Genomic DNA, 144179 nt, shown 5'->3' on the forward strand with positions numbered 1-144179 from the left:
ACATACTTATAGACCTACATATAAATGTCAACAAACACACAAAGCAATAGTTCAATGGAAGCATTTGGAATGTAGTGCAAATTTCACAAAGTAGTAAAATCTCCCTCTGAGAGCCATGGTAATGTGAGCTAACTAGAGTCCATTTTCTCCTTAAACTGAAACCAATAATCACAGATAATGATGTAGCAACAAACTAGTTTCAATTGAGATCTTTTTTCCCAGCATTTAAATTAAATACCGCACTCATATATTCTTTGATCTGAAACCATCACAATAACTTAAAGCAGTGGCATTTTCTTTACCATTTTATTCTAAGTGTAAATCTAGCACCAAATAGGAATTTGTACACTTTCAAATGTATTGATCCACAGTATAGGAAATGAATTTAAATTAGATCCACTTCAGATATGGGGCTAGATTTTCACTTTCAGCAGTGGTGGAAACAGATGTCGTGGATCGGCCACCTGTTATATAATCCTGCCCGGTTTCCCTTTCCATTAAGGTCAGTCGAAGGGAAAATTGGACGTTGTGTATATCAGACGGCCAATCCACTAATGCCCGTTTCCGAAAGTGAAAATCTACCCATAATAATCAACAAAGTGAGACTGAATGGGAGCTTCCAGCACCACCCAGCAACAAATCACTGACTCTGTACATCAAAGAGCACTGCACATGGGCAATCACTTTTTCAGTTTAACTCTGTGGCATAGTGGAGTCTGATCTTCCCAAACTTTCCCACGTACCATTTTGCTTCAAGTCATAACTGCTAGAATATGCAGTCATTGGGGGTTAAAAATTGGTTATGGCCCCTTTTTTGGGCGTGTAACTGACAGGGCGCATGGACCAAATTGGAAGTGGGGCCTCATTTCATAAGAACATAAGAAATAGGAGCAGGAGTAGGCCACATGGCCCCTCGAGCCTGCTCCACCATTCAATAAGATCATGGCTGATCTTCAACCTCAACTCCACTTTCCTGCCCAATCCCCATATCCCTTGATTCCCCTAGAGTCCAAAAATCTATCTATCTTAGCCTTGAATATACTCAATGATTCAGCATCTACAGCCCTCTGGGGTAGAGAATTCCAAAGATTCACAACCCTCTGAGTGGAGAAAAGCCTCCTCATCTCAGTTTTAATTGGCACTAAATAATCTAGTGAACCTTTGTTGCACCACCTCTAAGGCAAGTATATCCTTCCTTAGCTAAGGAGACCAAAACTGTACACAATACTCCAGGTGAGGTCTCACCAAAGCCCTGTACAATTGTAGTAAGACTTCCTTACTCAAATACTCCAACCCCCTTGCAATAAAGGCCAACATGCCATTTGCCTTCCTGATTGCTTGCTAAACCTACATGTTAACTTTTTGTGTTCCTCATACCAGAACACCAAAGTCTCTCTGGACACCCACATTTAATAGTTTATCACCCTTTAAAAAATATTCTGTTTTTCTATTCTTCCTACCAAAGTGAATAACCTCACATTTCCCCACATTATACTCGATCTGCCACCTTCTTGCCCACTCACTTAACCTGTCTATATCCCTTTGCAGACTCTTTGTGTCCTCCTCACTGCTTACTTTCCCACCTAGCTTTGTATCGTCAGCAAACTTGGATACATTACACTCGGTCCCTTCATCTAAGTCATTATTATAGATTGTAAATAGCTGAGACCCAGCACCGATCCTTGCGGCACCCCACTAGTTACAGCCTGCCAACATGAAAATGACCCGTTTATCCCTACTCTCTGTTTTCTATCCGTTAACCAATCCTCATTCCATGCTATCCATCCAGCCCCATGAGCCCTTATCTTGCGTAACAACCTTTTATGTGGCACCTTCTCAAATGCCTTTTGAAAATCCAACTATACTGGTTCCCCTTTATCTATGCTGTTAGCTACATCCTCAAAAATCTCTAATAAATTTGTCAAACACGATTTCCCTTTCATAAAACCATGTTGACTCTGCCTAATCATATTATGATTTTCCAAGTGCCCTGTTACTACTTCCTTAATAATGGATTCCAGCATTTTCCCGATGACTGATCTCAGGCTAACCGGCCTGTCGTTCCCTGTTTTCTCTCTCCCTCCTTTCTTGAATAGCGAGATTACATTTGCTACCATCCAATCCACTGGGACTGTTCTAGAATCTAGGGAATTTTAGAAGATCATAACCAATGCATCCACTCTCTCTGCAGCCACCTCTTTTCGAACCCTAGGATGTAGGCCATCAGGTCCAGGGGATTTATCGGCTTTTAGTCCCATTAGTTTCTCCAGTACTTTTTCTCCACTGATAATAATTACTTTAAGTTCCTCACTCTCATTAGCCCCTTGGTTCCCCACTATTTCTCGAATGCTTTTTGTGTCTTCTACTGTGAAGACATGCAAAATATTTGTTTAACGCATCTGCCATTTCCTTATTCCCCATTATAATTCCGATAGTTTGGGCGGGGTGCTGGCATCTGTCGCGCCTCCAGAGGCAGTTCACCCATTGCCAGCATTCCAATTTTTGGGATATTCGCCCTCAGGTAAGTCCCGGGAGGTGGTGGGAGGTGGGTGGGAAGGACCCCTGGGTGGGGTGGTGGGGGGAGAGCAATGATGGGCCCATCAACAGCCTTCTAGAGTGCTGTGGAGCCATGAGGAGCACACTGAAACTTTGATACTTGAGATCAGTCTTGTGTCTCTTCTATGTCCTTGTCTCTAGTCCTTGCATGTCTCCTTTGTGTCTTGGTGATTGGACATGGGCCCAGTACCCAAGCTGCAGTCTGACCAGAGCAGTGTACAGCTTGATCACTGCTTCCTCTGACTTGTATTCTACTGATGTGGAGATGCCGGTGATGGACTGGGGTTGACAATTGTAAACAATTTTACAACACCAAGTTATAGTCCAACGATTTTATTTGAAATCTACAAGCTTTCGGAGGCTTCCTCCTTCCTCAGGTAAATGTCAGGAACTCCTCAAAGCCTACGCATTTATAAATCACAGAACAATACATGGTGATTACAGACAGCCTTTGCAACTGCCTGTTGCCAAGGCAATCACCGTGTTCAGACAGAGAGGTGTTTTTTTTTCCTGTTTGTTTTTTTGTTTTGTTGAATGTATATTCGGGGGTTCTGTAGGTAACACCTTTCTGTCTGAACACGGTGATTGCCTTGGCAATGGGCAGTTGCAAAGGCTGTCTGTAATCACCATGTATTGTTCTGTGATTTATAAATGCGTAGGCTTTGAGGAGTTCCTGACATTTACCTGAGGAAGGAGGAAGCCTCCGAAAGCTTGTAGATTTCAAATAAAATCGTTGGACTATAACTTGGTGTTGTAAAATTGTTTACAATTGTATTCTATTGTTCTGTCTATGTAGTTCAACACCCTTTTGGCTTTTTTGATTGCTGCTCTGCATTGGTTAAACACATTAAGCATTGAGTCTACGAGGACTCCTAAATCTCCTTCAGCTTCATTCTTAGCTAATTCCATGTCATTCATGGAATACCTTTGTTGCTTATTTTTTCTTCCTACGTGCAATACAATTCTCCGTATTAAATTTCATCTGCCAAAAGGGATATAGAGGCACTGGCGAAGGTGCAAAAAGACTTACAAGGATGATACCAGAACTGAGAGGTTATAACTATCAGGAAAGACTGAAGAGGCTGGGGGTCTTTTCTCTGGAAAAGAAAAGGTGAAGGAGTGACCTGATGGAGGTCTTTCAAATTATGAAAGGGTTTGATAGAGTAGACGTAGAGAAAGTGTTTCCAATTGTGGGGAAGACCAGAAGTAGGGGTCATAAATATAAAATAGTCACTAATAAATCCAATAAGGAATTCAGGAGAAACCTCTTTACCTAGAGAGTGGTTAGAATGTGGAACTTGCTACCACAAGAAATAATTGAGGCGAATAGTGTAGATGCATTTAAGGGGAAGCTCGATAAACACATGAGGGAGAAAGGAATAGAAGGATATGCTAATGGGGTTAGATAAAGTAGGGTGGGAGGAGGCTTGTGTGGAGCATAAACACTGGCACAGACCAGTTGGGCTGAATGGCCTGTTTCTGTGCTGTAAATTCTGTGTAATTTTAAGTAATTATTTTTGCTCACTTTTCTATCCAATTCATTCTGTAATTTCTGAGCTGTTTCCTCTGATCCCACTGCCCCTCCTAGCTTGGTATCATCAGCAAATTTGACCACTGTGCGTTGAGATTCAGAATCCAGGTCATTGTCGACGCTGGACAAGGGAGTCTATTGTAGATTGAAGCCCAGGCCTCTGTCGCAGCAGTCTGAGATTCCACAAAAAATACCCCGCTGCTTTTAAAAACTCAACCACTGGGAGCTCTGCTGCAGATGCCATGTGGATTCCAAGGTGGACTGCAGTTCTGTTGAGTGGTCAAACACAACTGGGTTCACGCAGTCAATTCCGCCACAGTGACTGCCAATCCTGTCAGAGTGCTTTGCACAGTCAAATGACTGCACAAAACATTGGTGGTCAGATCGCAGCATTCTTTTATACACAGGATCACTCTCTCCCACAAAAAGCAGCAGATGCTAGCTCAATTAATAATTTTAAACCTAAGATTTTTGCTAGCCAAGGCTATTAAGGGATATGGAGCCAAGGCGGGTGGATGGAGTCAGGGTACAGATCGGCCATGATCTCACTGAATGGCGGAACAGGCTCGAGGGGCTGAATGCTCTCCTCCTGTTCCCATGTTCCTATGAATCACCAACAAACTGGCCATTTTCAGCCTGAAGATTCCACCAGTCTCCCACTGGGGTTATATTGGGAAAATGGTAAAAATCTACGGAATTTCAGGCCCAACTCATGAGGCGGGGAGGTGAAGGGGGGTACGGTGACTGGGTTCTCTTGAAGAAAGGTGAGATTTGTTACTTTGCACATTCACCCACTGTCTATAAAACAAGGCAGCTTGACAATTTGTATCTGGCCTCATCTCACTACAGTGATAATCAGTCTGCCTTATGAAAGATTGGAGAAGGATACATGGAGACACATGTGAAATTACTACATCTGGGTCACGAACCTTAACCTTCGTCAAGAACCATGAATGTGGAAGTTCAAGCTGTAAGAAATGGTGAATTCATCTGTTATATTGTTTACATTCACTCCGTAATTAATAAATGAAACACTGTGGGACTTGGTGTGTGTCTGTGTGCCTCACACAAGATAACAAGCTTAGAACTTATTTTAGAGCAGATATTTGCCATTCTGTCCAAAAGGTAAATGTTTTACGAATTCACAGATTTATTTCGCCTGCAGTGAAGCACAAATGAGTTTGGCTTCAGTGAAAGCATCGTCCATGGATATGAAAGAACTGTATTTGTGCAGCATGTTAGATTACCCACTCTCACAGTGGTTTGTTAAGCAGATCTTTGTGAGTCTAAAAATCTTAACAATCCAGCATAGCACCACACAGGCTTTGTGTAATTTTCTATTGAAACTCAAGTTGTTTATTCAACAGATCTGCTAATCCTGTAATATTTGTTATGATTGATTTTTGCATTACTGTTGTACAACTGTACATTTTAACGATTAGTAACATCATCAACTCTTTCCTGACATTTGTGTTGCTCTTAGTAATTTAAAACTCATGAAGTTCGATGAACAATACACATAATTTCTAATATAAATAGCACGTGCAAATACCCATGAGTGTCTGCCAATAGTTCCTATTTTACCAGCTGCGTCCATTCATTCTTCATAACAGTGATACATCTCTTTGTAATTGTCTTAGATATATATATCTCTCAGCTCAATACTGGAATAGGAGATTTGAAAAATGTCATGTTTTGTTTGAGTCTATCATTAACAAAAACTCACTTTCAGTTCATTTTTCAACCTCTTCCCATGTGAATAATTATAAAGACATTAAATGGCTCGGGACATCAAGTTACGGAGTTATATTTAAACATTGTGCCAGAAGGATAGACCTCAAAGATCTTAAACAGCAATGTTCTTGGAATTAAAGAGGGTCTTAATAATCGTTTCTTTTACAAGGAGATTTGTAGGCTATTATGGTATTTTTGTTTACAGCTAAAAATGAGATTTGGATTAAATATAAAGTCAAAAGCACACATTCGATTGATCCCCTACCCACATCTTCCCCCTTTCATTTTCCCTCCAAATTTGAAACATTAAATTTCAGCGGTACATTTGTCAGAATAAAAATTCAACCAGTCACCCTCAATACCAATTAAAAATAGCCTGTTAGCCGTACAGTTCTATAGTACAATAATGTTCACACCATTCTCCCTTGTAGTAATTTCCTGATCTCAACCAGACTGAATGAGGCATCTCGCACAGATCAGGTCCATCCCCCTCCCCAAGGGACTGAGGGAGAATTGTCAAGTAATCCTACACCTCTCGTAGCAGCCAGTTCAGTGGCAATAGTAGCAGAGGCCTGGAAATGAATTTGAAATGGAAGAAGCCTAAAGAATAGGGAGAAATAAATCTAAAAAAATAGGGAAAAATGTAATTGGAAAAAGTGCACCAATCTGTTACAGGGAATAAATACTGTGGGGTTGATCTTGACTTTGTACGATAGTGTAAAATGGGTGATAGTGAATCGATAGTGTAAAACGGGTGATAGTGAATCAATAGTGTAAAACGGGTGATAGTGAATCGATAGTGTAAAACGGGTGATAGTGAATCGACTGCCCGTTTTACGCCTCTCTCCGTTTTTATTTCCACTGGGGAGAGATGTAAAACGGGCTGTCGATTCGCTGTCACCCGTCTTACAACATCGCACAAAGACAAAATCTGCCTCTGTGATTGCAAACACGACACATACAGATCCCACCAGCACGATGAAGAACTCAGTGCACTGGCATATTGAATGTGGATGGTGGCCTGTCTCCATAATCAGGAGTTTCCATTCTGTCTAGAAGAAACCCTGACAACACTACACCTCGAACAAAGCATTAGTTTAAAAGAAATATTTGGGTAGATAATTCAATCTACCGCCTAGCGTACAAATGCCAGTTTTACACCCAGACGGTAAAATCTACCCTCTTACCTCATACGAACAGTGAACAAAGGAAACATTTGCCTGTATGTTTGCTGCTTCCATTAAAGGAGCAGTATATCAAAAACATTTAGAGACCTAATCAATAATCCTACCAGTTGCAACTACTTAAAAGCTTCATATTCTTTCCATTTTACCTTCTTTTTTATGGAGCTTGATCTGGGACCCATCATTTTACTTTTTGCTGAGTGGAAAAAATAAGGTGATGTGGGGATAACAGCATCACAATCACCAAAGCACCTCTGTTCATCCTCCTGATCCTGTTTCAATAGGAGGAGAGCAGGAGTGTAACATTGTCTGTCCTGAGTGGAAAGTTGAGGTAGACAGGCAGCTGGTATCAGTAGTTCTCTTCAATATTAGGTTTGAATTTTGCCCCATGTGCCTCTCACATACTAACACCAGCTATTTAAAATTAAACATGATCAGAAAGGCTTAAAGAAGGTGAATAAAACAAGGATTAAGATGGCTGTAGTCTAGGGTTCTAATGTTAGCTTGTATTAGCCGAGTCTAACTTTGGCCATGATCACCCAATCCTGCTCCCTTAAAGGGCTTCTACATCATTTCTGGAGTACAAGTGTACATGTTTGCACATTGCATTGGAACTTTGTCTCAGTTTCAGTGACATAAAGCACACATGATTTATACGTGTTATACAAGTTTTCATTCTGGCTACGTTCTTTCTTTCAAACACTTATTTTACTTTCATTCTTTTTTTCTCACTCAGCAATTGCTCTTTGCTCTTGCATAGCGCCGGCACGGAATCGATGGGCCGAATGGCCTCCATCCATTTCTACAGTTCTATGATTCTAATTCACTTCTGTAAATAAAATACACCAGTCTGAAAGTGAATTGTGGAAGGGGACGGTCAGTATAATTGACGTGATTTGCAGCAGTGCGTTCCCAACAGCAAGGTGCATTTCATGGAGTCAATGTACTTACTGTGTCGCTGGGAACATTTTATAAATGCTGACAATATTCATCCACGGTCTATAAAGAGATAAAGATCAGATACATGAGATTACAACATCTGCCATTAGTGCAACAATTACAGGAATGGACTAATCAGGAACCACCAGTTACAAGTCAATTAGCTGTTAAATTAATGCTTCCTTTTGAGCTTTGAGCCATTACTTTTAAACGTTTTCACCACATGCATTGTGTAGCCTTATTTAATTTCTGTTGTCGTATGACAAAAATACATGTTTATGTTAAAATGTGGTAGGTCTTGATTTTTTTTTTTCAAAACCGTCTTGCTGGCTGAACAGATCAGCACTGGAATATGAAATCCAATGTGACATGAACTAGAGCAAAATTCAGCTACTTGGGTAAATCTGAATTTTGTCCTGATTTGCAACATTCAAACGGTACTAAGAATAAGTTGCTTTTTTGTGTCCCACCTGTGGATTTGTGATCCCACATTATAAGTTGTGTCTGTATGTTTAACAAACTGGAGTTGGCAGTTGGAGGGGAAAACTGACACTAGGAAGATGCTAACAAAGCAATTGCCATTGCACTGTCCAAACTGACAACAAAAACAACAAGTTGCATTTATATAGCGCCTTTAAACTAGTAAAACTTCCTAAGGTGCTTATGTGTGCGTGTATGTGTGTTTATACATGTGTGTGTTTGTCTGTTTGTGTGCGTGCGTGTGCGTGTGTGTCTGTGTTTATGGGCTCAATTTTAAAAGAAAAGTCCAGGTGCGTTTGGGGGCGGGGGCAAAGAAAATCGTGTTTTTTGGAGCGGGCAGGAATCCCGGCTCCGACACGCTGAAGAACGCACACGACCCAGAGTCATCTGGGTGCGCGCGCCGTTCCCGAACCCAGAAGACCCGCAGGCAATTAAAGCCGGCGGGACGATATTTAAACCATCAACTAGTTAAAGTCGCTAAAAAATTAATAAATGTAATTTCGATTGAAGGCAAGCGATTTCGACACTGCCTCAGCGTGTTTCTCGTGCTGTGTGAAACACACCATGGTGAAGGAGACGTGTTTCAGCCGGCAGCCATTTGGACATTGAAATGCCTGTTTGACAGATGGGGATAAAAGGTGAGTTATTGCAGCAGGGCACTGTTTTCTCAGACAAACTTTTGGCTGAGAGATCTTTGTGTTTAGACTGAAAATTCTTGGTTTCTACTCAGAATTGTTCTGTTTACGCATATTTACCAACTTTTTGGACCCCCTCAAACTGACTTCCGCCACTTGGAGCTCCACAACGCAGTGCTGCACCACAGGCACCTGCACAAGGGCACAGAGGGGAACAACAGAGAGAGCGCCGTCGCAGGAGGCACTACCCTCGTCAGAGGGTCAACAGACCAAGGCTCAGCTTCCTGGACCTCTCTGAGGAGTAGTGCATGCATAGGCTGAGAGCGAGTCGCCAAGTGGTCGCAGACGTTTGCAGCCCCCTTCACACCGAGCTGCTCCTGGCTGGGCCTGGCGGCATCTCATTACCCCTAGCTGTTAAAGTCACCACTGCCCTCAACTTCTTTGCCTCCGGATCATTCCAGGGTGCCACCAGTGACATCGCCGGGGTCTCTCAGTCGTCTGCACACAAGTGCATGAGGCAGGTCACCGACGGCTTGTTCCACAGGGCCTCGCAATACGTCAACTTCCCCATTGACGACCTCAGCCAGACGGAGAGGGCAGTGGGATTGAGTACGAACCAGCGAGAGTGGGTCGCATTATAGTGGTGTGTTGTGTCCTGCACAACATGGCGCAACAGAGTGGGGTACCGGTTGAGGAGGCCCCATCCCCTCATCCACCATCCACATCTGCCATCCACATTGAGGAGGAGGAGGAGGCAGAGCAGTGGCTCACCTGGCTGCTCGTGAGGCCAGGGAGTCACTCATATGTGAACGGTTCTCATTAGATCAGAAAGTGAGAAGAGTCCAGTCCTCAGACCACCTGGAAAGACCAGCCCCAACACCAGCCCCCCACCCCCTCCCCGCACAAAACCGTCCTGCAACTACACATACACCCACTGTAAAGTGACCCACTGGGCGGCATCGAGTGTCGCCATTAATGGTGAAGCTTATGAAAGGGCACTATCACAAAAGCCAGTCAAGAATGGGCAAGACGTGGCAGTAGTGGTGAGAATGATAACATTTAATGTGAATATAACAAAAAACAAATATAAATGAAAAACACGACAGTCTGTCAGACCCCCTTGTGCATCCCCTTCGTGATCACAAATCCTCAGCCTTTCTCTTCCTACCGCTTCTACGTGGTGCATCCCCTGTGGCTGCAGCAGGTTGGCTCATGTTCATGGCCGGACTGCTTAGATGCTTTCGGCCTACGCCCTCTGGGTTTCGGTGCCCGTGAGGGCCCCTCCAAAGACTGCTCCACCTGCACCTGGGCAGGGGCAGACTCGGCCACCTGGAGAGGAAGTTGCACTGTGGATACTGGTTGAGAGGGGAGGGCAACGGGTGAGACGTGGGAGCGCTTTGAGTGGCGTCCCCACTTCCATGTCCCTTTTCCCCATCATTCCTCTCCTGGACCAGGCCCACATCACTCCTACCACCCTGCTGGAGAACAGTTTGGAGGACATGTATGATGCCTTGGAAGCCCAGTTGTAAATTTGCTGTCTGCCTGTTTAAGGCAGCAGAATGTTGCTCACCCTGAGTCCGAATTGCTGTTGTCAGGGCCTGAATGGACTTATTTGTGAGCTGTGCTTGAAGCTCAATGGAGGCTAACCTTCTCTCCATCGCAGACATTTCTGCAGTTCCCTGTAACACTATCTCAGACGTTGCCACAGTTACGCGCGACACTATCTCAGACAGTTGCTCACGTCCCTGTAACACTATCTCAGACAGTTGCTCACGTCCCTGTGACACTATCTCAGAGATTCCCTCCTGTACCTGTGCCACCATTCCACTAATGCAGGAGTTGGACTCCTCCATCCTCTGCGCGATTGTGGAGAGTGTGCGTGGCACCTGTTCCAGTTCCACGCAAATATGCTGCTGCCCCTCGACCATTCTCCTTTTAAAGGATGGCCCCCAGGGTTCAGCATCTGCGTCCAGATGAGCAGAGCCTGGAGAGGAGTGCTCCCACCGATGCGGACTCTCCACAGCTGTCCCTGCCACCAGTGTCTGCTCGTGCTCACTTGTGTGTGGTGACTCACCAGGTGCCAACCCAACTAACTAACTACTAGGACCCACTGAGGTGTGAGTATCTGCGCTGGTGGATGGCTCACTAAAATGTGACTGTGGGCCCTCAGAGGCCGGCAGGTCCTCTGAGGAATCGCCCTCTGCCATCACTGCGGTCGCTGAAGGGCCTGTAAGAGAACAGAAGACAATATTAAGCATCATCACAGATGTGTCATGTTGCGATGAGCATACTGAGGTGTTCAACATGCCAAGTATTGTTAACATCAATTCATGTTGTGTGTGGTGAATGTTAAAGTTGTGTTACCAGACGTTTGTGGGGTGCCAGTCCTGGCGTCCCCGACGGACAGGCACTCGAGGGTGCGGCTGATCTCCAGCAGCTCCTCCTCTGCATCTGTGAGGACCACTCTTTGTGGAGGCCCCCCTCCAGTCCTCACCCTCTGGCGTGCATTTTGTGCTCTCTTCTCCTCGAAGAGGCGAAAGTGCAGACGGGTGAGTGAGTGAGGGTGAAGTGGCCAACTGATGAATGCATTGGTTTGGGTGAGGCTGACCGTGAAAGAGGTGCATCAGAGTGAATATGAGACAGGGCCATGACATTGAACCAGGATTGGGTTGAACAGTAGTGGTGGGGTGACTAATGGGGAGGTGAGGAAGTGCAGATAAGTTGAGAATAAGCCTTAAGTGGGTGTGAGGAGTGATGTGATGGAATAGTCTTGGCAGTGCAGAATGATGTGAGGGGTGTGGGGGATGATGTTCAACACGGAATGTAGGAGAATCAGTAAGTGTACTCACTTTTGCTTCCTAGTTAGGTCATTGAAACACTTCCTGCACTGGACCCAGGTGCGGGAGATGTTGCTCCTGCTGGTGACCTCCTCTGCCACCTCGAGCCAGGCCTTCTTGGTGTCAGAGGCAGGGCACTTCCTCCTGTCAGCCGGGTAAAATAGCTCCCTCCTCCTCCTCACCCCGGCCAGTAGCACCTGAGGTGAGGCATCACTGAATCTTGGGGCAGCCTCGCCCCTGTGCTGCTCCATTGGGTCTTCTGGCTCTTTGCTCTTTGCTCCAGCAAAACCCATTGGAGCAATGGCCATTTAAATCCGGACGCTCCAGCTGACAGCCTGTCATGCGGGTGCGCAGTCCGCCCACTGCTCAGCTTTCGGACAGCAAACCCGGAAACAACGTTAATGCCACCAATTAAGTCGTGATCGCGTGGCGAAAGGTAAGTTTTTATTAGTCAGGTTTGCCCATTGACCTCCCCCCGCTGCCATCCTGCCACCATTTTAAAATTGAGTCCCATGTGTCTGTGTGTGTGTGTGTGTATGTGTGTGTAAGTGTGTGTCTGTGTCTGTATGTGTGTGTCTGTGTGTATATGTGTGTCTATCTGTTAGTATGTGTGTGTACATGTAAAGGTGTGTGTATGTGTGTGTGTCTATGTATGTGACTGTGTGTGTGTTTGTGTCTATGTGTATAGGTGTGTGTCTATCTGTGTGTATATGTATATGTATATGTGCATATGTGTGTGTGTGCATGTGGATGTGCGGTTGTGGGAAGATTCTAATTTGCTATGCGTCACTTACTGGGAGTAGCAATCACTTGCTCTGCATTAAAAAAATATGACGATGTACGTCACTCTTAAAAATAAATGCAACTCCATATATTTAAACGGTTTACACTCTGTGTCACTTTTAATGATCATAAATATCATTCCAAACATTTCTCTGATGTTGGCAGCCCTGGATGATCTGTGTAGTCGTTGGTGAGTGTGTCCCAGTGCTTGGCGATAGAATGAGCCTGAGTCCCTGGGTCGTAGTCGGTGTCTGGCTTTTCTATCAGGAAGGAGTGCTGGTGCTGAATTCTCTTGTTCTATGGGGGAGGAAAAGCTGGGCCATTTTACAGACCAGATCTGGATAATCTGAAGGTCAAGGCGATTTGAGTCCAAACCTAAAGGCCAAATCCATCTGAATGGTTATACCTACCATGCAGTAACCTACGTTTGGTGAAAAAAGAGGTAAGAAGAGAACTCATCTGGACTTCTCTGTGAATTGGACTTGGACCTTTGATATCAAAAACAAAGGCAGGAACTTTGTAATGATTTTTTTTTCATAGCACAATAGAAATTATTAATTTGCTGCCAAATTTCACTTAGATATGAATAGCACATTCGTCTAATCAGTTGTGTAAAATATCCCTGCTGCTAAGTGTTTTTTTTGTTGTTTTTATTTAGACTGCATTGCTGAATGAATAATTAAGTTGGCTGTGGTACAAAGATTTCTAAATTAGTTATTTTTATCTGCAGCTAATTGAAATCCTGATCTAAGCACAATTCTGAGCCAAGTGGTAAATGGTTCTCAGCAAATTAGTTCTGTGTTGATCAAGATTCCACAGTGCAAGTTTTATACTTTATAGTTTAGTCTTTAAATTGATGTAAACAGCAGACAGTGTTAAAAATTAGACATGCAATTACATTGTGTAAGATTAACCCTTTGAATACTGAAAGACATTTACAATATTTCAAATACTCGTCTAACTTCTCTCAGAGGCAGCCTGTAGAATTATTTTCTGCACGAAACGTAGAAAATTATAAAACTACAAAGTCATTGGAATAAATCAAACAATTCTAATCTCGCCTTAATCCCGACAGTGGGGGCGGGGGTGATAGATGCGGACGGGGGGGTGGGGTAATTTTTCAAGTATGCACCAGCAGTAAGGAACTTTGTCCACTAGCAATGCAGTTCAGGAAGTCGTAGGCAAGCTGCCAGCAATTTTTGGATTGATCCGAACTCTGCCCCAAATTCTGGGTCTCCTGCCAGGCGATCTCTCCACCCTCCCCAGACTCTGGAATTTTGCTTGATCTTTGAGTATTCCCCCCTCTCCTCAGTATCAAATGAATTATGAATAAAAATGACACTTACACTTCAATTACATTACAAACCAAGTTGCATTAAAATGTAATTAGACGATGATCACACAAATTATTACTTTTGATTAATATAGATAATTCGTTGTAAGAAAACTGGCAAGATTTTATTTAATTCATGCATTTAAATTTCCTGCAACTTTGGAAGGTACTTGAATAAAGAACCAATAGCACCAAGAGTGGTGGCGACTGTGACTGTATTGCGTTCGTGAATTGCAGTGGTAGCAACCCAGCATGCAAAAGTGGCTCTTATGCTCTTGCTCTTAGAAGGATATGCAGAGAGGGTGAGATGAAGTAAGGTGCGAGGAGGCACAGACCAGTTGGGCCGAGTGGCCTGTTTCTGTGCCCTAAATTCTATGTAATTCTCTGTCAAACTCTTCTGTTCTAAATCGTATATCTAAGGAGGTGATCCATTGTCATCTGGTAAGATTCGTACAGTCATGCTTCACTCGTTCATCCCATGACTGCAAATCGGAAGAGTCCTTGCCAGCAGGGGATGGCGATACCATATGTGCAGAGTTTCTGCCACCCATGAACAACTTGGTTTTGATTTGTTGTGTTGCTAAAGCAGCATCAATAAACGGGCGGTTGTCTTAAATTCGCTTTTGCTACATCTGCCAAAATCTGCCACACACTCTGCCGAGCATTTTCTCCTATGTTAGGTTCTTCCATAAAGTATTTTAACCAATTTGGTCTGAATGTTGCATTTTTATGCCTACAGTATGTTGTTTGCTGGATGGCTGCAAAGCTGCCAGACGTCTAAATAAGAAACTTATTTTTCCAATTTTACATTAAACAGTTGTAAATCCTCCAAGAAATGTTTGAGTTAAACTATATCCAGCTGTGCTAGGGGTGCAACACTGTAAAAAAAAAAGTTTCATCCACTGGATGGGAAATTGAATTGCGGTCCAGTCGACTGCCAGACTTCAGGGAGAAGGAAACGGAAACTTCAATATTGTTTATAAAGCCAGGAGCAGTTTACAAGGGACAACTTCAACACGGACTGAAGCTAATAGGAAATTTGCCATCTCCATACCTTCTTCCAAACTGTATGGATTGACTTTGGGGTTTGGCCACGTCAAGCAGCCAATCTAAAGTGAAACCAATTTCCAGATTGTGTTATTGGTTATGGCAGCAACACCATGATGTTCTGATGTCAGTACTAATGCTATGAACATTTGTATGAGATCCATGGTATTTTCTTTTTCAACCTAACTATAAACATTGCATTCTGTGCATCGTACAGTAATCTCTCACTCCCACTGTCCAATATGTCATGGTCTCCAGCATACTGTTTATTGTCTCCTCTTAATAGAAAAAGCATATAACCATCCTTTCTATAGTGCCGCCCTGTAACACCACTAAATCTTTGGTGCAACATGGCTCCATGGCCTGCTCCTGTCTCGAAGTTCCTCTGGCATGTTCCTAAAACAATTCTATGTTTGAAAAACTACTAAGGGGAGCATTATAAAAATGGTTAACCTTATTATTGCTTATATTCTATCCAGGACTATCTAGGAATTTGTGTATTTAGCCAATGTTAGTAACCTCAATATTATCCATTTATACCGAACTCTATGTGAATAAGGCTTTTCTTAACGTGTTGCTGTTTATTCAGGAGATGGAGGTTAAGTGAAAACCAAATTTAGATTAGTACACGTATAAATGGAGTTAAAGTGCAGGACAGCTAACAGTGATATATCCTGGCCTAATGACCTGAAATATGTAGCAACAGTGCCTGCAGTATTTCTAGTTGTGTCCTGGTGACTTATTCTGAAATCACTTTGAATTAACATACTGCAATGAGTGCATTAATGTGTGCAAACTAGATTAAATAATAAAGGCTCCAATGAAAAACACCAGACCTGTAATTTGCATGATTACAAAAAAATAACTTTGTGCCAAGTATTTTTGTCCCACGGGATTTACCAGTATAGATCAACCAGTAATATTATTATTGTTTATTTAAATATTTGTACTTTTACATCAACTCACTGAGGTTAGTTGCATGTACAGCATCTTCCACAACAGAGCAATCCCAAGTGGGACACATTGTCAGAAACAGCAGGCAGCCAATACTACTCAATTAAGACTGTATAGTCCAACACTCTACAAACTCAACCCTAAAGACACCTACAAACACATCTCTGCCCTCGACACCAGACTCATATCCATGTTGGTAATCCCAGAAGATGATTTGAGAGTGTGACCCAGCATACCAGCGAACAGAAGAGGAACGGACAAGTATGGGGACAAATCCTCACAATCACCAGACGCAGAAAAAGGCAAGAGGGCAAATTCAGAGTCACACTACACTGCAGGCAATCTCCACAAGATTCAACCCCACCCCCTGACAGACAAGTGCTGCGAGGCACTCATCTACACTTCTTCTAGACCTGGACATCCAACAATATTGGACATCAATCCTGGATGCCACAAAAGTCATGATGTTCCCCTCAGACTCACTCCCCACCCTAATGGGCTTATCCCTAGCAGATTGAGGACCGGCAACACTCAGACACAATTCCTGCTGTTTACAGGAAAAATGTGCAGCCCTCACCCCCACAGACTCCCATTGGGACTCCCATTGAAATGTCCGTGATGTAAATTCTAGGTGATACAACCAAAATGATCTCAGCCAAAACTCTTGTCCCAAAACCTAAAAAAAACAATGGTGCACAAAATTAAATCTGCAGTCAAATAACAGTTTCAAATTGCACCACTCTCCCTGTTAGTTCTGACTTTCTGCCAGGCCTGAATGAAACCTGCCTGGCTAGGTTTATAAGGGTGAGACTAACAGCGCACACCTGCTAAAAATCACAGGAAATTGCTCATGCACTTATCAGTATATTACCAAGAGTAAATTTAATACTGTAATAAAACTCTTGTCTGTTGTGGGCAAGAGCTTTGTCTGCCCACCTTAAGCCCCTTCCCCATGTCCCAGAAGTGCACATGGGCCTGTGATCATCTTCCCAAGCCCATTTTCAGATACGCCACTGCCACCAATTCCGTGTTCGTAGGTCCTAGAGTTACATTTTTGTCAATTTTTGCAAAAAAATAGATGTGAGTGTACAACATGCTTCTCACCTCATAATTATGTCTAGTTTTTCCCAATAAGTAGTGAACAGAAAAAAATATACCCCCAATGGGCAACCGGCCTCTTAATGACACCAGTAGCGGCTGGGCAGATGCTCAATTATAACTTTCAGGGGAATGAAATACATTTTGTCTCTAAAGCCTGGACATTAATGTTTGGGATCTTTGTAGATGAATATGTAACACATTCATATGAAAGTTGGTAGCGCATTTATTTTATCTTAAATGTGTTAATTGTCCTGAGAGAAAAAGGGAAAAAAAAGATTAACATCTTTATAGTATCATATCACATCGAACAGACAGGCACCAAAGTATCTCACAGACAACAAAGTACTTTAAAATGCAGTTCCTGTTTTCATGTAAGTAAAGGCAGCAGCCATTTTGCGCACAGCTAGATCCCACAAACTAATACAAGATGGATGACCGGTTAATCTGCTTTATTTGGAGTGGTGCTTGTAGGAGGGATGTTCTCCAGAATACTAGGAGTACTTCGCACTTTTTAAAATAGCATCATGAGATCTCCGACTTCCATCTGAACCAGCAAATGTGGCCTCAGTTTAACATCTCATCCAAAGTCAGAACCCCCAACAATCGAGCTCTCTAGGGGTTGTCAACTCTGGTTGGACATACTCCTGGAGGTCATCACATGATCTCTCGCCTTCAACCATCCCTCCCAGCCAAACAGTCTTTTATCCCATCTCCAATATTTTTATAACTAATAAACAAAAATGTTCAAAGAAAATGAAGCACACCAATTTTTTAATGCCCCAGTGATTTTTCTTTCAGGTTGCTGGCAGCAGTGTCCAGGAGATTAATCTTTAATTCTTGGAGACTCCATTGGCAACCCCTAGACCACTCCTCTCCCTCAGTGCTGTACTAGAGTGTCAGCCTAAATTGCATGTGCAAGTCCTGGAGTGGGGCTTGAACCAACAACCTTAAAACTCAAGGGGCAAGAGTGCTACCAACTGAGCCAAGCTGACAACAATGGAATGCATTAAGTGTTTATACTCTAATACTGCAATTAGTTTCAAGGCTTCTATCAATAATGAAAGACAAAACGGGGCAGACATCCATCCTGGGTACTACTGCATCGGCCAACAGTTACACACCCCACCCGATATTGTTCCATTGACTTCAAATCACTAAAAGTAGCGACGCAGGTTATTAAGGCCATAAAAAAGGCAAATCAAGCACTGGGGTTGATTTCTAGAGGGATAGAATTGAAAAGCAGAGAAATTATCTGAAACTTGTATGGAACCTTGGTTAGACCACACTTGGTGTACTGTGCACAGTTCTGGTCTCCATATTATAGAAAGGATGTAGAGGCATTGGAGAGGGTGCAAGAAAGATTCACAAGGATAATATCAGAACTGAGAAGATATACTTCTCAGGAAAGATTGAACAAGCTGGGGCTCTTCTCTCTAGAAAAGAGAAGGCTGAGGGGTGACTTGATAGAGGTCTTTAAGATAATGATAGGGTTTGATAGGGTAGATGTGGAGAAAATGTTTCCACTTGTGGAGAGTCCAAAACTAGAGGTCATAAATATAAAATAGCCGGTAATAAATCCAATGAGGAATTCAGGAGAAGCTCTTTACCCAGAGAGTGGTGAGAATGTGGAACTCACTCCCACAAGGAGTAGTTGAGACAAATAGTGTAGATGCATTTAAGGGGAAGCTAGATAAACACATGAGGCAACAAGGAATAGAAGGATCTGCTGATAGGGTGAGATGAAATAGGGAGGGAGGAGGCTCGTGTGGGGCATAAACGCCGGCATGGACCTGTTGGGCCGAATGGCCTGTTTTTGTGCTGTAGTTTCGAAGTAACTCGATGTAAGATGCATTTCTACCCCAATGATTCTAATACTGCAGAAGCAGAACAAACATTTGAAAACAGTTAAGGTTCGGCCTTGATACCACAGAGAATTGTGAACATTTCCATTTAAATCACTAATACAGCAGGGGCTATGCATCAGTAAGAAGAAGAAGGAGAATGTAGCAATTGTCAAGTCCCTCAGGAACGACTTGGTTCTGGCCATAAAATCTTATAAAAGGTTGCAGAACCAATAAGCGACTTTGCACTGAAGCCACAGCACTAACATCATACAACAGAGCCACATCCTCGTTAATCCTATATAATGGGTTACTGCCCTGGTCGTCTACATTCACTAAAATTATTGAAAATCAACATTAAGCAGCACTCCTGGAGTAAGAATTCATTGAACCTCAATATTTTCATTTATACAGACATTACAACAACAGAGAAGTATAGAAGGGAAAATATTTTATTTTAAAGCTGCCATTTAAAATTTATACCCATCATTAATTTAAGTTGTTCAATCAAATGTTTATAAAAAGTTCCTAACTCAGGACAGTGATATGCTACAGGATGGATAAATACAATGCTGGTGCCATAACTTCCCCAAGTTTCCAAAAGCCAAGTGGCTAATTTCTGGATTCTTAAGGGCCACTTTGCTGTTTTTTTGATGGTAGAGTGGGTTAGCTCGCACTATCCTTTCAGACTGAAGGGATGAAAGTCTCCTTTTCCTCTCTGTTAGAATCCTATACAAAAGAAGTTTGGGCAGTTTCGACCAAGTTTCTAATAGATGTATGTCCACAGCACAAAAAACGCCCGCAGATTAGCACTGAACTGGCATTTTCACTCAGAGAAGCCGTAAAGATAACAGATATTGGTGGTGGGAAAACTCGCCCTGTTGCAGTAGCATCGCTCGTCTGAGGTTAGGGGCTACGGCACAATGTTGCAGCAAAATACAGAGTATCCATTGTACGTTGTAGCTGAGTTTGGGCACGCTGACACTGGGTACAGAACCTGGAGAAATTGTCACATTTCCAGAAACTGACATCCTCCTGGCGAACTCCAAATTTACCAAAAAAATATGTTTTTTTACAAGTCATTAATTTCCCCCATTGCAACCTGGATTTAATTGTACACATAAATTTATCTGTTGTGGATTTAATGTTACTGCAGCATGTACCGCCAAAAAGCTAACACATCTGGTAAAAGGAAATCAAGCCTGATTGTCCAGTTACTCATTTAGAAGCAATGGCCCTGAACTTCCTCTGTATCAAACGTATTAATTGCACATTATTTAATTTCAGTAGTTCCTGACAATGCCAAATTTGTAGGTTTATTGCATTTGTAATGGATAGCAATACATATTGCATGGACATTAGCATTTAAACTAGTTAAGTGTTTTTGATGGCCAGTCAAGTAACCTTATTCCTTCAACTTAGCACTTGACATTATTTGTGGGAGGATGTTCCTCAATAAAAGTTGGTGTGCAAATGATGGAGGTTCAAATGTTGCAACAGCTTCTACCTACAGAAATCCAAGAGCATCAAAGCAATCCCCTCACACTCAAATCTAACAGGTCTCCCTCCAAAGTATGAACTACCGCAACAGAGTGTTAGAGGAGGCTGAAGCTTAAGTGAGGAGGGCCATAACTGATCTCGGGGCTTCTGTTTCAGAAAAAGACACTTCACCATCAGGATGGGACTGCCAATAGCAGTTAAAATGGCTACTCCCTTTCAGTTTTCTCCCAGTCTCGGACAGGTAACATCGGTAACATCAGTCTCATTCAGCACTATGGTGTCCATCATAAAAAAAAAACGGGATCTACAAGTCTGCCCCTGGGATTAAGGAAGCTGGATTTAACACCGTAAATGCCAGGTGCCAGTTCACGAACACCAATCTCCTGAACCCAACTTAAAAGAGCACAAGTGTCAAAGCAGCCAAAGCCTGCTCAACAAACAACAACAACAACTCGCATTTATATAGCGCCTTTAACAAAGTAAAAATGTCCCAAGAGCGATTTTCAAACAAAATTTGACACTGAGCTACATAAGCCAATATTAGGACGGGTGACCAAAGGTTTGGCCAAAAAGGTAGGTTTTAAGGAGCGTCTTAAAGGAGGAGAGAGGGGTAGAGAGCCGGAGAGGTTTAGAGAGGCAATTTCAGAGCTTAGGGCCTAGGCAGCTGAAGGCACGGCCGCCAATGATGGGGTGAAGAAAATCGGGAATGCGCAAATGGCCAGAATTGGAGGTGTGCAAAGATCTCGGATGGCTGTAAGGCTGGAAGAGGTGAAAGAGATAGGGAGGGGTGAGGCCATGGAGGGATTTGAAAACAAGGATGAGAATTTTAAAATCGAGTCGTTCCCGGACCGGGAGCCAATGTAGGTCAACGAGTACAGGGGTAATGGATGAATAGGACTTGGTGCGAGTTAGGATACGGGCAGCAGAGTTTTGGATGAGCTCAAGTTTACAGAGGGTGGAAGATGCGAGGCCGGCCAGGAGAGCATTGGAATAGTCAAGTTTGGAGGTAACAAAGGCATGGATGAGGGTTTCAGCAGCAGATGAGCTGAGGCAGGGGCGGAGACGAACAATGTTAAGGAGGTGGACGTAGGCGGTCTTGGTGATGGAGAGGATGTGGGGTTGGAAGCTCAGCTCAGGGTTTAATAGGACACCAAGTTTGTGAACAGTCTGGTTCAGCCTCAGTGGCCAGGGAGAGGGATGGAATCGGAGGCTAGGGAATGGAGTTTGCGGCGGGAATTAAAGACAATGGCTTTGGTTTTCCCAATATTTAATTGGATGAAATTTATGCTCATCAAAACTCTACTACAAGTTTAATAGAACTGATCCATTTAGTTGTACACAGTTGACATCCCCAAGTATACAGAGGATGACACATAAATATCACATCGCAAGTCATATTGTACCAAAATCCAATCACTGTCCTGTTTATATGATGAAAGGATAGATAAATGTCAAAGCTTGCAGTGAATAAAAGTGTTCCAAGTGTTTCACCTGTTGGAACAACATCTAACAGGGTTTAATTGTGGGGGGAAATTTTCGTCATCACCACACGGGTAGTAATATGGTGGAGCAAATTGTCCGCCTGCTATAGAACCCACCTGATTTTCATTCCATTGATTTCAATGGATGGATGATCCACTCCCTCAGATTACCGCCCATGTGGTGAAGACATAAATTTACCTCATGGAGTCTAAAGGGCATAGTTCCCATGGAGTGTCACCATAAGGTTCACTGTGGTCCTTGAAAATACTGTATCACACCAGTCGCAGAGGCTGCTTTCATTCTGTAAAGTATCTTCATTAATAAAGAGCAAAAAGTTACATATCATTTGTTAGCAAAGATGTAATCATGTGGTGCAGAAGTGCTATGTGGATTTTAAACAGAATGTGAAAATAGTATTATAAACTGACCTAGTACATTTTGCAAGATTTAATATTTCGACAGACAAAACAGATCCTTGAACATTCGAAGATGCTGCACTGTTCTATGATAAGACTTGAAATTCTGTTCATTTGAATTGAAAAGGTATGTAAAAGTAACAATAGAAGTGTAAATAATTCAACCACTCTCTTTTCTATTACTTAATGTATTTTCTCATAAAAAAATTGTGCTTAATGGAACTATTGGTACAATGGTACAGGGAACTGCCTGCAACTTCACTATGCATAATTCATTCAGGAAGCAAAGAGATGAATTTGAATTAAGAAAATGCCTCACCCAATAGTGAAACCACACAGTAAGAAGAAGTAGTGAAAACTTGCTTAAAGCTTTTAAACTTTAATATTCTGATCCACCAGCCAGTTTAAGAAAGCTTTCTGGAGACAGTGGTGAGGAAACTATCTTTGTTTTCTGTATGTAGGTTTAATGTTAATCCAACGGGGACCCACAACGGTCCTTTGTAACAACAATTCCAGCAGTCTACCAACCTTTAAAATCCAAGCTCGGGATCACTTAAACACTGCCTCTTTATTTATCTCATTTTCTCTCCCACCCTTTTCAACCTTGGTCATGCCCGGTCCATGACCTTTCACCTGGCTCTGTCAATGAAAAAGTCTCTTTCTGTAACACAGAATCCATATAAAACACTCTGGGGTAGATTGAAATCTTTAGCCATTCCAGTCTGAGGCTCTGTACTGGGAGCACTAAAGACAAATATTTGTCTAACAATACATTTTTCATTATAATACATTAATATACTGAGACATATGATACAGCTGACATTGCTCATGGCTTCTTCTGGCCACATAAAATCTCCAGCTTACACACCCCTACTACAGAGGCTTTTTGAGTGCCATCAACTGCCTACATCTGGTTCTCCCAGTATTAACAGCACTCCTCAAAGTAAAAAAGCCCAACTTTGATGGATGGATTTGCGTTGGTATTCTGCTCTGTAATCCAATCAAGCTCCTCCCTCTGTAGCAGGCTAAATGCCGTGTCAGTTTAGTACATCGCCATGCTTGCATCATGATGCAAACAAACAGCACGACAGAAGCATTCTGATGGACAGGCTCAGACATCAAAATGGATAACCAAAAGCTTTTAAAGTGTTTTTTTGTTGTTTGACTGTTGCAAGATATGCAGAACAGCCAAAACAGTGAAATCAGCCGTAATATCGAAAATAGGATGGAGTTCTTTATATCTCATCATTTCTCAAGATACTCTGCCCGTGCACAGATAGATCACCCTCTGCTTGCACGGAAGAAGTGGTCCATGTGTTCCCAATAGGCCTGCAAAAGAGTCAACTTGGCTCGGGTTTTCTAGTACTCTAGTCTCTGGCTCAGAAAGTTGAGTTCAAGCCCAACTCCAGGATTTGAGCACAATCCAGGCTGCTGCTTCAGTGCAGTACTGAGGGCGTGCTGCCTTGTTGAAGGTGCTGTTCCTTCAGATGAGAAGCTGAACCCAAGCTGTCTGCCTGTTTTGATGATTCAGGTGGTAGTCGAAAGATCCCATGGTACTTTGGGCAAGGGGTATTCTCAGTGACCCCAGCAAAATTCCTCGCTCAACCAACACCGCCAAAAAAACGATTTACCGTCATTCATCAAGTTTGTTGTTTGCGGGGCCTTGCTGTGCACAAAATGGCTGTAACTTTGCATCTATAGAAGCAGTGACTGCAGCTCAAAGTAATTCATTGCATTTTTTGACATATCTAAAAGATGCAATGCAGCACGATAGGCTACATTGTCCAGCCTCAGCACAGTGTTGGGATTTTCCTGAGTTAGCCTTGATTACTTATTTGTGGTGAAGCAATATTAGGCCCTAGCACAGGAAGCTCGCCAAAGTTGGGAGCAGGAAATTATGCGTGTGTCAGCCGCCCAGTAAAGCTAAAATTTTAAAGGTAAGTGACTGTATCTGGAGGAGAACATTGTTGGAGCCTTTACAATGTAAATATTGCAAAAGTATAATTCAGCCTTTCCAAGACTGTATGGCACAAAAGAAAATGGCTGGTAAAAATCAGTGGCTAGTAAAATAAATGTGGAGGTAGGAAATAAGATCTGTAGACCAGTGATGGTGCACTACAGCATCCAAACCTCCTGTTTGGTGGCCAACACAGTGGAGATGCTGCTAAATGAGGTGAGGCAAGGAGAGTTGGCTTATTTGGGAAGACCTTGACTTCCAGCTCTGGGGAGGGTACCCTGGAGGACCAAATAAGTGGTGTGTATAGTACCTGCACTGTCTGGAACAGCAGCGGAAGATAGTGCAGTCCAGACCTTAAAGAAGCTGCTGCGGTAAGACTGTCCAACAGCACCATTTGCCAGGTAGGTGGCCCAAGAATCCATGACACAAAGTGCTGCCTGTTACCTTGTTCCACACTTGCTGCTGGCTCATTCCAAGACCTCATACAGCCTCACAGCTCTTTTGTTGCTTATCATCCTTGCCCATATTCCAATATTCGAGTTGCAATCGGCACCTCGTCACACTGACATCTTCAAAGGGCTTCACACAAAAAATGGTTGCAACACAAGCTGCCTGCATGATGCACGACCACTTCCTGACACTACAGTGGACTGCCGTATGGCCACATGGCTGATCGTCAATGAAGACTTTACCTTGGGAAATGCAACAGGGCAGTGACATTGGGCAGCTGCTGTTGCTATTCAGTGAATGAAGAAAGGAGCTTTCATTGACATAAGCTCCTTTCACGTCCTCAGGATGTCCCAAAGAACTTCACAGCCAATGAATTACTCTTGAAATGAAGTCACTGTTAAAATAGAAAACGCAGCAGCCAATTTGCGCACAGCAAGCTTCCACTAACAGCAATGAGGTAAATGACCAGATAACCTGTTCTGGTGATGTTGGCTGAGGGATAAATGTTGGCCAGGACACCAGGAGAACTCCCCTGATTTTCTTTAGGTGGTGCCATGGTATCTCCAACTCCCACTTGGGTAGGCAGACGGATCCTCGGTTCCTTGGTTTGACGTCTCATCTGAAAGACGGCGCCTCCGACAATGCAACACTCCCTCAGTGTTGCACTGAAGTGTCAGCCGGGATTACGTGCTCAAGTTTCTTGAGTGAGGCTTGAACCCACAACCTTCTGACTCGGAGATGAGAGTGTCATCACTAAGCCAAGTGGCAAAGGAAAGTATCAGCCATTCTGGGTCATCACCTGCTTGATTCATGAACGCACAGCACAATTGCTGATACTGCAGGTAATCCCTATGTGTGAATGGAAGGAGGCAAAGACAAAATAAGTTGAGGGAGGAGGTGGCCTTCACTATCACTGACGGTGCTGTCCCTGTGGAGCAGGGTGGCTGCAGCTGCCCTTGCAGCAAATGGCACAGGTCTGCAACTGACCCAGCAGCTGGGAGGCCCATTCCTCGTGGTCTTTGTCAGGGAGGTGTGCCAGGATACTGCAGTTGTTTTGCTGGCAAAATGTACAGTCAGCTTTGTTGCCTGCGAATCTCCCTGGCATGCCTCTTTTTTCATCTTGTCTCACTTCGACCACGAAATGCTGTGGTGATTCAAACCAACTCCCATTAGCTGTGGCTCAGTGGGTACACTCTCGCCTCTGAGTCAGAAAGTTGTGGGTTCACAATCCCACTCCAGGGACTTGAGTACAAAATCCAGGCTGACACTCCAGTGCAGTACTGAGAGGGTGCTGCACTGTCAGAGGAGCGTCTTTCAGATGAGACATTAAACCAAGGCCCCGTCTGCCCCCTCAGGTGGACATAAAAGATCCCATGGCACTATTTCGAAGAAGAGCCGGGGAGTTCTCCCTGGTGAACATTTATCCCTCAGCCAACATCACTAAAAAACAGATTATCTGGTCATCATCACATTGCTGTTTGTGGGAGCTTGCTGTTTGTGAATTGGCTGCTGCATTTCTTACATTACAACAGTGACTACACTTCAAAAAGAACTTAATTTGCTGTAAAGCGCTTTGGGATGTCCTGAGTCATGAAAAGCACTCTATAAATGCAAGTTCTTTCTTTCATTTAAGGGGAAACTAGATAAGTACAGGAGTGGAGAAGGAATAGAAGGATATGCTGATAGGGTGAGATGAAGAGGGGTGGGAGGAGGCTTGTGTGGAGCATAAATACCAGCATAGACTAGTTGGGCCGAATGGCCTGTTCTGTGCTGTAAATTCTATGTATATAAGTAATTTTCACTTGACTTGCTGACTGCTTCAAGACTCTTCACTCAAACACTTTGTTTGTCTCGGAGCTTCCATGAAAGGTTATATTGTAGAAGCTCCTTTTCACGTCCCCTTTTTTTGTTTATACTTTGTTAAAGATTTTCAAAGTGCTTCTATTATTTAGCTTTCTACGAATGAGCAGATCACATCACATAAACATTATACAAAGAGAGACAAAGTTCTCCAAAACAAATCACAACTTTTTTCATCAGAGTTAGTAAGAGAAGCCTGTACTAAAATGTTTTGTGAAATGAGTTGCGAGATCCTTTGGGCTGGAAAATGACAATCAGAACTGAAATGGTGCAGGTCCAGCTATACAGACCTCAGCCACTCCTGCAGCGCCTGTTCTGTTCCTGCACCACTGGCCTTCATGACCGGGAAACGTACCCTCGTTCTTTCTCGCAGGAGACGAGCAACAGATTTAAATCGAATAACGGAACGCAGGGAGATCACTTTGACGCTGCTTTCCCAGGACCCAAACTGCACGCAGATGTATTGCTGCCTAATTTGCTTCTTGTGTGGGTCTGAGGGACAGCTTTGGCAGCCGGGAAATTGCTATTTATGTGCTAATTGTAGGCTAACTTTGGACGATTAAAAATTTCTGGGAGAATGTACTCCTGCTGATTAATACAGAGTTTGTTGTTTTCAGTCTGTGGGCTAAAATGTTGGGGAGTCTCCACTGCGAGGTGGGCCAGCCAGTGAGAGAGGAACAGCTATTACAATCCCCTAAATCAGCGGTACGCTGCAATTAGAAGCTGCTTAAGTCCCCGAAATAGCACTAGAGATGAGCAGAGCTAGCTGATTGCTTCACAAATTGTTGTAGATTTGAGCACCACTGACTGAGAACAGACAATTGGGCTGGCCAGAGGCTGCAAAGTCCATCTCGAGGACTCAGGGAGAGAGAGGGAGGAACGAGCTCCACTGTCTCCACCCCGGACGCATGTGGTACATGAGTTCTGGAAGGAGGTAACTTGAAGCAAGAGGTGACTGACTCAAATGCAGGGATCTAGCAAAGCGGAGAACAGGAAGGTTTAGGGTCAATGCAATCCCGGATGGCCGGGAGTGGAACCCTGCAACCAGCCTATAGACCTATTCTTCCATAATAGGATCACTTAGTGGGAAATAAAGGTTAAGGCATCACACACCTAAAACAAAACACAAGTACCAAAGGGCACCACCATACCTGTAACTATTGCGGCCCGGATGAGTCCGTGTTTCACATCCACATGGAGTGCGAGACGTTGCAGCCCCTGTTCCATTATTCGAAGGGACTGCTCCTCAACTTCTGCCTCCACTTCAGTCCCACGCTCCTGACCTTTGACCGCCCGGTGAGGAGGGGGAACGGGCAAGTAGGGGGACCTCCTCGTGGGTCTGGTCCTGGGCCTGGCCAAGGTGGCCATCCACAGGTCCAGGTTGGACGCGGCCCGTGGGAGTGGGGGGTCGCTCTGACTGTCTGCCTCTCTTCGGCGACTTTATCCGCGCCTGGGTGGCCCTGGAGACGGAGCTGGCAGTGTCCGTCGGTGCGCTCGATGCATTCCGTGACCAGTGGGCACCACAGGGACTGGAGGGCATGGTGAACACTAGCAACAACATTACTATTTAAGTTTATAAGTTTCCTTTGTTTAATGGTTTAGTTCCTTACCAATTGTGCCCCTCTAAATTGGGGGCACTTTTATCTTCAGTTTTTGTTTGATGACACTGGGGCAACTCAGGGTCTCCTTATTGGTTTGTAGAGTAAAGGCAAACCAACTTTAATCTGCTAACGTTCACACACTACATAACAGAGGCATCACAAGAATGTTGTGCTGTAATTGTTAGTCATTGGTTACAACATAGCAGCAACACATCATAAGATGGTATTGATAGAACTCCGTGAAAATGAAGCATCAGATGGTTTGGGGAAAGCTATTTGGCAGATGCTGTTTCCATTGGAAGAGAAGGCCGGGCAGGATGTGAGACGGGCATCGGATTCGTTATCGCCCATTTTGGACTGCTGCTTAAGATCAATTTCAGCCCCTTAGTGTGCACGTCCCTCGTGTCGATGGAACTGCAAATAACCTCACCGTACAGTCTGAGGGCTAAAGTGCAACCACAGCTGAGAAGCCCAGCAACAATTTTATGGCCAGCCCTCAGCGGGCAGGAAGTGCGTCACGCTCAAACCTCTGGGAATTGTTGTCCCTTAACACGCAATTGCCGGCAGCAGAACAAATTGCCCCGATAGCAATTTGCAGGATAGAAAGAGGTCCCACTGTAATTCCCAGTAGTGATAACCATTGCATTTACAAGATCTGCTTATTACTTGGCGCAGTTATTTCCCTGCATAACATATATATATATATATATATATATAAATCTTTATTATTGATTCATAGTTGTCGTTAATAGCTGCTTTTGTCCCAATGGTTCCTTGGAGTTTCTGCCGCTGAGCCACCAAAACTTTGCCAGACATGTGGCAGAAACTCTGTTTACATAAGTAAGCCCGGTTCCTGCCACATTTCCGATCGAGTTACAACAGCACAGAGGCAGAAAGTCCAAGGAAATTCAGGGCTCTTGTAATTAGGAGCCTGTTTGTAGTGAATAGCTGGAATCAGTGGTGGCAGTGGTCAGGTGATTGAATCATAGAATGGAAACGTAGAATCATTACAGCACAGAAAGAGGCTATTCGGCCCATCGAGCCCGTGCCGGCGCTTTGTAAGAGCAATCCGGTTAGTCCCATTCCCCTGCTCTTTCCCCGTAGCCCTACAAATATTTTCTCTTCAAATATTTTTCCAATTCCTTTTTTCAAAGCCACGATTGAATCTGCCTCCACCGCCCTTTCAGGCGAGTAACAACTCACGCGTAAAAAAATTTTTCCTCATGTCGTCTTTGGTTCTTTTGCCAATCACCTTAAATCTGTGTCTTCTGGTTCTCGACCCTTCCGCCAATGGGAACAGTTTCTCTTTATTCACTTCATCTAAACCCAATTGTGCCACAGGGTTTTCTAAACACTGGTAAATAAATTGGTTAAAGCCCAGAGAAATGGTCGGGGCTCTGATTGTAATGCCCCTCAGCACCTGTGCTCGGGTTCGTGACGAGAATCATGAGTCAGGTGGTCACTGGATGGATACTTCTTGTCCGTGGGAAAAGTTGATGAAATCTTGCCGCTTAGCAAAGACTGCATCTGTGACCTGCTTGATGCGACTGTGCACAGCAAACTGACCTATCTTGCTTATGTCACCTGTTGCAGGTGAGGACTCCTTTAAATACCGATGGCGCAGCCAGCTAGCCAACTGTGCCTGCTGTGATTTGCTGGGCGGGCCCAAGAGTGAAGGAATCAGGTGACGCCACACACCAATATCTCAGAAGGATCCTAAAACGGCAACAGGGACCTTATTTAAACATTCTGATTAGGCACCCGCCCCCCCCCCCCCCCCGGCTCCTTTCAGGCACGCGCCCGAGACGACTAAAAGTCACCTGATCCAATATGGCGGCCGACAAACTTTGGGTGCAGATCAGACGCGGAAAATTGCAGTCTGATTTTGGTTAAACTTCTCCCTCATTTTTACGCCCGAGAAATGGGCGAAACGAGGTTGAATTTCTCCCCCCCCCCACCCCGCCCCAATTATTTTTCAGCAGTTTCAAGTTTGTAGTCTTCACATTAGTTGACGGAGAGTGATTAGACATTTGGTTTAATTAGTTGAGATAATTTGGTTTCGCGTGCAGACTTTTCAAACTTCCAACTGCTCTATCTGTTCAGGTTACACCATTTCACTTTCCACGAATCACGGTTGCTATGGTAAAAAGAAAATACTTTTAGAAAACAAAATACTTACAGTTTAAAGTTTAAGGTTGAACGGTGTGATGGGTTGGCCTTCAATTGGCTGTCAGTATCTTTTAGGGACTTGCCAATGCTGCTGAACTGGCAACTTTGTCATTGCCTGAGGTAATAAAATCTGCTTCAAAGGTTGAGAATGCCCTCTTCTGGCTGACCCAGGTCAGCAGGACAGATATTGCCAACCTTTACAACTGACAGACCTTTAACAACCCTACCCACTTAAAAACTTTCTCGTTTCGAGACTGGAAATTCCAGTTTTCAAACTGAGCCCGGCAGTTCCAAGAATCCACGTTAACAAGCGGCCAAAGCGAGCTTATTGTGATTGTCAAGCAGGTTCTTTCCTTCTTCAGGTACAATGACATTTTAAAAAACAATTTACATTTATTGAGCTATCTCAAACGGGACATTAGCGCTGGTTTTGGCCCCCTGTTTTCAGGCAGGAATGAGAGCAGGGTTAATGGCAGTGCACTCACTCACCGCAGCCTACCCTCATCCGGTCCTGGAAATGGGGGCCTCATTAAGTTATGTAAATTGGGGCTCCTATTATGTACATAAGGCTCTGATGCAATATTCAGGTACCAATGGGCAGAGCAAGTGCCATGCGCGCTCCTTACATTAGTACTTGGCATAGAGTGGCCTAACCAGTGGCTCTTAAAGGGAGCACTGCTGCCTGCTCAAAAAAAAACAGAAATAAAAGTTTGTAAAATTATTTTTGACTTTCCCAAATTCTTCCCATCCACTGTCAGTCCCCCCCGGCCCTCCCTCCCCCCAACTCGGATTGTCTCCCACCGTCCCTTTAAGGCTCCACTTCTGGTTCGCTTCAACGGAGGAGCCAGTGGATTTTTGGACACGTGAAAATTCACCACAATATCACCATCAGTGTAATCATTACAACAGCATAAGATCAGCTGGATTCAGTTTAACCAAGCACAGCATGAGATTCATAATTAAAGTACCATAATACATGTTGTTAAAGTTGTTTTTCGTATACAGGAGGGTAATAATTAACTGTCTAAGTCTATTAAATTGATTTAAAGTAAACTCTTGTACCTTCTTAGATCAGTGGTGGGTGAGTTTCAGTGTGTCCAGTCTTGTTCTCTCTGAGTTGTCAGTTGCTCTCTCCTCCTGTTACCTTGAGGGGCTGGGTGACTGCGGAACGACTACTTGTTTCTGTACTTCTGTTTCTCTTTAAAACCCTTAACGCTTTTCTAATATTCGAGGGCCTGTTCACAGTCTCACTTTCTTCTCAGCTCTGGACCAGATGATCTCTCTAATTCCACTATTCAATTCAGATTCACACCGTCACCAAGAAAAAATTAACAAAAGTTCAAATGCCAAACTAACCATTGACCCTACAAACTAAAACTGAATTCTCCTCCTAAGTGTCTCAAGATCAGAAACTCTTACTCTTTACAGGCAATGTTACAATCATTTCTTTAAGTTTTGGGTGCTTACATTTTGATTCATTTAGACTAATGCGTCAAACATTTATAGAATCGTAGGGGGGGTATTTTAAAGCCCTCCCCACGACGGGTGGGAGAGGGTCGGAGGGGGGTTAAATTGTTAAAAATGTGAAACCCGACCCCAACCCGCTGTGAACGTGCCGACCTCTGGTTTAACCGCGACGGGTTTGGAGGGCGGCCGAGTAACCGTCTCTCGAGAGGCGGGTCAGTGATTATAATATTTAAATGAGGCTGCATTCCTCAGATTTTGGCTGCTATTTGAATCTAACGGCTGCAAGCTGGGATTCCCGGGGCTCGGAAAACCCGGCAGCAGAAGGGAGGCTGGAGCTGCTGATTCCAGTAGGTAAGTGCTTTTCCAGCACTGCTTGTGGGCCAAGAGGAGCGGGAGAGCTTCCCACCAGCCCGTCAAGCAAACCTGCCGTGATCGCTCCCTCCCTGCGATTGGCCAATCTCCGCGCCCCCCACCCCGCGATCTCTATCTCTCCCCACCTCCGCGATCTCCCTCCCTCCCTCCCTCCCTCCTTGCTGCCATGCTCTGAGCCCCCCCCCGCACTGACCCCTTATCTTCTCCGATTGCCGGGGACTGTCCCCAGCGATCCCTGGCTGCTGCCTTCCACAACAGGTTTTCCTGCCCGGTGGCGACCAGCCTCTGAATCTGTCCGGTTGCTGGGCGGGAAAAGGAGTAAAAAAAAATGCTAATGAGGTCCTGTCGTTAAATTCGTCAGGACCGTCCCCTTCCTGGTATTTCCGAGTTTCCCGGCAGCTCTCATGCTCCCCCGCTCCCTCCCCGTAAATATCGGGGCCATAGAATCATACAGCACAGAAGGAGGCCATTCAGCCCACTATCCCTATGCCAGCTCTTTGAAAGAGCTATCCAATTAGACCCACTCCCCTGCTCTTTTCCCTGCACTTCTTCACACTTGGTTAATTGTCAACAAATTCTGGTTTCCACTTTTGGAGTTCTGATGACGTTTAATGACCACCACTGACACACTACATTTGCATCTTAATTATGCCGTTGCCAAGTTCTATCCAACATCAGCCATCTTCCTACCAGACATTGAGCAGGTACATTTTCAGAATTTTATATTAATCCTGTTCCAGGGTCAGGAATTTTTTTTGTTGCTACATTTGCTTATCAGGATTAGCATCTCTTTAAGAGTTAGCAGTTCTTTCAAATACCAACTTACAGTTCAACCCTATCTTCTCTGATTGACAATGGTTTGGTTTTTCTAAATGCCTGACCCGATGTTAATGCTGGATGCCAAAGAGAGCGGCAGGACCCAACACTATTAATCCTCACATTGATGAGAATTAAAAAGATCATCAAAACATGAAAAATCTTCATGAGCCCACTGCTAGCACTAATACAGCACATTGGAGTGAGTAGATTCTATTGTAGTTTCAACCAGGACTAAATTCCTTCCTAATATTAACTCCTGAAACTATCTGGGATTGGCCTGTTATCGAGGAACTTGGGAATTTTTCCCAAAAAGCATTCAACAGCCATGGATTATTTTGTTACGTATTCCTAGAAACATCAAAACTGTTAGGAACGCTGGCAGGAAAGGTCCTATTAAAGAATCCATTGTATCTTCAGGACTCCATTTTACAGTTAAAAGACAGTTTTTGCAGAATCTGTTGAAACAGGCGAAATCTGGAGAATGTCACAAGACATCACCAAGGTCCCTTTGCAAGGCTGTCATATAAGATAGCTTTGTGTAGTTCTAATCTTCTAATAGGTACATCTATCTGTTTGACGGCTACATGTTTCCCTATTCTGTACATGCAAGGAAAGCTTTTGTTATCAGACCCACTCACAGGAATGCTGAGCTGATGTAACCTAGTGGGAATCAAGAGTGAAGGTTATGGAGGAGGCATGATGTAAAGGCCTTTCAACTATAGGATAAAAAAAACAGGACCATTCCGAAAGCATTGGAGAAGATCCAAGGTGTAATCTCCCCGCGACTGAACTCGGCAACCGTAATATGAGGGCTCTCGCAGCCTGCGCATCATCATGTGTGCTGTCGTGAATGTCACTCCCTCTAATAAAATCTATAAGCGCAGACTCTGCCTCTAGTACTTTAATTCTTGACACGGAGACAACAGTTCCAAGCTTAGCTCTCTCGCAGTATTAACGACCGGAGCCAAAGATTTGAAAGAGCAAGCTGAAAGATTTAATAAGAATGTATCGTCACTCTCCAAAATGACTGAAGTTGTCGAGAAGGTAAAGAAGAGGAAGGATTGGTTTGGAATTGTGACCAGATCAGTGGGACATGGAGATATTATAAAGGAAAAGAGCAGAATCTTCCAGGATTGTTCCTTTTCCCATTTAGGGTTTTTGCCCAAATAGAAGGCAGTTGTCTTTATAGTTCACACTCGGTCCGTGTGATCTCCTGGACTGATTTCAGTCACCTGAGGGAGTCGGAGAGGAATTTTCCAGAGTATCTTTTTACTTATTGGCCCTGGGTTTTTTTCTCTGTTTTTTGCCTCTCCCAGGAGATTACATGGCTGTGGGGAGCAGGGGAAGGGGAGAAAGGAGGGAGGAAGGGTTTAGTCATGATTCTCCAGCCATCATGTGTGAGGCAGACTTGATGGACCAGTTGGTCTTTTCCCGCCTGTCATGTTTGTTTGTATCCTTAATACTTCAATGAAGAATGCCAGCTATCAGCAGTCTCAGCATTACTAGTTACAACTCATTAGCATTGCTTTCCACTCAGAGGCTAAATACTGGCACTTGGTCTATTTATTGGCACTTGATACCTTTCATTACTAAAGGCAGTGTGCAGTTGATGATTAGGTGTCAACCTTGGCTATGTGGTAGCGTTCTTACTTCTCAGTCAGAGGGTAATGGGTTCAAGCCCCACACCAGAGACTACAACACGTTCATAGAAATTTACAGCACAGAAGGAGGCCATTTGGCCCATCGTGGCTATGCTGACCGAAAAAGAGCTATCCAGCTTAGTCCCATTTTCCAGCTCTTGGCCCGTAGCCTTGTAGGTTACGGCACTTCAAGTGCACATCCAAGTACTTTTTAAATGTGATGAAGGTTTCTGCCTCTTCAGGCAGTGAGTTCCAGACCCCGACCACACTCTGGGCAAAAATAATTCTCCTCAGTTACTCTCTAATCCTTCCACCAATTACTTTAAATCTATGCCTCCTGGTTATTGACTTCTCTGCTAAGGGAAATAGGTCCTCCCTATCCACCCTATCAAGGGCCCTCATAATTTTATACACCTCAATTAAATCTCCCCTCACCCTCCTCTGTTCCAAAGGAAAACAACCCCAGCCTGTCCAATCTTTCCTCATTGCTAAAAATTCTCCACTCCTGCAATATCCTTGTAAATCTCCTCTGTACTCTCTCTAGTGCAATTACATCTTTCCTGTAATCTGGTGACCAGAACTAGCTGTGGCCTAACTAGTGTTTTATACTAGTTCTAGCATAACCTCCCTGCTCTTACAGTCTATGCCTTGGCTGATAAAGGAAAGTATCCCGTATGCTTCTTAACCACCTTATCTACCTGTTCTGCTACCTCCAGGGATCTGTGGACATGTACTTCCAGGTCCCTCTGTTCCTCTTCACCTCTCACTATCCTCCCATTTATAGTGTGTTCCGTTGCCTTGTTTGCTCTCCCCAAATGCATCACCTCACATTTCTCCAGATTGATTTCCATTTGCCACTTTTCTGCCCACCTGACCAGTCCATTGATATCTTCCTGCAGTTTACAGCTTTCCTCCTCACTATCAATCACACGGCCAATTTTTGTATCATCTGCAATCTTCTTAATCGTACCCCCTACATTTAAGTCTAAATCACTGATGTGTAGCAAGGGACCGAGTACTGAGCCCTGCGGAACCCTACTGGAAACAACCTTCCAGTCACAAAAACACCCGTCGACCATTACCCTTTGCTTCCTGCCACTGAGCCAATTTTGGATCCAACTCGCCACTTTCCCTTGGATTCTGTGGGCTTTTACTTACCTGACCAATCTGCCTTGAGGGACCTTGTCAAAAGCCTTGCTAAAATCCATGTAGACTACATCAAACCCGCTACCCTCATCGACCCTCCTTGTTACCTCCTCAAAAAATTCAATCAAGTTAGTCAGACATGACCTTCCCTTAACAAATCCATGCCGACTGTCCTTGATTAATCCGTGCCTTTCTAAATGATGATTAATACTGTCCCTCAGAATTGTTTCCAATAATTTGCCCACCACCGAGGTTAGGCTGACTGGCCTGTGATTACTCGGTCTATCCTTCTCCCTTTTTAAACAACGGCACAACGTTAGCAGTCCTCCACACCTGTAACCAGAGGATTGGAAAATGATGGTCAGAGCCTCCGTTATTTCCTCCCTTGCTTCTTTTAACAGCCTGGGATACATTTCATTCGGGCCTGGTGATTTATCTACTTTCAAAGATGCTAATCCCCTTAATACTTCCTCTCTCACTATGTTGATCCCATCCAATATTTCATACTCCTCCTCCTTAACTACAATGCCTGCATCATCCCCCTCTTTTGTGAAAAGACACAAAGTATTCATTAAGAACCATACCCACGTCATCCACCTCCACACAATAGTTACCTTTTTGATTTCTAAAAGGCCCTACTCTTTCCTTAGTAATCCTTTTGCTCTTTATGTATTTATAAAACATCTTTGGGTTTTCCTTGATTTTACTTGCCAATAGTGTTTCATGACCTCTCTTTGCTTTCCTAATTTCCTTTTTAATTTCACCCCTGCACTTTTTATACACCTCCAGGCTTTCTGCAATATTGAGCCCTCGGTATCTGACATAAGCTTCCCTTTTTTTTGCCTTATCTTACCCTGTATGCTCCTTGACATCCAGGGGGCTCTAGATTTGGAGTCCCACCCTTTTTCTTTGTGGGAACATACTTGCTCTGAACCCTCACTATCTCCGTCTTGAATGCCTCCCACTGCTCTGACACTGATTTACCTTCAAGTAGCTGTTTCCAGTCCACTTTTACCAAATCACCTTGCAGCTTAGTAAAATTGGCCTTTCGCCAATTGAGAACTTTTATTCCTGTTCTATCTTTGTCCTTTTCCATAACTACACTAAATCTAACTGAATTATCATCACTAACACCAAAATGCCCCCTCTTTTGTTGGGCTTGCTACGTACTGGCTAAAAAAGTTCTCCTGAATGCATTTTAAGAGTTCTGCAACCCCTATACCTTTTACACTGATTCTATCCCAGTTAATATTAGGGTCGTTGAAATCCCCTATTATTGCTGCCCTATTATTTTTGCACTTCTCAGAAATTTGCCTACACATTTGCTCTTCTATCTCTCTCTGACTATTTGGGGGTCTATAGTACACTCCCAGCAGTGTGACTGCCCCTTTTTTTGTTCTTCAGTTCAACCCATATGGCCTCATTTGATAATCCTCCTAACATATCATCTCCCCTTTACGGCTGTAATTGTTTCTTTAACAGATATTGCCAACCCCCCTCCTTTTTTATCCCCCCTCTCTACCTCGTCTGAAAACCTTGTAACCAGGAATGTTGAGCTGCATTCCTGCCTCTCTTTAAGCCATGTTTCAGTAATAGCTATGACATTATTTAAGCTCCAGTGGGAGTGCTGCACTGTTGGAAGTGCTGGCTTTTAGATAAGGTGTTGAACCAAAGCCCAGTCCGCCCTCTCAGGTGAACATAAAAGATACCACGGCACAATTTGAAGAAGAGCAGGATAATTGTCCTGACCGATTTTGATCCCTCAATTGACATCACTAAAATGGGTTATCTGATCATTTATCTCTTGCTTGTGGGATCTTGCTGTGCACAAATTGGCTGCTGTTTGTCCCTAAATTACAACAGTGACTACACTTCAAAAGTACTTAATTGGCTGTTAAGTACTTTGGGAGGTCCTGAAATTGTGAAAGGTGCTAAATAAATACAAGTTCTTTCTTTTTTACCATTTCAGATTCCATGGCTGACACTACAGTTTGGTAAAATTATATAAAAAAAAGAAACAAAGCAAAATTGTGATGGTTTTTTATTTCCAGGCAAAAAAAAAACCTTAATTTTGGTTTCCTGCTTTCTCCGCAAATCCAGTCCGGGCCGGTTCTGATTATTTTTTTTTTGCCTTGGATCGACAGCTTATTCCAGTTTCCAGAACAATGACTCACTAGTACACAGTACACAGCAAAGCTGTTACTTGCCAGCACTTGCAGTACTGCTGTACACGGTCAGAGTCCCTCTCTGCCGGCAGCTAAAACACGACCAATTAGTTCTCGATGCAGTCACAGAGGCAACAAAAAAAAAGCTTCTAAGCTGCTGATGTTTGCAGCAACAACTTGACAGGCTGTTTGTTGTTTTCAAAGTAAAATCTTGCAAGAAAAAGATGATCAAAAGCTTCATTCTGAGATGCTAAGAATTTCTCATTTTGGGCCTTTCTGAATTTTGACACATCAGATTGAGGCAGTACTCTGGGTCTAATTCCTGAGAACTGACACCGTGAATCAAATGTTATTTCCTAGTCAGAAAGTATCTGTGCGGCATTATCAGCCAGCAGAGTTTATGTTCCAGTGAAAGTACTCTATCCTTGAACAGCAGTGGTAAGGAACCACCGACAAAAACAGGGAGGCCAGTGCGATGACCTGCTCTTCCATTCGTTTGCTTTGAGTTATCACAGGTAAGACATAATGGACAGGAAAAGACTTTCTGGCCCATCCAGCCTGTCTCACACAATTGTGACATTTTGTGTATCGCAATATATATATAATCCCCACCCAACCAAAACCATGTAATCTCCTGGGAGAGGTGAAAAAACAGATAAAAACCCAGGCCAATTTAAGGGGAAAAAAATCTGGGAAATTCCTCTCCTACCCCCCCCCCAACACCACCCCGCGATCAAAAATAGACCAGGATATCAACAAGGCAGAGACAAGATTTTTGAAGGAGGCTTTATCTCCACTGTTACCTTAAAACTATCCTCTTGGCCACTCCAGTAATTGTTACGGTCTAGGGTTCTGCCCTTAATGTACTTCCTGGTGACTGAGGCATAAAATAGCAGCTACGAAGGATATTTCCTTATTCAAATGGGTGCATGCAGCTGCAGAAGAGAGAGTCTTTTGCGGGGACATTTGCAGTGTATTTTCACCTTCACAGCACTTTAAATACACGTCCAATTTGCCGATTTGCACTTCCATCACGCAAAACCCTACACCTGGAGCACTGAAAGGGAAATTACCCCATTGGAATAAATCCAAATACGCACCTCAAAATCATAAGCACATTTACAAGGAATGGGCTTTCAATTTTGTTACACATACCAGAGGAAAGTCTTTCATTGGGGTGAATATGAAATTATGGGAATAGATCCAAACAATGTCCATGTCAACTATCACCATTTCAGACCGACAATCGGTGTTTTTTAGGGCTCAATCTGTGTGTCGGCATTTGGTGACAAAAATTAGCTTGGACTCCCTCCAGTACCATTCCACGAATGTCCAGCCTTATGGAAGGGATCCCCACTTCTACCTTATGTAGGTCAGAACTCCCGTTCTTGTGAGGATTCCTGCCTACAATATGCAGAGGCTTGGGTCCCTCCGACTAACAGCTGTCCTTTTCTGGAGCAGCCCTGAGCGGAAGAAGCAAAATGAATAGTAATGAAAGGAAAGTGTAAAAAGGATGGCAATGGAAGGGTTGGGGAAGGTAGGAGAGTATCTGCATTAACAAGGGGGAAGATTACCTACGTGAACTGAAGGGGGAGAGAGTGCCGGCAAGGAATGGACTGAGGTAGGGAGGGAGAATGGCAGCATTAACTGGGGAGGCGGGGCAAAAGAGTACCAGCTTGAATGGTGAGGGTGGCAGAATAGTTCCAGGTTGTATTAAGGAGGGGGACAAATACCTGGTTGAATTGAGGAAAGAGGGAGGAGAGTGCCAGTATGAAATGGGATACTTGGAGGAGAAAGTGTCTTTTTTTTTATTCGTTCATGGGATGTGGGCGTCGCTGGCGAGGCCAGCATTTATTGCCCATCCCTAATTGCCCTAGAGAAGGTGGTGGTGAGCCGCCTTCTTGAACCGCTGCAGTCCGTGTGGTGAAGGTTCTCCCACAGCGCTGTTAGGAAGGGTGTTCCAGGATTTTGACCCAGCGACGATGAAGGAACGGCGATATATTTCCACGTCGGGATGGTGTGTGACTTGGAGGGGAACGTGCAGGTGGTGTTGTTCCCATGTGCCTGCAGCTCTTGTCCTTCTAGGTGGTAGAGGTCGCGGGTTTGGGAGGTACTGTCGAAGAAGCCTTGGCGAGTTGCTGCGGTGCATCCTGTGGACGGTACACACTGCAGCCACAGTGCGACGGTGATGAAGGGAGTGAATGTTTAGGGTGGTGGATGGGGTGCCAATCAAGCGGGCTGCTTTGTCCTGGATGGTGTCGAGCTTCTTGAGTGTTGTTGGAGCTGCACTCATCCAGGCAAGTCTATGTGATAGGGTAGGATGTGTAACAATGTCCCTTTGAATTGGGATGGATGTGGGCCAGTGAAGGTTGAGATCACTTTTGGGGAATCGATGAGAATGGATCGTTTTTAATGTAAAAATTCAAACTTTTCCACTGGATCATGGTTCCTGAACCTGGGAATGCACAACCAATTCTATGCATTCAACATTTGGATTTCCTCCTTCAGGGCTCTATGTACTTAAATTTTGTTCTAAAAGGAAATGAAGGAACACTGGGCTTATCTGCAGAATAAGGTACAAAGCTCATGTAAACTATTAGTTTTTACATGTCATAAACTTATAAATCAGAGCAGTATTTGAGTTGTCGCCTTTGTGAGAATTCTGTCAACTTTTTTTGAAGTTGTTTTTCATCTGCTAGTTTTCTAGGATGTCAATGTATGAAACAAGGGGAGAACGTTGGAAAAGAAACTTATTAAAATTGTTTTACATTTGCAGCCATTCAGATATGGATCTAAATTCTGCCATGTGGTTCATTAGTTAATATGATTCGGATCTGTTCCAGCGTCTTGTAAAACAAGAGCGTGGTACTTTGAAAATAAATTGTCATTTTACCTCGGGGCTTTCAGCACATTCCTCTCATTTCCAGTCTCAGTCTTAGAAGATTCATGCTGGTATTTTTAGTACAACTCGAACAGCAGGTTCGCAGAATATGAGTTTGTGATTAAAGGTTAGAACAGCCGAATGTTGAAGTTCAGGTAGGACCAGTTAACGCCCGCATTAAAATGAGCACACGCGGGAATGTTGTGAGAGTGTGTTAAGCAGTTGTGCATGGACTTTGCTGATCTACCCTTAAATTCAGAACTTCATAAAATATTTTAAAAATGGAAAAGTACAACGTAAGAAGCAGCCAGTGACAAGAGTCCCGACCCGTGGCATAGATTTGCCAAGAAGATGAAGATTACGGTAAGAAGAGTGATGATTCTAAAATATATTATAACTTTCAAACTAATCAGGTGGAACCTGCAGTATTTATCTTGGGGCAGTTTCTAGCAAATGGTAAAAATGGCAGCAGTGGTCTCAAGATGTAAAGAATACACGGATGTATGATATTTGTCCGATGATGAGAAAAGACAATCTAGATCCATATCTGAATGGATGCAAATGTAAAACAATTTTAATCGGCATCATGGTTTGAAACAGATTTTGTTTGCAGCCTGTAAAATTCTCATCCTTGTGTTCAAATCCCTCCATGACCTCGCCCCTCCCTATCTCTGTAACCTCCTCCAGCCCTGCAACCCTCCAAAATCTCTGCGCTCTTCCAATTCTGGGCTCTTGCGCATCCCCAATTTTCATCGCTCATTGGCGGCCGTGCCATCAGCTGCCCGGGCTCTAAGCTCTGGAATTCCCTCCCTAAATCTCATCGCCTCTCGAACTCTCTCTTTCATCTTTTAAGATGCTCCTTAAAACCCACCTCTTTCACCAAACTTTTGGTCACTTGTCCTAATATCTCCTTATGAGGCTCGGTGTCAAATTTTGTTTGATAATCGCCTCTGTGAAGCATCGTGGGGAGTTTTACTACGCTATAGGTGCTATATAAATGCAAGCTGTTGTTGGTGTTGTCATTCTAGTCTGCACTACATGGCAGAGAAGCTGCAACAGGAATAGTTGCTTCGCGTGCGATTTTCTATACCACATGTAGATGAAGAGAATATAAAGATAGATTTTCAGCTTCTGGCACAGAACCCATGCACTGAGACCGCACATCAGGAATATGGATGGACAAATCCTGCAGAGCCCAACTGAGCTGCATGCCTGAATTGCCAATGGGGCTGATTCTGCAGTCAGACCAATGAATGGTCCACACTCCCACGTTTGCATCCTCAACTGCTGAATCCATTTACTTTAAATGGCTTTTAATGACTCCACTAAAATAGAAGAGGAAGGAATTACAGGTGAACGTGTTAAGTGTGATAGGCTGTCAGAACGTTAGCTGAAGAATGTCAGAATGACTCTTAAAAACTAAGAACAGCGTGGAAAAGAACATAAGGAAGCATGGGATTTGAAAAGCCCATTCAGCCCTTTAGCTTGTTCCTTCCATGTATCATGTTCAATTAATTTATCATGGGCTTTACTCAAGCCACTTAGTATCTGGAGGGAAGATGCTGTGAGTCTTCTCTCTGCTCCCACAGAGTAAATCAAGCGAAATTCCAGAATATCTGTCTAATCTTCTACCTTACATTATATTACTTTAACTAGTTGCCGTGCTTGGCATGGCATGTCTGTTATCTTTATAGAGCCATAGTGTTCCTCTCTCTCTATACTTCCCCTTACAACCTCAATCCCATTCTTAACCAAATATTCACCCAGCAAATTTTTAAAAAAGGTGTTAATCAGGACAGCATTAAATTCTTTAGCTCCTAGGCCCAGATTATCCTCTTTGTTCTTCTCTGATTTCACTCGAAATGCATCAATGTACTTTTGAAGTGCTTAAAACTGCACACAGTATTCCAAACTCCATCATCTATACAAGATTAAAATAACATGTTTTGACTTCCAGTCAAATGCATTGCAACATTTGATTGACCTTGCTAATAGTCTTACATTGACTGGAGATTTGGTGCATGATATGAAAATGAGCAGGAAGATCAATTCAAAATCTGATGTTATAATGCTTCCTAGTACTCTGGGAAACCTACCAATTAGTGCAGTTGAATAAATTCACAGCTTTAAAAAAAATGGGAATCCACCAAGAATACCTAGACTGTTGATAAGTCTAATACGAGTTCTTCACCTTGTTCATATCATTGACGCTGTATTATTGCTCATTCACCAGATTGTTTTGACATCTAGCTATACACAAAAGATAAAATGTGGAGGTTGTATACATTTGAAATTGTTTCAGACACAGGGATCTACTTTCATCTTAAATTATGTTTAGCCAGAATATTCTAGTCTTAGATATGTCACTCCTGTCATCCTTTTATCGCAGAGGAGTATTTAATCTTATCTGTTGTTCCTTCAGAAAGGCTTTCTGAGTGTATTAGTTTACAAGGTCCACAACATAATAAATCAGTTTGAAGGGGGAAAAAAATGGTTTTAAAATAAATAGCATGAAATGCACACAAATCAACAACATAGTACAGTAAAAATTTACCTATGGGTAAAATTCCAATTCACGTTTTCAAATCCTGGCCCCTCCCTATCTCTGTAACCTCCCCTAGCCCTACAACCCTCCAAGATCTCCGCGTTCCTCCAATTCTGGCTTCTTGCACTTCCTCAATTTTCATCGTTCCACCATCAGCTGCTTAGGCCCTAAATTGTGGAATTCTCTCCCTAAACCTCTCTACCTCTCTCTCCTCCTTTAAGATGCTCCTTAAAACCTACCTCTTTGACCAAGCTTTTGGTCACCTGACCTAATATCTCCTTATTTGGCTCAGTGTCAAATTCTGTTTGATAATCGCTGCTGTGAAGCGCCTTATGGCGTTTTACTACAGTAAAGGTGCTATATAGGCACATAAAAAATAGCAGCAGGAGTAGGCCATACGGCCTCTCGAGCCTGCTCCTCCATTCAGTCGGATCATGGCTGATCTTCCACCTCAACTCCACTTTCCCACCCGATTCCCATATTCCTTGATTCCCCTAGAGTCCAAAAATCTATCAATCTCAGCCTTGAATATATTCAACGACTGAGCAGCCACAGCCCTCTGGGGTAGAGAATTCCAAAGATTCACAACCCTCTGAGTGAAGAAATTCCTCCTCATCTCAGGGGAAACAATCTCTCAGCATCTACCCTGTCAAGCCCCCTCAGAATCTTATATGTTTCAATGAGATCACCTCTCAATCTTCCAATCTCCAGAGAGTATAGGCCCATTTTACTCAATCTCTCCTCATAGGACAACCCTCTCATCCCAGGAATCAATCTAGTGAACCTTCATTGCACCCCCTCTAAGGCAAATTTATCCTTCCTTAGATAAGGAGACCAAAACTGTACACAGTACTACAGGTGAGGTCTCACCAATGCCCTGTACAATTGGAGTAAGACTTCCTTACTCTTGTACTCCAATTCCCTTGCAATAAAGGCTAACATGCCATTTGCCTTCCTAGTTGCTTGCTGTACTTGCATACCAACTTTTTGTGTTTCTTGTACGAGGATACCCAAGTCTCTCTGAACACCAACATTTAATAGTTTCTCACCATTTAAAAATATTCTGTTTTTCTATTCTTCCTACCAAAGTGAATAACCTCACATTTCCCCACATTATACTCCATCTGCCACCTTCTTGCCCACTCACTTAACCTGTCTATATCCCTTTGCAGATCCTTTGCGTCCTCCTCACAGCTTACTTTCCCACCTGGCTTTGTATCATCAGCAAACTTGGATACATTACGCTCGGTCCCTTCATCTAAGACATTAATGTAGATTGTAAACAGCTGAGGCCCAAGCACCGATCCTTGCGGTACCCCACTAGTTACAGCCTGCCAAACTGAGAATGACCCGTTTATCCCTACTCTCTGTTTTCTATCCTTTATCCAATTCTCTATCAGTGCTAATATGTTAACCCCTAGCCCCAAAGAATGTGAGTTGTTGTTGTTGTTGTTGTTGTGTGAAGGGTTAGTTTTGGAATGACTTGCAAGGAACATGGCTTCATACCCACCAGTAGATCACCAACAATAAATTGCAGCCTACCCTGGTCATCTGTGCTAGAGATCATTTCAATATTTTAAGTTGCATAAACTTTTTCCGGCAAAGTTAAAGTACAGTATAAACTCTTCTTGTAAATTTGATATATTTTTAGAGACGACAACTTTAGGGCACAGATACAGATTAAGAGAAAATAAAAATGTTTTGTAACCTCGCCAGTTGGTCTGCAGAAACAACGGAGACACTTGTACCAATTCGGCAGGGTTTCCACCACTGTTCTGCCAAAGTTATGGAGACAGTGGAAGAACTCTCACTGAAACTCTACCTCAAGAACACTAAGGGTGGCTGACAATCTGCAGTCTTGCCGGTGCACTCCCGCCCTAAGTCCGGGACCTGTAAATAACCGGTCAAGACCTTAGCCAGCAGTCTCCGTGGGGACATTTAATTTAGGGTTGAGCAGGCCAGGAGTTTTCTCATCCCCAGTCTGGTGAAAGAGTGGCAGGCTGGTATGGCCGAGACAGACCAGGTCCAACACCGGCTAGGGGTTGCCAACCCTCCAGGATTGCCCTGGATTCTCCAGGAATTGAAGATTAATCTCCTGGACACTGCTGCCAGCAAACCCAGGAGAAAAATCATAGGGGGGATTAAAAAATGGAATACTTTTCAATTTGTTTCGATTGCTTTCATTCATTAGTTATAAAAGTGTTGGAGATGGGGGCGGGTGTGGGGACGGCTGTTCGTCTGGGCGGGGGGGTTGGAGGTGGGAGATCGTATGATGAAACCTCCAGGAATACATCCAACCAGAGTTGGTAACCCCAATACCAGCCCAGCTTCCAGCAGATGAGAGGGGCACCTAGGGGGTTAGGCATCGAGCGGGGTAAATTGAAATCAAATTTGATGGAGCATTGCCGGCTTCTTTCTGGGGAGACCCAGTATCTCCCCACCCCCAGACTGGGAACACTCAGCTGCATTTTTGCCATCTCCTCAGGTAGGTGGTTAACTGAGACCAACCCTCAGGAGCACAGGCACCCAAATTAGTCAAATTGGGAAATTCCGCAACCCCCCTCCTCACCCTCCCCGATTGGTGGGGTCAGTGACAGAGGTCACAGGAGGGCACAACAGCTAACCCGCTGCAACGTCCAGCTGACAGACCAGGTTGATACTGACAGCCCCGTATCGCTGTGGAGAGGTGAGCCAAAAAGGAGCTTTGCGCACACGTCCAAAGGTGCATGTGGAGAGATCCCCAACCAAGGCAGCTAATGTTGAATGTTAGGAGCGGTGGATGGGAACACTCCTGATTACATAGGAACAGGAGTAGGCCATTCAGCCCCTCCAGCCTGTTCCGCCATTCAGTGAGATCATGGCTGATCTGTATATGCTCTATATGCCTTGGCTAGCAAAAATCTATCGATCTCAGGCTTAAAATTATGAATTGAGCTGGCATCTAGTGCTTTTTGTGGGAGAGTGTTCCACACTTCTACCACCCTTTGTGTGAAAAGGGTTTTCTAACTTCTCCCCTGAATGGCCTGGCTCTGATTTTAAGGTTATGTCCCCTTGTCCTAGACTCCCCCACCAGCGGGAAAAAGTTTCTCTCTATCTATCCTATAAATTCCTTTCAAAATCCTGAAAACCTCAACCAAATCACTTCTATATTGCAAGGAATACAAGTCTGGTTTATGTAATCGCTCCTCATAATTTAATCCTTGGAGCCCTGGTAACATTTTGGTAAATCTGCGTTGCGCTCCTGTAAAGCGCCTTGGGACGGTTTACTACATCAAAGGCTCTATATAAATCCAAGTTGTTGTTGAACAAGTTTGGAAAGTACCGAGGAAGCTGAGCACGCACTCTGGGCTCTTTTAAAATGCAGCTGCACACTGGACTGCAATTATATTAAACTCAGTAGGACCTCAAACTGGTGTGGGACAGTCCCTTGAGAGTCAGATCAGAGCCTGACTCTTGTGTTTTCTAGCCAGGTTTATGTTGAAGTGCTGATGCTGAAGGAGAAATATAACTGCAGCCTCAGACAACTGAAGGGAAAAACTTTCCTGCAGCTTCAAGCACAAAGTGTTTTTTTTGTGTAAAAGGGGATGAAAAAATGGAGGGAAAGTATTTTTTTCAAAGTATGCATCTATTTTCTAGAACAAAATACTCTATTTATTCTAGAAAACAGAGGATCAATAAATTTATTTTATGCACAGCGACTGAGTGTTGTAAATCAGCATTATAAAATCTTAGAATGATACAGCACAAAAGGAGGCTCTTCGGCCCATCGTGCCTGTGCTGGCTGTTTGAAAGAGCTATCCAATTAGTCCCACTCTCCTGCCCTTTCCCCACAGCCCTGCAATTTTTTCCCCTGTCAAGTATTTATCCAATTCTCTTTTGAAAGTTATTATTGAATCTGCTTCCACCGACCTTTCAGGCAGCGCATTCCAGATCATAACAACTCGCTGCGTTAAAAAAAAAATTCTCCTCATCTCCCCCTCTGGTTCTTTTGCCAATTATCTTAAATCTGTGTCCTCTGGTTACTGACCCTCCTGCCACCGAAATTATGTATCAAATTTCTAAGATATTCCTAAATATTATTGACAAACATGTTATTGAAGTTATAAAATATATATGATTATTGTTATTTATAAGGAATTTCTTTTTTTTTAATAAAGGCTGTATTATATATTAGAATGTGAAAAGTCTAAGAACATGATGGCTCTTCAACTCAAAAGATTGTGAACATGTGTTATTTTATATTTTGGGGGGAAGGGAGTATTTGTATCAGTGCTAATTTATCACTCATTTTTTAAAAAGTTGAGTCACTCTGAATATTATTTTAGATCATTAGTTTTTTTTTATTCAGTCCTCTGCTTTCCGAATACATTTCAAACTTCGATTTCACTCATTGCTAGAACTTTTAACAGCCTCTCAGGTGCTGAGATTGTGGTTTTGCTACCTAGATAATCATCTTTCTGGTTTCCAAGTTCCTCCCCCTTTCAGTCTCGGTGAAATGTGTTAGAGCAGTGCCTTTTGTTTAGTCATCATTGTATGTCTTTTATTGCCAGCGAGATGAAAGGGCCATCCATTTGCACCGCCCACTATAGCTCATTTCTGTTTGTTAGAGTGGTAAATTTGGATTTGAATTAATTCAGCTAAGTTCTCACTGGATAGCGTAACTTAATGCCTGTGGTAAGTTGTGAACAGTAAATCTGAAAATTGTCCATTAGCAGCTTGGCAGTAATTGAATGTTGTTAATGCCCATTTACCACACAAAACGTCTTTACACTCGTACTATGGAGACTGTGATAGTCCAGCATTTTAATAGTGTTTCTTTGCTTTCTCTCACTGCTTCAATGAAAGGGAGTAGCGATAAGTGTCAGCCCAGTCGTTGCATAGCTAATCGGACCAAGGAATGGAGGTAGATGCAGACACATGGAGACAGGTGATGCTGAATGGGAAATGAAGACAAACAGACTGAAGTATTCAGGGGGAATCAAACTCCCGTGTTTCAGACAAAATTGAAAGCAGACGCATGAATTCAGGGGGAATTCAGAAGCAAGCACACTGGAGTATACACACAGTGTACAGTATATGTACACTTAGATGGCACGGGAACAGAAAGAAGCATTTAAATCTGTGGATTTAATGAATTGGAAGAAATTAAAACTTGGCAGTGTTGTTGACTGAGTAATTCAGACTCGGGCAGATAAACTTGAGCACACCACTTTGTGTCTGATATGATTCTCGTTAAACATATGAATGGCATATAACTAACTTGTGCTTTGTGAGTTACATCATCACACACACATTTAATAAGAGCAGAGTTTGATATTTACTGTTTCATATCTTATATTTAAACAACAATAACAATTTGCATTTATATAGCACCTTTAACATAGTGAAATGTCCCAAGGCGCTTCACAGGAGCGATTATCAAACAAAATTTGACACCGAGCCACATAAGGAGATATTAGGACAGGTGACCAAAAGCTCGGTCATAAGGGTAGGTTTTAAGGAGCATCTTAAAGGAGGAGAGAGGGGTAGAGAGACGGAGAGGTTTAGGGAGGGAATTCCAGAGCTTAGGGCCTAGGCAGCTGAAGGCATGGTCGCCATTGGTGGAGCGATGGAAATCGGGGATGCTCAAGAGGCCAGAATTGGAGGAGCGCAGAGATCACGGAGGGTTGTTGGGCTGGAGGAGGTTACAGAGATAGGGAGGGGCGAGGCCATGGAGGGATTTGAAAACAAGGATGACGATTTTAAAATCGAGGCATTGCCGGACCAGGAGCCAATGTAGGTCAGCGAGCACAGGGGTGATGGATAGTTACTTGGGCTGAGATCAATTTATTCGGCAAAGGTCAGTGATGGCAGCTGAGACCTTGGTGGGTTGTGTGGTGCCATGCCATAGTGCATGGTGCTGAATACCAAATGAGGAACAAAGCAAAGCATGTGTAATGGTTTCTGTTACCTGGGACATACTTCAAGAGACATGTTCACCTGGTGTAAAATCAAATTCCCATATCACAGAACTGTAGCAGCCTTTAACACACCCGTACACTTTTTAAAAAACTGTAATGATACAAGTGCAGCGTTCTTTGTGCTGCTTTAACAACACTGTGCCACCAACAAAACTATAAAGTGTGATTTCTCACCTGTGCTTCATGATCAAACATTTGAAATAAACAAATCAATACTTGCGAGATATGCATCAATAAATCAATGAAGTGTTTTTTTATTGAGAATCCAATGGGAAGGGTCAAGAGCCATAGACATCACTAAGATGGAAAGGAATAACAAGGAGAACAAAGTAAATTAGGATTAAAGGACCCCAAGCTTGTATTTTAAAATCTTCCATATTGTAGATGAAGGGAAAAGTGAGGAGGGTTAGGGGGAAGAACTCCTTTGTTTTGAGGTCATGGGAAAAAATAAGCTGGAGCAGGAGACTGGACTATTATCTTGATTTCAATACAGTGAGGATATAGGATAAAGAATGAGTTGTAGGATGGAGATTATCAGGCTTCCTCCACAATGAGGTTTGAATTAACAATTCGGTGTTGTGTACGTGTTACAGATTAAACAGTGGATTTATGGTGGTGGCCGCATAGGTCTGAGGAGAGAGAGAGAGAGAGCCAGCCACAAGTCAACTCCTCCGATGAAATCAGAAGAGATATCCACACATGTAACATTAATAATGCATTTATAACAGACCCGCCCAACTGAAGGGTGTTACATTTCAATAATGTACACTTGTTTGTGCTAAATGTAAGTCACATGACCAGCAACTCGAAGGCAACCAAGGCAAAGTCACTAAATGAATTAAGAGTCTGCCAGAAATACCCCCGCACTAATGCAAGAGAACATCTCACCAGATACTGTGGTGTGAGAATCTGCAGATTAAACGGTATACACCACGGTGTCAAACGTAGTCTGCCAGTTTTGTTGTCTTTTAGTTGTTACTTTATTGCATTGCAGGTATTTGGCAGAGTTGCAATGTAAAACAGAATATAGGATATAACTAACGCACAGTGGAATGTGGAACTGTCACAAGCCCATCCATCTGTCTGTGTTTTACTGTTTGAAAGAAACAAACACAATGATTTTGAACTTGCAGCTTCTATTCACTTAGGAATAATCACTTACGGGATCTCCACTTGAAAATAATTGCCTTCTTACTAATCCTGAAAATTAAAACCCACCTGTCAGGTCACAATTCATGTGGCAAGCACTTCTGGTTATTGCAAAGTGGAAATTGTGTCAGCTACTGGTGTAGACTGGCATTCTAGCTCTCTCTTTACACACCGTCAGGGAGGTTTTGAGGCCGCTCGCCTGGCGTAAACGGGGTTGGTAGCGTCCCTGAAAGCAGTGGGTAAGACCAATCATCCCGTTCCCGCCAATAATGCTACCTTCCCAAGAGCCTCCTGAGTCGAGCAGTGGGCCCCTTCAATACGCAAATCGGGCAGTCCCGTGACGTACCACACACGCTCTGCTCAGTTCCAACTGAAGAGCTCCCAGGCCTCTACCACACCTGGAAACCCCTCCTCCTGAGGATGGCCACCCCCCACCCCCGCTCCTGGACCTGAGGTCAGCTGGGCTGCCCGATATTGCAGCGTCCCGAAGCTTGGGGGTTACTCCCCCGTCTGGGGGGAGGGAGCTCGTTTTCCACTTGCATCGGCCCCATTATATGCAGTGTCAGCCGTGTCTTAGAGGGTAGCACTCCCGCCCCCTGAGTCAGAAGGTTGTAGGTTCAAGTCCCATTCCAGAAACTTGAGCACAAAATCTAGGCTGATACCCCAGTGCAGTACTGAGGGAGTCTTCAGAGAAGAGCAGGGGAGTTCTCCCCGGTGTCCTGGCCGATATTTATCCCTCAACCAACATCAATAAAAACAGATTATCTGGTCGTTATCACATTGCTGTTTGTGGGAGCTTGCTGTGCGCAAATTGGCTGCCGCGTTTCCTACATTACAACAGTGACTACACCTCAAAAGTACTTCATTGGCTGTAAAGTGTTTTGGAACATCCTGAAGTTATGAAAGGCGATATATAAATGCAAGTTCTTTATTGCTTTCTCTGTTAACGAGGCCTCACCCTCAAAATAGACCAGGCCTCCCATCAGCACTATCAGGCTTTAAAGGGCCGCTCATTGACAGATCTCCCAAAAACTGTCCACCGAGGTAGGGGGGGGTTGGAGTCTACCCCTATCTCTCCAAGTGTAATGTACCACTGAAATAAAAATAAATGAGTAAAGAAAAAGGATACTAAAAGGGATCAGGATTTGCATGGCCTGGAGTGCAGTATACCAAAGCAAAACATGAGGGCATGTGGGGTCAATATGAGACAGGGCTGTTAATCAAATTATAGTTGTAAATTAAAACAGTAAACGCAAAATAGATTTGTATCAATTTGTGTTTAGTTCATTTCCTAAATCAAACTTTAAAACTGTTATTAGGCAGAAAGCTTTTGTTTTACTTCAACACAGTTTTACGCAGTGAGTTGTGATGATCTGGAATGTGCTGCCTGAAAGGGCGGTGGAAGCAGATTCAATAATAACTTTCAAAAGGGAATTGGATAAATACTTGAAGGGAAAATAATTACAGGGCTGTGGGGAAAGGGCAGGGGAGTGGGACTAACTGGATAGCTCTTTCAAAGGGCCGGCACAGGCACGATGGGCCGAATGGCCTCTTCCTGTGCTGTACTTACTATGATACTATGAACACAGCAGGTACATCTTCCAGGAGTGCACTACTGTCACTAGAACTAGTTAAGGATTTGCATAATTAATTGCATCTACTTCCCCCTTCCCCATCAAAACTAATGTTTGGTTATTAGTGCCACAACGATCCAGAGAGCCAATTGCCACTTGCAAATGAGTTGAATCACTTCTTTCTGTGTCCTTCTGCCCATTTCTTCTTCTCTCTGGTGCTTAACTGTGAACTGCACTCTCTGTATAGTAAGACTTTTGTCTAAAGCTTTCACATAAATATATATATATATCAGATTGCTGTTGCTAATGAGACTAAAAAAGAAAAGCAAATTCAGCAGGGGAAATTCATCAGGAAATTCGTGAAGCCTTTACATACATCCCACCCATAGGAGACTGCCATCAAATTTCTATCGCGTTAAAGGCCCCTAACTGGCTCAGAAGGCATAAAGAACAACACTGTTGTTACAAACAACTAATTGTTTGGGCCATTTACCAATTAATGATAAGTGCAAATCCACATTTATCTGATATTGGGGGATTAGTAGAACTAAGTCAAAAAAAACAGGTTTACTGTGTCAGAGCCTGAGAATCTCAGAAGAGAGTTTGCTTTCTCACATGGAAAAATGGAAAGTTGGAGATGGGCCCAGGTTTCACTTTACTGTTGTGCTGGATGGAGGAATGACAGTTCTAGCGGTTTGGATTTGGCTTCTATTGGGCCAGGAATTGGCTCTCAGGCAGCCGTTCATCCCCTCTGCCTGTAATGCAAACTGATTTGTTTCTTTAAAGAGTAATTTATTACAGGGTCACAATTGTTAGAAAAGACATTGGGGTCAATTTTGTTCTTCTCTGGATTCACTTTTGAGTGGACCAAATTCAGATTAGCCTGAACCTGAATCTAAACAGTGTTCAAAACATTTAATTTTAGTACAAATAGTCCAGGAGCCAACTTATGAAAAGTGGCTAAATAAATGAAATTGTAGTACATAGGAACAGGAGGAGGCCATTCAGCCCTTCAAGCCTGTTCTGCCATTCAATTAGATCATGGCTGATCTGTATCTTAACTCCATCTACCCGCCTTGGCTCCATATCCCTTAATAACCTTACCCAACAAAAATCTATCAATCTCAGTCTTGAAATTTTCAATTGACCCCCAGCCTCAACAGCTTTTTGGGGGAGAGAGTTCCAGATTTCCACTCCCCTTCCTGACATCACCCCTGAACGGCCTGGCTCTAATTTTAAGGTTATGGCTCCTTGTTCTGGACTCGCCCCACCAGAGGAAATAGTTTCTATCTACCCTATCAAATCCTTTAATCATCTTAATTAGCACTGTCCCTCCACCCCTCCGCCCTGCTGAAGAAAAGGACCCATTTTCATAGGTGCAATAGCCCTAAAAATGTTCCTTAGGCTTTGCTGTGTTACATACAAGTCAATCACAACTCAGTCTCAAACCTTTTTAGTAAGGGGGGGTGCTACATCTTCCAATTAATCCAGTGTAGACTTCAAGACTGAAACAAACTAAATGAGTTTCTGCTTTTCAAATCTTTCCAGCTGTTGTCACAGAGGCTCATAACACACCACGATGTCTCATTGTTCTTAGCACATTAACTGGCAATATTATCACTGCACATGTGAAGAACTAGCAATATGGCTTCATGCCTTAAACAGAACAGACAGTAATAGTAACCACCGGGTGTTCATCATTCCAAAAGGCCTAAATCATCCAGATCTGAGTCTCTGAGTAGGGTGAAAATGTAACTTTTTCCCCCCAACATTGTACCCAAATCATCCAACTATAATATGATTGGGATTTTTAATTCAATTTGGTGTTCGCCTTTTAAAGTGTGGACTCCATGGCCCTCGCCCCCTCCCTATCTCTGTAACCTCCTCCAGCCCTACAACCCCCCGAGATCTCTGCGCTTCTCCAATTCTGGCCTCTTGCATATCCCCGATTTTCATCGCTCCACCATTGGCGGCCGTGCCTTCAGCTGCCTCGGCCCTAAGTTCTGGAATCCCCTCCCTAAACCTCTCTGCCTCTCCATCTCTCTCTCCTCCTTCAAGACACTCCTTAAAACCTGCCTCTTTGACAAAACTTTTGGTCACCTATCCTAATGTCTCCTTATGTGGCTTGGTGTCAAATTTTGTTTGATAATCGCTCCTGTGAAGCGCCTTGGGACGTTTTACTACGTTAACGGTGCTATATAAATGCAAGGTGTTATTGATGTTGTTGCTGGCACAGGAGGTAACTGAAATTGAAGTCTTTCTTGCCAGTATTCCATCTTAACACTACAAAAGCTTAAGTTTTTCACGTTTAACTTTGTGAATTGGAGTGACACTGGTAGTGAGTCTTGCTGCTTTTTGGCCTGGGTGCTGTGTAGGAAGTTCTTGTGACAAAGTATGTCACTTCAGGGGAGGACAATGTGACATAAAGTAACATATCAAATCCTGGAGTAAGTGCCACCACTGTCAGTGGGTAACTTCATGACGATAACTTCAAATTCAGGAACCAAGTTGGAGTTTATCTCAATTTGGCCTGATCCATTATAAAAACTAAGTCATTAATGATCTTTGCTGTGTTTAGCTCAGCTAAACTTGTTCATTGTTTTTCCTAACAGTGAAATGGAGACTTGGACACAAACCAAATCTTCACTTTACCATTGAGCTGGATGAGGAAGTAATGATTTTAATGGCTCGCAGTTGGCCAAGAGCTGCCTTAGCTGGAAATGGTGCACGCCCTAGGGATCTGGGAGAGATGGGAGGGTGAGTAAAAGTAAATACTCTAAAGTTAGAACTTTTTTTTTTGAATATGGTAAGTTAGTTACTTCTCAGTACGGTTACACATGTGAGATACATTGACTGCACTTTAAAGTCAGCAGAGTATCCTTATCCCTCTTATTTTTGAAAGGACCTGAGATAAATGGGCCTTCCGTTCCTCACATGTATACATACTGTATATGTGACATCTGTAGTGCATTAAAGTGTTTACAGGCAGGGCCTACATCACTTCCATGTCAACCAGATGTAGTGACGACAGCTCACTGTAGAAAGTCAAGTGTTTAAATGGCATAAAGATCCATCTACATGAAGGAAATGTTGATGTAGGCTGCGCCTATCAACAGAGCATGTGACAACAATGCTGTATGTGTAAAGATCTCATCTGTTTTAAATATTATCCCAACATTTGCAGCATGCTGTAATTTGATTTACTGAGAAACCGCATGTGGGCTGCACTTCAGATTCATCAATGATGATTCAAGCCGTGGTCTTTTATATGGGAAAAATCAAGGCTTCATTTGCTTGGAGCGCTGCGAGAGCCAACACAGCGATTAACTCTACATGTAAGTCATTATCCAAAGGCATCCCTACTGTGCAAGGTATAAAAAGAGGCAATAACACAGTAATTGGTATCAGTCACCCAACTGAGAAATTCTCCATAATTACTCGTTAAAACAAGGGTGAATGGCTTGGAATCTTCCACTGCTATCTGTCTTCACAAAGCTTCTTTCCCTTTTCCTCACTGAGAGTTTCTTTTTTTTGAAGAAAACTTTTAATGTTTTTTTCTCTGCTGTAGGAAAAGGAGTATCTGACAATAATTTACTGATCCTGCAGCTCGACGAGGATATAATGCACAGTTGGAATTAAAGAGCACAAGCATTCACCAAACCTTTTCTTGTTTGTGGAAGGAAAGCCTCCAGAAAAAAAACACAAATTTTAAAAGATGTTACATGCAAGTGATGCAATAATGTGATTCAGTGTAATTTATGTCACCCTGTTGTGTCTTTATGGGGAAACCCCCAAAAAAAGTTCCAACATTTTTGCAGAAATAATCCATCTCTTTAAAAATTGCTTAATTTTGATTTATGCCCCCAAATAATTTTAAACGATTCTCACTTCCCTGCCACAAATATTTTTTTCTGTAAGTGTGGCGAAGCTGATTTTAAAAAAATTCATAAGGCGCAGTCACATTAAAGTTGTTTCAGTATCAGAGGTAATTAGCTCTGATTATTTGCTGCTACTGCATCTGACCTTGTGTTAGTCCAGAGTGCAAGTGCAGATGGGAGGAACTTACAGAAACTGGCTCTTTCAAAGAGGCAGTTAAGTAACATTGTGCATTATTGTACCAATGGATTGATAGGGCACAGAGTTTATATCTGTGAGTCCCCATATGCTGAGTTCTTGATCTTTGCCAGGTCTTTAGGGATTAGTCACAAGTGTTTTTCACTCCAAATGTTCCTAAAACTTAAGAGATTTAATCAACACAGGAGACTGACAACAATAACTTGTATTTAAAAAGAGCCTTTAATGTGAAAAATGTCCCAAGATGATTCACAGGTGGTTCTAGACTGGGAAACGGATGCTGAGCAATGCAGGGAGAGATTAGGAAGTCTGGTTGAAAAAATGTTTTTTTTACATATAATTCTTCAAGGTGGAGAGAGACGTGGAGGGGCTGAGCGGTTTAGGGAGGGCGGGCCAGAGTATAGGACTCTGCGGAGCAGCTGAAGTTAGTGCAGTGACCCCGATTACAATGCACTGCAATAATGCCAAACAGAGGACTAGAGCAACAAAAGAAAATGAAAAGGAAGCAAAACAGGTTGGTCCGTGAGCCTCTAAAACTGCCAGATTAACCACTGGTGTTTATTCTTCCAGGTATTTCATTTTATTTTCTTTTGTTGATTCTGTTGCTATTGATTTAAAATTCATGTCTTTCTCCTTCAATGCTAGAATCCCATGATTTAGGATCATAGGAACAGGAGGAGGCCATTCAGCCCTTCAAGCCTGTTCCCGCCATTCAATTAGGTCGTGGCTGATCTGTATCTTAACTCCATTTACCCGCCTTGGTTCCGTAACCCTGAATACCCTCACCCAACAAAAACCCATCAATCTCAGTCTTCATCATGCCTTGTCCGTGTCACTGTGACTTGCAAATCTGCAGCCTCCTTGATTTTACCAATGCCAATAACCTCAGTGTATTCACCTCAGGGAAAACAAAATAATAATCACTCTAACATTTCAGTTAAAAATTTAAATAATACTCCTGAGGGGGACAAAATATCCTTTTGACTTTTATGCCGGGGATTTCCCTGGGGGTTCTTCCGAACGACCGTTGGAACTTTGGCAGAAGCCCCCTTGACGCAAGTGTTTCCGACAATCGTCCGATGAAGTTACGGTGGCCGATTAAAGCAACCCCCCTCAACCCCACCCCAGGAAATTCCCAATGTTAATAACTAACTGTATTTATGCCGCTGTGATGTATAATGTGGGAAATTCTAGTCGTGAACCTAGAGTATGATCTTCCTTGATGACACAGTAGGCAAAGGTACTACCTGGTATGAGTCCTACAGTCCAGGTAGGCCCTAGTTTCAATCCTTGGTCTGTGCTGTGTTAGCTGATCTCAGTTGGGGAGATGGTCGGGAAGCTGCAATTGATGTGAGCACCCATGGGTTAATGAGCAGAAGGAAATCAGCCAGAGTTGCCACTCCTAATTATTATCCAGTGGCCCTACTAGTAAGTGTGGATGTTAGACGAGAACAGGTTTGGTCCTCCCTATGATTGAACAGATCACCAAAACCCATTGTTTGGATTAACGCTTGAAAAATAGTTGTCGGGCAAACTCCCAAAGGCTGCTGGAACTCACCGGAACATACCCCAGAATGGATCGAAAGCAAAATACTGCAGATGCTGGAAATCTGAAATAAAAACAGAAAATGCTGGAAATACTCAGCAAGTCAGGCAGCAATCTGTGGAGAAAGAAACAGAGTTTAACGTTTCGGGTCGATGACCCTTCGTCAGAATGGATCAGTGTCTTCGTAACAGAAGCTAAAAAATACCTGAAGTCAGACTACAACTCCTAGCGTGCTCAGCAGCACATCTAACTCGGCACTTTTCAGAGAACAGAAGTAAGTCAGAATTAAACCGCCTGGTCCAACCGCAAAGTCTGCTGCGATTTGCATTTTATACATCTAAATGATTCTAAAATAAGAGTGTTTTAGCTCTTGTGAAAAGTAATAGACGGGAGAACTTTTATGCTCACAGGATGTTCTATTGAAAGAGCGGCCTGTGACACATTTCTGTGACAATCTCTTCTAAAGAGACTTACTAAAAATCTGGGCAGTTGTGCGTGTCAGTCACAGAAATGTGTTACAGGCCGCTCTTTCAATAGTGAGGATAAAAGTTCTCCTGTGTATTATTTTAGATTTGTAACATTTTTGCTCTCCTTCATGTCCTTTTCACTTTAGTCTATCTCCTTTAAAGAAACTAACTAATAATCTGGGCAGTTGTGTTTGTCAGACTGAAGTGAAAAGGACAGGAAGGAAGAAAATAAACGTTACAAATCCAAAATATTACTGAGAGCAAAGGAATTGAAGAGGCAAAGAAGTAATGAGGATGCATGTGAGCAATATCAGGAATGTATATGCCCCACTACAGATGCTTTAATTAAGACATAATGGCCTTGATGTATTATTCATTTATGCAAACACAAGTATAGTTTATGTCTTTGGGAGGTGTAAAATTATAGATGCTCTATACTTGTATTTTTATCCAGTTGTACATTTTATCATTTGCATCTGATTTGGGTGCTTGTGTTGTCTTTGATTTGCTGAAAACCGTGGTAAGGTGGGCAGAATGGAGCAAAGACGTCTCGTCAGCAGTCTGATTATTCTAGTTTAGATGTATTTTATATGCTGATTCCATTTATACCTCCATGAAATACAGAACGGAGGCTTTTTAATTAAGCAAGCAATTTTTTTAAAAAGCTAAGGATCTTTATGTAAAAGACAGAAACGCCATCCTCTCAGATAATGGACAATGAATATATGCTGATAAATGTTATAAAATGAAGGAAAAGCACCCCTTTATTTTGCTGCCACCTCAGGCCCAGGCCAAATAGATGAGTGTGGCCCACTTTGGAGATAAATGGTCTCCGATTGTGCCAAATGTATTCCTTTCCTTTTATTTAAACCTGGCACCAGGTCAGTTCAGATGCGAGTGGGCAAAGGGCAAACATTGACTCGAATGGATATTCAATAGTACTTTTGCACCACTGTGTAAAAGAACTGCAAGACGTGCCACATTATGCTGAAACCCCATGTGCACTTACTGCGACGTTAAATCCGAAATATTGCCCCATTTCTCATCACTCATTGCTGGAGAATTGGAAGCAGTGACATGACTTTGACTGTTCCTCGGAATGTAAGACATCACTCCTGCACACGGAATCTATTTTCACCCAGTCGGGCACTTGTTAAAATTGCATCGTGATCAGCACATTCTCTCCTGTGTGACCGGAGACTCCGGTATCTTGACAGAGAACATGGTTTTTTTTTTCTTTTAAGTGCACTCTACTTACCTAAATAAAATAAAGCTTCATTTTACAACAGTGTAGACCTGGAGTTTATCGCATGGCTCCTGGAGAACAATCAGTCTTGCTTCATGGAATCTGAACCCCATTACTGAAGATGACACGTTGGTTAACTTTTTGATATAAAAGTTACATGAGAGAAGAGCAAACCCTAGTCCTTTTTTGAAAACTACATTAGCCAAAGGAGCACAACATGGATTAAAAAATAATGAAACAAGGACTCTTCTCCACTCTGTGACAGAAGGATTCCCAATGCAGCCTCTTGTTTCGCACCAAATGAAGGAGGGGATAACAGTTCCATTGAGTGAGTTGCTTCCACTGCAGCCATTACTTTACCCAGGTACATTTCACTCCTGACAAACTCACAACTCGTTTGCCAAAAGTGTTACACTTGGCTCAGGATTTTGAAAAAGCGAACATCAAATAAGCCAATTTGAAAATCTTTGACTCACAACCTTTTTTATTTATTCATTCAGCAACTCAAAGAAAAAAAAACAATTGGAAAAGACTTATTTATTTTTAAAACCCCACATATTGTGGAACAGGCTAATGCAGAGTCAGCACACTGTCCTTGCATCGCTCACTCCGGGTTCGATCCAGCTGTCAAGGTCCTGTGTGAAAAGAATTAGGAGTGGCCTCAAACCAGCTCCTGCTGTTCTCAGGTCCACGGCACAAAACTGCCCCTAATTTGTCACGGGCTCACTCGCAGGACCGCTGGAGGATATGGAAATGTGGCACTGGTGCTGTAGGTGGCTGCTGCTCTGGGGCTGAGGCACATTATTGTCGTGGCAGAGTGGGGGCAGTCTGATTCTGCAGCCGGCTTGCTGGACCTGACAGCAAATGTTTCACTCCCCGGCACTAATACACTAAAAAAAATATCCTTTGCATCAAAGGTTTTTATAATTTGTTCCCGCCTCCAGGTAAAATCTGATACTGAATGTTCTATGTGGAATGAGGTGAGTATTTAAAACATAGATTCGGGACTGTTCTGAACTTGAACCTGCAATTCTCTCTACCTCTCTCTCCTCCTTTAAGACGCTCCTTAAAACCTACCTCTTTGACCAAACTTTTGGTCACCTGTCCTAATATCTCCTTATGTGGCTCGGTGTCAAATTTTGTTTGATAATCGCTCCTGTGAAGCACCTTGGGACATTTTACTATATTAAAGGCGCTATATAAATGCAAGTTGTTGTTGTTGTAATATGAGCGAATGGGAAGTGGTTTGGTGCATTGAAATCCTGTGATTGCATCAGGTATGTGATTATCTGGACCACAGTAAGATAACTTTCTAACCAGCTACCAGCAAATAGGGCGTACTACATTTCACCCCTGAGATTGGTCTCCATTGGCACTCCCTGGCACTTAGCAGCAGCGCCTGGGAGATCCATGGCCCTATTGTGGGAGACTCCCAGGCAATCCGGGAAGGGTTGGTAAGCCTGATTGGCACTCCCTGTCACAGAGTGGGTAGCAGACGCATGAAATTTCATTCACCAAGAAAACCCACAGTTTAACATCCAAAACCATTCTGGCCTATCATGGAAGATGGATAGCAACTCAAACATGGGCATTTCTATAACACACAATTCTAGGTTTTTTTTTTAACAAGTGGGTTCATGTTGATTTGGCCATGGTTTCACTTTTATTTTGGTTAATTGTCAACCAATATGTATTCAGCTCAAGTTGCAATCACTTCAATGTTCTCATTCTCGAGGCTTTCAGTTGAAAGAGGTGAATGTTGAATGACAACTCTGGTTAGTCTCCACACAGAGACATAATGATATCACACCGTGGTTTAACAGTGTTCACAAGCTTTGCTCCTTGCCCACATTTTGACCAGCTATCTCAAATGCCAATACCATGGTTTTACGATATTGAAACTAAGGCGACATTGACACTATAAACAGTAGTACCACTTCGCGCCAACAGTAAGAATCTTAGAATCAGGGCCTGACTTGATTCCACTGGGACTCCCACAAAAGGGTCACTCTGCTTCACTCCAGTGACTTGGCCAGACTTGACTCTATTTACATTACAATTTCTCAATGTCAGTGCAAAGTGAAACCACTACACACCATCGCTACAGTTGTAGGATGAACGCAGTCTAAATGTACATCAGTTTGAACCAAATAGTATCGATTGACTTGTTCTGTCCTCAAATAATTCTTGCAGACTGTGCAAGTTTGCAAAAAAAATACTACATTTGTGAGTTAAGTATTTCATTTTTATCACGGCAATCTCGAAGATAAAAGATTCATAGGTTTGATCTTTCCTTCAACATTTCCAAGTTATTCTCTTTGTGCCTGTTGGATTGCTGAGCTCTTCACAATTCCTTCTACGTCTGGATGAGCTTACATCCTGGCCTCTACTGGCTCTTTTTTTTTATTCATTCATGGGATGTGGGCGTCGCTGGCGAGTCCGGCATTTATTGCCCATACCTAATTGCCCTCGAGAAGGTGGTGGTGAGCCGCCTTCTTGAACCGCTGCAGTCCGTGTGGTGACGGTTCTCCCACAGTGCTGTTAGGAAGGGAGTTCCAGGATTTTGACCCAGCGACAATGAAGGAACGGCGATATATTTCCAAGTCGGGATGGTGTGTGACTTGGAGGGGAACGTGCAGGTGGTGTTGTTCCCATGCGCCTGCTGCCCTTGTCCTTCTAGGTGGTAGAGGTCGCGGGTTTGGGAGGTGCTGTCGAAGAAGCCTTGGTGAGTTGCTGCAGTGCATCCTGTAGATGGTGCACACTGCAGCCACAGTGCGCCGGTGGTGAAGGGAGTGAATGTTTAGGGTGGTGGATGGGGTGCCAATCAAGCGGGCTGCTTTATCTTGGATGGTGTCGAGCTTCTTGAGTGTTGTTGGAGCTGCACTCATCCAGGCAAGTGGAGAGTATTCCATCACACTCCTGACTTGTGCCTTGTAGATGGTGGAAAGGCTTTGGGGAGTCAGGAGGTGAGTCACTCGCCGCAGAATACCCAGCCTCTGACCTGCTCTCGTAGCCACAGTATTTATATGGCTGGTCCAGTTAAGTTTCTGGTCAATGGTGACCCCCAGGATGTTGATGGTGGGGGATTCGGCGATGGTAATGCCGTTGAATGTCAAGGGGAGGTGGTTAGACTCTCTCTTGTTGGAGATGGTCATTGCCTGGCACTTATCTGGCGCGAATGTTACTTGCCACTTATCAGCCCAAGCCTGGATGTTGTCAAGGTCTTGCTGCATGCAGGCTCGGACTGCTTCATTATCTGAGGGGTTGCGAATGGAACTGAACACTGTGCAGTCATCAGCGAACATCCCCATTTCTGACCTTATGATGGAGGGAAGGTCATTGATGAAGCAGCTGAAGATGGTTGGGCCTAGGACACTGCCCTGAGGAACTCCTGCAGCAATGCCCTGGGGCTGAGATGATTGGCCTCCAACAACCACTACCATCTTCCTTTGTGCTAGGTATGACTCCAGCCACTGGAGAGTTTTCCCCCTGATTCCCATTGACTTCAATTTTACTAGGGCTCCTTGGTGCCACACTCGGTCAAATGCTGCCTTGATGTCAAGGGCAGTCACTCTCACCTCACCTCTGGAATTCAGCTCTTTTGTCCATGTTTGGACCAAGGCTGTAATGAGGTCTGGAGCCGAGTGGTCCTGGCGGAACCCAAACTGAGCATCGGTGAGCAGGTTATTGGTGAGTAAGTGCCGCTTGATAACACTGTCGACGACACCTTCCATCACTTTGCTGATGATTGAGAGTAGACTGATGGGGCGGTAATTGGCCGGATTGGATTTGTCCTGCTTTTTGTGGACAGGACATACCTGGGCAATTTTCCACATTGTCGGGTGGATGCCAGTGTTGTAGCTGTACTGGAACAGCTTGGCGAGAGGCGCAGCAAGTTCTGGAGCACAAGTCTTCAGCACTACAGCTGGGATGTTGTCTGGGCCCATAGCCTTTGCTGTATCCAGTGCACTCAGCCGTTTCTTGATATCACGTGGAGTGAATCGAATTGGCCGAAGACTGGCTTCCGTGATGGTGGGGATATCGGGAGGAGGCTGAGATGGATTATCCACTCGGCACTTCTGGCTGAAGATGGTTGCAAACGCTTCAGCCTTGTCTTTTGCACTCACGTGCTGGACTCCGCCATCATTGAGAATGGGGATGTTTGCAGAGCCTCCTCCCGTTAGTTGTTTAATTGTCCACCACCATTCACGACTGGACGTGGCAGGACTGCAGAGCTTTGATCTGATCCGTTGGTTGTGGAATCGCTTAGCTCTGTCTATAGCATGTTGCTTCCGCTGTTTAGCATGCATGTAGTCCTGAGTTGTAGCTTCAGCAGGTTGGCACCTCATTTTTAGGTATGCCTGGTGCTGCTCCTGGCATGCTCTTCTACACTCCTCATTGAACCAGGGTTGATCCCCTGGCTTGTTGGTAATGGTAGAGTGAGGAATATGCCGGGCCATGAGGTTACAGATTGTGCTGGAATACAATTCTGCTGCTGCTGATGGCCCACAGCGCCTCATGGATGCCCAGTTTTGAGCTGCTAGATCTGTTCTGAATCTATCCCATTTAGCACGGTGGTAGTGCCACACAACACGTTGGATGGTGTCCTCAGTGCAAAGACGGGATTTCATCTCCACGAGGACTGTGCGGTGGTCACTCCTACCAATACTGTCATGGACAGATGCATTTGCGACAGGTAGATTGGTGAGGACGAGTTCAAGTAAGTTTTTCCCTCGTGTTGGTTCGCTCACCACCTGCCGCAGGCCCAGTCTAGCAGCTATGTCCTTCAGGACTCGGCCAGCTCGGTCAGTAGTGGTGCTACCGAGCCACTCTTGGTGATGGACATTAAAGTCCCCCACCCAGAGTACATTTTGTGCCCTTGCTACCCTCAGTGCTTCCTCCAAGTGGTGTTCAACATGGAGGAGGACTGATTCATCAGCTGAGGGAGGACGGTAGGTGGTAATCAGCAGGAGGTTTCCTTGCCCATGTTTGACCTGATGCCATGAGATTTCATGGGGTCCAGAGTCAATGTTGAGGACTCCCAGGGCCACTCCCTCCTGACTGTATATTACTGTACCGCCACCTCTGGTGGGTCTGTCCTGCCGGTGGGACAGGACATACCCAGGGATGGTGATGGAAGAGTCTTGGACGTTGGCTGAAAGATATGATTCTGTGAGTATGGCTATGTCAGGCTGTTGCTTGACTAGTCTGTGGGACAGCTCTCCCAATTTTGGCACAAGTCCCCAGATAAGAACATAAGAACATAAGAAATTGGAGCAGGAGTAGGCCAATCGGCCCCTCGAGCCTGCTCCGCCATTCAATAAGATCATGGCTGATCTGATCCCAACCACAAATCTAAAGAACACAAGAAGTCGGAGCAGGACCCGGCCACATAGCCCCTGGGCCCTCTCCGCCACCCACAGGGCATTGACCGATCCGAACTCAGCTTCATGTCCAATTTCCTGCCCGCTCCCCATAACCCCTAATTCCCTTTACTTCTAGGAAACTGTCTATTTCTGTTTTAAATTTATCTAATGATGTAGCTTCCACAGCTTCCTGGGGCAGCAAATTCCACAGACCTACTACCCTCTGAGTGAAGAAGTTTCTCCTCATCTCAGTTTTGAAAGAGCAGCCCCTTATTCTAAGATTATGCCCCCTAGTTCTAGTTTCACCCATCTTTGGGAACATCCTTACTGCATCCACCTGATCAAGACCCTTCACAATCTTATATGTTTCAATAAGATCGCCTCTCATTCTTCTGAACTCCAATGAGTAGAGTCCCAATCTACTCAACCTCTCCTCATATGTCCGCCCCCTCATCCCCGGGATTAACCGAGTGAACCTTCTTTGTACTGCCTCGAGAGCAAGTATGTCTTTTCTTAAGTATGGAGACCAAAACTGTATGCAGTATTCCAGGTGCGGTCTCACCAATACCTTATATAACTGCAGCAATACCTCCTTGTTTTTATATTCTATCCCCCTAGCAATAAAAGCCAACATTCCGTTGGCTTTCTTGATCACCTGCTGCACCTGCATACCAACTTTTTGATTTTCTTGCACTAGGACCCCCAGATCCCTTTGTACTGCAGTACTTTCCAGTCTCTCGCCATTAAGAAAATAACTTGCTCTCTGATTTTTCCTGCCAAAGTGCATAACCTCACATTTTCCAATATTATATTGCATCTGCCAAATCTCCGCCCACTCACCCAGCCTGTCTATATCCCCTTGCAGGTTTTTTATGTCCTCCTCACTCTCTACTTTCCCTCCCATCTTTGTATCATCTGCAAATTTTGATATGTTGCACTCGGTCCCCTCCTCCAAATCGTTAATATAGATTGTAAAGAGTTGGGGACCCAGCACCGACCCCTGTGGAACACCACTGGTTACTGGTTGCCAGTCCGAAAATGAACCATTTATCCCAACTCTCTGCTTCCTGTTTGATAACCAATCCTCCAACCATGCCAGAATATTACCCCCAATCCCGTGATGTTAGTAAGGAGGACCTTGCAGGGTCAACTGGGCTTGGTGTTTTGCTGTTGTCTAGTGTCCGGTGCCTAGTGGTCCGTCCGGTTTTATTCTTCTTATGACTTTTCACAACTGAGTGGCTTGCTAGGCCATTTCAGAGGGCAATTAAGAATCAACCACATTGCTGTGGGTCTGGAGTCACATGTAGGCCAGACCGGGTAAGGGCGGCAGGCTTCCTTCCTTAAAGGACATTAGTGAACCAGATGGGTTTTTACGACAATCCGGTAGTTTCATGGCCATCATTACTGATACTAGTATTTTAATTCCAGATTTTTTAATTTAATTAATTGAATTTTAATTAATTGAATTTAAATTCGCCAGCTGCCGTGGCAGGATTTGAACTCATGACTCTGGATTTTCGTCCAGGCCTCTGGATTACTAGCCCAGTAACATAACCACTATGCTACCGTACCCTGAATGTTTCACGAATGGCCTCTTCACCATACAGGGCTTTTAGTAAGTGAGGACTATAAAGTAAATGAAACCAGGCAGCTACCCCCAGGAACACTGACAATGACCCCAGAAGTGGTTTTCCCCAATGCCACTGGTAGCAAATACAAATGCAGTTGCATATGTGCCTGCTACTATTGAACCAAAAGACGCACAGATCGCTTTATCTACAAAACACAGCATCTTTCTTCGTAGCGAGCGCATCATCTGTACTGCTCTACATTCAACGAACAATAACCACCATTATTAAGATTGCAAAATTCGTGCTGTCGCTGCTGCATTTTCCCAGCACTTGTCTCCCAGCACACCTTGAGAAGGTGGTGGTGAGCCGCCTTCTTGAACCGTCACCACACGGACTGCAGCGGTTCAAGAAGGCGGCTCACCACCACCTTCTCAAGGGCAATTAGGGATGGGCAATAAATGCCGGCCTCGCCAGCGATGCCCACATCCCATGAATGAATCAAAAAAAATGTGTTAGTTGTCTTCCTCTCACCAATAAATGTAACCCTGCCTGGTAGTCTGTTCAATATCCATTGTACTCTGCTTTGGCTCCAAGATCGCACTGTTGTATTTATGGTGAACTGCACAAACAAGATTTTTTGGGGGGGAGAGAAAGATCCCACAAATCTTCATTTAATACAAGAGAATCCTCTTACTATTCTGCTGTTTGTGATTAGTCACATATCAATAAACAAAAACAGAAATCACACAATAGCACAGAGGTGTAAATGATACAACTGCTGAGATGTAGGCACTATTTAGACACCATTGTTCAACAAATCATGGAGCCAGTGTATTGGGGTAACACAAGTTAAAGGGAACCTCTTTTGAGTATCACTGGTGTCGGTTAGAGACCGATCGATGATTGTCCTTTTTTTCCCTATTTGAGATTTTATTAAGTATTTGTTAAAACAAAGGACCAGAATTTGCTGTCAGAATAACGGTGAGGCGAATGGTGCTCTCCCTTATTTATGGGTAAATGGTGCAGCAACTTCAAGCGAGGAGCAGATGTGCGGTTAAACGAGGAAATCCAAAAGTTGCTGTCCGAGATGCACCGCTCCACCGTTAGCTTTGTGAAAACAGCGTCTCGCCGTCTGGCTCACCATTGAAATGCAGTGAACAGAGTGAAGTTGCTGTATTTGCGTGATGGATACAGACTAAACTCGCCATCGAAAGTTAGGGATTGTCCATTCCAGTCTAAGTACCTTTTAACAATGTGATAATTGTTAATTACTGCCAAACAACCTCTCTGGCACTGAACATTTACTATTGCACATGTGGAATCTCATTCCTTCAGGTTTTAATTGTTGTTGGAGATTTTAAAAAGTGTTGAATTTAAAATTTTAAAACTTTTTGTAATTTCCTTTCTGTCTCTTTCTCTTAATCCAATCTTTCTTTCCCTCTCTTTATTTCTCTCTCTGTACCTGATTTGACATTGAATTCACCCACTCTAATTCACCCTCCTTCTCCGTCCTTGCGCTGTTAATTTCACAATCCTTCAATCTGATTGGTTAAGGAGATAACCAGTCGCTTGTCCTGTTCGCTCAGGTCCCAGATGCCCTGTTTCCTTCGCTGCCCCGTTATCAGCTCACACTTTCAGCAACTTGCCACGCAAAAATTTAAAAACCTAAACGTGCAAGGAGCAGATGCTGTATGATGCCGTATGATGCCCTGCCACAGAAAATTATGGCCCAAAGTAAATACTTGGTGGAGACTAGAAAATAAAATAAAAGATAGCTAGTAATCTGTCTGTAATGGACCAATCCCATTGACGCCAGTGATAGGGAGCAGACACTCTCCAAGGGGATTCTTTTGGCTTGGGTCACAGAGTGTATCTGTCCCATTATCCACAAATAAACCTTCAAGATTTATTTTTAAAAAGTGAATGGGGGTGAGTACTTATTGCTGAAAATAATTACTCCAAGTTACCTTCCCCTTTAATGGAAAAAGGATCTAGAAGATGTTTATTACGATAGCCCTGTTCTATAGCTTGCTCTTTGTGTGTTGGAGAGATGATGTACTGTATAGCTGAGTACTGCAATTCAGGAGATCACTGTCATATCTTGACCAGTGAATACAAGCAATCAACTAGCAAAAGTGCAGCCGTGAGTAAAAGCTATTCAGGATACTAAACTCTTTGAGAGAATCAATGGCTGCTGTCACTCTGCCATAAAGAAAATGAGCTAGGTGTTCTTGACCTGCCTGCTGTGTCAATCCAACACTGAAAATATTTGACAATTCACTTAACTATTGTGGCAGTTACACTTCCCCCTACCTCGTTAGTGTGTAATAAGTGTAATGCAGTTGGGAGCTGTTGAAAGCTGTTGAAAGCTCAGCGCTGTCTATAACTAACAAAATACCACTACAGAAAAATAGCTGCCCACACAGCATTAACCATTGGCTCCTTGTTACAGCTCATAGTATTAAAATAATGAATGGTTTCCACAACACAACAAAACACAGATTGCACTATAACTGCCAAGAGTCAAATTTGCAGTCTGCTTTGTAAAACCAAGAGACTTCCTTTTATGTGGTCAATAAAAAGCCAACGAACAGCAGAAAAAAAAAAGTTCGGCTTTTTCTTATCCTGATTGGCGTTTCATTTTAAGTAAATATTTATTTAAAATCTTGCAAAATCTGGGTGTTTGTTCTTGTTTTGTTGCTTTTTAACATTTCACATTACCAAACATCATTATTCTATATAGGGAGGGAAACCTAGTCCTAATGCTCTCCCTCAGCACTACTTTCTGAAGGGCATGTTAAGCATTCCAATGGTCAGCGGTGACTCTCCCATATAAGAAGTGATTAATTCTTGATTCCAAGTAACTCCATACGGTGGCAAAAAGAACAAAAGTGCATGTAAAAATTCTTTTAGAAATCCGAATTGCTAGAATGGGATTAGCACACTGGTGCAGTGAAGAACATGCCATTTTTGTATGGCTCCCTCTAACATAAAACGATTGTGACATTTGAAATCACAAAGCCTGCCCAAACTAGTACTGAGCATTCATTTTCCCTTTCCACAATCTGTTAGGGAAGACTCAAAGATGATTTTTTAGAATGTATTATTATTTGCTCTGTCTTTCGATCTCTGTGTGCTACACACCATTCCAGACCCACAAGGGCAGGGCAGGCCAGGCAAGCTGCTCACAGGACTCAGTAATGCCACTCTTGATCTAATAGAATGGTGGGACAGGCTCAAGGGGCTGAATGGCCTTCTCCAGGGCCTATGTTCCTATGAGGTTAAGAAGAATCGTCCATTTTAACATGCTCCTCAGTTTTATTTTTCTCCTCTCTCTGCTCAGGTTGCCCCACTTGAAAAAATCTGACAGAAAATAAAGTTAAATTGTTGACAATACTGAGATTTAATGATCTAAAATTGCTGTTCTGAATGAATGCATGAAAGATGTGATGGTTTATCTATTTGTTGCTTGTTTAATCAATGAGTCTACCCTTTTATATCCATCCTTCCATGTTCCTTTTTATAATTCACAACATATTGTGCATTTGTTTAGTCGATGAGAAAACACACTGAAGAAGTCCCCAAAGATTTTCCCAGGTGCACTGAATCACCTGGTACAACGAATATTAAACAATCCAGTGGTTCAGAACGCTCACCTGGACAGGAACCCACCCAATTTTCCGATCCAATGTGTCTGGGCATAGCCCCAGGAAAATATCCCCTACGTATTCTCAAAACAAATTCTCACAGAATTTATTTAAAAATCTGCATATTTCCACTGAATGTGGCAATGAACCTGTATCTCAGATTTGTAATATTACATGACCAATATCCATAGAGGTGATGGGTGAAAAATTACAATTAGACGAGGAATCGATGAAGGGAAAGGAAATTTTCTGTACTGAATGTGCAACAAAGATATGGAGGAAAACATACACATTAGAAAGCTCAAAATGGCTTCATCCCCAGTTGGTTGTACCTGGGCAGAAACATTGATGCTGGTGAGAATGGACTTATACATAACGTAACACTCACTCTTTTCAAAGTAATATTCACAGTATTCCAATTGGAATTAAAGCTCCCTGCCCGTCCTGAAAATTGGTACTAGAAGAATATCAACATCACTGGAAGAGTAATGTCAAACAAGAAAGCAGGTCTTCCCTTGCAGTAAGAAGTTAAAGGGGATTGAAAAGCATGGCAAGCAAAAACATCTATAAATGCACTGCAATGCATACTGGTTAGATAACCTCTTTCACCAAGACTGTTCTGTTGTCATGAAGCCAATTGTATGCTTAACTGCAATGAGTCCCCAAAGGTTCTATTCTTGGCCTCCTCCTCTTCCGCATCTATATGCCACCCCTCAGGGACATCATCCGCTGGCATTGGATCAGCTTCCATATGTAGGCTGCTGACACCCAGTTCTACCTCTCCACCACCTCCCTTGATCCCTCTACCGCCTCTGTGCTGTCAGACCTCTGATCCGATATCATGTCATGAATGAGACACTACTTCCTCCAACATGACAGTAGGAAGACTGAAGCCATCATTTTCAGCCCCCTACCATAAACTCTGCTCCCTTAACACTGACTCCATCTCTCTCCTCAGTCATCCATTCAGATTCAATCAGACCATCTGAAACCTGGGCCGCTTGTTTGACTGCCATTCATTCACTGGGTCCTGTAACTCCTTACCTGATAGCATTGTGGGAGTACCTTTGCCACACGGACTGCAACGCTTCAAGAGGAAGGCTCACCACCACCTTCTCAAGGGCAACTAGGGATGGTCAATAAGTCGTGCTCCTGCGGGGTCCTTGCTGACTGACAAGCCTCAATCATCCCCCAACCAGTGAGGCATGTAACTGGCGAAACACAATTCATTTTTGTTTTAAGCTTGCAAGCACTGGGACATGAAAAACAACTTAATTTTATTGATTTATTCATTGTACTTTGCATTCCCTTTTTACATAAGCAGTTATGTTTTGCAAAAAAAGTTACATTTGTCTGTGTCATTCTAGACACATTCTAGATTTCTGAGCTTGGTTTGACATGTCATGTAATCTTACGCAATTTCAAATTTTTTATAAGTCTCTCTCAATGGCCCAATTGTAGTTTACGTAAGCAGTTAGTGTATTTTATGATCCAGAAGTTATATTTATGTCCTCGTAGTAGTGCAAAAATAAATGGTTAGCAATGATCCTATTTGCTCTTCTCCGAATAGTGCCATGGGATACTTAACGTCCACCTGAACCATAGGAACAGGCCTTGGTTTAATGTCTCATCTGAAAGACAGCACCTCCTACAATGCAGCACTTTCCACCAGTACTGCACCAAAATGTCAGTCGAATTAGAGATCCACAAAAGAGTTGGGTAGCCTAGTGGTTACAGCACTGGGCTAACAACCTAGAATTCAGATCCCCACCATGGCAAGTTGTGGAGTTGAACTCAATAGATCTAGTAATTTGTGGGCCAAATTCAGCTGTTGCATTGTTCTAAAAGTTCAACTGGTCCCCTTCAGGGGGATGGAACCTGCTATCGCTACCACATGTGACTCTAGTCCAAACTATGTGTGCCCTCTGAACTAGCCTAGCAAGCCAGTCAGTCACACAGAGATGACTTTCGGATGATTTGTCAAACAAAGGCACCATCTGCCCTCTCAGGTGGACGTAAAAGATCCCATGGCACCATTTTGAAGAAGAGCAGGGGAGTTCTCCCTGGTGTCCTGGGCCAATATTTACCCCTCAACCATCATCACTAAAACAGATTATCTGGTCATTTATCTCATTGCTGTTTGTAGGAGCTTGCTGTATGCAAATTGTCTGCCACGTTTCACTATATTACAACAGTGGCTACGCTTCAAAAGTACTTCATAGGCTGTAAAGCGTTTTGGGACGTCCTGGGCTTGTGAAAGGCGCTATATAAATGCAAGTCCTTTCCTCCACTTTGTGGGCAATAAATGTGGCCTTGGCAGTGTCGCCCACATCTCGGAATGGAGCTTGAACCTTCTGACTCAGAGATAAAAGTGCAAGCGCATGAGACAAGCTGGTCCTGACCAATTCTTTCACTTCAAAACTATTTTGAGTTTTTAAGTGAATGAAACCAGCAGCTTCTTTGCTACACAGACTCTTCTAATATACTAGGTTATAGGGGGCGTGGGGGTGTGCAGGGTTGATCAGAAAACTTATTCTAATAGATGGTCTAATGCAATTGTAACAAAAGTGTTTACCTCGGAGCATAAAATGATTTGGAGATGTCACAGTCTGAGGATTAAATCTACCCGGCATCAAATAATTAGGTTCTAGGCGGAAAGTGAAATATTCATCTAACCTAGGCAAAATGGGCAGAGGATAAAAACTCAATGTAGAAAAAGGAATAGTGAAGGAGAAAAATATCCATGGGTAGAAAGGCCAAAGTACAAAGGTGAACAGTCAGAGAGCCCAGACAAGCTGAATGACCACAAACGAAGGTCAAAAGAGGGTTAGGAAGTGAGCCAAGTCATTAAGGAGGCCATTCAAACACTCAAGCTGCTATATAGCAGGGAGTGATAAAGCATAGCGTAAACGCAGTAGAAGAGGGAGGGAAGCCTAAGAAAGCAGAAAGGAGGAGGGGGTAAACGAGCAAAGAAGCATTTGGAATTCCCTTGGGGATCCCCGGATTGGTCGCCATAACTTTGGTGGAAGATTGGTGGAAACCTCAGATAGACTCGAAAAACATGGCTTCCATCGAAGTCACGCAGATCAATCGGGAGACTAAGGAATTTCCCAACTATCATTTTTGGTAGAGGCAGGAAATCCTCAATTTGTAAAATTGTAAGAGTATCTACAAAAAATAAATAACAAGAGATGGAACAATTCTAAGTAAAACAGTACTAAGTTAAATATAAAAAGGGAACTAAGAAATTTACACTACCTTCCAAAAAACTGGGAGACATACTTTAACCAATCTAACCTTGGGCAGAAGGATGAATGAGAATTTGTGACGGAATAGAAATATCATGACTGAGACAAAACAAAGGGACTTCTCTCCCCCGCCTACAACTCTCAAACAAGAGGGGAAACATGATATGATAGTTGAAGTGCTAGGTTTTGAAAAGACTTTGGAAGGTGGGGAGAGCCCCTTAAATAGCCGTCATTGATAGTAATTTATTTGCAATTTGGTTGCAGTTTAAAGCACTAATAATTAATTAATTTGATATCATGCCAGCTGTAAACCACAGTCTGTTCCTATTTTAAAAAATTGTACTTGCAGATATTAAAAATAGAAACAGTGGTGCATCTAAATAATCACTGCTGCCCCAGCTGGAACTTTGTGGGGTGGGCAGAGCCCAAATACCGAAAGCCCAACCCAAACATTGGCACATTGGCAGTGTGGCAGATCAGGTTATATCAGATACTATCCGTGCAGTATAAACATTTCCATTGTAGTTTTTCTATTTTCATATTCATTTTAAAGTTCTATTCCTGTAAATTTATTTCTGTACAAACATTTTAAGATGTGTGTCCATCACGTGACAAGTATCAGAATGTCACACATGCAAATTTCTGCATCACACATAATAAAAAGTACTAAAAGGAAAGAACGCCAGCCATTTCCAATTTACAAAGAAAGTTCCCACCAATGGAAAACAGGTTCTAATTAACTTTCATAAGAAGGTCAGTCTGACCTCTAATTAACCAGAGGATCTTCCTAAGAACAATTAACTTCTAATTGACTTCAGGAAGACACAACAATTAGACCTTGTGGCCTCAAAGGGACTCCTGAGTTACGTGGTGCATTATACGCCGAAATGCTTTGCTCCTTATAAAACAGAGAGTAGATAGGGTGATCTCAGGGACACAGAGAGGGTGGGATCGAATATTGGAGTTACAAGGGGAGAGAATAGTGAAGGCATGGCTTGAAGCATAAGGTGGAAACGGCTTGTCTAATCAAATGCGCATCATTTCAGAATTGTGACAAGCCAGCTTTTGTTCCACAGAACTAAATGAAAAATGGTAATAATACAGAAGTCTGGAAAGAAGAAGGTCAGGTGTTCTTTTTAAAATATTTTATATCCAATAATTTTTTTAGTCAGGTAGACAACTTCACCACTTTGCCTGTGTCTGGAGATTGCACTTTTGAGGAAGAGTGGTGTTCTATGATAGACTAGAGTAACACTACAGGTAGAAATGTTCTTAGCTGCAAAGGAATGTCCACAATACAATATGATCAAATACAAAATACGTTACTAATTGTTCCTGTAATTGTAAACAGTCATTTCTTGATGTGTGATAATTCCTTTGGGACCATAAACAGAGCTGTTGCCCAATAATGTGGTGACGATTCTGCAGATTTTTCACATGAGAAAGTTGGACAATTTGTTTTATTTGTGCCTTGAAATCCCAGTGAGAAAAACAAGTTGGAGATGCATTTTTTTTTTTACATTTTGTTTCTGAGCTCCTGGGCTGCTGGGGAATGGACTGCCCTTGTTCATTCAGGGAGAGAGGAAATACGATATTTAAAAGATGTCTGGGTTTTTATTAATCTTGATTGTGGTAATAGACACACTGCTAATGTCCCATCAAGGAAGAAGAGAATATTTGTACACTTCAAAAATTGGCTGATCCTCCCCACTCTCGACCATCACACATTCGTCCCTGTGCAGGGATGGCAAATTTACTGTGGACGCACAGAGGTCGACTTCGACTTTTGGGCTGGTAGGCTGCCCCTTCCGATGGTAAAGAGGCCCCCCCACCCCTGAATTGGAGACCCCAGCCTCATTTAAAGTTGCCAGGCGAGCTGTGAGGCGCCAAACGGGTGTCCCGATAGAGCTCGCTGGATTGAGGCCCCAAGATCGGGCTGGGTTGGCCGCCAGAAAGGTAGGTTGCCAGCAAGGTAGGTTGCAGGGCGGGGTGGGGGAGGGGTCGTGATGGGTGGAGGGTGAGGGTCCTGGGGTGCCAGCGGCCCAGATTATATTTGTGGGCCCCGGGTGAACACTCCTGCGTGGAAAGAAATAAGTAATTACACGCTTACCTTTGGCCGGGGCCTCTTCGGTTCCATCGCCCGTGGAACCGGTCGAAGGCTCCGAACAAAGATGACAATCGGAGTCCAATTAATATCATGGGACCTCAATTTCCATCCTAAAAGGGACCTAGCGCCTGAAACAAGCCCTTTTCAAACGGCGCCAACCGCTTTGCAGGTGTTAACGGGGCCGATAAGGCTACTGACCTCATTTTGTGGCCTGTTAACCTTCCCGTTAACGCCGGGCAAAGGCAGTGAAATTTGACCCCAGAGTTTTGTGTTAGCACCAAAAGAAAAAAGCTATTTGTGATACTGTGCCAATAAGAAAATTGGGCCCACATCATTGGGTTCACAAAATTGGAACGACAAGCCCCGTAACATTCCCAATGTTGAACATTATACGGTAGAATTAAAGTGGGATACAGAATTCTATCATTCTTGGAATAAACTAAAACAATGCAGTCTTTTATAGTTTTGACTTTGGTACAAAAATGTTACCATAGCCCCCATGGGTTAAAACAGGCATGGCTGGATTGTTGAGACTGAAATAGATTCCTCTATCGTTCTCTCAACCATTGGTCCATTGCAGCATATTTCAGATGTGTATTACATTCTCTTTCTGTTCTTCATTAAACCACATTATAGTTTTAGCAAACATTCCAGCAGCTACAAGCTATTTGAAAAGTCTGTGTGCACTCGCGTGCAAAAATAAAGTAGTTAAAGTTGATTATGTTCCGATGACATTTGGCTGCCACTCGGATTAACAATGAATGTTCATTTGCAAAAGTTCTGTTTAGGATATGAGAAAACCAGCAGTTCTTTTTTTTTCTCTCTTTTAAAACCCTTTCAGCTGCAATTTATGCAATGAATGTCACTATCACAGTCACTGGGCCAAAGTGCTGAATACTTTCTGCTTAACTGATCACAGTGAATAAAGAAAGTAAAATCCGTCTTTCAAGTTCTAAAATAAATAAATTTAATAAAGTAAATATAATTACTGGCACTCACACTACAGATTCTTTTCCAAAATGCTCTGCAGTGTTGCACTAGCATATATTATTTATTAAAAGGGCCATGTCTGAATAATGAAGAACTTTTATGATTTAACACAAAGGAGAATTCGTATTTTGAGTGCATATTTTGAAAGAGAGCATTTTTGCTTTAGAATACCTTATTAAAAGATAAATGTTTTAAACTCATCCATATTCCAAATTGCAACTATGTCAGGATGATGTTAAACTGGCAAATAGCCATAAATAAATCAAAAAGCAAGGTTTAAAACAGTAATGCAAATACAGCCTGATTTAGGATTTCAGTGAAGTTGTCCCAACCAATTATTTTGATCATTAAAAAAATCTTTTGATAGAACATTTAAACTGCTTGGACTCATAGTATCATCACAAAAACAAAATAAATACTACAGCTGCCTGGTCAGATGTGCCTTAGTGTTTTTGCACAGGATTAGGTTTACACCGTGATGACTGCTCCTCTGCTCATGTTGATTATATGGATATCCATAATTTTTTTTGTCTGGTATGCATATACTCCACCCAGCTAATGAAACGGAGGCTTCAGTGTTACATCCCATTTCAGTAATAGAAGCACTCTTCTGTCCAAACAGACAAATCAAAAATCTGCACAGTACTGTACTGTGCTCAAATTAACTAGCTTGATGACAAGCTGATTGATTTATTTCATTGATTATGATTAATTAATTGGCACAGCACAAGATTTCTATTTAACACTGTAAGCTGAAATCTCCATTCCTGTTTGACACAAAGAACAACGCTCCAGTTATCTGTTTCTCAGTCCCATTATTATCTTTTTCTACTTTCCTGATAGCAACCACTTTACAGAGATCATTAGAAATAAAACCACTGCCTCGAAAGGTTGTTTTCCTTACTAGTACAATTAGAAAAATATAAATATTATGGGGCACTGAGTGGATTAGTTGATTAGCACACTATCTTTTTATGCTTGGAACTTTTCAAGTTCAGCCTAAGCTGGCAAGTGAAACTGTATTTTTTTCCCTGCTAGGGATCTATTTCAAATAAGGCTGGGTGGTTTCTAACCAGCCTTCTGGTGGGCGGGAGTCCATAAGATAAACCTAGCCATAGTGCAGTACAAATTGGCATTGAATTCACAGTCTGACTGAGACACGTCATAAAGCCAGCTGGTGTGGGAATATAATGCTGGTACATTAGTAGGTGCTCTTGTGAGGTGAGATTTGAGGCACTTTGCTGGGGAATCAGTAATAGTTTGTCCTGCATCTAACCCATGCTATGCCCGAGGTAGGATTGTTTGATGTTCATAGTAGTGCAAAAAGTAGAAACATATTCCATTCTCAGGTATTGTCATCCTTCACGATGATGAACACAAACAAAAAATCATCAGTGCTTAACAATAAAAAAAATTCTAACTGTGGAACAATGCATTAGATCATTGACCCTTCATCTATAGGGTCTGGGATTAAATCCAGCTCAGACTAGCTCTTTCTGATAGCTGTATCAGCGCTATGGGAAACAGGCATGGCAATTTTCAGCTCAGCTCCTTCTCTATGTCACAAGCCTGTGAAAAAATGAACACTGAGCGCTCTAGCTCAGCGACCTCATTTACGGAAGTCACAAGAGTTGCTGGTTTAGGAATTGGGGAACATTCGCATTGGTGCCACACAGGAGTGAGATTAAGGCACATTGTTGGGGCAGACTGAAAAGAGCGTTACTTAGTGAGGGGACGGTAAACTCAGGGTTGTGGATCACCCGTCCATTATACAACCTGTCAGATATTCCTTTCTGTTGTCTTTAGTGGAAAGGAAAGTCACTGGGGTGGGAGCCGGGCGGGGGTGGGTATAATGAGAAGCCAATCCACTTCTACCGGTGATAAAAGGTAAAATCTTCCCCTTGGTATCTGCCCTGGAAATGCTTGACTCAAATACTGACATCCTTTAACTTGCTAAACACAAAATTTAGTTAAACAGTAAAATAAAAAGGAAAACTGTAAGTGTTGATGAAGGGATACGTGCCCAAAATGTTAAAGTCCTGTCTTGTCTTTCATGTATTTCCAGCATTTTCTGTTTTCAATTCATCGAAACATCTCTCGTTAATTTTTTTTAAAAATCTATTTGCATTTATTTATTTTATAAGAAAGAAATGTTTAGGTTGAGGCTGAATTTTGATGCTGATCAAGTGAGTGAGGTCAGGACTGGAGAATAAGAGGCGAAACTTTCAACTTCAGCGGGGGTGCAGAAGGGGAGGGATCGGATTTTCTGGCCATTATACACCCCTCCCAATTTCCCCCTCCATTGAAAGTTTCGCCTATAATTCTTGTTCATTTTTGACCGGGTCGAACATTAAAATGTATGAGGAAACTAGAATCGACAAAACGTCAGGACTTTTTTAAAAAATCAGCAGATTTTATTGCAATACTTTTTTTTTGTATTAAGCAAAGTGCGCCTTGTCCATATGCTGACCATCTGCTGCAAACAAAAAGTACTTAAAACTTCTAGATTTCCATGTAATTGCAGCCAGCAGTAAGTGGTGTGACACATCAACCTGTCACAGACAGCTAGCAATCTCTCAAAACAGGTAATGGCTGCTTTCAGTAAGTGGAGACTTTGAAACTTGTTTTTTTTGCGATGTAGATGAAATGATAAAAATGAATCAGCAGTCGGAGTTAAATACCAGAGGAGCTTGCTGTGCATTGAATAGAAGTTATGCGGTCCCTGGAGTTTTCTTTTAACTTTACAGATTGCTTTTGTTACTGGAAGAATGTGTAATAGTTTCTGTTTTGGTTGTATGTGTGCATGCCTAGCTGTTAACAACTAAGGAATGGAACTTTTCTCCACTTTGCTTCAAGTGATAACATCAAGCACTTGCAGGTCTCCCAGCTCAAGATACTGCATGGGTCAGATGCAATGTAAAGTTGCCCCGAGATCATCCCAACAAAGTGTCTTAACTGAAGCACAATCTCTTAAGAACATCTCCACTGTACTGCAGTAACATTCCCATTTTAAGCTCATGGTCTTTGTGGCTTCATGGGACAAAGTTGACAATTTAGTGTCATTTAGTGCCATCTATGAACAGATTTCTGTTGTGCACCTGTACCCTTTGAGAACAGCAGTTAGGATCACCCAATTGTTTTCCACTCGAGATGTACAAAAGTGTATATTTTGTATTAATGGCTAGATAGCTCAAGCTGTTAAGTAATAAAAACAGAAAATGCCTTCGATGACCCTTGTCAGAAGTTCTGACAAAGGATCATCGACCTGAAACGTTAAACTCTGTTACTCTCTCCACCGATGCTGCCTGACTTGCTGAGCTTCTCCAGCATTTCCTGTTTTTATTTCAGATTTCCAGCAGCCGCAGCATTTTGCTTTTGATCAAGCTGTTAAGCACTTGACTCCAAGTCAACACATGTATTCAAATCCCAGGTCTGCTTGTTGTTTGAGTTATCTTGTCTGTCTTTGGATGAGTTTCACCAATTCCTAGCTGAGTGATACCTGAATCCTTGAGTAGAATAAGGTGCCCTACCCTCAGAGGAAAGGTCTGTCATCCATCACAGTTCACAGTGGACGGCAAACTGGGAGATGTCACTGATGTCACCTGTCGCAGCCTGAAAGGAGCCCGGTTGCATAAAAGTTAAGAGCCACGGTTACAGGCAGTGATGTCCATACCCTGGTGCGAGGTTCGCACTTTGGCTATAGCAGGTGACATTGCTGAGTGACAGCCTCCTGTGTGAAGTAAAAGTGCCTCAGACATTGATCCTCAGTGAATTTTTTGTAGAAGGTGCTTCCTGAAGACCTGCTATGGGTTTGGCCCCCCTGCGCAGTGCCCTCCTCCTCCTCCCCTCCCTCTTGCCTCAGCTGCTCCTGCTCTCTCCTGTCCTCCTTTCTGCTCCCCCTCGTTCTCCAGCCCCAAAAGGCAGTCCAACCAGACCATCCATGACTGCAGTACAACTGTTCAGAAGGCAGCCAAAAGCACTGCGGCACCAGCAAACTCACCTTCTCAGCAATCAGAATTACGTTTTCACAGTCAGAAAACAGGACAAAAAACACCCAGTGGTTAACCAGCAGCCTAAAAGAACAAACCAGCAACTAACCTGTACGTAGTGGATTGAGTGCTTTAAGTAGCACTGCTGAAGGGTCCTTTCTGCCTGTTAGGGCCACCAGTTGCTGAGTGAATTTATCACCTGCTGAGTCAGGCAATGAGGCAGCTCAATATCACGGATGGGACCTACAACCCTTATTTAAATATTTTAATCAACGGCACGTAACGAGCGCGTGCTCACAAGCAATGCCTGCCGCTGTGGATGTTTAGGCGCCCGTTTTGCAACCATCGAATTTCTTGATTTACCCGGTCGTCTCTTCTACTCTTTTCAATCATGGTGTTGTTCTGCACTATTGGTCCGTCGCCATTTGTCTAAGTGTCTTAAAAATAAATCCCCTTTCAAGCTTTAACTGCCTGCAGTCGAAAAAACGAAGAACAACTCGATCTCAGTATCTGAAGAAGTTGTGGCTGAGTAATAACTATCCAAAACGACTGAAAGCCGTAAAAATGAATTAACATTTCAACAACTGTAGTGGTGTATCTGCAGCAATGTAAAAATAAAGTAAGATTACACTTTTAGTTTTATCAATTATTGCAAATTAATAAATTGCGCTCTTCCTGAAGCCCAGTCAGCTTTCTATTGTTGCCAAAACATTAGAACATTAGTCAGAGGAAGTCAGACTCAAGCTGTAAAGTGTTTGGTCAGACTGCACCTTGAGTACTGTGTCCTTTTCTCATTGTGGAGAAATAGGGAGACAGTTAAATGCCGGAGTGACTTCAATGGAAATAAAAATCAGGAGAGATGTAAAACGGGCTCGTTTCGCTGTCACCCATTTCACACTCATAGAATCATAGAATGATGCAGCACAGAGGGAGGCCATTCGGCCCATCGTGCCTGTGCCGGCTCTTTGAAAGAGCTATCCAATTAGTCCCACTCCCTACCCTTTCCCCGTAGGCCTGCAAATTTTTCGTCTTCAAATATTTATCCAATTCCCTTTTGAAAGTTACTGTTGAATCTGCTTCCACCACCCTTTCAGGCAGCGCATTCCAAATCGCTGCGTAAAAAAATTTCTCCTCATCTCGCCTCTGGTTCTTTTGCCAATTACCATAAATCTCCTCCAGTTACCGACCCTTCTGCACAAAGCTGAACCCGGCTACTGTTAGGGTTCAGTCTGAGTTAAGAGGACAGGCCATAGATACTTGGGCTTTCCGGCCTGGAAAGGATATGTCTCGCAGGTGATCTTATCAAGGTGTATAAGATGGTAAACGGCATGGAAGAAGTTAATCAGAAGTATCGTTTTATATTAAACTGCGGGAGTGGAACAATGGGACACACGTTCAAATAGTAAAAAGTAATTTTAGGACCGATGTCAAGAAACTCTTCACGCAGAAAATGATCAACACATGGAATAGACCCTCTGAGCAGAGTGCTCAAAACGAAAACCCTGGAATTATTTAAGAAACAATTATATGCAGCAATGGGGGCAGTATAGGGTTGTTCTTGATGGATGAATTCAGATGGCCAAATGGCCTTCCTCGTGACCTTGTGATCTATATTGGAACTACAAATGACTGTAGTGCTTATTCCGAACTCTGGGGCTGAGCCGATGGACCAAAATGATCTTTCCCGGAGCTGTACATTCCCATGTTCCTATTTTGAACCGAGCAGTTATTATTATTTCAGTACCAGCACCAAGTGTGAAGCCATTGGCGATATCCACGGGTAACAACATGGAAACAAAAATTATACCAGGGAGAACAAAGCTATTTTTGGGGGTTTCTTCCTGCAAGTGAGACCTCAACAAACAAACTGAAAGAGAGAGTTCTGTAATTTTGCCACACTTTATAACATCCTGTATTGGAAACAAGCAGGAGAATCATTTTTGCAGATGTTCTATTACAGAAAACATGGCAATATTACAGAAGTTTCAAAGGTCATTCAGCACCCAGAAGGTGAGACTCAAATGGCATTGATACATTGAATATAACAAGTCCACAATGAAATTTGAGAATCTCCTGTATGCTGTGAAATTAGCAAGTCAAAGCAATGAATTCAATATCTCTCATTAGGTTGGGGGATATTTTGTATATAATGTGTTTTCAATTCATTTTCATTTCTTTTTAAAATGACATATCAATAACCATTGCTAAATGACCTACAAATGAAATCTGCAGTCACTCTTGTTGGCCTGTGCAGGTGGCTTTACAGAACGAATACAATAAAATCTGCATTAAGATTTTTTTTATTAACGTCACGTATTGTTTGAAAAGAAAGTGGCTGAAACAGAGAAGCAAGTATGTAGCTGGGTGGATCAGTACTTACAGATTCTGCTGTCAACTGTAGAGTTTAAAATGTCAACAAAATTGCTCGCATTGCATTCAAGTAGGGGTTTTAAGCAACACATTTCTGATGGCTCCTAAATTGGCCTGTGTGATGAGGCATAATGCATTTTCTAAAACCAAATCTGCTGGAATTATCCAAGTATTTTCTTTTGACTAAAGGTAATAGTTTTTTGTTGAGAAGCACAGCGCTGGCCAATTATTAGTGTATCTGTAGAGATTTTATGCAGTGTTCGTCTCAGAAGGTGGTTAAAAAAAAAAGCTTGTCTGTATGCTGGAGTCAACATGCTGTAAATAAAGAGTTAAGGAGGAGCCAAGCCGTGCAGCATTTCAGCTTCCGTATAATTGACTTTGGCCGAGAAAGACAGATCCTCAGATAGGAAGTTTATACAACAGCATTGTGTGTTTGAAGCCAGACATTCAGCATTCAGACCTAACCATTCCAATGCGAGTCCTCTCCATGACAATCCACGGTAGCAGTGCCGGACTGTCCTGGCAACGGGAAAATCAAGACCTCACTCTCTATTGGTGGCACTCCATGATCAAAGCAAGAAGGCATCTGTGTTCCAGAAATCACTAAACAGGGAGCATTTTTCATGGTTTAATGTAGTCTGTGAAAACAAGGAGATGGTCCTTGGCATGATTACTAAAGTACTGGAGGAAAACAAAGAGGTCCACAGCATATACACTGCAGTTTGGGAAAATAAGGCCTCTTAATACATGATTAGAATCTGGGACATGGTAGAAAAATGGTGGGGTGTCTCGAGATGCAGATGGAATTAATGCTGCTTTGCTTCATCAGACCCATGACCCAGAGTTCTATTCTTCTCTAATTTAGTTTAATTATAGCTAACTTTCACCTAAAAAAAAAATCTTAGGTTTATATTTGTGGTGATATGGTATGGACTCAACCTGCTCCCCACTTTATTGTGTTTATTACACTGAGTGGGCAATATAAAGAATAGAACCATTTTTCCATTTTGCAATTGATACCAGTAAATACTCTGGCAGAGTAAACTAAACAGTCCATTCAGTGGCAATGTGAGCTTGATATTTACTGACAGCAGTGAAAAAGTACTACTCTGTTAAGTTACCTCCACTCTACCCTCCTGAGTACATTTTAAAATATTTTTTACTCTATTCCTTTTTACTTATTTCTTGCTTTTTCTTAGAATGATGCTGCATATTAGAATTTGATTTAAAAAACAATCAGGTTGACTTTCTCCTCATTCTTGGTTTTTGGCCTTAAATATCTCCAGTTCGCTTTTCCTGATTCACCTTATCTTGTGCTATTTCTTTTTATTTTTCATGTTCTCCTTACTCAGCTGAAGTAGCTGTTAACTCTTTCAACAAAAGCCTGTTGCTAGGCATGTAGCTTGAGACCTATATCCTAAATCCTCCACTTCTCATTAAATATCACAAGCTATCAGTGTCCTGAGACCCTCAGTAAATCACGCACACTAAAGTGAACAGAAAGTTGCATTGTAATCAGCTTAAGTCTTCAGGGAAGTGCAGTGGCCTCTATATATTTTGTATATATTGTATTAATCGTTGGCTGGTTCCTTAAGCAATTTCAGAATGTAGTGTGACCGCTTTGGGCACATCTTTGAGCACCTGAGCCAACATTGTTGAGTACATCACTTTGGGATGAATCCTAAGAAGTTTTACATGCTCAGAAGCCTTACCTTACAAGAAGATATCATTGTCTATTTTTCCCCAGCTTATTCAATCCATGATTACAATGTACCTTCTCATTAGCTGCTTGTAGATTGCCGTGTGGGTACCCCCATGTGGTGAAGTAACAGGAGCTACGATGTGAACCACGGGGTTTAATTCAATGTAAAAGACACAAATAATAATATTTAACAAAAGATGACCAAGCAAATAAGTAATAATCAGATAATGGCTATATATTTATAGTAGAAATCCTTTCACCTAACTTCTCACGTGGAAAAACAATAAAAGATTGGAAATCTAAATAATAAGATAACCCTTTGTAAAAGCTTTTACATTACACAGTATTTTCTTTCTTAAATATCTTACCACAGCAGGACCCTGTTCTAATCTTTACTATTCCTTGGAAGTTTCAAATTCATTTGTCGTTTCTTATCAGACGTTTCAAACTAACTGGCTGTAAAGAGCTTTGGGATGTCCTGAGGTCGTGAAAGGTGCTATATAAATGCAAGTCTTTCTTTTTCTCTTGGAGATTTCAAATGGGCCCTTCCCTTAGAAATTTTACACTGAGTCTCAGAAGAGTTACCATATTCCTTGGATTTGAATAATTGACCAATGAAATTCACAAATGATTCATGGGACATAATGAAGCCAAGATACATAAAAAAAGCAAAACTTACGTTCTTGTTTTAACAGGCCTGTTTGAACGGGCGAGCTCCTAAGCACTCCAGTGTGCTCTGTTTGTACTGTGAGCAGAGCCCTTCCTGAAGTTGCACAATTTGGCCCTTGGCCTTTAAAACAGGGATTTCAATCGTGCAATGAAGCCATGACTACCATTAGCGCAGTCTTATTTGTTGGCTCTAAATCGACACTTGCAAATCAGGTGCACGGGGTCAACCACCCGATTTTGTGACCCACGACCACCGTGCGCAAGGCCCCGACAGAATTGTAGAGCCTCGTAGCATTTACTTCATGCCTCCAGTGGGTAGCCATCCCTAAACCTCTGTTTCAAAAAGTCCACTGTGAGAGAAATAAAATTTAAGGTGAAGAAGTTGTAAGTAAGCATTACTGGCAGCTCTCTCTTAATCCGGGAGACAATATCCACCGAGAGACTCCTAGGTTAAGGCTTGGGCCAACACCCCTCAATATTCTGACAGCTTGAAAGAAAGAAAGACTTGCATTTATATAGTGCCTTTCACAATCTCAGGACCTCCCAAAGCACTTTACAGCCAATGAATTACTTCTTGAAGTGTAGTCTCTGTTGTAATGTAGGAAACGTTGTAATGAGATGCTTTGCTCATTAGAAAATGTGAAATCTGCACTTGCAACATCTGCCAGGTCCATTAATTTCAAGGAAGTACCAATTATTTAGAAAGGGTGCAATCTCTAGAACTATGCCCAATCACCTTGGTCAGAATCTTATTTAATGTATGAGTATTTAAAATATTGGTTATTACCTAAACCAGTATTAATTTTCAGCGCTTAAAGGGAAATAAAACCAGAATCTAAATCAGCAGGTACATGAGCATCATTCTTCTTTCCTTTTTCCCAAATAAGCTACTTGCATGAATTTAAAGCAGCAAATGAGAACTTCTCTGATGGTTTGGTTAATAATCGCATACTAGGTGAGCAACACAGAGCAGAATGTCCCAGATTTGATCCCTAGTTAATGTTGCGTTAGCCGATCTCTGCCAGGAGAAAGGTTGGAAGACTCCCAACTAGCCTCTACATCTGGAGAGAAAAAAAAATCAAAAAGGTAAGTGTTAACCTGGCAACAAAAAAACAAATGAATGGGTTTCATTCGGCTAGGTAAAGCTATTGGTAATCGCAACCTCATTGCAGCATTATAAATTTGGAAAAATAAGTCCTGAAATATTAGTGCATGAATGATTAGAGCACAGGTATGCTCTGCGTGCTACTTTAACAGAGGCATAAACTCCTTTAAAAAAAGCCGACTGCAGAATATCATACAGGTGTTAACTGTTTGCACATTTATATCACAATACTCTGATTTTATTTGTCCCAGGTTTGGGACTACACAGGTGTTATAAGATCCAACTGGCACAGCTTGTAATGGTACGTTATTAAATTTTGGTGTATTGCATGTGAGTCACACAAGTGTTTAATAAAAATTGGTTGTCACATGTATGATTTAAGCACCCATAACACAAAGAGGGATTATTTGTGGAACTTTCTGTAAAATTATGCTGTCAGCAACTTTTTGCTATGAAGTATTTTAAGCAGTTTCAAGTGAAATTTTATTTTGCTTTGATGTATAATACGGTGTCTGTATTAAACCCATTCAATAACATTGGAGACATTGAGCAATGTACAGTCCCAAAAGACACCAGTTGCAAAAGTTGCAGCAGCTAATGGCGAATGGTTAAGCCTCAAAATGTACAATACTCAAATGATAACGTAATGGAATTGTAGTTAAATATTTCAGACATTACTATTTTTACTAATTGTGATATACATTGGAGATTACAAAGATCAAAATCCTGGAACCCCCCCCCACCCAAAAAACATTGTGGGAGCACCTTCACCACGCGAACTGCACCGATACAAGAAGAAGGCTCACCACCACCTTCTCAAGGGGCAACAAGGGATAGGCAATAAATGCCAGCCTTGCCAGCGAGGCTCACACCCCGAGAATTAATTAAAAATACAGGAAGTAGGAGCCCAGTGAGCAATAGTATCTAAGCAGACAGGACAGACATCATTGCAGCCAACACTTGTGGGCATTAATGTGCGTAGTCCTAAATTAGGGGGGGGTCACATAATACCTAAAAATTAAGGGAGTAATAGCACTTTTGATTTCTGTAAGTTGTGGCATTGCTGGACAGTGTCTGAATAACAACATAGGCATAATCCATCATTCTCTGAACCTTAGGGAGTAACCAAAGATGGTAGAAGCTCTTTTGTCTTTGGGATTGCTGCTGTTGCCATGTGCCAAAGTATTGCACTGGTCGGCATGGCTAATCAGCACATTAACCACATGTTTAATAGCTTGGTGGAAGGAACAGCAACTTTCCCTTGTGATGTCCTGTTGTTAGGTCTATAAGCTAGCATTGGCATCTATCATGAGCTTGATTGCAACATGGAGTACCTTGCTGACTGAAGGCTGTCCCTACAGCTTGTCATTCAGCTAAATAATAACCTCCCTGAATAGCCTCAGCCTTTGCAGGCACTGCTGCCCCTTAAGGGACAGGTTACCGATTCACGGCCTGTTGACTTGGAAGTAGAGCTAGTAGTGTGGATGGCAATGAACACTCTTTCTGCCCCCTGCTTCCTGCAGCAATGCAGAACAGCGCACATTGAAACTGTAATGCTCACCAGCATGTTTACTTATCCTTGAGATACAACAAAGCCAACTCAGATCACCCCTTACTTGGCATTATTAAGCACTAAGCACTAAACCACAACAGATCATCAATGCTAATGTGTTCTTTTTCCAGGAATCATGCTAAAATCTCCAGCTAATGTTGCCGGTGCTGTTTTCCTAGTTTTCCACCTCCGTGAGTGACATCACCAGAAAACACGCTCACCTGTCACCATCCAACATCCATATATGCGCATGTGTTTATTTTGAATCTCACTTCTTGGTAGTCCAGTTTCGGGGGAGAGGAGGAGATGTAGACAAACCCCGTCAGTCTGGCAAATCCCTTGCAGGGCTACAGAAAGATGTATTCCTTGCTCACCAGTGCAGTCTTAATATTTGATCTTCTGTTTTAGGGGATCTGAATGAATCTGCTTCCAGAGTCCAGTTCGATCCGAATGCTAGTTCCTAATATTAAGTCCCAGAGTCCACTTGCGATTATTATATATCGATCGCAAAGTACACCATGGTTAAACAGAGTCAACCAATCCGCAGGTGGTAAAAACAACCCTACTGTGTACCCACATCGAGGATTGCCCGATGCTTCATAACAGCTCGATTTATTCTCTAATGCTAGAAACCATCACGATGCATAGGCAGCAGATCAGATATCCAGGCGGTAAAAGCCTCTACCCTAGTTCATTCACCAGGATGACTCTTGACGATTGCCATGTCAATTCCTGTGGATGTGTGTGTAACATTATCAAACTGAAAAATGCCTCTCTTTGACATTTAAGGTTGCGGCTTCAGACAGCTTATCTGGTGCGAGTAGTGAACTCCACTCATATAAACACAAATCAGACTAATTAGCTACAGTTAAAATCAAATTAAAACGATTGATGGAAGAGTCCGGAAACGCTCCTCCCTACAAGGCGATTTCTGGGAATCGCAGAAATTAATGTGTTAAAGCAAGGGGGAATGCTGTGGGACAGATGGGGGTAGAGGGAAGGGGGAAATGTCCTCTACCTGCTATTTGTAGCAACATTGTAAATATGTCCTTTATCAACATCGCACAGAGGAAATGTTTAATGGCTGCTCTTTGTGACAGAGCAGTGAACAATGCGAGTTATAGTGGGAGATTTGTGATGTCAAGCCAGTGATAATAAGGGCCTGCTCCTACTGTATATTACGTTTGAAATCTTGAACCTTGCAAGTTATACCCTTAATTCATTTACGTATTGAAATCATAAGTAATAAGACACAAAAGGATGAGATTCCTGAATGCTCAATCCTCTCCAGCACTGTAATAATAATGCAAAGATTTCCACCCCCCCCCTCTTATATTGGGTAACAATCTTTCTGGATATTCTAGCCGCAGCATTAATTTTGTCTGTTGTGATCATCACTGCTGCAATTTTCTTTAGAACCAAAGGGAAAATTAATAATTTTGAACACTATTTATTACTTTTGTTTTTTTTTCTAACATGATCATTCAATTATTTCGTATCACATTTTCAAGGTTTTTTTGATGCCGTTTATCAGATTAGATACAGGTCTTATTTTTGACATCGAGCTGAAGGTTATTCTCAAAGTACATCTGATGATTCAGGCTTCTTTCTTCCTAAAAAGAGAAACGGAGACAATACAGTGCAGATTCCACACATAGAAACAAGATATTTCCAGCAGGAATAATTGAAAATAAAGCAATACAGTGGCCGTTCTTTGGGTTTAAATGGGAGAAAACACCCAGCAGCAACTTGTCCAGCTCTAAGAAAAGAAGGGGGTGAATTTGGTCTTTGACAGTGGCACTAAACTGGCCGTAGCAAATCGACGCCCATGTTACACCCCGGCTGATTCTCTCCTCCATTGAAATCAATGGAAACGAAAAATCGGGCGGCATGTGAAACGGGCGCCGATTCGTTGTCGCCCAATTTGCGCTGACGCTCAATCGGAATTTAACCCCTGATATGTTTTGCTATGACTCAAATAAATATAGGAAGAGGAGGAGGCCATTCAGCCCCTCGAGCCTTTACCGCCATTCAATTAGATCATGGCTGATCTGTATCTTAACTCCACCTCCCCGTCTAGGTTCCGTAACCCTTAATACCCTTACCCAACAAAAAACTATCGATCTCAGTTTTGAATATAATGGTGAATTCAACAATCCTGCAGTCCCGGTAAGAAGTCGGGCTCAGAGGGAGCATGAACGTAGAGTCTGTGCTCCAGTGGTGTAGCGATACCTCTGAGCCATGCCCTGTTCAAGCGAATCTCTCCACCAGCAATGCAGGAACGGTGAATTCACCCTTTAATAAAAAGCAAGAGGCAGACAGACTTTTTCAACATACACGTCAGTGGCGCAGTGCGGCACGTTGAAAAGAAGTCCAAATAATTGTCCTCAACTGTTTGGAATCTTGGTCATTGCTTTAGATTCCTACTTATTCCTCTGATTGTCTCAGCCTGAAGTGGTATGCAAGTAGCAACATTCCACAAACGGGTGGTCATTTTAATCCTTAAAGAGAGCTAGATTTAGTTTACAGGCAACATGTTTAGTATAAATCATAACAAGGTACTTTCCATGAAAAAATGCTTAGAAATCCCAAAAAACATGACAAAGAGAAGCAGTTATAATTTTTTGAATTACTAAAAAGCTGTAATTATGTTCCCTCGACAGTTCGGTTGTTAAGTGCAGCTCCCAGAATAGAACTGAGCATACGGATCAGTAAAGTCTTCACATTGATTCCCAGTTTGCACTGAGTTAGATTACTTCAATTAAGGTGGTGCTTTAAGTACAATTGGATTCGGAAGCCCAGGTTGGGAAGTGGGAAATCGCCCAGGGTTCCCACTACTGACCGTTATCCATGGCAGGATCGGGCCAAGTTGTGAAGTGCCTAAGGTTAGGTGTCCTGTCGACACTCAGAGTCAAGGCTCACACATGAACGGCGACCGTTTGCATGAGGTACCAATCTCTGTAAAACCAAATCTCAGCATGACTCATAACCTTGAGGACAGTGGTAGAAATGTTCTTTTACCAAAATATGTCATGTTAAAGCAAAGTCAACAAAACAAAATGGTGACCTCTGAAAGGTGTCGATGATAGTGGCTGACATTTCATTTCGATATGGATGACATGTTACAAAATAGTTTGGCTCCAAGAACTTTCAGCCATGCGATATAAAAGTCCATATGCATCATGCTGTGACACTGGAGGTAATGTGCAATGGTTATTGTACAGGGCCACATAGATTGCTGCCAAGGACAGACGATTGCCAACAGCAGAACATTATCAAAAAAAAAACTGAGACCGATAATGCAAAAACAAAACCAATGTAATAAAGCTGTGTTTGTCATTTTAATAGTGTAATTCATGATAAGCAGATTACATCTCTTAATACAAACATAATATAATATATATATATGTGCATCTTGCTCAAAATAATCAATACTTGACAGACCCGTTATGTATGCAACAGTCCTGCATAATTTCTCCATCAGTTAACCTAACTATGTATAACATAAACACTGAAATTGAGGTATAAAAAAAGTCAGAAGGAAAGAAAAGAGGAAGGAAAGACAAAAATAACAGTGTGCTCATTAAAGAAAACAAGCTGCAGTCTCCTACATGAATGCCTTCCATGCCCCACTGCGACTTTCAACCAAAGGTGATTTGTCTGTAGTATTCAGATTATGCACTGCTTAATTATCTACCAACTAATTGCTCTTGCCTTCTTGAATGTCCTCAGGTAATAGGAGTGCAGGTTTTCCCTTTACTCACTGGTCCATGAAGAGGAAATGCTCAATAGCTCATCTTTGCTTCTATCTCCCAGACAAAGGAGCTTTTCTGAAGCAAGATCTGAGAGAGAGAGAGAGAAAATAGATACTGCACAAAAATAAATCTTGGATGAAAAAAAAAGCAAAAGGTACAAAATGTCCCTGGATTCTGTCCAAAAACAATGAATATTACTTGTCTCTCCAGTGGACTTCTGGTTATCTGAGGAATTATTCAATGACCTTGCAAATACAGAAACCATGACTAACTGCACAGGAGTGGCACCAAAATATGTACCTCTTTTCTTCAAAAAGGTAAAGCAATTAAAAAAAATTTTTTTAGTGCAAATTATTCTTCTGAAGGGAAAGGAGCAGCAAAACCCCTAAAATGCAGCTTTCATTTACCTTGGTGTGTGTTTATTAGATCTTGCACTTACAGAAATACCCTGATGATTATTAAATCTAATCAGATTTTCCTGGGTCTGTCCCTGGGCATACTGGAGTGCCTGGGTGCAGTGAATGTTGAAAAATTGGCCAGTCTAGAAGGTAACCATACCTGTAAAGGAACCTGTCTGATTTTCCTTCATTTGAATTAATGGAAGGAGAATCAGATGGGTTCCTTTTAAAGGCGAGCATTCCAACCTTCCTGATTTTTCAATATTCACTGCGCCCAGAGACAGACCCAGGAAAATCTCCCGCACAGTCATCGCAAATGAAGCTGACACAGCTTATATATTGCTCACAGGAACAATCGCTGTGATGACACCATGCTTTGAGGATAACAGGAAACCATTTATTGAGAAAACTTTGATAACATAAATCTGGTACTACAATGTTAGATTGCTGGTAGCAACCCTTGAAGTTATCAACCATGCAGCAATCCTATCAGGACCTTGCCATTAGCTTCCCCTTCCCATTAGTCCCAGACAAGAGCTCTATTTTACTCAGACTCTCAAGTTAATAGCCAGTTAGCAGCAACCAGCTCTTGTTTACAATGTTAAAATAAATCTGAATGCACTTGATGCTATAGATTACTAACATATTTTCGGATAAGGAAAATCTTGAAGTTTATGGTAGATAAGTAATCGGCTAAAGAATGATTCCTAGCTTAAAGAAACTTAGTTACTCAGATAGACTTACAGAGCTGGGTCTATTTACTTTAGAGCAGCAAAGACTTAGAGGCAACCAGATAGAGTTATATAAAATAATGCTTGCTGTGAACAAATTAGCTGCCGCATTTCCCACATTACAACAGTGACTACACTTCTAAAACGTACTTCATTGGCTGTAAAGTGCGTTGGGACATCCTGAAAGGCTCTATATAAATACAAGTCATTTTTTTTATAATGGCATTTAGGTACGTGCTTTATTTATGTGCCTAATTAAATTACCAAAGGTGATCTTCAGTATAGTCTTCCCATAATAATACTATAGCATATTGCAGGGAAGAGCTGTGCATTTTTAAGTTTGCTATTCTCTGAAAGGAGAATTACATAAACAGTGGATGCCACAGTCCTTTCTTTCAATGTAAGCTTGCTGGCAGATACCTACTACAACCCTATCTGATAGGGGTGGTACATTGGAGCCTTTTGATATCCAACCTTGTCATCATTGAATGACTGTTTCCTGATTCTCTTAGTCTTCTCTCTACTTTTTTTCAACCTTACTGATACTTTATACTATGGGCCTTCACCTAGCTTTCTCAATCTTAAAAAATCCTTCATCTTCAGTACATTAGATAGGGAAACTTAGGAGGTGATTCTCTGCACCAGAGACCAGTAAAATCTCAATGTAAACCAACCTAAGTTGAAGTAAACTGGGTACGTAAAGTAGACAGATATTCTTTTGGTAAAAAAATGATTTATAGAAACTGCATTATATATGTTCCTAAAACCAATTGGAGATGTATTATAGGACCCTTTGGGGTTACGTTATCTCATCTCTGAAAGTCAAGCAATTTTGAGAATGTTGGTTTTTCTTCCTTTAAACATGCAAAGTAATAAAATTCAGCAACATTCCGATAATGGTCATTGAACAAAGACGTAATAAGGTCATTCACCTCGGAGCACTTACCACTGTATTGCTCCCTCTAGAATTTGCATTTTGGCAGCTCAGTAGGAAAGGTGCTTGTCATAATAAGCAGAGGATAAAATTTACATTAAAAAATTGAAGAGATTTGGTTAATTATCTTACATATTCCTACCCTGCTTTCCATTGTAAGTGTGCAAAGGGAACATTGTGGTTGGGAATGGATAGGGTCAGCATCCTTCTTTGTTTGGATAAAAATGTCCCTGAACTCTATACAAATAAGCCCAATGAAAGCCTTGTATTGCCACAGCTCAAGAAGGGCAATACAATTTTAAGGACCCACTACAAAACAATATGGGAATAGACTCTTAGCACTTTCTGAGTCGTGTACTTTCTGAATACAAGTCTTTAACGGTTCAGGCAAGCCACTGAGAAAAGGCGCAATGCCCCTTAAGCCCCAAACAAGAGCTGAATTAAGTCATGATTCTGCTCCTAGCTACCATTATAAGAACATAAGAACATAAGAAATTGGAGCAGGAGTAGGCCAATCGGCCCCTCGAGCCTGCTCCGCCATTCAATAAGGTCATGGCTGATCTGATCCCAACCACAAATCTAAAGAACACAAGAAGTCGGAGCAGGACCCGGCCACATAGCCCTTGGGCCCTCTCCGCCACCCACAGGGCATTGACCGATCCGAACTCAGCTTCATGTCCAATTTCCTGCCCGCTCCCCATAACCCCTAATTCCCTTTACTTCTAGGAAACTGTCTATTTCTGTTTTAAATTTATCTAATGATGTAGCTTCCACAACTTCCTGGGGCAGCAAATTCCACAGACCTACCACCCTCTGAGTGAAGAAGTTTCTCCTCATCTCAGTTTTGAAAGAGCAGCCCCTTATTCTAAGATTTTGCCCCCTAGTTCTAGTTTCACCCATCTTTGGGAACATCCTTACTGCATCCACCCGATCAAGACCCTTCACAATCTTATATAAATAACGCAATTCTGCATAGTGTTTTTTTATGGTGAGTTTCTAAAAGGCAGAGGCACGGAGTAACTACATTTTCCCATCACTGTAAAGAACGGCAGCGCTGAAAGTGACAACAGCACAAACCAAAAGGAAATGGCCACCACCGGCCTTACTAGCTGAAGAACCCTGGACCCAGCAACCAACAACACGGCATCTTTAATTGCACGAATTGCTGCGGTGTCCGTCAACCTTGTGGTAAGAGAAGCTGCACACACCAGCTGTTGCACTCATGCCTATATGCAGTTTCTTTTGCAGGACAAAATTGAAACATCTTTTGCACCCATAACTTGTCACAGTGATGGTTAGAGCAAGTTGAACAAACATATTACTGGTACAGGGATGCAGTAGGGTTGCCAACTCGGGTTGGACGTATTCCTGGAGTTTCATCACATGACCTCCCGCCTCCACCATTGGCCTATCAACATGTCCATCCTTGCAACACCCTGCCTTTCCCACAGCCAACTGAGAAGCGAACAGACTCTTCAATACCTGATTGAAGGATTCTCAACTTCAGTCAAACTGCCCTTTTCCCATCTCCAATTTTTTTTATTTAATAGAATTAACAAGCAAAAATGTTCAAATAATATTTTTTTTAAAAAACACGTAATATTTTTAATGTTCTGATTATTTTCCTCCAGGACTGCTGGCAGCAGTATACCGTGGAGATCAATTGTCAGTTCCTGGAGACTCCAGGATAATCCTGGAGAGTTAGCAATCCTAGGGTACAGAATGGCCCAGGCTGGTCAACCTGGTGATGAACAGTTTTCTGGCTGCCATTCTCACCTTGTTGTTAATAAAACAGCTCAGCATTGTAAATGGAACAGTTTAACAGCAGGTTAGAAATCAAAGCAGCTGAGTTAGTATAGAGTTATGTTAGTAGGTTGCTCCCAGCTATAAATGGGCTTTTAAATAGTTAGCTTTTGCTATAGTTGAATAGCTAAACTTATTTAAAAGCTCGATCTCATCAGGAATTCAGGCCTATAAGTAATGCGTCAGAATCAATCTGCGTATAGATCAGAAATTAAAAACAGAAAATGCTGGAAATACTCAGCAAGTCAGGCAGCATCTGTGGAGAAAGAAACAGAGTTAATGTTTCAGGTCGATGACCTTTCGTCAGAACATTATAGATCAGACTGGTTCCTGAGATTGTCAGCCTTGCTATTAAGTAAATTAACTTATATCAATGGATTTTTGTTGGGTAAGGGCATCACGGGATACGGAGCAAAGGCGGGTAAATGGAGTTGAGGTACAGATGAGCCACGATCTAGTTGAATGGTGGAACAGGCTCGAGGGGCTGAATGGCCTCCTCCTGTTCCTATATGAGATTGTGAGTTCTGTCGTGGCACTTTCTGAAACCTTGTAGCTGCCAATTTACACCCAAATTTATGCCGATTTTCCCATCGGTGAGTTATGCCGAATTTCCCTGAGAATCTCATTAGCGTATGCTGGAACACAAAACCTGTTATAAAACAAGTGGAAATCAGTGTAAACAAATAAGGCCCAAGGAAATTTCCATACTATACACCATATTCCTTCTTTTAAGCCCTTTTTTTATGCATGAAAATTAAAGTTTGAAGCTTATCAAACCATAATTTATGCGCATGTTTAAGAAAATACAATTGTGGATGTTTTTCAATTTTTAATGCAAATCATTCTGATGCCATACTGATCCATTTAGAGATACGGAAAAATACATTGTAGGTCGCCAATTGCGCCTGAAATTTTAGAGGTAGACTTACAGTTCGAACAGAACTGGTGTAAATCCAGGAAGTTTGTGAGATGCACTTTTGTATAGGGGCGGAGTTTTGTTAATGAGCAGCAGAGGGCTTCAGCGGAGGTTTTGCTGAATTCACTGTATCCCATAGGGGTCCAGGAAGCAGGAATTCCCAAACGTAGGAAGTCCAAGCCCCAGAAACGGCCATGGCGCCCCTCCCCTCCCCCTCCCCCTCGCCATGTTCTCAGGTGAAGATGAAGGCTCCACCCACTACAAAGTCGAGTGGGAAATTCCAGGATATGTCGGGTCCTGGCCCATTTCTGAGCTGTCCCACCAGGCTCCCACCACAGTTACTGTGGCAGTCTTCCGGAACGGCAGAGGAAATCCAACCTTCCAGCGTTTCTGAAAAATCATTTGGCAGCTTTCCATAGAGCGAGTTGTCGGCTGAAATAGTCAAGTACAGATGTTGATATTCTGAATGGAATAGAAGCTTTGTTCAGTTTGTCATTGATCCGTCTGCTTGACTAACTCAATGTGCATGTATTTTTACAACACATAGGTCATGGGGTAGTGTACTACACGCTATAATGTGTGTACATATTTTTCCCCTGATGGAAAATGTATACCCTGAACAATCTCAAGGATTGACAAGATCTTAAAACAACAATGTTTTTTGGGAAATCAAAACTCATGTCAATAACTAAAAGAGCAACACTCTGGGAAAAAAAAACTGTTAAAAAGTCAAAACAGTCTGGTTTTACGTTTCGTAGGAAAATGTAGTTATAAATCAAAATTAGTTCTTTATTTTCAAGAAATATTCCCAGACAGCCTGATGGTTTGAAAGCACTCTAAAGGAATCCACAAACTGGACTGGACCAATACTTGAGCTTCCAGTTCTGTGTTAATTACTTATTTGTAAATGCATCTGATGTTTCCAGGTGATTTATTTCATGGAACACCTGTTACTTTGAAATACATCTGCCCTCCATTTTTTGCTGTTATTCTCCTGACATGATCCATGAATTGTCTCAGTACTTTAGACCAGTTCAAGGGTCGCTGAAGAAAAATGTGGAGAAAATGAGAACAATTTGATAATGGGATTGCTTATAGGCCTGTTTGTACAGGCATCGTGTCCTCACTCTAAAACTGACAATTACCTACAGAAACTGTGTATTCTCGAAAAGGCCTTTGATCAGCATTTATGAAAAATATGGCAGGATTTCCCTCTCAATAATCAATTCTTTTGAGGTGGATTTGGGGCAGTATAGAGAGTTCAATAGTTTCTTGGAATCTACTGCCTCAATTCGGATGTCCTGAGGTTGTGAAAGGCGTTATATAAATGCATCTATCGATCTTTCTCTTTCTTTTCAAAGACAAGTTTCTGTGCTTCTGGGACTGTAAGCTGCAATATCCTTTCAACTGGCTAAACCATATTTCCTTCCATCCCTCCCAACACTGGAATGTCAGTCAGGAGCAGAATTCAAACTCAAGTGTCAGCCGTGGCTCAGTAGTAGCACTCTCTCCTCTGAGTCAGAAGGTTGTGGGTTTAAGCCCCACTCTAGAGACTTGAGCACATAATCCAGGCTGACACTCCAGTGCAGTACTGAGGGAGTGCTGCACTGTCGGAGGTGCCGTCTTTTCGATGAGACGTTAAACCGAAGCCCAGTCTGTCCTCTCAGGTGGACATAAAAGATCCCATGGCACTATTCGAAGAGGAGCAGTGGAGTTTGCCCCGATGTCCTGGCCAATATTTATCCCTCAACCAACATCACTAAAACAGATTATCTTATCATTAGCTCATTGCTGTTTGTGGAATCCCGCTGTGCACAAATTGGCTGCCATGTTTCCTACATTACAACTTCAAAAGTACTTAATTGCCTGTGACACGCTTTGAGATGTCCTGAGGTCGTGAAAGGCACTATATTAATGCAAGTTCTTTCTTTTTTCTTTAAATGCACCCTACATATTAAATTAGCCCCCCTCCCCTGCCCCCCAGGAAAATACTGCCAAAATGCTGGTGGAATGACAGACAGGCAGAAATTTGGTTCCATCATGTCTTTGACGGGTCCAGAAAAATCCAGGCCAATGTGTCTGTAATGAGTTGTGGATAATTGTTTATTGAGGCAGTCACTTTGGTGTAAAGTCAGACTTCCTCAAGATGCTTTAGGGAACAGGCCTCTAACTTGTCTTTCTATCTTAGCCATAAGCGCTTTCATATTCAGTCTTTGAATTCTAAATTAACCAAATTCTGTATTTCTGATCATTAAGCTAACAGATGGAGATTCTCCACGCCCAATTTCTCAACACTGAAATAAGGTTTCATCCAATCTACTGTCAAACCATTAAGTTTCTTCCGAGCTCACAAAACAGCTTAAAAATTCTTCAATCTGCTTTTCCTTTTGTTGTTTTCTGAAATTCCCCTTTCAATTAACGATTTGGTTTTTTATGACCTGCAGAGTGTTGGCTGAAGATTTGCATTCCTAGAATCTCCCTCAGACACTCCCCCAGCTATCGAAAGCTTTCGGCAGAACGGAGCCAGACGTGGAGTTACACGCCCTGCAGGCGGAGGATAGAGGATACAGCTGAAAAAATCATTCTTCCAAAGAATTTCTGGGGCACTATCTAATTTATACTGTGATTAGGTGGCCTCATCCCAGGACATGTTCCAACTCCACAGGCAGTTTATCTGTACTCAGTCATGTATGACTACATTGGGCTTTGCAAAGTGCAGAAGAATTTGAATCAAAAGAACTGGGATTACCTTGGAATTTCAATCTATAGAAAGTTAAATACAATAATTACAAACTCACTCTGTACTATCCTGCAATAGACCTGTTGTGCCTATTAGTTGAAAAAGCAGCATTCAATTAACGCAAAGAGTTATGCTCAAACTCTGAATGCTGAGAATTTGCTGCAGTTTTGTAATGTGTGCACTTTTTGCCAGTTTGGTTTACCGTCATTTATGTAGATACTTTCTAAACCTGATCATGCTCATTGCAGAGTGTATTATTCATGACAGAAAAGCATGTTAAGACACATATAGCAAGTGGAAATCTGTTGCATTTTTTTTGATTTGTATAATCTGCTTGAGAAGTGTCATGCCCAAATTAAAATACATAAAGTGGAAAAATGAGTAATGTTATAATCAGCCCAGAGGCATTTCATGTGCATGATGGCTGAGAAATAGGCATAACAGGTATGGAAGAAACCTCACACTGTTGGGGCTTTCAGTAACTTATTTCAATCTCTTTCTGAGTCAGGCAATTGTACTAAATGGCTGAGAAACTTTCAACTGAAACTTGTGCTAAAATAGAACGCATGGATTAAGACAAACTATGCAAAATCTTAAACCCACCCCCAAAATCTTCCTATAATCCCAAAACCCTGTGCAGAAATATTTTTTGTGATACATCCTAAGTTCTTTCAATGATGCAAAATGTTTTTGTCTGAAATTAGTCTATTCCATGTACAAAAATAAACAGAACTATTTGATGAAGTGAGGGTGGAAGAGGCATCTGGGGCTGATTGTAACTCGCTGGATTCAGGACGGCCCAAAATTGGATGGTTCGCTGACCGCCCGACCAGCAACAAGTTAAGCCCAGGTGGGGAGTCATGATCGTGGAGAGGGGAGAGGAGACGAGCATAGGGCGGGCAGCAGCAGCCCGGGTTATTTTGTTGCCGGTGTCGGGGCGGCGGGGGTGGGGTGATGCCTACTGCAGCATTCCAGCTCCTCTTGGCCCCCACAAAAATAATTTAAAACTTACCTTTTCAGGGCCCCTTCAGCTCCATTGCCAGTGAAGTTGGTCAGAGAGTGCACGTGTTATGTCCGAATAAACATGCAAATTGGTGTGGTAATGACTAGCAGCTTTTATTTCCAGACCCTCTAGAATACTCTGTCAAAGAATAACAAATACAAGAGAAGAGTGTAATTGCTACAATGTGTTTACTCCCATCAGGGGGTCATCTAGTGTTCCATTAACAATATGCAAGTACTATACATAGAAATATAGAAACAGGAGTAGGCTATTCAGCCCCTTGAGCCTGTTCTGCTATTCAATTAAATCATGGTTGATCTGTATCTCAACTCCAAACATATCACTTTCCCCCTCAGAATTACAAGGTGAAAATAATCATTTCTAAGAATGAGACTGGTTAACAGCTAAAAAACATAAGCAAAGAAATTCAGCCACGACATCTTACAATAAAGTAATAAAATAAAAATTAACCTTAGCACTCTCCTGGGAGTGTGCAGGAATGATGGTTTTATGCCAACACTGGAACCACAATGAAAACTATTACATTCATAAGGATCTACAAATCCAAATAGTTTTGACTTCAATGAGAATGAGAATCGGGAGAGATGTATAGGGGGCACATAAGAACATAAGAAATAGGAGCAGGAGTAGGCCATTCGGCCCCTCGAGCCTGTTCCGCCATTCAGTAAGATCATGGCTGATCTTCTACCTCAACTCCACTTTCCCGCCCGATCCCCATATCCTTTGATTCCCTTAGTGTCCAAATATCTATCGATCTCAGTCTTGAATATACTCAACGACTGAGCATCCACAGCCCTCTGGGGTAGAGAATTCCAAAGATTCCAAAGTTGAATCGATATCGCCCGTTTTACACTGTCGCCTAAAGTCAACATTACCCTCCTCGTGTGATAGCAACATCCATCTCAATCAGCAACTGAAGCAAGACAAAATTCAAAGCATATTTCCATTTGAGTCTGTTTAAAGCCCATCAATAATGTTCAAGCCTAAATGATGCCAAAAGCGGAAAATGCAGGCGGATATCTTTTGTACTGTAACTTAAACATGGGGGTGGGCTGATTTTAAACCCCAAGAACGGGTGGGTTGGGGGCGGGTGGGAGTTGAAAATGGTTGTTTTTTTGAGTCGCAACCGCAAAATTTTCGGACTTTGCATTCCCAGTGGGAAACCTGTATTTTTCTGCGTCAACATTAAACCCGGAAATAAAGCCGGGTTGTGGTCGCGACCCAATAAACAATTATTTTCAACTCCCACCCGCCCCCAACCCACCCGTTCTTAGGGTTTAAAATCACCCCCATGTAATCTAGGCTGGCGCTTATGTGCAGTACTGAGGGAGTGCTGCACTGTCGGACGAGATGTTAAACTGAGGCCCTTTATGGTGGATGGAAAGATCTGGATGTCCATTTCATATATTGATTATTCTTTGTGTGAAGGACTTTCTGACATCAGTCCTAAATTTGCCATTTACTAGTCTGTCCCCGTGGCCTGCTCTCACAGTTAAGTTTGAAGTAATTTTTGGATCTGCTTTTTCTTTGTGGTTTGCTACCTTGTATATCTCTACGAAGTCAACTTTCATCTCCTCCTTTCAAAGGTTGAAAAACCCAGGTTTCTGTCGTCTTTCCTCATCCTTCAGTCTTCTGACACTAAGGATCAGTCTACGGACCTTCTCTGCAGTACCTCTGAGTGTCTCCCTTTGTGTCTCAGTGACTGAACTGGACACAATACTCAAGGTGTGATCTGATCAGAGCATTGTACATTTGAGCATGATTTCCTCTGACTTGTGCTCTACTGTTTTGAGTAAATAGTTTAACGCTCTATTTGTTCTGTTGAATGCTGTTCCACAATTTGGTGGGAAGAATGAGGAGAGGCAATATAAACTAAATGGTACATTTTAAAGGGGGTGCAGGAACAGAGAGACCTGGGGGTGCACGTACACAAATCTTTGAAGGTGGCAGGATGAGTTGAGAAGGCTGTTTAAAAAGCATACGGGATCCTGGGATTTATTAATAGAGGCATAGAGTACAAAGGCAAGGAAGTTATGCTAAACCTTTATAAAACACTGGTTAGGCCTCAGCTGGAGTATTGTGTTCAATAGTGGGCACCGCACTTTAGGAAGGATGTCAAGGCCTTAGAGATGGTGCAGAGAAGATTTACTAGAATGATTCCAGGGATGAGGGACTTCAGTCATGTGGAGAGACTGGAAAATCTGAGGTTGTTCTCCTTAGAAAAGAGAAGGTTAAGGGGAGATTTGATAGAGTTGTTCAAAATCATGAACGGTTTTGATAGAGTAAATAAGGAGAAACGGTTTCCAGTGGCAGAAGGGTCAGTAACCAGAGGACACAGATTTAAGGTGATCGGCAAAAGAGCCAGAGGCGACATGAGGAAACATTTTTTTTACGCATCTGGAATGCGCTGCCTGAAAGGGTGGTGGAAGCAGATTCAATAGCAACTTTCAAAAGGGAATTGGATAAATACTTGAAGGGAAAAAAATTATAGGGCTATGGGGAAAGAGTAGGGGAATGGGACTAAGTAGATAGATCTTTCGAAGAGCCGGCACAAATACGATGGGCTGAATGGCCTCCTCCTATGTTGTACCTACTATGATACTCTGAATTGTTAGACATGTAGAGCACCAAGTCTGAGACCCCTAGATCTCTTTCAACTTCATCCTCAGCTATTTGAACATTAATGGATCATGAGTGTTATCTATTTTTTTCTTATATGCAATAGTTTACACTCATCCACATTACATCTGTCTGTCCACCTGCATGTTGAGGTATACTTCCGAGTCCATGCCAGTGATGAGGTACCTCACCCATTTCCGGCACATCCATTTTCAATGGAAAACTGTGGGCAACATCTCCATGATTTTGCTCTGGTGATGGGTGAGATACCTCACTCCCAGCATGAACTTGAACAATGAGGCTATTTTGTCCAATTTCTGACCTACCTCCTCAGATTTAGCTGCCCCTCTTAGTTTCATTTGACCAATTGGCATTGAGTTTCTGAATCCAAAGTTTGTTGCTGTAAATAAGAAACATTAGGGGACCCAGCACATATCCCTAGGGCTCAGTACTAATATAAGTCTTCTAACTAGTACCAACTGCTTTCTACCCTTCAGTCAATTTTTTACCTTCATTTCCAAGATTTGCCCTGAAGCTCCACTGTTTTGCATTTAACTGGCGGCCTTTCACACAAAACTTTGTCAAATGCTTTCCCCATCATTTTTATGCCATTCTCCTTGGTTGGATGTAATGCATGGGCAGGGTCACGGGCATTAACACCATATCTAGGCCAACCAACTGAGCAGTGTAAGATCAAAATGTTTTAATGTAACAAGTTAGTAATTTGTGGCTTAGTGCCCTGATCACTAATCCACTTGTATAAATCATGTTGTTGGAGAAATGTAATAAGTTATTGGTTTAGGGATCTAGTGACTCCATTCCACCATGTTCCACAATTAGCCAGAAAACTCCTTCAATGATTCAGCAGTCACTAACAACAGGGAAAGAAAATTGTAAAACAGTTGTTACAAACATTCAGTTAGGGTTCATAACTTCTGCAAAATGCATCTTGTGTCATCGGAAATGTAACAAAAATTCAGCTCACTAATTGTTACACCAGTCTAATTTAAATTTCAAAAATATGCTTTATTCATAGAAACTGCAAGGTACATACAGTACAATCCAAATATCACAATTCAAACAATACAATACATGATAAATACAGTCCATGGCACTCTAGGATGCCTCATGGCACTTACAAGTGTGCAGTCTTTGGTACAGATTACATTTATATTACATTATTCAATATTTGTCGTTACACATTCAGCCCGAGGGGGTTTTACTCAGGTTCTAGCCCTCGGTATACAATGGCGGGAGGGCTCTAAACGGTTGCCTTTCCCCTCAGAGCCTTGGCAGCGGCCGCACGCAGCTTCAGTGCGTCCCTCAGCACGTAGTCCTGGACCTTGGAATGTGCCAGTCTGCAACACTCAGTCGAGGACAGCTCCTTGCACTGGAAGATCAGCAAGTTTCGGGCAGACCAAAGAGCGTCTTTCATAGAGTTGATGGTCTTCCAGCAGCAGTTGATGTCCGTCTCGGTGTGCGTCCCCGGGAACAGCCCGTAGAGCACAGAGTCCTGTGTTACGGAACTGCTCGGGACGAACCTGGACAGATACCACTGCATCTCTCTCCAGACCTTCTTTGCAAAGGCACATTCCAGAAGGAGATGGGTGACGGTCTCGTCTCCACCGCAGCCTCCTCGGGGACAGCGCACGGTGGCGCTGAGAGTCCGGGAGTGCATGAAGGATCTGACGGGAAGGGCCCTTCTCACCACCAGCCAAGCCGAAAGTGTACATCAGGGTTTAGAAGGCAAGCTCAGGACATGTCTGAAATAACCTTTCGTTCTTTTGCAGTCATTTACAGTTGAGTGAGTAAACTGCTTGACAGAAAATGTTGCTCACTTACAGGAATATTCGCTAATCTAGAAATTACAATGAAACATACGGGCCCTTTAGCAAGATCACCAATGCCAGTTTGCTGGAATGCTCCGAACTGAAAATGGATAGAACGATAGATTCTAAAGATATGCAGAACATAGACAATTGGGTTGAACGTCACTGCAAGGTTGGGACACAATCGATGAATTTTACAGCCCCTAAGTCACCAACACAACTGTTATTATCTATAATTTGTATGCTACCTGTATAATTTTGGTCTTTTATCAATGGTTACATTTCCAGGGCTCGGAAATCTGACATTTTTGAGTCATAACAGTCTGCTGAAGATAGCAGTGATTTCACATGGCAGAACTGCAGTGTGCAACAGATAATGAAAGGGTACATCAAATCATTTGGCAATTAGAGCCTGTGATAGAGGCCATTTTATTATGGGATAATGGAAAATAGCACAGCTACAAAATATTATAAAGTTTCCATTTATATTTTAATTATAATTTGTGTTTTAGTGAGAAGTGAATAACACTACAGCAGGACTATGAAGAACACAGAATGTAACTCAAATCAAAAGCAAAATACTGCGGATGCTGGAAATCTGAAATAAAAACAGAAAATGCCGGAGAAGCTCAGCAAGTCAGGCAGCGTCTGTGGAGAAAGAAACAGAGTTAACGATTCAGGTCGAAGACCTTTCGACACAACTGCAAGATGTTAAAAGAATTAAAGTATTTGAGCAAGTGCGGTATAACCTGATTCACTTGAATTCACATTGGAAGAATGAAGGCAATGGGCATAAATAGAAAATGGTTTTGGGGGTTTCTTCTTGAATGGAAATTTTTAGGGTAGCTATATTTCTTCGAGCTGAGGGAAGCACAAAAAAATGGCGACTGGAAGGCAAAACAAAATAGTATCTTAGATTCCAAACTGGGGCAGCACTCAATGAGTACAAAGCAAAACAAATTACAAATGTTAACCAGAAGTCATGCACTTGCAATCACATACACTTACATGAAGAGTCCTCATTCTCTAAACATTACGATCGTAGCCTGACACTAACTTTAATTTCAATAACGTTACTTGCATGTATTATTTCCCCTGCTTTCATTATATTAATAACCATGGTTTCTTCAAAATAGGATATTGTGGAACTGTAGGAGTTTTTAATGACCCAGTTATAAGAGGGACCACACGATCACAGAATCATAGAATGATACAGCTCAGAAGAAGACCATTCGGCCCATTGTGCCTGTGCTGGCAAAGGTTACATGATGAGGTTACTCATTTTATAGCCAAATTGTGCTTGGTGAACTGGCAATACTTTTCACACTTGTGATGTCGTAAAGGCATAAGGGTGCTGTATAACTGGATGATTAATAACTCCAACTGCATTGGGGATACTCTATTTTGGGAAAGCATCGTTATGACTGCTTATTACCAAAGGGAAGGTCGGGATGGATAATGCATCTAAGAAAATATATTAAACCCAAAGATGAAAATATTATTTTATGGAGTTCACCCTTATCGTTTCTCATGCCCCCTGTGACAAATTCCATTTTGTGAATAAGCACAAAATGGAATTTGTCACGGGAGGCATGAGATATGATAAACACTCAGCCACCTGTGATGATTTGGTCAGTCTCACTTGTAGAGTTATACGCCGGGAGCTTCCTCCAAGGTTCTCCCGATCGACCGCCACAACTTCGGCAGAAGATCATCAGAAACCCTTTGTACACGGTGTATCTGAGCTTTTCCTACCAGTCTTCTGCCCAAAGTTATGGCAGCCGATCAGGAAATTCCCAGCAATAGACTCACGGAATGTTAAAGCCCGGTGAGATGCCAGTTTGGCCGACCGTGCCTGCATTGGCTCACCGGAAATCTACCCACTTAGTTCAATGCCTCTGATCTCCTGCCTGATCCCCTACCCTTTCAAATTTTTATTTTTCAAATGTTCAGCCACTTCCTTTTCCAAAATTATTAAGAACATTTCTCCAGACCTCTCTCTTCATTCTTTTAGTGATACTTTAAATTTCCTGTTATCAACCCACCAACCAGTGGAAATAGCTTTTACATAGGAACAGGAAGAGGCCATTCAGCCCTTTTAGCCTGTTCTGCCATTCAATTGGATCATGGCTGATCTGTATCTTAACTCCATTTACCCGCCTTGGTTCCGTAACCCTCAATACCCTTACCCAACAAAAATCTATCGATCTCAGTTTTGACATTTCCAATCGACCCCCCGCCTCAACAGCTTTTTTGGGGGAGAGAGTTCCAAATTTCCACTCTCCTTTGTGTGAAGAAATGCTTCCTGACATCACCCCTGAACGGCCTAGCTCTAATTTTCCCTTTTTACCTTCATCATTTTAATCTGCTAAGAAGAGTCTCAGTTTGTCTAGTCTTTCCACAAAACAGAAGCCTCTCATTCCTGGTATGATCTTAGTAAATGTCTTCTGTGCCCTTTCCATCAATTTAAATTCCTCCCTGGAGTTCGGCACTCCATAACTCAACACAATATTCTGGCTGCAGCATAACCAATGGTTAGTATAGGTTTAGCATTACCTCATTGCTTTTGTACTCTATGCCCCTTTCATAAAATTTAGGATCCCATATACTTTTTTTCTCACCTTTATCAGCTTGTCCTTCTGCTCTTAAAGGTTGGTACATGAAGAACCCCTAACTCTGTTCTGCTCCTTTTCAAATTTTTCCATTACGTTTCTTCTCCTTGTTCTTCCCCTCAAAATATATATCTACATTAAATTTCATCTGCCGTCTATCTGCTTCATTGACTAACCTATCCATGTCCTCCTAAAGTCACTTACAGTCTTCATCATAGTTAGTCACACTTCTTATTTTTGTGTTGTATGCAACTTTTGATGATATGCCCCCTATAACTAAGTCAAAATTATTTTTCTATATATTGAGACGAGCAATAGTCCTAACACTCACCTCTGACGGACACTACTGTTTGCATCCTTCCTGTCTGAAAAAACATCCATGATCCACTACTTTGCCGTCTGTCCTTTTAAGTAACTTCCTATCCATGCTCCCACATTTCATTTAACGCTATGTGGCTTTTTTGTCAACAAGCACCCTATGCAGCACCTTATAAGCCATGTCCACAACATTCACTATATTCCCTTTATCAATACACTCTGTTAGTTCCTCAAAGGACAACAACACAGCTTACTTCCACATCCGTGATATCGCCCATCTCCGTCCATGCCTCAGCCCATTTGCTGCTGAAACTCTCATCCATGCCTTTATTACCTCCAGACTCAACTATTCCAACGGTCTCCTGGCCGGCTCCTCATCTTCCACCCTCCATAGACTTGAGCTCATCCAAAATTCTGCTGCCCGTATCCTAACTCACACCAAGTCCCATTCACCCATCACCCCTGTCCTCACTGACCTACATTGGCTCCAGGTCCAGCAAGCCACGATTTTAAAATTCTCATCCTTGTTTTCAAATCCCTCCATGGCCTCATCCCTCCCTATCTCTGTAACCTCCTCCAGCCCTACAATCCTCCGAGATCTCTGCGCTCCTCCAATTCTGGCCTCTTGTGCACCCCGGATTTCCTTTGCCTCATCATTTGCGGCCGTGCCTTCAGCTGTCTAGACCCATGTTCTGGAATTCCCTCCCTAAACCTCTCCGTCTCTCTAATCCTGCCTCTCCTTTAAGACGCTTCTTAAAACCTACCTCTTTGATCAAGCTTTTGACCACCTGTCCTAATATCTTCTTATGTGGCTCGGTGGCAAATTTTGTCTGATAAATGGTGTTAATTGTATCATATAATTTATATCAATTAGTGTTAATTGTATTCAGGTGGTGAGTATCAAATGGGGGCTCTCTTGTATCCTTTTTATATGGGAGCTTATCTAGGGTGAGGAATGTGTATGAGGGGGATCTCTGAGAATAAAGGCTTGGAAGCAACTGAAGACCAGGCTCTAATATTCCATCCTTCACCACCGGGCTATCCAGTTTATAACAATCGGTCCTGTGAAGCACCTTGGGATATTTTACTACTTTAAAGGCACTAAAGAACCCTATTAAATTTGTCAAACAAGACTTGCCTTTTACTTAAGAATGTTTTCTAAAGCGATGGATAAACAATATCTCTAAAGCTCATGAGGGTGAAATTGGCCTTGGGTGATGATGCAAACCAGACAGAATCGCATTTGCCGACCGTTACACGACATGATTCAGCTCTATTGAAGTCGATGGGACTGAATATCGAGCAGAGTGGACAATGGGCGACCAATATGATCCCACCTGTATTGTGTTCCCGACCATGGCCATTTTCACCCCCGCTCTCTTTAAATATCGTTAACGTGTTTGATATTTTTTACAACATGTCAGTGTGTTACATTATTGCTACATTATGACATCAGGCAAGCTGTTGTGTTTAAGCTTTGACATGTAATTATGATTAAGACTGTGCTATGTGTCAGAAACCAGGCTCCAAGTAGCAGATGACCAATGAGCAATTCAATGGGAGAACTATTAATATCTTTATATTTATTAGAGACCAAGTACTTGTATCAGTGGGTAGAGGTTGACAACATATTGATGGAGTTTGAAGAATGGCTACTTTAACTTATCATGCCAAAAATAAAGCATTTTTTGTCCTTGATATATTATCTATTGGATTCTTTCTTGCTGGTCACAGCACGCACAGGGTTAAAATTAGTAACTGTGATTATTTCTCAGGTCATAGAGAATACACAACTCAGGCTGGTTGATATATACGTCATGACAAGGCCTTGATATGCGTAGGTTGATGGTGGTCATTATTTTTGGGTGGGGACTTGTCTCGCAGATCATTGAAAGTGTTTGGAACAGGTCAACATCAAGCCATTCCATTTAATTACAAGCATCCTATGGGACTCTTTACTGTACATAGCTGTTTGGCAGCTGTATTTGTGTAGGCAAATAACCATTTTGAATCAGTCTGACCATCTGAATGTAATTATGGGAAACACTTGATTTTTTAGTCCCTTGTCTCTGAGATATGTTGGAGCTTCATTTTGGAGAGATTACCACAAGAAGTCAGTTTGGTGCCATCAATGGTACAAAACTAATCAGAGGGCTCTTTGGTCGTGTACAGCCACTTAAAAAATAGTGGCCATGTTGAAGATTAGCACAGGAGATGTGTCTTTATTGTTTTGACATTTTGAGGCGAATAGTAAAGATTCTAATTGATGTAAATGTTCTGTTTGTACTAAGCACTATTCTTTCTACCTGTTTTGCGTTCAATGAATTTATCGAGTGGTTTATAGCCTAAGTAATGGTCTGATAGTGCTATTCCCCTGCCTACCAAAGTCAAAGAGATCATGTGGCAACACATGATATATCCACAAAATCAGAGTACAAAGGTAAGGGCTCTTTGTTCGATCCTTGGTACTTGCTACATTTAGATATTGAGTAGGTAACGGCACACTCTGGCTTACAGAGAATGTGAGGTGAGGTCGATTTACGGGAGTGCCCAGTAATTCTGAACACAACTCTTATATCGACTGCAGAAACCCCAAAACATGACACCCACTTTGATTTTTTTGTTGTTGTCATTTATCCCTTCTACTACAGGCTAAATTCGACAAAAGCATGATAGAAATATATATTAAGTGAGATCTTGGCTGCATTCTGCAGATTTAGCTTTAGGAAGTTGTTTGTCAGTCTAATAACTATCCTGTATTCAGCTCATATAGCTGTGGATCATACAGGCAACCTCAGGAATTTGAACTCCAGTTGAACATAAAAGAGGTGCCTTCAAACGTTTCTAGTTGCAATAAGGACCAGTAGGGATGATGGGCATGTTGATGGTTCAGGGCAATCAAAATAAAACCCCATTACATGCAGATCACATCATCCTGTTTTGACCCAACCATTAGTTTTCCTCAATAACTGAGAATGATTGATGACTATAGCTCCTTCTTTGGCCATAAAATTAACTACAATAAAAGCAAGACTATGCCTCTGATGAGATGGATGCCAGACAGATTTTATTCCAGTTTCTGATTTTATTGGATGGACATGGAGCTCCATTACCGTGGGATCAATATTCCCCAATCGACAGATAGTTTATACGCAGAAAACCACTGGCCAGGCTAACCTCCTGAAAATGAACATTCTGCTGCACATCTATTACCTCTCTCAGGTGATCCTGGACCTCATTCCCCGGCCAATTACCAGGAATCTGGAAAGGAGAAGAAAAAAAAACACTGATTTGATTTAAAGTAATACAATTTCCTTAAGTGTACGAAGGTTTGAACCTCCTATTGTTTTGGCAGCCCAGATGCACACTGATGCAGAATGACCCTTCTTCCCACTGGACTCCTGGTAGCTGAACCCATAATTTGCAATGAACTCTCTGCTCTTCTTGGCAAACCTCCCATCTAAAGACTCTTTCAAATGGTTACAAAAATTTCTCGCACCCCAAGTATATGACGTATTTTGTGCTTTTTGAACTGGATACAGATTTTCCTCTGAATTACTGAACCCTTGGCTGAATGCGTGGGTACAGAGTGTATGTAAATGTATCTTAAATATTATGCAGCAAGAAATAAAGGAAGAAAGACTTACATTTATATAGACATCCCAAAGCGCTTTACAGCCAATTAAGTACTTTTGAAGTGTGGTCACTGTCGTAATGTAGGAAAATGGTGGGTCTATACAAGAAACTTTAGCCTTCCTTCAAATTCTCGTATTTCCAGGTCTCAACAGTACTCGCATTTGCTTGTGGGGGGGGGGGTGCCAGAATAGAACAATTTTGACTCAACTTCCTTCAAGCTCTTTGTGAAAAAATTGGACAGCACAAAACTTACACTAGACATTTATGTTTGCTTTTTGCACCCGTCCAAGGAGCACAGTCCAATGACACAACAAAAGTAGCTAGCTACCTTGGCTGTCCAGCTTAGGGATGGTGACTGGGACGATGTGTGTGTTGGGGATTTTTGCCTATTTATTTTTACTTCCTTCAAAACAAAGGAGGAACACAGGTACTACATAACATCATCAATGTGGAATGATCGCCAGACAATGCTGGTAGGGTTGTAGGGGAATGATAAGCAAAGACATATATTCAAATTATATATCTCAAGCTTGCCAAATTTTGGACTTAGACCTTGCATGTAAATCACCAAATTAGTGTCATGGCAACTCCATGAGAACCATTGCACTGTGTGCTGAGTCTACCTCTTGGAGAAGCTGATGCCGCACACGCAATGAAGCTCATACATCATATTGGCGATGACTGGGACTTGCATCCCTCTTTCCAGGAGGTCACCTACACAGCCTAAAATAATGGTTTTGGCTTATTTTGGAGCCATTCACTAGAGGGACCTTAGATTTGAGCAAATTGTCTCCCTAAAGATCTGCCCATCTTCCCTCAATTCTTGTTCCCACACTTCCCCTCTGCAAAGCCAACCGTTGCCAATGGTCATTGGCTGCAGGGCTTTCAACAACAGCAGCCAGAAGACCTCCAGCCATGAAGATACTCCATGGCTTTGCTGCCTGTTTCTCTCAACAACTCTAATATGAAAGGGGCTAGGCGCAAATGCTATGGTCGACTAATTCTGGGCACCATTCTCCTCGGGCCTCTGCCTAGCACAGACCCAGCCAAATGAGGCAGGAGGAGTGGAGACATGAATGCGTGTTCTTGTTCCAGCTGTGAGTCTCAGCCCACCCCTCAAGGGGAGCCCCAGAAGTACAAGGGGCAATCCAAGGGAGACTGAGATCCAGCATAATGCGTCTCTCCTCCTTCTTCCTTTTCTTTGCACTTAGGAAGCCAATGTACCCCAAGAACAACGGAGAGAAAAATCACCCCTGTAAAATTATAATTCTAAAGATGGATCACAGTATTATTGAGCTAGCTTTTTTAATCCTGATTAAAATAATCCTAGGTTCCAATTATAAATATTGCAGACATTATTTGTCTTCTTTCTTCTGTCTGATTGTCTTCCCTGAAGACAGGCTGGGCTATCATTCCACAGACACCAGCCATCTTCCACCAAATGGCCTACTGAATGGGTGAAGCAAGAGAGTGGGAGAGTTTGTAGGCTGTCTGACAGTGGTGGAGCGTCACAGACAAGCCTCCTGACATCCACTGGATAGGGGTCAGGGGTCGAAACCTGCCTGTCCCAGGGGTCCTGAGGACAATTGCGACATCCTGTACCGTTCCCCCGGGCTGAGATCAGCAAACGCAGCACAGGGAGAGCATGGGACCTGGCATCTTCAAGTATCTGTGTGGCTCGATTCTGCCTGCCCTGACCAATGCAAACTGAGCCATCGAGGGAGCTATTTTTCTTTTTAAAAAAAAATTATGTCAGCGGATGGCTGCTTAAACTGAATGTAAATCCTATTTAATTAAATTAGGAACCCATTGGTTCTGAGAGAAATCATCCACTTAAAGCAGATGCATGTTTAGCAAAGGTGGCCAGAAGGACAGGTTCCATTTTGGTGTAATGTTAGCATTCCTGCTCAGTCAGAACATCCAACAAAGGAGACCGTTGTTTTATAAAGTACATTTCCATTATACAGACAGTTCCTACAAAATTACCTCAATTATCTCACAAAAATTACAAAAAACAGGAATAATGGAACAAAAATAGAAACATTACTTTTATGATTATCAGAAAATGAATCAATTTTGTCTCTTAATTTGTCAATCATAAAACTGCTGCAGCCGTAATTACTAATCATATTGTCATTTTCTTTTCTACACTAATCACACATCAATATCCAGGCAACCAGCTTCCACCAGAATTAATCTACATGCAGATGAATTAATTTTACTTTGTTGCTAATCAAATTACCCTACTCAACTGTATCCTTTTGGCCAGGCAATTTTCAATCCACGCTGGAAATTTGCGATTACAATTCAGAAACACTTAGGGCTGACAAAGCAAGCAACTTAAATTGTACCCTTTTCATTTAACCTAGATTTAAAATGTTAAAGTTGCCGTTCCTTTTGTTCCAGTACTTTCTACAAGCATACGCTAAAATCTGCATCTCGGAATTGCCAATATTTTACAACCAATTTTTAATTTTTCTTTTAACGAAATGGTAATGAACACGTTCTTTTATAGATTAAAACCAGAAGACCTTAATTACGTCTGAATACACGGGACCGAACTTTCAACGGGGGGGCAGCGGATCTGACGCCTGTTATACATTCCGTTTGAGTCTCCTTTCCGCTGACTTCAATGGAAATCGGGCGGAGTGTACAACCGGTGAACTACTGCCCGTTCTATACCCGCCCACTGAAGTGAGAAGTTCCGCCCATGATAGTAAAAAGGCAGGCAGTGGGTGGCATAGTGAGTTCAAATCTTGACGTTGGAATCTCGATTTTCAATCCATCCCAGAATGAAAGTCTCCCCTCCCTCTGTTGGCTGTAGCGGTTTCAGGTGAAATCGGCCTGGGCAGTCCATCACACTGAAGTGGCTATAATGGAATACTAAATCAGCAGTCAGTCTCATTCAGAGAGGACAGAAGGATAGCTGGTGTGAAAACTGATATATCGCATTAATGCGGTAGGAGTGATATTATCTGGTTGAAATTAAAGCATTTCAGTAGGGCAATCTGCTATTCTCCAACACTGATCTCTGTCGCCTTTCTAAATGGTAAACAATAGGTTAAATGGCAATTATGAGATTGAACTATAGAACTCTATGTAAAATACCACCTTACAGACTTACTACGAAATAAAAAGTTTTTTGATTATGTGCTCATGTGCAGGGATATATGAGACCACCATCACATCCATTCATTCATATTTAAGCCTAAATAATAAAAAATTCATTTGCAACCAAGGACTAAGCATTCAGATAAATTGGAAATTACTTTGATGATTGGGTGGATCCAAAGTTCTGAACCTGAAGCCTGTAAAGTAGGCCGCCATGGATGCAGGGAATTAATCCGTGCAGTGCTGAGGGGGAGCAGCACTGTTGGAGGTGCCGTCTTTCGGATAAGACGTTAAACCGTTCAGATATGAGGCGCGATTTTAGTCCTTCCCGCCACATATGGATGAAGGTGGAAGGGCGTGGCCTGGTAATCCCTCGTATTTCCCTCTCCTTCCGCCCAGTTTCTGCCTCTAGATAACACCGCCATTGAAAAGGTGGTGGTGTCGGGACCAGTACAGAGTCCGAGGGGTGGGAAACCATTGTGAAGGTCAGAGGTCAGTCAATACAAGTCTCCTGCAAAACTGTGAAGATTGGAAGCAGCTTCCATTACACCACAGGATGTCAGAATGTAAAGACAGATTGCCAAAGAATTTAAAGTGAGAATAGCACTCTGAATAAATAATGGTTTCTCTCTTGAAATTCCATTGTTTGTATGCTTTGAGGAAGAGGACAAGGAGGAGAAGAGGGGAGCCTGAAGAATCTATCTGAAATGTGCGAACCCTGCCAGAGGCTATACAGACCAAGGAAATCATAAAGGGAGAATGTAAGAAGGCTGCAGTTTCCTCCAAAAACAGCCAATAAGTTGTGTCACCTCTTTCTATCGAGGCACAGTCTTGTCAGTGTAAAGGTGACAATTTCTGTGCCGATGGATGTTTCCTGTCAGTCTCAGGTGGCACAAGTCAATCAGCAGTGCAGCATTATATTAACAGGTGACTGATGTCCTGTTCAGATTTCATATCCTTCCCCCTGAACCCTCCAGAGCAGAGACAGCGGAACTGCATGTGAGTGCACAATACACCGGAAGATGACACGATTGGTTTTCTTTTCCGAAAGTCAAATATACCTGCTTCGATCAGCCAGAGCAACGTGCAAGAATGGTTTCCTCGGGACCAGAATTACCAACTTCAATCATGGCTGATAACGCCACTCCGTTATCTGAGGACTGAGAGTGACAATGGGTTCACTGAAGCTTTGAGTGCTGCACACATCATTCCTGATCAGGTCATTGGAATTCTGAAATGCTGTTTCCACTGCCTGGAGAGGCCCTTCAGCACAGCCCAGCAAAGGTATCAAGAATTATATTGGCATACGTCCCTTACATAATTTTGCTTTTAGGAAAAGGAAGGATTGGACATACCATTTGCAGAGGATGAAGAGGAATGAAGATGGAGGCCATCAAACCCCTCATCGTGATGAGGGCGCCCAGGAGAGGGGAGGAGATGGCACAGGACAACCCATTACCAGCTGCAAGTGAGATTCGGTAGGAAATTATCAACAACTGTTTCCAGTAGAAAGCATGTAGCCCATCCCCAGAGCCCATGGTGTCATTGAGGAGAGTTAGCATTGCTCACGAATAACAAGAGCTCAAAGTTGCAATACATTTCTCAGCCTTTTTGGGAATGGGAACTTCAAAAAATTCATCAACAACCAAAAAGAGAACTGAAGGCCTAAATAAAAATAATCCTCAAACACACCAATTTACCAAAGATTTGCACATGTACTGATTGGGGTAGATTTTGGACTTTGGAAATAAAAATCGGGGAGAGATGTAAAACGGGCTGCCGATTCGCTATCACCCGTTTCACACTCTCGCACAAAATCAAAATCTACCACATTGTCTCTTCATTATGAGCCAAAACTCTTTTCAGACATGAACTCTCTGACTAAGCCTTCTATGTGGTGCTACCTCAGTGCCAGGAGGCTGTGATGTTTGTGAATGGGACTGTACCATTGGAGCCCTCGAGGACTGAGGTGGTACTCCTCTCAGTGATGCTCATGTCCTTGCAGGGGCTGCTTCCACCGTCATGGTGTTTGTGCATTTAATCTCTATGGGGCCCAGGTCAGACCTCCTTTCTGTGCTGCCATTGGAAGGGACTGGATTGTTGTGGCCCCATTGTCACTATCATGAGAAATAGCGAAACATCTGCTCTCACTTCTCGCTGCTCGCTTGCGCTGGGCACGGGCTCAGTTGGGCGAATGGCCTGTGTGAAAACAAACTGAATTTAATTATGAAAGCCCCGCGGATGCTCCAGGGGAATCTACAGAAGCAGTCACGGCCTGCCACTCTGCTCTCTCCCACCACCTCCAGAATTTCCCACCAGAAGTGACAAGGATGTCGAACAGATCCACCCGTATGAGAATGAGAATGACAGGAATATTTCATCCAATATATTCCCCACCTTTTCACCCCAGCAATGCTGGACACTAGGGTTTCGCTTGTGTAGCCCGGGCATCCAGCGTAGCTGAGATGCAGGAACTGGGGATTTACAGTTTTACGGGCACGAGGGAATTGAGTCGATTGTGGGACAGTCAATTCAGCTCCCCAACCTCACCACGTTTACATTTTTTTTTCACAAAAATGTCAAGGTCTTCTCCAGTTTACCCCACAAGCAGCCAATATGTTTCAGCCATTTCCCATCCCCCTCCAGGGCGATCTACCTCCGCCCTCCCCCACTGTGGAGGTGGGAATCCCGCTTACAGACCACCCAGGTTATTTAAATGACCCTGAGTCTGGAAAATCTGACCAAGTTAAGGGCAGGCCATTGGGGTCAGACTGAAGTTGAGCCGAGATTCCATTGAAGCAGAATATCAGGGCCAGAGCACACCTAGAGCTCTCTTTGCTCACTTACTTCAAACGTGCCTCAACATAACCCAGAACTTTCCCTCCGGTGAAAACCGGTTTGTAAAAAAAAATAGTCATGCATTCTGCGAAATTTTTTGATGAGTTCCTTTTTTCTGCAATTCTCCCCTCCCCTTGGTAACTACCCTAGACTGACAGGCCTAATACCTCATAACAAATACGGTCATTGGGTTAACTCATCCAAATTGACATCCCACGTAAAATTAAGTACTTGTTTAAATCCCTGCTGTGCATTCTCCTCAACTACTTCTCATGTCATTAAGCCCAATTAAGCAGGAAAACCTTGAATTTTCAAGGGATTTCCATTTTCCTGTGGTTTTAACTGCTTGTTGCAATTTAGATTAATTTCGCAATCTGTGTAGTTTGATTTCCTTACAGTTATCTTAAACCAACTTGAACCCAAAATGATGCAGGTTATGGCTGACTCGGGGTCATTAGGATCAGTTTGGACTTTGTACTCAATGAACTTGTGCGTTAAGTAGGAGTTAATTGTGTTTCTCCCTTTGTTTAACTCTCAAAAAAAGGCAGAACTTTACTCTGTGTGCTTTCACATGCAACTGGCATTCAACTGAAAAGACAATCAGAACAGCGCTGAAGCACTTGACAGCCACATGAAAAGCCACTTATCCAACATAAATGATACACAGCTGTGGAGTGGGCTATTTTCTGCAGAAATGCAGGCGAAACGCTGAATGCATAGGATTGCTTTACAGGAGATGCAACTTATAACAACAATAACTACTTGCATTTATATAGCGCCTCTTACATAGTAAGACAACCCAAGGCGCTTCACAGGAGTGATCATCAAACAAAATTTGACACCGAGCCACAAGAGGAGCTATTAGGACAGGTTGGTCAAAGGAGGTAGGTTTTTAAGGAGCTCCTTAAAAGAGAAGAGAGAGAGGTAGAGAGACAGAGAGCTTTAGGGAGGGAATTCCAGAGCTTAGAGCCTAGGCAGCTGAAGGCACGGCCGCCAGTAGTGGGGCGATGAAAATCGGGGATGTGCAAGAGGCCAGAATCGGAGGAGTGCAGAGATCTCGGAGGGTTGGGGGAGGTTACAGAGGTAGGGAGGGGGGAGGCCATGGAGGGATTTGAAAACAAGGATGAGAATTTTAAAATCGAGGCGTTGCTGGACCGGGAGCCAATGTAGGTCAGCGAGCACAGGGGTGATGGGTGAAAGGGACTTGGTGCGAGTTAGGATACGGGGGCAGCAGAATTTTGGATGAGCTCAAGTTTACAGAGGGTGGGAGATGGGGGGACAGCCAGGAGAGCATTGGACCTGTACCCCTGGTCTGTGCACTCCCGGATGAGTGGTTCAGAAAGTTCAGGGAGGCCTGTTCTGGGGCTCGAATTTAGCAGGCCTGCGGGTTCCCAGCGGGTGGTCCTCCGGGAGCGTCGAAAACGCGAATGGCGAAATTAGTGGGTTGCCCACGCGATCGTAGCAGGCAACCCACTAATAGGAATCAATTACCTGCTCCTCCGGGGTCCACGGCGCTGGCCTGCGCGTCGGGCGGGCTGCGCATGCGCAGTTCGATCTGTCAGCTGGAGGCTCTCTAGTTAAAGGGGCAGTCCTCCACTGACAGATGCTGCAAGCAATGGAACAAATTGCAGCATGGAGCAGCCCAGGGGGAAGGCTGCTCCCAGTTTAATGATGCCTCACCCCAGGTATCATCAGATGGGGTGAGGAGGAGGGGGAGGACACAGATCTTCCCCCCGGCGGGCGGGAGGAAGCGGCCTGCCTCTGCCACCAAGAAGGCCTGGCTCGAGGTGGCAGAGGGGGTCAACTGCGCCACCAACATATCGCCCACCTGCATACAGTGCAGGAGGCGCTGCAATGACCGCAGTAGGTCCGCCACAGTGAGAACACGTAGTCTTTCCCCTACACTCCGTCTGCCACAACACTGCCCCCACCCCAAATCTCCTTCGGCACCGCCAACACTACTCTGTCACATCACCCTTCATACCCACTCACACCCCATCCTCATCTTACCTCCACCTACTCACCTCGCCAGTACTCATCCTGCCACTAACACGCGACCCAATCCTCATACAATCTCATGGCTCCATCCCATACTCACCCTCTCGTGCATCTCCCTCACGGCCAGCCTCACTCAACCTGCCACCACCTGTGCTGCAGCCACAGGGCATGCATCACATATGTGCAGTAGGCAGGGTAAGGCAAACGTGTCGTGAGCATGAAGGGGGTGCACAAGGGTGTCTGAGGGTTTGTCATGGGTGTTACCCATATTGAATTTCAGAGCAACAAACAGCACACATTATATTGGCACCACCACTGCCATGTCTCCGCGAATCCTGTCCGTTGTGTCCAATAATGCCCGCTCCTGGGTATCACTATGAGGACCCACCACTGATGCCACCCATCGTGTTACTGCAGAGTAGGTGCAGGTGTATTTGCAGGGCTCGTCCGCGCAGACGACTGAGAGACATCGGCGGTGTAGCCGGCTGCACCCTGGAAGGATGCGGAGGAGAAGGTGTGGAGGGCAGTGGTGACTTTGCCAGCGACAGGTAAGCAGTTGGTGCTGGGGCCAGCCAGGAGCAGCTCGGCATGAAAGAGGCTGCAGATCTCCACGACTACATGTCGAGCGAATCTGCGCCTCCCTGTGCACTGCTGCTCGGAGAGGTCCGGGGAGCTGCGCCTCGGTCTGTGGACCCTGTGGCGAGGGTAGTGCCCTCTGCGACGCGTCTCTCTCTGCGGTAGCCCTCCCTCCTGCTGTGCAGGTGGGCATGCAACAACACCGTGTTGGGGGGCTCCACGTCTCTGCGGCGGACGGCGTGGACTGCGAGGCTGCTGGGGCTGGTCATGCTCGTCGTCCTCCGAGGGTGTCCACACACCACCCAACTGGCAGGTGTTGGTCTGAGGGGTTGTGCAGGGTAGGTGGGTGGTTCCTCGGACTGGGGCTGCGGTTTCGTGTCGGTCTGTCCTCTGGCTTGGCGGGGGGTGGTGGAGGGCAGGGGTTGCCCTATGTGACGTGGTGGCCTCCTGCGTGGGTGAGGGCTCTCCCCCGTGGAGCGCACCTTGGCACCTGCCACAGGCTGCTGGCTGCAACACGCCTGGTTTGAAAGGTACTGTTTCCCCCAGTGTGGGAAACTGACTGCCTTGAACCTAAAATCCCACACTTCCTCTTTTGACAGCTGCTTCAGCTCATTAACTGACCACAACGAGCAAGTTAAGTACTCTCAAGTGGAACCCCGCTGGCTTTAATTGCCTGCGGGATTCCCACCAGCGGGGCTTGCGCGCGCAGCCCCGCACGTCAGCGCGGTACCCGGAAGTGGCCGGGATTTCGTCGCGATCCGGTCACGTGACCGGAGATCGGGATTTTCGGGGCCCCCCGCTGGGAACCCGCCGGAAACCCGACCCTAAAATCGAGCCCCTGGTGTCACAAGATGATTGTGGGTGAGGAAGGCCATTAAGTCCATGCAGACAGACCCTACAGTCTCCCCAGTTGTTTGTTAAATGATTCCCAGGATTTCACTTCCACTACTCTATCTGGAAGCCCGTAATGCTGTGAAGGACAACCTAACATTAGTTCTAAATGTGTCTTTTACTGGTTTGAAACTGTGGTCCCTTGTCCTATTCTTGCAATATAGTCTAAATTAAACTTCTGGATTTACCTTTTCCACATAGTTTACTATCTTACATATCTCGTCAAGATCATCTCTCAGATGTCTCCTTTTGCGGATGTAGAAACCTGAGCTTTTCAGTCTGCCAATGTGCAGCTAGAGTACGATGATAATCACCTGATCCTAAGTGTCAATCAATGCCAGATATCCGGGGAGCTGACAGGACTCATTTGTCATGGAACAATCCACCATTCTAGCCCTCATAATTCAAGGCTGTGTAGCAGCGTGGTTGAAGGGTGACCAGAGCTACCCCCTCCACCCATGACTCCACTGAGGGGTCCACAGACAGATGAGGAGAACAGATGTAAAGCTCACACAACCACAAGAAGTGTCAGAGTGCACTTATAGGCAATCTAGGTATTCAGGCTATAGGCACTTTAGGTGGCTGGATGAACCCAATGAGGCACTGCAATACAGCCCAGATAGAGTCTCCAGAATCACTGGGGTATGTTGCATGCTTCTTAATGTTGCCATGAAGAAAGACTAGCTGCTTCTGGAACCCTGATGGTGATGATGATGAGGGGGAGGCCCCTGCAGCACTACAGCACGAGGAGGGTGCATAGCAAGCAGAACAGGAGAGCGAGCAGCAAGCCGCCAGAGCAAGGATGGCACTGGTAAGCAGGGTTCAGAACAAGGGGGCATGACCTTAAAATTAGAGCTTGGCTGTTCAGGGGTGATGTCAGGAAGCACTTCTTCACACAAAGGGGAGTGGGAATCTGGAACTCTCTCCCCCAAAAAAGCTGTTGAGGCTGGGGGTCAATTGAAAAGTTCAAAACTGAGATTGATAGATTTTTGTTGGGTAAGAGTTACAGAACCAAGGCGGGTAAATGGAGTCAAGATACAGATCAGCCATGATCTCATTGAATGGCGGAACAGGCTCGAGGGGCTGAATGGCCGACTCCTGTTCCTATGTTCCCAACTGATCGTCTAGTGCTTTCAAAAAATAACCGTTAAATCACCAAAATAGAATCACTTCACACCTGCTTAAGTTGCTTAACAAACAGTACAGTTAACCCACATTTATCCTATAACCTGCTGGATTTGGACACTAAAGAAACTAACAAAGGCTATAGGAACTAATAAAGCAGGCTGAAGAAAAAGGCAAACCCAGAAAGATCCAGGTAAAAAAAAGATTGATAACAGAGCAGAAAATGCTGGAAACACAAGGCGGGTCAGTTTGTATCTGCGGAGGGAGATAAGGTTTCAGGCTCCAGTCTTTCTTCAGAATTGAAGAAGAGCTGGTGCCCGGAATGTTAAATTATCTCTTCTCTCCACAGACACTGACTCACCTGCTGAGTGTTTTCACCATGTTCTGTTTGTGTTTCAGATTTCCAGCATTTGCAGTTTTCTTTTTGATTTCGATTTGAGAAAGATTGATGACTGCCGATCGTTATGGACTCATTCAATTGACAATGCCAATGAATCAGTAAGCTGGTAACAGTGTGACTTGTAAGATGCTTTAAGTTGTATTAAACTATTCACAAGGCCATACGCATTGTGCTGCTGCCTAAACCACTCAGTACCTTTTTATGCATTCATTGAATGCATGCTGCTGTCTTTGAAGAAGGAGCCTTCAACAAGAAGCAGTACCTCAAAATAGGTAGTGGGGTACAACACCAGAAACCCATTCATCCTTTTCCAGAAGGCAATAATGTAGGTCATAAGCTAGGAGTCCATAAAGAGCCTATGTGTCCCACATGTTGGAGCAGACAAATATGCTCTTGTCAGTTTGCACAATTATAATTGCACATCTTAATTGTGCCAATGAATATGTAAAAGCAGCACATTCTGATCAGCAGATTACTATAATCTGTCTGTGAACCAGAAACATGCCTAAAAAGTTGCCTGATAATCAACGTATGACATATCCTCCTTGGCTGAGTTGGCTCCAAGAGGTCTTGCGATAGGAAATTAAAACCAAATCATTCTTACCTGCAGGCTCAGTAATCTAATACCTGAACCAAGCAGGACTAGAGTACTCCAGGGTCCTGCTGATGATTGACCAACCAGCCTGGCTCATTGTTGGGATCTGGAGGGAAAGTTCCATCACTGGGAATTTGGATTTTTCCCATTTGGTTCCAGTAACCCAGCAAGCCAATGCCTGAATTGGTAGGATGGTCTTAGCTGGACAAGCAGTGGAAAGCATGCAAGTGCTTTGTGCTAGGAAGGTCCATCATTTTAACTGGTTAAACACCCGAGGCACCACTCCCCACACTTGGGGGTCCTAAGCCCTAGCTTTTGTCAACATCTGCCTAAATTATCTTGGCTTAGTCATTCCTTTACAGGGAGTGAGTGTGCACTCCAGAAAGGGCTAACATAAATTCCATTCAAGTAGATTGCACAGTTTGGTTTGGAGATTCCAAGTTTGGAGATTGGTTTCCATGTTCCAGATGCCATGCTGACTAAAGAAATATACATAACATGGCCAACTATGCACATGCACTCATCATGTGAGATTTTATGTTTCCACAGATGTGCCTGAACCTCAGGAACAGCAAGCTGGTTGCTAGGAACAACAGGCATTGCATTCTGTCTCACCTCCATGAGTTGACGCAAGCTTGAGATAGTTCTGTCACCTGCAGTAGGCACACTGACTACAGTTGAAGCACACCCTGACCACTCACCTCCTGTGGCCTCGGACTCCCCTGGCCCTCCACTCCTCCAACCTGTCCCCCAAACTGAAATTTGAGGCTGCTACTGTGTGCACTGAATTCGATGTCCGTCTCCTGCTCTGCATATTTAACCCACTTGCTAGCTGTGATGCACACAGCAATTTTCCCATCTGAAATCCTCCGTTTGTTATGGATGCTTTCAGACCTGGCATCTCATTCTTTCGGTGATGAGATATGCCATCTGGGAACCATTAACAAAAAACTGTTGGGCATAATATAAGAAAACACCTAAAACAGAAGGTCTAGTGGTGCCCCCCCAAACTGTGCGCTGTCCACCTCTGACATGTCTTTACATCGCAGCACCAAATGAAACTAAGATGTCCATCGAATTGCCAAAGAGCAGCATTCACAAAGGGTCTGGGGGTACCCATAGTCACTCATACATCATCTCTGCTGGATACATGGGCGGAAAGCTATGAAAAAGAGAGAATATGAATAAAAATACATGGAATTAAAGTAAGCACAAATATTGAAAGGGGCTAGGGTAGTGTTACACATGCTTATTCAATGAGATCATGTTTTAGCTGGAGATGTCAGCCTGTGTTTCTTGGCAAGAATACAAGTGTTAATGAATGAATTGTGGTGGGCCATACCCACTGGGCCCCTGCCACATATATCTGATTATGCTGCCAATAAATATTAATTTGCATTGATCTTCAGCAGGCTTTTGTGTGGGTACATTAGATGTTTCAGTTGGTTGTCATGGAGGAAATGCACAGTGGAAATGATGAGAGGGAAGATGTTTGTAAAAAATAACAGTTATTTTAGAATGGATCACTCATTAGGTTAAGTATATTTAACTATCTTTCAAATCTATTGTTTGAAACTTTTGCGGATTAATATGAGCTGGTTGCTGTACTTATGCCACCTTAGCACTACTATAAAAAATCCATTAACTAATTTATTACCCAAGATATGTGATTGACGCATTGGTGGGGGGGGGTGTGTGTGTGTGAGTGTGTGAGAGTGTGTGTGTGAGTGTGAATGTGTGTGCGTGTGTGAGAGTGTGTGTGTGAGAGTGTGTGTGTGTGAGTGTGAATGTGTGTGAGAGTGTGTGTGTGTGTGAGTGTGTGTGAGTGTGAATGTGTGTGAGTGCGTGTGTGTGTGAGTGTGTGTGTGTGTGAGTGTGAATGTGTGTGAGTGTGTGTGTGTGAGTGTGTGTGTGTGTGTGTGTGTGTGAGTGTGAATGTGTGTGAGTGCGTGTGTGTGTGAGTGTGTGTGTGTGTGAGTGTGAATGTGTGTGTGTGTGTGTGTATGTGTGTGTGTGTGTGTGAGTGTGTGTGAGTGTGAATGTGTGTGAGTGTGTGTGTGTGAGTGTGTGTGAGTGTGAATGTGTGTGAGTGTGTGTGTGTGAGTGTGTGTGAGTGTGAATGTGTGTGAGTGTGTGTGTGAGTGTGAATGTGTGTGAGTGTGTGTGAGTGTGTGTGTGTGAGAGTGTGTGTGAGTGTGTGTGTGTGAGTGTGTGCGAGTGTGTACCAATACTAGGCTTGTATTCCCTGGAATATAGAAGGTTAAGGGAGAGGTTTTTAGGATTTCGAGCGGAATTGATAGGGTCGATAGAGAGAAGCTTTTTCCATTGGTGGGGGAGTCTAGGACAAGGGGACATAATCTTAAAATCAGAGCCAGGCCATTCAGGAGAGAAGTTAGAAAATACTTTTCACACAAAGGGTGATAGAAGTGTGGAACTCTCTCCCACAAAAAGCAGTAGATGCTCAATTAATAATTTTAAATCTGAGATCGATGGATTGTTGCTAGCCAAGGGTATTAAGGGATATGGAGTCAAGGTAGGTGGATAGAGTTAGGATAAGGATCAGCCATGATCTCATTGAATGGCGGAACAGGCTTGAGGGGCTGAATGGCCTCCTCCTGTTCCTATGTTCCTATGTGTGTGTGAGCACGATTGTCCATGTGTGAGAGTCAGCATGTCGGGCATCGTAGCCAAGCTTGATCCTGTCTCACCTGATGACCACACATAGAACTTCTAGCAGGGATCTCTGAATAGAGATCGAGTGCATGAACCATGGCTGATTTTCCCCCTTTACATCCTGTAGAGGCTGAGCCTGATTATAGAGCCCCCAAACACTGCCCCATCACAGGTCAGCTAATTCAGTACAGGTCAGATATTGAACTAGGAGACGTCTTGGTCTGTTTGCCTTAGTACCGTAGGGGTATCCAGGTTACAGAGCTATGCTAATACTCACGGTTATTACGCTGATTCAGTGGTCACAGAGAGTAGAGAGGCTACTATTTGAGGCAACAGGGAGTTAGGTGTAGACAGGCATGGTGCTGAGTGGGAAAAGGAACAGCCTTTGTGCTATTCGAACTCACTTGTTTGATATTCTTCCTGCCTGAGTCTAATCAAAAGAATCCACAACACCAACATATACCTCGCAATATATTTCCACTGAGCCATCGAAAACTTATACCATTCTTTTAGTAACAAAGTTTTAATTGCATCACCATTTCCTTGTCGGGGCACGATGGTCTACTATGACAAAAGATGGATAGAATAAACCAATTGCATTGTGTCACATACGAAAGGGTATCGCAAATACAATCTTGCTATAACGCAAATGAAATAGCATTTGTCACATGCGTTTAAAGGTTAGCCACCTTGTAAACATGCACACAGTTTGACAGCAAGCTTAGAATTGCTAAGATGCAACTCACTGATCAGTATTTCTCTGCTCTGCTTTGCAATTTATCCAGGGACAATCAGAATCTGATGCTATAATATTGTATGATGTACCATTCCTGGTTACGGCTATAAATTTAGTCACTTAAACATTGTGGGCATGGTGTTTGAGACAATTTGAAAATGCTTCTGAAAGAAAAAGATCAATAAAAATTAAAACAGATTGCAAAATGTGGGGATACCGAGACCTTTCTAAATTTGTGTTCAATTCAGGTTGAACATTTGGATCTTTTTCTTCACGCACTCCATTCCTTCATTCTTTTCATTAGAGCCTCTTAAACCAAATTAACTTTCTCTTTTATTGTCTACTCTTGTAACAGCCAAATGAGAAGAGGATGACAAAAAATTAAACACCCAAATCCTATCTCTGACCAAATTGACCTGCTTCTCAATCGATACACAAAAATTGCATAAGGTGTTTTCTATGTGGAAGTAAATGGAAGTTAACTCTTCAAGAGCTACAGTCAAATATTTACATCAGGTCCACAAAATCAGACATTGCTTAGAACTTTTCTATATGAATGGTAGGTTTACTACATATTCCAACATGCAATGTTAAATTTCTAAGCAATGGGACTGATAAAACTGTTTCCTGTGTCAGAAGGGTCGGTAACTAGAGACCACAGATTTAAAGTAATTGGCAAAAGAACCAGAGGGGAGATGTGGAGAAATATTTTTACGCAGCGAGTTGTGATGATCTGGAACGCGCTGCCTGAAAGGGCGGTGGAAGCAGATTCAATAATAACTTTCAAGAGGGAATTGGATAAATACTTGATGGGGGAAAAATATGCAGGGCTGTGGGGAAAGAGCAGGGGAGTGGGACTAATTGGATAGCTCTTGTAAATCTGTAATTGTGTAGCTCTTGTAAACTGGCACATGCATGAGGGGCTAAGTCGTCTCTATCTCTGATGTAATTTCTGTGATTCTATGATAAAAGAATCATGTCACACTGTCCCTGGTGGAATTGCTCTAAAATGAGGTGCTCAAACAGTTAAAGAAGCTGTGGGCCATGCCAGTGTAATCACGTCCCTGTTCTGACAGGAACTTTTTCAAAAGCACAGACTACACGCATGAATTCTGAGGACCCACTGTGCACAAATAAAGTTTGGGAGCAGAAAGACTTGGCAACAAACAGAATATCTAAATGAACCTTAGGAACCTTTAAACGACTTTATTTTAACAAACATTTAAAATCTCTTCACAACTATCAAACGTAATGTTTCAGATCATTCGTTATAATAACCGTGTCTCAGTCCAGACATTTAACAAACATTATATTTCGTAACTGGCACTTGATCATGTTTTTATGACCTTTTATGAGTATCAAAGATCGCTGTAAATGGAAAAGCTGACAGTTTTAATTAGACTTCTAAAAAAGACTCATTATGCTCTGTGCAATTTGACATCAAAAAAGTTATTAGTGATTGCTATAACCCGTGTAAATTTGCTGGTGTAATGTTCCATTTCTTAAGGAATAAGAGGAAACCGGACCAGATGGCAGGGCACGAAAGTACAAATATTTCCCACAAATTCATGAGCTCAGCAAAAGAAAAAAGTTCAAGCACAAATGTTCAGTCAATTTCAATCCCTTTGTTTTTTTTCTAAAATTGTTGTAAAAAATAACTGTATCGAAGCTACCACTGACCTCCGATGTTAACACGCAAGAGAGAAAATCCATTAAAACCAGGGTCTGCATTAAATATCCCACTCAGGAATATCAATGTGAATTAGCCTAACTACAATTCACCCATTTTCACTGTGTGCTCATATAATACACATCAATTCAGAATGCTCTTAAATTACTCCTATCTTACCGACTGAGTGACACTCCCCTCTTCCCACAGGCCAATGCAGCCTTCACTATTCCCACTCTTACAAGGACTTACTGTAGTAAAAGTCTGTAAAAACCTTGTGTAGCCCGTTGCTGCCCACATAAGGAGCATTTATTTTGCAGGCACCAGTTAGATTGGCCTCAAATGGAAATGAAAATCAGGAGAGATGTATGACAGGCGCCCGTTTTGCACAATCACCAAAAATCAAAATGACCCCACTGACACGATCGCTACAGTTAGCACCCAGAGGAAATGTTTCCCATTCTCTTTAAAAGTAACATCCATTAACAATTGAGAAAGCTCCTTCTTCTGAAAATGATACGTAAAAGCGAAACATCAGACTCTACACAACTCTGATTTAGCACATTTTCCATAGCTGGCCCCCAGCACCAATTGATCTTTTGACAATTTCATTTAATAAAAACCACCTTCAAGAAGCTGTAAAAATCCACTGCCCTTACGGCCCACTCTGACCATAACGTCACTGGGGGTCTGTCTGATTAGCAGGACCTGGATGCTCCAGGGGGGAAATTGGACATGGGCGGAGAATGTGAAACAGGCGGCATCACATTGGTCACCTGTGAGTCACTCTGCCGACATCAATAGAACTGATTATCAGACGTGTTGTAGAACGGTCGGCAAATGTGACTCTGCCTGTTTTGCCCATATCCAATTTCACCCCCGCTGGGTCCCAGCCTTGCACCGAGGTTTCCAGGATGGCCCATTAGGAGTGAAGTCTTTGCCCACCTCAGAGAAGGTCTTCGGATAACAGCGGGCGGGAACTCCCTACATCAGGAGTCCCCGCTTTCGCAGCCCTTGTAGGACATAGGGTCGCCAGGCGAGACCTCGTGCGCCTACCCACCGAATGGTGGCAGTGGGACCCACTAGAGGGCCCTAGACTGGGATTGGAAGCTGGAGTCCAGAAGAACAAGCAGACAAGCTACTTTTAAAATATTTCAAAGCAGGGGCACATTTTTAACCTTCCAGAGACAAGACAGCAGCCAGCATCCCCCCCACTCCCCCACCCCCCCACCCCCATGGCCCTAGCATGCATGTGTCCCCAACACCCAGTATTGCTAAGAGTGTAAATGAGCAAAGCAAATGTGATGTGCTTCCCTCATTTACATTGGATTAAAATATGCCCCGATTGGCGGGCGGGAGTATTATCGGCCCTTCGTAAAAGTGCTGGAATTCCCAATGGGGCTGGAAAAGGGGCAGTAACCCAACCTAATCTTGGATCTAGCTCAGATTCTGGGACCCCCCCCTTGCAGATCTTGTGCAATGTAATCATCCTCACCAGTCCTCACAGCCATTGTCTTCATTTAGTTTCCTGGTCATTGTTCCTTCCTTGTTCCTTATCCTTCTAGCTCTTCCTCCTCCTTGCAACCTCACCGTGTTGAAATCAAGTCTATTTGCACCATCTCCTACTCTAACTCACATCTTTCTGAGGGTCCCAAACTGGAATTTCTTCTGTCCTACAATCTACAGGCTTTGAAGTGAAAGCTTGACAATGCCTAATTCGTATTTTTGATTTATTTTGTTTTTCTCTCCCACTCTTTTCAACCTTTGGGGTGTCCTGCACTATGGGTCAATTAATAAATTGTCCCCATTCATTTTTTTTATGAAAGGATTTCCTGAAATGCAAATAACCAGTACTTTCATTAGCAAGTTTGCTTCCTCATTTCCACTGTGGCTTAATGGAAGCTACGACTGTGTGTGAGACGTCTTAGCTGTTAAGCACGTTAGATTTTACTGTGGTGTTTAGAGTTATTCTGTCATGATTTATCTGCTCCTGCACTTAAAAGGATTTGGGTCAGAAGCAATTCATCCATTGGTATCCATTCTGGGAAAATGATCAATTTAAGTAATACTAGGAAAGTGAATTCCTGAGAAGAGCAATTTCTGATATAATAATTACAATCTGTAAAACCAGGGCTGCCAAAACCTGGGAATGGACAATTGGATGTGTGAGTAACCTGTTAATGGGGACACTGGAGAACGCTGCAATCTGGTAATGGGGGTATTTGTTGTATTTGCCACCGACTCCAGCAGCAGTAAAGTATGAGGGAGTGCGGAGTAATACCTCAAGAAGTGGTTTTCTCCTCTTGGATGTACAAACAGAGACAAAACTCCACCATCATGATCAACCCAGACTGACATAATGGACCAGAACTTGCTGTCAAGATAACGGTGAAGCTAATGGCGCTCGCCGTTATTTATGCGCAAGTGATGCAGCAACTTCAGGCGAGGGGCAGATGTGCGATTAAACGCCAATATCCAAAAGTTGCTGTCCGAGATGCGCTGCCTCTCCATTAGTTTCACGTAAACAGCATCTCACCGCCTGGCTCACCATTGAAATGCATTGAACGGCGTGAAGTTGCTGTATTTGAACGGCAGATACGGGCTAAACTCACCACAGAAAGTTAAGTCTTGTCAATACAAATGTAAATCCCCTTTTAATGGCGTGATAATTGTTGATTACTGCCAGTCAACCTCTCTGGCACTGAAAATTATCTATTGCAAGTGTAGAGGCTCAAACCTTCAGGTTTTAATGGTTGCTGGAGACTGTTAAAATGTCAAATTTAAAACTTAATTTTTAAAAAATTTTCCTTTCTGCCACTTTTTTCTCTCTTAATCCAATCTTTCTTTCCCTCTCTATTTCTCTTTCAGTACCTGATTTGACATTGAATTCACCCACTCTAATTCACCCTCCTTCTCAGTCCTTGCGCTGTTAATTTCACAATCCCTCAATCTGATTGGTTAAGGAGATACCCAGTCGCTTGCCCTGTTCACTCAGGTCCCGGATGCCCTGTTTCCCTCACTGCCCCGTTATCAGCTCACACTTTCAGCAACCTAGTGGGCAAAAATGTTTTGATCTGAAGGGTGCCAGGGGCAAGTCTAACTAACGGCAGACGCCATTAGATGCCCTGCTACAGCAAAACCTGGACCATTTTTCTTTGTGTAGGATGGCTGAGTACAGACCAGCAATGCAGCTTGTAGATTGCTGGACAATACAAACCTTTCATTGCCATTGCGGAATGTCCAATGCTTGGGCATAAAAGTTTTAATTGCAACTTTTAAATAACTATGCACATGCACGCTGGTGCAGTTTTTTTGTGTTGCTGTGAATGCTCTGGAATCTGTCCTGCAAAGTAAACAGGTGACAGCCCAGACAAACAGAACCATTTCTCTTTGGAGTTGTGCATAATGTAAACCCAGTAACCGAGAGAGACCTGCAACATCAAGACACAACTGCACTTAGTTGTGGTTACGATGGTGTAGTGGTTATATTACTGGGCTAGTGATTCAGAGGCCGAGATGAAGTAATGCCAGAGAATTGAGTTCAAAATCCCACCATGGCAGTTTGAGAATTTGACTTCAGCAGGGGTGCTCTCCCTGATCTCCTGGCCAATATTTAGCCCTCAACCAACATTACTAAAACAGATTGTCTGATCATTATCACATTGCTGTTTTGTGGGAGCTTGCTGTGTGCAAATTGGCTGCAGCGTTTCCTACATTACAACAGTGACTACACTTCAAAAAGTACTTTGTTGGCTGTGAAGTGTTTTGGGAGGTCCTGAGATGAAAGCTCCTGTACAAATGCTAGTTCTTTCTAACAGGAGGCCACTTACAGCCAAGTGCAAAGTACTGTTTCCTAAAACAGCAGAGTGGCAAAGGAGACATATCCACAGAATTTTATAATAAACGCAGATGAAGGCGTCGTAGATCCAACAGAGGTGGAGAGAGAAAAGCCTGGACACAAAGAACAACTAAAACAGAAGACCTCCCCTGTATGTTTACTTTAAGTACCAACACATTAAAAATGATAATATTAAGCACAATAATATCTCAATATTAAACGGGCTAGACAGGATCTTATTACTTTTATTTGCAAACCAGCACACAGGCATGTTATTTAAAATGTCACATTCTAATAGACTTCCTTTCACATTTTAAATCCTTTGAGATGTACAATGCCATTTTTGTATCAAAATACAAACAACAGATTGCCCTGGTAGTTCTACACACTTGAGAAATTAATTCTATGGTTTGGAACATATCTGTTTTTACAATCCTCATTGCTGAACATTTACAGAAATTCTTTTTTCACAGGAGTTATGTGAGGTGGAAAGGTCCCTAAATTTGAAAAGTGCAAGGAACACAGAGGGTTAAAGTACTTTCTCTTCATTTGTAGTCATGTTTCTACAAATGGCTCAAAATGTTCCTGCTGGCTGATTTGTAACAAATATTCTGATTATTCCAGATGCCTCTGCTATTGATGAGGTTTGCTGCCACATCCCTGTCTATATACACAGACGCACACACACACACACACCCTTGGACAAAGCAACTCTGAGCGCAATTTTTTTTATTACTGCTAATGGGTTGCACTGCAAACCTTCATCTCATTTTTTTTTGTTTCGATCTGGATTGTGATTTGTAAACACTTAAGTTTAAGGGCACTTTACAAGCCAGCAACTTGTCCCGATCTTGTAAACAGATCTAACTGATGATGTGTTTCCTGCTCTAGGTTTAAATCTACTTCCTGCCCAGCCCCCTGCAATCTCAGCCAGTCACTTCCTGTCTCCACAACTTGACAGTCTGGCAACCATGGGCAGACAAGTATTGGTACCCATATTGTTGACCACACCAGATGTGATTAATCATTTGGCCTTGACATTGTGCTGTGAGCTGGCGTTTCGTTTTAATGTTTACAAATTATGTCAATTTTAAGACAAGTTATGGCTCTGTCAGTTAAGGCGTACAGGTAGGCTTTCAAATCATCTCCAAGGAATAAGACGTCCCATTAGTCCTGGCCAAGTAAAGACGCGGCAATTTAATCAATTGGCTTTTTTACTGTGCAAGTGCTGCAGTGACGTATACAAACTCCCTGAAAGAGGAACTCTTGCCTGAAACTTTTCTTTGAAAAATAAAGTACTCCCAGAGATTTATAATTAATATTATTTCTGTCTTTTCAGTTGATGTTTTTTTGGAACAATTTATTTAAAGAATGAGTGTTGATGACATAATTCTAGAAACTGGGTTGGAAGCGAGACTGAGTCTCATTGGGTTAATACTCTCTTTGTGTTCGTTGTAGCGAAATCATTTTTTCTAAGCATGCTTACAATTTTGTACACAGGGAAAATTTTCCTCAGGTGTGATTGAGCTGAACGAAAACAAAAGCAAAATACTGCGGATGCTGGAAATCTGAAACAAAAACAGAAGACGCTGGAAACACTCATCAGGTCAAGCAGCATCTGCGGAGAGGGAAACACAGTTAACGTTTCTGGTCAGAAAGGTCTTCGACCTGAAATGTTAACTCTGTTTCTATCTCCGCAGATGCTGCCTGACCTGCTGAGTGTTTCCAGCATTTTCTGTTTTTGTTTGAGCTGAACTAACGTAAGTAGGAATAGTTGTTTAGCTGGAGACTGCTCTGGTGTGACATTGTAAATGTGTTTCTGAAGATTTCCTTTGTTTCTTTTAAAATTGAAAATGTGTATTTTTAGAAATGCTGAACACAAAGGTCTTCACAAAATCATTTACAGTGTTACAGTACAGAGGGGAAGTAAAGGAATTCTTACCCTCATATCATTTTAAGTGTGTGTGTGAGTGTGTGTGTGTGTGTGTCTGAGTGTGTGTGCGTGTGTGTGAGAGTGTGTGTGTGTGAGAGCGTGTGTGAGTGTGTGTGTGTGAGTGAGTGTGTGTGTGTGTGTGTGTGTGTGTGAGTGTGTGTGAGTGTGTGTGTGTGTGTGTGTCTGAGTGTGTGTGAGTGTGTGTGTGAGAGCGTGTGTGTGTGTGTGTGTGTGTCTGAGTGTGTGTGTGCGTGTGTGTGAGAGTGTGTGTGTGTGTGAGAGCGTGTGTGTGTGTGAGTGTGAGTGTGTGTGTGAGAGCGTGTGTGTGTGTGTGAGTGTGTGAGAGCGTGTGTGTGTGTGAGTGTGTGTGTGTGTGAGTGTGTGAGAGCGTGTGTGTGAGAGTGTGTGAGTGTGTGAGTGAGTGTGTGTGAGTGTGTGTGTGTGAGTGTGTGAGAGTGTGTGTGTGAGAGTGTGTGAGTGTGTGAGTGAGTGTGTGTGTGAGAGTGTGTGTGAGTGTGAGTGTGTGTGAGTGTGAGTGTGTGTGAGTGTGTGTGTGTGAGTGTGTGAGAGCGTGTGTGTGAGAGTGTGTGAGTGAGTGTGTGTGTGAGTGTGTGTGTGAGAGTGTGTGTGAGTGTGAGTGTGTGTGAGTGTGTGTGTGTGAGTGTGTGAGAGCGTGTGTGTGAGAGTGTGTGAGTGTGTGGGTGTGTGTGAGTGTGTGTGTGAGTGTACGTTCCTTCATAATGCTGAGTGGAGACATTCTCCAAGCTAATTCTCCTGCAGCACTCATCGCTTCAACAAAAAAAAAGCTCAGATGCTAATGTTGTCTTAATTCTTTTGAATTGTTTGATATTTAAAAATAAAAGATACTGACAGCGAGCTTCCATTACAGCAACTGTGGAGTTTACCGCAGGGAAATTGAGATAAGGTGAAGATTATAACACGGCTGGAACTGAGAGTTCAGGTACAGCTAGCGTAAAATAGAGAACGAAAAGGCCACCACACTTTCAACTGGCTATTGGCAATTTGAAGACGGCTGTGCTGGTGCAAACCAGGCAGGTGGCAAACCTAGTGGGCAGCATCAAGTGACAATGTAGCTTGAGAGGCAACACATTGCAAATTGGTGTATCATTAAAGGTTAAGCAGTTCTTTAATAGAGTATGAAAGATGATTAGCAATGTGTTACGAAGACACATCGTATTATAGACCAGTGAATATCCTGGTTCAATTCTAGTTTAGTTTTCGATACAAATGCTCCTTCTTATCACACGTAAAGACCACACACGTCGGCTCTGCCGTCTAAACTCCCGTTGCAAAACTCAATAGACATAACAGTGCCAGCAGGGGAGAAATTAGCAGCAGCAGCGCAAAATAAAAGCTGAAATAAAGAACAGCAAACCAAACAATTTTTAAAAACAGAACTATAAAAAAGGTGAGAATATGTTACAGACTGTACCACACTCTGGGGACACTTAGTGAATGAGTCAGGCTGCACTCGGACAGTTCATAATGTATTGGAGTCTCATGACACACTCCCATCTTTTGTTCTCTGTGTTATACAGAATCGGGGTTTTAATGACAAAAGGATAAGATTAAAATACTGAACTATTATACAGTCGTCACAACCGTAAGATTGTGTTACAGGCAGATTCATGGCGTCCTTTATTTTGTACAATCCATTTTTAAAAATTTATAACCATTATCGATTTTCTTTGTACATCTTTACTGCCGCTAAGCTATGCAGCCTAGTGCCCCTCTATCATTGCCTCGGCTGGCCATTGCCGTTCCAATTCTGCAATTGTTGGTGCAATTATCCTCTCTTCTTAATGCTAAATTATCCTCTTTTATTAGGTCTGTTAGGTGTTGCCCTGCAGGCTTGTATCACGTAACGGGAAACAAAGAGATTTACAAGAGAGCAACGGGGCTGACTTTCGTCCCCATTTTTGGGCAGGAATGGGACGGTAGCGCAAGGAAAATCAGAGCGCGGAACGTGCTTCTCCATTCCTGCCAACGTCCAAACTGCCACCATCTTGGTGGGGTCCTTGAAATGCGGATTTGAAGGTGACATAAGGAAAGCCGTAAATGAGCCAGAGATGGAAAGCATAGCAGAGGTGACCAAAAGCCTGGTTAAAGAGGTGGGTCTTAAAAGATGAGAGGTGGGTGGAGAGATGGACGAGTTTGGGGAGGGAAATCCAGAATATGGGGTCGAGGCAGCTGAAATCACAGCCGCCAGTGATGGAGTGAAGGAGGAGAGGAATCTGCAAGGTCCCAGCATCAGCGGAAGAGAGATTTTGCGGGACTGAAAGAGATCACAGAGATAGGGACAGGTGAGGCCATGGAGGGATTTAAACAGGAGGATGAGAATTTTAAATTTGATGTGTTGGAGGAGCGGGAGTCGATATGATGGTCAAGGTGATGGGTGAGCGGGGCTTGGTTCAAAACAGGGCACGGGCAGCAGAGTTTTAGATGACCCGAGGTTTAGGGAAGGTGCAGAATATGGGGTTGTCTGAGAGAGCATTGGAGCAACCGAGTTTGGAGGTAAAAAAATGCATGAATGAGAATTTCAGCGGCAGATGGGCTGAGATAGGGACGAAAGCGGGCAGGGTTACAGAGGTTGAGGTAAACAGACACGGACACACAGAATCCTATATGCCTCACCATCCTTGCAGTGTATATTTCAGCATTTCAGTCTGATTATTGCTGCAAGTACTCCATGTAGCCATAAATCTTCAGCTTTCACTGATTCTCAAGTGACTGGACCCAACACTCCTTTTCATGAAGGTGGGCCTCATGCGGACATTCAGTTCCACGGATACCGGCAGCCATTTTGTACCTCACCCATGTGTGAGCCTAGCCAATGAATGTTTGACAGGCTGTTTGATGTGGAGCATTGCCGTGCTGGCTCCTATCCTCACCTGTGGATGTGTAATGTCCACCGTGGGTGAATGACTAGTGATTAGGAGTGAGAATCTGGGCTGAACTAGTGATTAGGAGTGAGAACCTGGACTGAACTAGTGATTAGGAGTGAGAACCTGGACTGAACTAGTGATTAGGAGTGAGAACTTGGGCTGAACTAGTGATTAGGAGTGAGAATCTGGACTGAACTAGTGATTAGGAGTGAGAACTTGGGCTGAACTAGTGATTAGGAGTGAGAATCTGGACTGAACTAGTGATTAGGAGTGAGAACCTGGGCTGAACTAGTGATTAGGAGTGAGAACTTGGGCTAAACTAGTGATTAGGAGTGAGAACTTGGGCTGAACTAGTGATTAGGAGTGAGAATCTGGACTGAACTAGTGATTAGGAGTGAGAACTTGGGCTGAACTAGTGATTAGGAGTGAGAATCTGGACTGAACTAGTGATTAGGAGTGAGAACCTGGGCTGAACTAGTGATTAGGAGTGAGAACTTGGGTTGAACTAGCCCCCGGGGATTCTGAAGCTACTCAACTTTCCTTTTTAGAAAATGATTTGTGTCACAAATAACAACAACAAAAAAACGGCTGTAAATTTCTAATGTTGCAGTCCCTGTAATGCAGATTTAGGGAAGCTTGGGGAACTGTGGAATGTTGTTTTGTTGGGAATATTACAAACGTATGAAAATGACAGGAAGGAAAAGACTCACTGGTCCATCAAGCCTGACCCACACTCATGATGGCTGGAGCATCCTGACTCGAAATTTCCTACACCCCTCTCCTGCCTCCCTCCCCCGCCTCTGCCCCTCCTCCCTGCCCCTGTCCACCTCCCCCTGCCCCCTCCCACTGCCCCCTCCCCCCCTCTCCCTGCCCCTCCCCCCCCCCCCCCCCCTCCTCCACAGCCATGTAATTTCTTGAGAGAGGCAAGAGAAAACAGATAAAAACCCAGGGCCAATAAGGGGACAAATATTCAGGAAGTCTCCTCTCCGACTTCCTCACGACTGATAATAATTCGAAGATGTGCATTCCTATTCGATTTTTACTTACAGAGCAAAAAAATAAGACATTACTCTGAAGGGTTAAATCTGTGTGTATTCCAGACAGAGAAAAGCATGAAATCAAGAAGCAGAAAGAGGAAGAAAATAGCAGCCCCCAGCCTCCCACACATACACACTGATTCAAACAACATCTAATCAACTGACATTAATATGCACTGGAGAATGAAACAAGAATAGCATCATGGTCGACAGTTCAGATTGTCCCATTATAAGGAATACAGGCCTTTGGTCTTCTGTCAAGTTAAGATGTTTCACCAATTAGTGAGTCATTAAAAGTATATTTGAATACACAAGGCTTGATTTGCGATTTGCATTCGGAGCAGATGATGCTTTGGTGTCCCCTCTTTGCTCAGAAGCACAAAATTCTCTTTATTTAAAATGATTCAGTGCCATCTCATTGCGTGCCGACATATTTGAATCAGCTGGTGACGAGATGTTGGTGTCAGGGCTTTAACGAGCGGTGGCACTGAGTTTTAGTATGTGTCCACCATCACCATCAGGTAAGATTCTTGCTGCCAGCAGGTGGTACTGAGTTAAAGATAAGCATTTCCCCACCAAGAGGGAGAGAAGATCAGATGTCACGCTGAGCTGCTCTCGCACCTCTCCGAAAGCATCGTTACAAATTGGTGTCAGCGAAGGCCTAGGACCCGATCAGCCTCTCACCTACTGTTGTTGGGCAGCAGTTGCCATGTTCCATAACACGGATTACAATGGATTACATGGAGGACTACAATTTTTCACAGCCAGCTTCAGTCCCAGCCGCCAGCCCTCAATGTTTTAAATGTTAAAATGTTATTTAATAACTAACAACAAAAAAAAAATCGGGTGCTTCGCAGTGTCTTTTTGATATCAGGGACAAGCGTCCATCTTAGGTGAAAGGAACATTTTACTGAAGGGAAAGATTTGAAAGGCACAACACCAGAAAATAGCACCATCAACAGACAGGCATTTAGCAACTCCTGAGGTAGATCCATCCCAACCTGGAGTGGACCCATTGGACTGCAGTGTGCTAGCACTGTGTGACCACTCTTTATAAGATAACAGCTGTAAGAACATCTGTCATATGGAGGATATCTCGCCAGTGGCATTGATTTACCACAGATCTCTCACATGTCTGAAAGAGTGATGGTGAACGAGCAGTCGGGCCGCCAGCAATTTATCAATTCAGTGGGTTCCTGGGTGGAGCCTTCAGTCGGTTTATTGCAGTTATATTTTTAGGCAATTTTTGTGTCCTTCAGAGTGAAGGATGTTAGTTCTGGGGAAGAGAACAGTTTTTTTCTACTTTGGAAATTCAAGGTACAACTTTTCCAACTTTGCGCTCCCATTAATCTACATCCCAGAGTACTAAAGGAAGTGGCCCTGGAAATAGTGGATGCATTGGTGATCATCTTCCAAAATTCTATAGACTCTGGAACAGTTCCTACAGATTGGAGGGTGGCAAATGTAACCCCACTATTTAAAAAAGGAGGGAGAGAAAAAACAGGGAATTATAGACCAGTTAGCCTAACATCAGTAGTGGGGAAAATGCTAGAGTCTACTATAAAGGATGTGATAACGGAACACTTGGAAGGCATTAACGGGATTGGACAAAGTCAGCATGGGTTTATGAAAGGGAAATCATGCTTAACAAATCTACTGGAGTTTTTTGAGGCATATGGTACGTTGACGTTCATTGCAAGAGGATTTGAGTACAGGAGCAGGGATGTCTTACTGCAGTTATACAGGGCCTTGGTGAGACCACATCTGGAGTATTGTGTGCAGTTTCGGTCTCCTTATCTGAGGAAGGATGTCCTTGCCATGGAGGGAGTGCAACGATGATTTACCAGACTGATTCCTGGGATGGCAGGACTGACGTATGAGGAGAGATTGGGTCGACTAGGCCGATATTCACTGGAGTTTAGAAGAATGAGAGGTGATCTCATCGAAACATATAAAATTCTAACAGGACTAGACAGCCTAGATGCAGGGAGGATGTTCCCGATGGCTGGGGAGTCCTGAACCAGGGGTCACAGTCTCAGGATACGGGGTATGCCATTTAGAACTGAGATGAGGAGAAATTTCTTCACTCAGAGGGAGGTGAACCTGTGGAATTCTCTACCACAGAAGGCAGTGGAGGCCAAGTCATTAAATATATTCAAGAAGGAGATAGATATATTACTTAATGCAAAAGGGATCAAGGGATATGGGGCAAAAGTGGGAACAGGGTACTGAGTTAGACGATCAGCCATGATCATTTTGAATGGTGGAGCAGGCCCGAAGGGCCGAATGGCCTACTCTTGCTCCTATTTTCTATGATTCTATGTTTCTATGATTACTTCAAATAATGGTTGGAGAATCAAGCACAGTGTGTGCTGGAATTTCCAATGTGCATTCTCTGCACACCAGGCTCCCCCGTTGGGAGCACAGCGTCAGATAATGACCCCTTTCAAATCCACATTAAGCATTCCCAAATCAGCTGTAGAGCAGCCAGATGAACAACAAAGCTTGCTTTACTCGGTAACAACAACATACCTTAGCTCTAACCTCAGAAGAGCCCCTCCCCCCACATTGGACCAGCATTAATTAGTGATGGCCCACACCGGCTATTTTCATGATTACTCTGAGTATAATTACTAATTGTTTGGGCAATTTTACCTTGTGGACCAGCGTCCACAATGACTGAGTTTAAACTGTTCCAACGTATTTCATGAGCTTAGGCTCCTGAAGTGAAGAGGCAATCTGCTGGCCGGCTGCACAGCCCAGACCCTCTGTAAATCAGTTCTCGGGCAATGCGCATTGCTGTCAAACAATTCAAGTGTCATTTCACGTGTGTGACATCAGGCTTTGGAATTTCAAAACGTGTGAAATAATCCTGGGGACGGTGAAAAGGACCAGTCACGCCCAAGGAATAAAACTTTATACCGTTCAGTGATCATGATAGCTCCCAGCAGAATTCTAGCCATTAAAATGAAGTCTTGTAAGCTGAGCTGCAATTATACTTCAAATAATTTTCCAGATGTATAACCACTGTCAGATTGTATAATTCCTTTCAAGCTGACAGATCAATGCCCAGGTCGTCTCATACCAGTCCAACAGGCTATTCGCAACAGAAATTTGATTATTTTGCTTGTTTTATTAAGTCTTCATTGCACACAGGAAGAATGATCTACCGAAAAAACAGATCTATAGGCATTTGATAGATGACAGAATGAAAGCTTTACTTGGGCAAATAAATATTCCAAGGGAGAACACTAGTGGATATTGTAAAAGGAAATATATATATATATATATATATATGGTACATGGGCTGGTCACATGTAGTGTGGCTTTACTCTGACTCTCAGTCCCTGCTGCTGTTTGTCAATTAGATTTTTAAAATTTTCACTAAATCTATTGAGCATATTTTCACAAACCTGCCAGTATGTTATCATGTGGTAAATTCCCGCTGAGATTGTGCAGCCGCCACACACACACTGTACACACATACACTGTACACACATACACTGTACACACACACACTGTACACACATACACTGTACACACATACACTGTACACACACAGTCATACCGCACATACACCACACACACATACACTGTACACACATTCACTGTACACACATTCACTGTACACACGCACACACATACCGCACATACACCACACACACATACACTGTACACACTCACACACATACCACACACACACCGCACACACATACACTGTACACACTCACACACATACCACACACACAGCACACACACATACACTGTACACACTCACACACATACCGCACACACACACACAGCACACACATTCACTGTACACACATTCACTGTACACACTCACACACATACCACACACACCACACACACACATACACTGTGCACACTCACACTCATACCGCACACACACACCACACACATACACTGTACACACTCACACACATACTGCACACACACACCACACACACATACACTCACTCACCACACACACACCGCACACACATACACTGTACACACTCACACACATACACACACGCCACACACACATACACACACCACATGTACACGCAAACCACATGTATACACACACCGCACACACACCGCAAGCACACACACACACACAATGCGCACACACATACACAGTGCACACTCACACACATACCGCACACACACCCCACACACATACACTGTACACACCCCACACACACAAACATATCAACAGGCAAAATATTTTTTGGAGAAAAAAAATCAGGATAAATGGACTTTATATAATGTGGTGGAAAATGTATGGTCACACGTTAAGACTGTCTGTGCATATATTATGAATTTACAGCATAGTTGCACGAGCAAGATATCGAGTGACATCTCAGGTGTTGTGAAATGAGAAATAAGTCGTTTTGGTGATTTTCCAATCTAACTTTCCTGGTTCCAAAGTATGCAGTGAGCTCAGGGCCGTTCCCGCATCACTGCTGACATCGGGTAAATAAATAAAATCTACCTTCCCTCGGTAGCGACAAAGCCACCGTTTAAGGCACTGCAGAGTCGATGTTACCCCGTAGCCGCTTATGCGAATTTGAGAATGAAAGGAAGCTGTCGGATTGGGAGTTGCTGTCCTTTCATCTCTGAACCCTGCACGCTAATCTCGCCTGCACTAATAAAATGAGCTGTCTTGAGCAGCTGTAAGAGTCCAATGTGTAGTGGTCTCAGGCAGTCCTCATCATTCCTGGTGGGCAATGAATCCATAAGCACAAAACTGTAATAAAAAGAGAAAATGCTGGAAGTACTCAGCAGGTCAGGCACAAAACTGTCCCTGATTCAGAACATAATGGCCCAGAAATTGCTCGGAGCAGCAGACCAAGAGTGCTCGTCCTTCCATAGATTTATACTAACCCACTAACTTACTGGGTGCACGTCCGTTAATAGGAAGTGGAGAAGAGCTCAGCGTTAGTTCCAGCGGATCCAGGACCAATGGGTGAAATGAGAGGATCGATCTCATCCCTCAAACAATCAGATGCAGCATTTTTGACAAGCTGGAGTGTAAAATCCAGGAAGTGAAAGGTTCAACACTAAAATAATTTGTAAAAACAGTTATAGGCAGCGAAAAAAAGAAAGGGTAAGAAATAATCGAATTAAATAAAAGAGACGGAAGGAAGAAGTCAAAAAAATTATTTAAATTTTTTAATTTTAAAAAATGTTTTTTTTTATGACCAAGAACTATTAAAATAAGGAGTAATGAGACTCCACATTTTTAAAAGTTAATTTTTAGTTGTTTGCCTGTCACTAAGACTCACCGCGCTGCTAAAACTTAGTTTAAACCTGGTATTTTTAAGGTACCTGTTTTGTGGCGATATTAGTTACTTTGCAGCTGGGCAGAAGAGCAAGTTGGCGCTGGTCCCTTGATTCTGTTGATTCCAGCCGGCGATACCCCTTTAATTCGAAGCTGTCGTATCGGCAGCGAACCAGTAGGAGAAAGTTCCGGATTCCCGTGTTTCACTGCGCGTTTGCAAACACCGGAACTTGTTCCTCGATTTTGCCACCGACAACGGAGAGCGCTGTTGAGCTCTCTGTTCATCTTTAAGCAATTCCCGGCCCATTGATATTAACCAGCAATCTCACTCAAAAACGAGCTGTGTGAATGCAATGCTGACTTTTACACCTAAAGAACTCCATTTTTAAGAATTTTGTGCCAGGGTGGAAGTTATTTTTTGCTCTTTTTAGCACGCCCACTTTAACCAGTAGCAATGCCTTTGAAAATGCCCTCTCCATGACGTGTTTGCAGCAGTTCTGTGTGGCACAAAAAGATAGCCTCTCACTACAAATTCAGCCATCCTCTAAATCTAGGGGCTAAAGTTACATTTAAACAAAAAGTATTATAAGACATATTGAAACTAAGGAAGCAAAAGCAAGCAGTGGTAAGTTTGAGTAATGGCGCAGCCCACTGGAGCTTTGATTCACTGGTACATCGTGAGTTTGTGCCTGTGATTTCCTGCAGTGAGTTATTGACCTCAGTGATGTAATCAAAGGCAGTCATCAGGTGGAAGCCAAGATGGATCCCCACACTGGGTAGGAAGCAACGGCAAATCGGTGGGAGTATCGTTCCTCCCTATGTCTAGGTGATTGTTGGTTGCCTCCTGGCAGATACATCGAGTGGCACCAGCGGGGGAATAGGAGCAGGTCTCTTAGAAAAAGAAATAGGAGCAGGAGTAGGCCATTCGGCCCTTTGAGCCTGCTCTGCTATTCAATATGATCATGGTTGATCTTCTATCTCAATACCATATTCCCACTTGTTCACCTTCTCTTCCAAGGTTTGGGAAACCTAGGTGAGAGGAAGGGCTTATTTCATTGATATGTATAAAATTCTTAGAGGGCTCGACAGATCAGATGCGGAGAGGACGTTTCCCCTGGCTGGACAGTCTACAGCCAGGGGGCATAGTCTCAGGATAAGGAGTGGGCGATTTAGGACTGAGATGAGGAGGAATTTCTTCACTCAGAGGGTGGTGAATCTTTGGAATTCTCTACTCCAGAGGGCTGTGGATGCTCAGTCATTGAGTATATTCAAGGCTGAGATTGATAAATTTTTGGACACTAAGAGAATCAAGGGATATGGGGATCGGGCGGGAAAGTGGAGTTGAGGTCGAAGACCAGCCATGATCTGATTGAATGGCGGAGCAGGCTCGAGGGGCCGTATGGCCTACTCCTGCTCCTATTTCTTATGTTCTTATGTTTGAAAATAAAAAATAACCTAGCAGGGAAAAAAAATTAAAAAAACACTCTACAATCA

The sequence above is a fragment of the Heptranchias perlo genome, chromosome 8, assembly GCF_035084215.1.
Source record: "Heptranchias perlo isolate sHepPer1 chromosome 8, sHepPer1.hap1, whole genome shotgun sequence".
NCBI classification, from domain to species: Eukaryota; Metazoa; Chordata; class Chondrichthyes; order Hexanchiformes; family Hexanchidae; genus Heptranchias; species Heptranchias perlo.